The 143,812-nt window shown below is 44.1% G+C and overlaps 4 protein-coding genes across 7 annotated transcripts; all 4 read right to left on the bottom strand.

Moving 5' to 3' along the window:
• Positions 1–31,713: 31,713 nt before the first annotated feature.
• Positions 31,714–41,047, bottom strand: CCDC42 (coiled-coil domain containing 42). Its single transcript, XM_033139572.1, has 7 exons — positions 40,831–41,047; positions 38,143–38,248; positions 37,607–37,711; positions 36,244–36,441; positions 34,867–35,088; positions 33,404–33,562; positions 31,714–31,916 (listed from the first exon to the last, which is right to left on the bottom strand). Exons 1-7 carry the CDS (start codon positions 40,905–40,907, stop codon positions 31,824–31,826), a joined length of 960 nt encoding a protein of 319 aa, XP_032995463.1. The 5' UTR covers positions 40,908–41,047; the 3' UTR covers positions 31,714–31,823.
• Positions 41,048–59,058: 18,011 nt separating this feature from the next.
• Positions 59,059–79,561, bottom strand: LOC117041153 (bMERB domain-containing protein 1-like). Of its 2 annotated transcripts, none has more exons than XM_033139569.1 (6): positions 79,202–79,561; positions 74,631–74,751; positions 63,847–63,920; positions 61,524–61,638; positions 60,687–60,760; positions 59,059–59,510 (listed from the first exon to the last, which is right to left on the bottom strand). In XM_033139569.1, exons 1-6 carry the CDS (start codon positions 79,278–79,280, stop codon positions 59,392–59,394), a joined length of 582 nt encoding a protein of 193 aa, XP_032995460.1. In that variant the 5' UTR covers positions 79,281–79,561; the 3' UTR covers positions 59,059–59,391. The 2 variants fall into 2 exon arrangements, with proteins under 2 accessions (XP_032995460.1, XP_032995462.1); XM_033139571.1 differs by lacking the exon at positions 59,059–59,510 and adding an exon at positions 60,357–60,467 and having other exon boundaries at positions 79,202–79,560.
• Positions 79,562–86,880: 7,319 nt separating this feature from the next.
• Positions 86,881–92,736, bottom strand: MFSD6L (major facilitator superfamily domain containing 6 like). 3 transcript variants are annotated; one of them, XM_033139566.1, is made up of 2 exons: positions 92,607–92,736; positions 86,881–90,530 (listed from the first exon to the last, which is right to left on the bottom strand). In XM_033139566.1, exons 1-2 carry the CDS (start codon positions 92,723–92,725, stop codon positions 88,550–88,552), a joined length of 2,100 nt encoding a protein of 699 aa, XP_032995457.1. In that variant the 5' UTR covers positions 92,726–92,736; the 3' UTR covers positions 86,881–88,549. The 3 variants fall into 3 exon arrangements, with proteins under 3 accessions (XP_032995457.1, XP_032995458.1, XP_032995459.1); XM_033139567.1 differs by lacking the exon at positions 92,607–92,736 and adding an exon at positions 92,534–92,572; XM_033139568.1 differs by lacking the exon at positions 92,607–92,736 and adding an exon at positions 92,151–92,184.
• Positions 92,737–96,216: 3,480 nt separating this feature from the next.
• PIK3R6 (phosphoinositide-3-kinase regulatory subunit 6) lies at positions 96,217–139,284 on the bottom strand. Its single transcript, XM_033139565.1, has 22 exons — positions 139,211–139,284; positions 127,050–127,125; positions 126,117–126,292; positions 125,080–125,209; positions 124,168–124,251; positions 122,191–122,282; positions 121,084–121,152; positions 119,755–119,887; positions 118,739–118,808; positions 118,446–118,629; positions 109,810–109,957; positions 109,190–109,282; positions 107,944–108,403; positions 106,390–106,489; positions 106,153–106,275; positions 105,374–105,484; positions 105,148–105,238; positions 104,714–104,784; positions 104,119–104,209; positions 102,326–102,396; positions 99,942–100,054; positions 96,217–98,097 (listed from the first exon to the last, which is right to left on the bottom strand). Exons 4-22 carry the CDS (start codon positions 125,090–125,092, stop codon positions 97,941–97,943), a joined length of 2,274 nt encoding a protein of 757 aa, XP_032995456.1. The 5' UTR covers positions 125,093–125,209; positions 126,117–126,292; positions 127,050–127,125; positions 139,211–139,284; the 3' UTR covers positions 96,217–97,940.
• Between the last annotated feature and the right edge of the window lie 4,528 nt (positions 139,285–143,812).

The raw sequence follows: 143,812 nt of genomic DNA, 5'->3' as shown, positions 1-143,812 counted from the left end.
TTATTGGGATGGAAAGGCTGATCTGGAGCCAAAGGGTTTTTTTTTCCTTTCAATGTGTGAAACTCACTGAAGCATGTGATGTGCCAGGTGACAGTGGCAGTAAAATGGCCTCCTGGTAGCGCCTGCACTTCCTAAGCATCATGACTATCCTTGCGGTCTGTGAGCTGAAGACTGTGGCTATTGGTCCGCATTAGGAGAAATGAGTGGCATTTTTTAATATCCACATACATGTCAAGAATTTTGCTTCCCCGGATTTGTTATTTTTAATTTAAATTCTCTGTCAGGGTCCCAAGGAGGCTGCTTGCCATCCCTAGCTTGAACGTATATGGGATCTGCAATGAATTACGACTGAATCCCCGCCAGCCCCTTTCTGGTAACGTTTAAGACAACGCCTGGCCGGGGCCCAAACCTCGTCTGCGAGAAATGCACAGCTAAGCTCTGACAGGAGTTAAGATTCGGCAGGATGCATACGGGACTGAAACAAGTTCGGTGATATGGGGCAACAGGTTTGGGGATATGGGGCAGCAACTTCTGTGCTCAGTAGTCAGGTAATCCTGTAACAGGAGGGAGAGTTGTCATCAACACACCTTGCCAAATATATCACTTGAGGCAACTAGGAGGGAAGGTCTGCCTCGTTCCTTTCCAGTTGTCAAAGCCTGAAATGCATCAACTCTTACCCACCCCTCAAGGTCTTGTCAAGCTTTTCTCAAACAGACTTTTCTCTCAGAAGTTTTTGCTGAAAGCAGGGTGGGGAACCTTTTTGTTGTCAAGAGCCTCATTCCCTTGGAAGTAATGGGGGCGGGGCAGGGAGAGGGGGCGGGAGCCAGTGGCATGGCAACAGTGGGAAGGGCCAGAGCCAAAAGTGGGTTGGGATACCCTCTCTCTTCCCCACCCAAAGTAGAATTCTGGCTTGGGAAGAGACAGAATGTTCTTGTCAGAAGTCTGAACAAGTCACTTGCAGGGCTGGGTGTAATTTTAAAAGTTATCTGCATGTGGCCTTAGGGTCTCAAGTTGCCCACTCCTGTCTCAAAGTCTCCTCTCAGCAGCTGGATGAGCAGGGAGAGGGGTTTGTTTGTTTTTTTGGTGGGGATGGGGAGTCACATTTGGAAAAGTTGTTTTCTGTGAAAAGAGGCTACTAATGAAGGCTCTGAAGACCCACTGATCCTTGTTGAGGTTTATTATTATTTATTCAGTTTATATCCTGCCCTCCCCCCCCCCAAAGACCCCAGAGTAGCAAACGCAACTATAATAAAGCATTGCCTAAAAAAAAGTTGTAAAAACATTTATTTCAGAGTTGCCAGAAACGGTGTCTTTCAGACATCAAATGCCTGGTTAAAGAGGAATGTGTTTAAATTTCAAATGGACGTCAATAATGAGAGAGAGATGGGGAACATTCCACAAATGGGGAAGCGCTGCTGAAAAGCCCATGTCATAGCTCATCTCCAACCAGACAGTTTCTGGTGACAGCACTACCAGAAGGTTATGGAAGCAGAAGTTGAAAGCAAGTCAAGTGTACTGTGCTACTAGGTACTGCTTAAGTTAAAGGCCAAAAAGTCTCTTATTCCAGAAAAACACACTAATCTCCTAAAGGCCTGTTTGGAATCAGGCACTGGCAGTTTCGCAGAAGAGACCTGTCTTCACAGAATGGAAATTGCACAAGGACAGGTCTGCACACGAAGCAGAAGTAGTAGAGTTCTGAGTGGATAGAACAGGCTGCTGTACACCAGGCTGCAGTTTGTTCCAAACACCCTGGAAGATGAAAAGTAGCACAGCAGAGGGAAGGATAGGCTAGAACTGTTCTCCCTGGGGTGTCTGCTTTGTGCAAAGAGTGTGTGTGTGCGCGCGTGTGTGTGATATCCCCCTCTGCAGTCTGAAGTACAAGTCATTCTATGACCACATCCCTGCTATATGCCGCCTGAGGTGTGAAATCACGGGTGAAAAAGAGGAAAGGAGGTCTGAGCATATCTTTGTAGACTATAACACTCTGCCACCTTTGGGCTTTGGGCAAATCAGTAAGTTTCTTAGACATCCCATTACCTTCTCGAGCAATGGGAGCATTGCAAAGCCAACTGCATTGGAGTATTGATGTGATCAACCTGAATGCCCTGTTGAACCTACACAGTAGTATGGAGCTTTGAGAGTCATATATTCCCTGTAATTGCTTTTCAGCATGAAGCCACTTTAGTAAGGTCAGTCCAGAGGATGCTGTGCTTTTCAGTCCAATGGGTAGCCATGGTTAGCACTTATTCCAGGTACAACTGTATTTGCAAAGTGGCCCTCTGCAATCTGCTACGTGGAAAGGGTATCATTGCCCCTTGCACAAAGGCACTCCAGAGTACGTCTTCCCCACTGCCTGCTTGCTAACCTTCTCCTTTCAAGAGTCCTTGTTGCAGTTGCTTTGGCCTCTGTGCAGCCTGTACTTCCTTTCTCCACTGCCAGTCAGGACAGCGCTGAAGAACTAGTGGCCTCTGCCCCTGATTCTTTGGGGGCAAGGCTGGAGAGCACCAGATCTGCTGCCATGTGGATAAATATTTGCCGTTTCATACCTCTGTTGAAGGTCAGCTGCCATCAAGCACTCCTGTCAACGTGCAATTAAGCCAAATTCCACCCTGATTAACTGCTGTGCTCCTCTGTCTTGGAAAAAGCCAGCTGCTTAACCCTTCAGGTACCAGCTAAAATGCAAGCTGCCAATTTAAAGCAAGATCAGGGTACGTGTTGAGTGTTGAAAGAGTTAACAGACTGGGTGAGCACATGAAACCAACTTGTCACTGAGAATAAATTGCCAACTGCCCGCTCCTTACAGGGAATCATTGCAGAGCCAGGTACAGCACAGGCCCAGTGCAGAACAGGCGGCACTGTGTCTAGGAGAGAATCCTATCCCAACACCCTCCTGGCACACGGTGATGAGATTGCTTGGTTTGTGAGGGCTAAGAAAGGCCATTTCCTCCAATTATCCATGGTATGGGAGTTCGCTGGAAAATTAGAGGGAGAAGGCTTTAACTGCCCTACTTCATTCTGCTTGGTTAAACTAAGGCTTCAGGTTAGGCAGGTTTCCATTGTTAGTGGAGTAAAGTGTAGTTTATTTACATCTTCTGCATCAGGGAGGGACTGTTATTCCTGCTGCTGCTGCTGCTGCACCTCCACTGGAATCCACCAATGTGTTACACAAAGTTCACAAAGCAAGAGTACATGCTTTGGATCCCTCAATCGTGAGACATGGCTGATCTAGGTCATCCAGAGGTTTCACTGTTCAAGAATTTCCCTGTTGTTTCAGTCCAAACCCCACCTAGTCCAGCCCCCATTGCCATCAGTATGTGGTCCACTAGAGACTGATCAGTGGCATGGTTTTTCCTCTGCCAGCCCCTGTTGCACATGAAAGCCGCTTATTTGTAAAATACAGGGGGTTGGGCTTTATAGAGGAACTTCTGAGCCTTCGGGCCATGGCTTAGATACCACTTGAGTCCTGGCTCAGGCAACCCAAGCCACGAGCAGGAGAACCTTATCCAGCTTGTGTTAGTAGCCTTAAACTTGGCATTTCCTAGTTTCCAAGGGCTTGGCCAGCAAATATAGCTGCCAGTTTATACTGTAGTGTAAATGCTGTCTGAAGAAAGTAGGAAAAACCACTGGGCCAGTAAGATTCAATCTAAATCAAATTCCTTATGAATACACAGTTGAAGTGAAGAACAGGTTCAAGGATTTAGATTTGGTGGATAGAGTACCTGAAGAACTGTGGATGGAGGCTCGTAACATTATACAGGAGACAGCAACGAAAACCATCCCAATGAAAAAGAAATGCAAGAAAGCAAAGTGGCTGTCCAATGAGGCCTTACAAATAGCGGGGGAGAGAAGACAAGCAAAATGCGAAGGAGATCGTGAAAGGTACAGGAAATTGAATGCAGATTTCCAAAGAATAGCAAGGAGAGACAAGAGGGCCTTTCTAAACGAGCAATGCAAAGAAATAGAGGAAAATAACAGAATGGGAAAAACCAGAGATTTATTCAAGAAAATTGGAGATATGAAAGGAACATTTCGTACAAAGATTACCACAATTAAGGACAAAAGTGGAAAGGACCTAACAGAAGCAGAAGACATCAAGAAGAGGTGGCAAGAATACACAGAGGAATTATACCAGAAAGATATGGAGGTCTCATACACCCCAGGTAATGTGGTTGCTGACCTTGAGCCAGACATCCTGGAGAGTGAAGTCAAATGGGCCTTAGAAAGCCTGGCTAACAACAAGGCCAGTGGAAGTGATGATATTCCAGCTGAACTATTTAAAATTTTAAAAGAGGATGCTGTTAAGGTGCTGCACTCAATATGCCAGCAAGTTTGGAAAACTCAGCAGTGGCCAGAGGATTGGAGAAGATCAGTCTACATCCCAATCCCAAAGAAGGGCAGTGCCAAAGAATGCTCCAACTACCGCACAATTGCACTCATTTCACACGCTAGCAAGGTTATGCTTAAAATTCTACAAGGCAGGCTTAAGCAGTATGTGGACCGAGAACTCCCAGAAGTGCAAGCTGGATTTCGAAGGGGCAGAGGAACCAGAGACCAAATTGCAAACATGCGCTGGATTATGGAGAAAGCCAGAGAGTTCCAGAAAAACATCTACTTCTGCTTCATTGATTATGCAAAAGCATTTGACTGTGTCGACCACAGCAAACTATGGCAAGTTCTTAAAGAAATGGGAGTGCCGGATCACCTCATTTGTCTCCTGAGAAATCTCTATGTGGGACAAGAAGCTACAGTTAGAACTGGATATGGAACAACTGATTGGTTCAAAATTGGGCAAGGCGTACGACAAGGCTGTATATTGTCTCCCTGCTTATTTAACTTATATGCAGAATTCATCATGCGAAAGGCTGGACTGGATGAATCCCCAACCGGAATTAAGATTGCCGGAAAAAATATCAACAACCTCAGATATGCTGATGATACTACCTTGATGGCAGAAAGTGAGGAAGAATTAAAGAACCTTTTAATGAGGGTGAAAGAGGAGAGCGCAAAATATGGTCTGAAGCTCAACATCAAAAAAACTAAGATCATGGCCACTGGTCCCATCACCTCCTGGCAAATAGAAGGGGAAGAAATGGAGGCAGTGAGAGATTTCACTTTCTTGGGTTCCATGATCACTGCAGATGGTGACAGCAGTCACGAAATTAGAAGACAACTGCTTCTTGGGAGAAAAGCAATGACAAACCTAGACAGCATCTTAAAAAGCAAAGACATCACCTTGCCGACAAAGGTCCGTATAGTTAAAGCTATGGTTTTCCCAGTAGTAATGTACGGAAGTGAGAGCTGGACCATAAAGAAGGCTGATCGCCGTAGAATTGATGCTTTTGAATTATGGTGCTGGAGGAGACTCTTGAGAGTCCCGTGGACTGCAAGAAGATCAAACCTATCCATTCTCAAAGAAATCAGCCCTGAGTACTCACTAGAAGGACAGATCCTGAAGTTGAGGCTCCAGTACTTTGGCCACCTCATGAGAAGAGAAGACTCCCTAGAAAAGACCCTGATGTTGGGAAAGATGGAGGGCACAAGGAGAAGGGGACGACAGAGGATGAGATGGTTGGACAGTGTTCTTGAAGCTACTAACATGAGTTTGGCCAAACTGCGAGAGGCAGTGAAGGATAGGCGTGCCTGGCGTGCTCTGGTCCATGGGGTCACGAAGAGTCGGACACGACTGAACGACTGAACAACAACAACAAATGCTGTCTGCTGCCTAAGAGATCCTGACTTATCTAGTACAATTGTTGGGTGTCACATTGCCATGTCAGGCAGTGTGGGAAAATTATAGCTGAAGATAAATGAATTGTGTATGTATCCTGCCTTTAGCCTGTTTCACATCATGTATGCTCACAAGCAAACACACCGACAACCCCAGTGCATGGGCACCAGTTTTACCAGCACACAAAACATACTTAATGCATGGTCATAAAATGTTTGCATGCATTTTTACACACACACCCCAGAAATAATGGTTTTACAGTCACACACCACTCTAAATGCACAAGGACTATGAACAGCAGCCTAAGACCATATACTTTGTCCTTGCTCTGGTAGCTTGGAGATGTGTAGCATTCTGTGTCCCAAATTCATGGCTTTCCTGAAGGTTTGCTGTTAGTTAGTGTATATGGACTCATTTTGCCAGATACCTGATGTCTCATCCTAACACAGCTTTTAAAACAAAGCACCTCCCAAAGTTTTGAGTGTGGTGCTGGTCAAAGGGAAGGATCTCACCCCACAAACCACATACCTCACTGGAGGTGCTCTTTTGCCTTTTATATTGTTCCAGACTCCATTCTTTTTCCTGTCCCCCTGCTTCTTGTTTGGAATCTTTTATTTGGAAGGTAAATCGAGGCTCAAATATGGCTGCTTCAGGAATTCATGATTTGCAGATTCCACTATGAACTCATCAAATCCACACCTATTGGACTAATGAGCAGATTGGAATGCAGCTGTCCTTCAGATTTTAGAGCGCTCCAAATTATGCAATGCAGATTCCAGCTCAAAAGAGGAACTGAAATGCATATCTTAAGGGAAAAAATACATTTTGGAATTCATACTTTGAGATAAATTACACTTAGAAATGTGTGTTTTGTGTACAATATATGTGCACTCCAGATATCCCTGTCATGTCTCTGCCAACTGATGTCAACTACAAACCTTCACATCCACCTTCAAGTTAGACTGGCAATGAGAACTAGAATCTTAGAGAAGGGGAGATGAAGCATGTGGTTATCATCAACAACACAATAGCCCTGTGCAACAGGCGGGCATGAATGATCCTTAAATGTAGCCCAGCTTCATTTCCAAAGAGGTTTCATGAGTAATTAATGTCCCTCTTTAGAATAGAGTGGGATGGTAGAGTTAGGATGCGTGTGTTCACATTTCCATCTTAGACTGCCGTGATATTGTTTTGGTGCATTTCACAGCTCTTCACATCAACATGGCTTCAGCTGTTTTCAGTTGTGTACATGCAAGGAGGCCCAGCTTAAGGACACCAGTCAGTGTGAAGCTGGCTTGAGAAGCAAGTTATCAAACAGTAGTATCAAGTACTATACAGGATACATATGAATTCTGCATCGGGTGGTGTGAATATGGATTAAAAATCCAGCACAGAAAATGCACCGAGAGCACAGCAAACAGGAGTGTGAACACAACCTTAGTTACTTTGGGTAAGCATTACTCATTTCTCCTTGACAGTAGACTGGTGAAAGGTCTTGAACCTGCTGCTCATACTTGGTCAGTATTAAGCAGAAGCTTCTCCCCTGATTTTGGCTGGGATCTGCCCTACAACAGCTTTCAAAGCATTGGGTGATGGATGTATTCTGCACCTAGTCTTGTGAGGTTTATGTCACACCGGACCTTGTCTTGCCATGGCCTCACTTTTCAGCGCTTGGTAATGTCACATACAGAAGCAGCTTTTCCTTATCTCTGCCCTGACTAAAATAAACCAACCAGCATGAGGGAGGTGGGGGGGGGATTTCCAGTTTTCTCCGCATTTAGGCTCCTGCCTGCCCATCGATTGCGATTCATTTATGCCTTTGTGCTATGGCTGATCCCAGTCCTGCTCCTACTGCAGAGAACAGAGAGTGATAGAGAAATATTGTTCCCTTTGTTCTCGCCAGGTCAGCCAGATGCTTCGGCTTTGATTGTGTCCAGATGTGCATTCTTTTTCTCAGTTTGTTGTGGCAAGTCAAAATAGTGTTTCTTATGAGGCACCTATAATAGGCAGAATAATGCAGAAGTAGACAGGGTGTTTGTCAAGGGAGTTTCCTGTTATTCAGGATCGCTTACTACTAGCTCAGCCAGAGAAGTCAAGGATTAATGAAGGGACTCTGGTTCCTATGCCAGAGCTTCCCTGGGGCCTCGAAGACCCAAGCCCTCACCCTGTCCCCATCGAGCTGAAAAGGCTTGTGAAATGCTGAACCCCACCTCCCTTCCCTATAGCTGAGTACACAATGTACACAGCCTGCACATTCAGAAATAGAAATAATCTGTGAGTTTCCATTCTGCCTCAACTGACATTTACTCAATCACACAAAGAACTGACCTAGACAATTGGTTGACTAGAAGGGAGTCAGGTCTGCCCATGATAAAAAAATGCTATAGGAACCAAGAATAGTAGATTATGGTGTCAGGAAGCATGTTGACTATGTATTCATTGGCATTGTGAATTTTGGGGTGTGTGTGTGTGTGTGTGTTTAAATGGACCCAGAAGACTATGAGTGACATGGCTTTATAGACATGGCTTTATGTTCTCTCCTCAAGCCCAAGTATATACTCTGCATGCCTCAAGAGTCACTTTTCTACAACTTCTCTTGGGACCAGTGGAGGACCATTGTTGCCTTTCTGCTTGGAGCTATGTTACACTGCTAGATGATGTCTACCTCTCATGCATTTTGCCTGCTAATATTGTATTTGAGGCAGGAATACCAGACCTTCTGAAATGCAATGCTTGACTTCAAGGTGGACAAGTTCAGTCTTGTGGGAAACCCAGCGATTGAGCCTTAGGAGGCATATATGTGCACATGCCCATGAGCTTTGTGCTTGGATCGGGTTGTAATACGATTCTGATTGACTGCTGCCGAAGCCACTGGATTCCCAGATTTCTGGAGGAGCTGAGAACCAACGTGGTCTAATGTGACACAACTTGAAGCCTCATGGAAAGTTCTTGCTCTTCTTCTCAATCAGCATCCTCAGAGATCTCTTGTTAAGTCAGATTTGGAAAGGAGTTAGTCTCTTCAGTATTGGCATTATTACTAAACCCACATATACTTTAAATTGGAAACTGTCACCCACTACAGTATTACTTAGCAGAAGGGCTATCAGTCAAGATTATGTACCCTGGACCGCGTCTGTACCATGGGGACTGAGCCCTAAACCTCTTGGCTTCCCAGTCTCTGTCTGCATTGTTCATTCAAAGGCTGCAACACTTTTTTTAGTAGCTTGACTACAGCAATAGCATAACATGGTAAACTGAGCCTTGATTTAGAACCAGAGCAGATACCAGGAGCTTATATTCCTTGGAAATGTTTATTTAGAATAGAGATAGGAAACTTGTGGCACTCCAGATGTTGAGCTAAAAACCCCATCATTGGCTGTGTGTCTAGGACTGTTGTGAGTTGAAGTCCAGCTACATTTGGAGGACCACAGGTTCCCCATCCCTGGCGTTAGAATATGCAACCGAAAACAAACAATTGTATAATTAAAAATCACAGCAAAATACTTAGCCAGAGACAACTAAATAAGGCAGGCGTTTATTTTTATGTGATTCTCACGGATAATTTAAAGATGCATATTCTCATTGCAGACATGCAAAGCAGAAGCCCAGCTCTGCCTCCTGGCAAGCAGGCAATGTCAGACTGCCCAATCAGGAACACGTGAATACATATTTCCCAGCAATGATAGGCTGAACATGTCTGAAAACTGAACACACCCCAGGCAGGTTTCCGGACAGCTTCCATGGAAAACTTTATCAGGAAAGCCCCAGGGATCAGAGGGGTGCCAATAGATAAAGCAACAAATTTGCTTAAAGTTTGATCCTTGCAGAACAGCTTAATCCAAGATACAAGAAAGAAGGGGAACTGGAATATATATATATACAGTATTAACATGTGCTGTTCAGCAGGCTCAGTCCCAAGAAGTGGCTTCAAGCAAATCTTTTTATTCTAATTAACTCTGGTCTAGGGAGATGTTTACTCCCATGGAAGACACCATAAGACCAAAAATCGAGGTGTGTACAACATCTTGAGATTACGATTGTGAATCTGAAAATGAAATATGTACTTCTTTTAAGGCATTTAAAAAGAGGCCAGGAACATACCGGTTTTCCAATCCTGGCGCCCTCCAGATGATGTTAGACTACATTCCTGACCATTGGGCATGCTGGCTGAGACTGATGGGAGTTGTAGTCGAAAACACCAGGCACCAGGGTTGGGTACCACTGGTATAGATTGTGATGGTTCTCACTTTGCCCTATAGATTTGCTACAAGGACATAGTGCAGCGTTTGAATACATCATTATAAGCAGCAATTTCATAACATCTGGTGAGAACGGTTGACCTTGGATTTGAGGGCCCTGGAATCAAGCAAATGATGCACTGCGCAACCTCAGGCTCATACCTGTAGGGTGGGAATTACATGTGTGTGAGGGCAGACACAACAAAGGTTGCACTAGCCTCCCCATGGAATTTGGCATTACTGGGAACTCAAGGAGTTGCAATGTGGACCAGGAGGCTCAGATGCTTTGCCTCCAGTCATGCTTCAACACGCACATTGCAGCTAGATGGAATCTGGTTGAATCTGCACTGGTGGGATCTGGTTCACCCCAGACAGTGGTGGCACCATTGTTATTGGGCTCCTGTATGCAACATGAGTGTGCAGATGTCCCAAGCAACTATTAGACAGTGGTTCTAACCATACAATGACCAGCAAAACAAAACTCTGCTCACCATGTTTTGCCATTTAAAGTTCATTTTGTTTCTAATTAAAGGGGATGGAGAATTCTTGGCTCAACTATATGAAGTCTCCATGTCGCACTTTATAAAAGAAAAAAAAGGAAGTGGTGAGGAGGAACATGTCAGCATGGTGTAAGAAGAAAACATTGTCTCTCTCTGGACGCTGCCTTCCGCTGAGTCAGACCATCTACCTCTGTATGGTCTTCACTGACCGGCAGTGGCACTCCAGGATTTCAGGCGCAAATGCCTCTCAGTTTCAGTGCATTTTCTGTCCCCCCCCCCACCTCCCCCTCCACTGTATGGTTTGTTCCTTTGTTTCTTAAGGGCTAGGTGGGCTTCCTTGGCCTGTCAGTGTGGCAAACTCCACTGCGGCAAGGCTCCTCTCGCCCACCAGCAAAAGCCAGTGTTGTTGTGCTTTTGCTGCAGGACAGAGGGTGAGGCAATAGGAACACCACGCAGAGTTGGCTGCTGCTAAAGGCTGAACGTCTGTACAAGTACAATACATGTTGCTTTCATTCTGTGGAGACAGACAACCAAGTGCTCAAGGCCCAACTGTTCCAAGTACTGACAGGATCTCTCCACAGCCTAAGAAACATGATGTGCTGCAGCCAGCATCTCTGGGTGGGAAAGTGAAGTAGTAAACCCAGGAATGTGAGTAATTTCAGCCAGTGAGTGCTAGGAGCTGGGGGGGCGGGGAGGTGTGTGTGTGTGTGTGTGTGTGTGTGTGTGTGTGTGTGTGTGTGGTGCAGCCTCTGCTTCAGAGAGTTGTGGCTATAGGGACCAATGGCGCTACATAAGGCTTGTGTAAATATTGTGACTGGCTTCTCCTTGGAATCAGATAAAGGAAGATTTTTATCACGTATTACAGAGAGAGCAGCTTTCCTGGCCCCTGAGTAGCTCCTCACGGCAGATTCTTTTGAGTGATTTAATATAAGATGAAAGGGGCCAGATTGCAGCTCCAGACAAAGCGGAATGTAAATATGGGGCCAGCCCCCAAAGTCCCACTTTGAAAGTCCCTAGAGGGAAGCAAAGCATGCCCTCCCCTCCCCACCCCTCCCCACCCCACCATCTAAACACACAGTGCTTCCAAGCAAGTGTTAAGGGGCTTTCCCTTTTGGTAAGAAGCAGCTCCTGTTTTCAAAAGTGGGTGTAGACAACAGAGCTCTCTGAGCAGGTTCAAAGTGAATTTATTTTATTTAAAAGAAGGCCACAGCTTCTGGTTTAATATAAAGACAGACCTGAGTTGTCCCCAAGTACTGTTGTATAATAAAGGAGCTAGAAAACAATTTCAGTGTCCAGAAATGCTCAATACTCAGTCCAATTGCCACCTGGATATTTCCCACCCGACTTCTAAATTCACTGCTGAATCAGGGAATGTGGCAGCTGTGGCTTCTATCCATTTCTCCCAGGTCCTATTGACCACTATGCCACTCTGCTCTGCAGCATTAAGGAGAGAGAAGCAGATGAAAAGACTGTGGTTTGCCGAGGAGCCCTTCATGTGGCATTTTTCTCCATCGGCACGTCTTCACCTTTAAGAATCCTCAACTCTACACTCCTTTGCTTTGAGAGGGATGCTGAAGGACGGCCCAGCCAGAATAGTGGAAGAACTGGCAAGATAGTCCTACCAGAATTATCAGTCATTTTTACAAAAAGCTTACACCAAAAGTCTTGAGTTATTCCATTTTCATATAAATACTGATGTTTTGTGGGTTGTTTTTTTTAAAGTAGCAAATTTAAAGGAACAAATATCCTGGAATTTTCTTGGTGAGCTGCCTGCCTTAAGGTAGGCTTTGATTGCATCATAAGGTGGACAAAACATTGGGACGGGGTAGGAAAAGGTAGTACTGCTTCATCAACAGGAGAAGTTGTTGGCATGTTGTGACTGGGCACTCCTACTCAGGACACACAGAACCAGCACTACTTTTACACAAGGTGAGGCAGCAGCAGATTTTTGGGATACAATGAAAGAGCAGCTAACTCCATTATTTAATTGATCGTTGTATTTTGATCATGATATAGGAACACCTTTTCAGCCGCCGGCCTCAGGTTCCAGAGTGTCTTTAGCCCATCTCTGTCAGTCCTCTGTCGTTAAAGGAACAGGATGACCACCCCCACAAAAGTGGAAATAATGGGATGATGAAAACACTTAACACCCACCCACTTTTTCCCTGCTGGATTTACAGCCTTCTGTTGTGGCAAGAGGCTACATGGCTGGCCCGATACACTTTGTCTCCTGGTGTGAATCACAAAATGGCATCTCCCCCAGCCAGAGAAGAAAGGGTGAGTGAAGATCGACATCAGGAATAAGGGGGAAATCAAGGTCTACATTGGGACATAGCTGTCAAGTTTTGGATTTGAAAATAAGGGATCAGCAGCCTCACCTATCCCGGGGACAGTCACATGGCAGTGGTGGGCGGAGCCAGAAGCAAAAGTGGGCGGCACTGGTGTGAATGCGCGCAGTAGGCTTACTGTATTTTGGAAACGCTGCCCGTGGGCTATGACGCCTGTAAGCACGGGAAATGGCTCCCGCTTGCTTTGAGGCTGCAAGGAGGCAAGGTCTTCCCAGTCCCTGGCCAGCAGGGGGAGGGAGAGGAGCTGCTTCCTTTGAAAAAATGGGAAATTAAAGGGATATAAAAAATAAGGGATAGCAGCAGGAAACTGCTTGAAATAAGGGAGATTCCCGGGGAAAACGGGATACTTGACAGCACTGCATTGGGAACAAGGGAAAAAATACCTATACTGGCAACAAAGGCAGGAGGAGACCAGCAGCACCTCCCAATGTGCCAAGAGGCTGTTGCAGAGGTGGCATTCGGGGGGGGGGGCTGCCAAGGAGAAGGCAGGTCCCCCAAGGAGCTCACTACAGCTGCAAAGGCAGCAGCAGGCAATGCATTCCTTGGAGGCCACATCTGCTGCCCCTGTTGCTACTGCCACTTGAGGCAGTTGCCTCACCCTACCTCATGGGTGGACCAGTCCTGGGGGCCTAGAAGGATGGCTCTTTGGCTGGCCCTATAAAGTCCTGGCTGATTGGCCTGCCAAGATGCAAGGAACAGTCAGCCCAAGCCCCAGATGTTGGGAGCGTATTCTTTCAATGCTTTCTTCTTTCAGCTTCCAACAGAGCTAGTACGAAAACCACCAAAGTTCTTGCGGTTGCCAAGTTTTCAAGTGGCTCTGCACTCTTAATAGTAGCTTAATAGGCAGAAATTAGGCACCTGAAGTTCCTCCCCCCCCCACACTTTTATCTTAAATGTTCTCATCAGATTGCTTAAACGCAAAGAAGCAGAGCTGGTGAGAAAAAAAGTTCTCAGTCCCTACCTGTTTCTCAAGCCTGTGCTCAAATGATGCGCCTTCCCCTCATCCAACACAACATGTGGAGGTGGGGGGAGCTGTCCATCCACGATACAGGCCTCGCCTCAGCCATCCCTGCATGCATGCATGTGGACGGAGCATCCAGATGTTGCCTATGCACATACAATTCAGTGCATCGGTGGAACGTAGGTGGAAGCCACATTTGATTTTCAAAGCAGAACATCAGCCATGCAATTTTGACCTACACTGTGGGCAGCATTTGGACATTCCATCCCTGCTTTTACCTGTAGGGATGGCAGAGGTGAGAACGGCATGCCAGGTGGATGAGGAAGAGTTATGCAGACTCAATCCCATCTATGCACTGGGCTGGATTTGGGGGAGACTTGTGTGAGTGGGGGGGGGGAATCTTCATATTCCATTAAAAAACACAGCTAAATGATGCTACAGGGTTTCAGTGGAATGATGACACATTCAATTTGTTCATATCAATTAGTTGATCATACCCTGAAAAGCTAGAGCATCAAGTGGAAAGGAGAGCTTACATTCTAATGGGGCATTTGCAGGCCAGCCATTAAAACAAAGTATGTTCCTGGCCTTTGTGACATTCTTCATACCCCCGCATCCTTTCCCCCCCCCCCTCTCACAAATCAAGACTTATAACACAGCAAGGAAGCTGACGGAAATTGGCACAGTGTAGCATACTTCATGGGCACCAGAAGACACAGATGCAGTTGGTTCGGGCAGACAGGTTTATTTGGAAACAAATAAGGTTTACGCCAGCAACCAATACTTCATGGCTTCCAGGCCGAATCCAGCACTCTGCAGAGGGGGAGGAGGAGATGGTGCAACAATCCAAGCCGAGCTGGAACTGCTCCAGAGCCCAGTGCTTCAAGCTTATTGCAAAACAGGATTTTTAGAGCACATTTCTAGACGTTGCACCAAGGGTAACCAACGTACAGCCCTTTGGATGTAGCTGGACTACAACTCCCATAATCTCTGATCATTGGCCACACCGGCAGGGGTTGTGTCCAATAGCAAAAGGAGGGTGCCATGCTGACTGCTACCCCTGCATCACACAAAGGCCAGCCTGGACATTTTCGCCAAAGCTAAGAATAGCACCCACATTGTCTGCATCCAAGGCTAGCCGTCAGTAGCAATGACCCACCCGTCTCTGACGGTTGACTCTTGATAAGCCCACAGCCTGCCTGCCTGACCTTTCGACCTTTGCCTTCAGTGCAATATCCTTGGGATCCCTTGGCCTTAGCTGCTTATCATCAAACCGCCCTTCCTTTCTGCTCCTTTCTTGATGGTTATGGTGTTGTTGGGCGTCTGGAAATATTTCTGTTATATATTATTCTGCAAAACCCAACAGTAGGAACGGCTTGTGGCAGCAGCTTGTTAAGACAGGAGACTGCACAGCAGAAGGTCGACATTTTCTTTTATTTTGGCCAGAAATGCTGAAAGGAAAGAATAAGCAGAGGTGCTGATGGTTATGCAAGGGGAAGGGGGCAGCATGAGCTTTGAAGAGGATCTTTTCTCATTCCAGGACAATTCTGCAAAGAGTCTGCAACTAATCACAGCGTTTTGGAGGCTGTCAGTAGAAATTTTCTTTGCATGAAAGTTGAAGGGATTCCCCCCCCCCCTGCTTTAGGGACAGCAAGCTGCCTGCGCAGATGGTCAGCTTTAGATCTGTGCACCCCTTGGTCAAGGCAATGCTTGGGTGACCCTTGAGCAGCGGTCCTGTGCTCCAAGCTGCCACAGTAAGCGTCCATTCAGTTCTCCATTAGCTCCAACAAATTTCACAGGTAAAAATGGGGGTGCTCTCGTATGGCCTTCACCAACCTGGTGACTGCTAGATGCAGTTGCGCTACACCTCCCCTCAGTGTGCTGGCAGGGGCAAATGAAAACTGTAGTCCAACAACATGTGCTGGGCACCAGGTTGGCAAAGGCTGGACTTGTGCATTAGTGGGTGGGGCTACAGAAAGAGTCTGCTGGTGGAAGCCTAGAACAGCATGCAAAGTGAGTGGAGATTGTTCGATGTGGCAGGCAGAAAGGCTTGTGCTAAAGGAATGACTGTATCAGCCTGACGTTGAATTCCACTCGTTGCTTTGATATGCCATGCAACTTTCCATTCACACATCTTTCGGCAACTGAAGGCCAGACACTGGAGTAGTCCGGAGAGGCTTTGCCTGATCCCATTCGGGAATATATGCAGACTCACATTCTGGACCAACCAACATGCTAATGTAGCTAGAATCGCTCCGCTTTCCTGCTGCACAGCTCTCTTTTTACCCCCAAATAGCACGGAGCGATGCAGCCAACATCTGTCTTGTGGCTTCCCAATTCCTCTCCCTCTGAGCAAGGAATGCTGCTTTGCTGAAGAAAGGCAGGAGTTCAGAATGAAATCGCCCCTTTGTGATTGTGTTTTCTGCCCTGGCCATTTTGAATTAATTAAGGAATGTGATAGGGACTATAAATACCTCCTTCCTGTATGATTGATGGTCTATTTGTGCTGGATTGGAATGCGCCTAATCTCTAATTGGGAGCCCACCATCTGGTTCTATTGATTTGCTTGCCAGAAGTCCGATTGTTCTCCCTGCCCATATATGGGAAAATTAGATACGTGGAAGGCCAGCCAGACCTCTGCCTGCTGTGACATCACTGCTTGGGCCCAGCCAAGGGCTTGTCTGCAGCCTCATGGTGGAATTCTGTTTACTGACTGTGTGAAACTTTAACTTCTGCTTCCAGTGCAGCCCCTCCCTCCCCCTCATTTGCTGGAGCCTCTCTTATGTGTCAGTCACTCATAAACCCACACCAGGGAAGCAGTTCCAGCGCTTGTAAAGCAGAATATGCCTGGCCTTGCTGACTCTACTGCCATAAATCAATGGGCTACAGAGAGCTTTGAAGCAAGGAGAATCTTCTTGTATAACAGAGCATTCCCCGATCAGAGTCCATCACAGAAACAGCACTGGAGAATTCAAGACCAGAGACTCCATTGTATGTACACATCCAGATATTAACAGCAACATGCTTTAGAGGTTAACAAAACCTAGTGCTGGAGATGATCTAGGTAAACACTAAAAGCTAGGAGAATTCAAATTAAAAACAAGGAAAGTATGGTAATATTGAACCACGGTGCCCAAATATCCTTAACTCTGCCCCTCGGTTACATGTGTAATGTACATGCCCTCCAACTTTCCTCAGATGAAAATAGGGGCATTGCTCACTCCCCACCACAGCTGTTCCTCCTTGACTCCTCCTTTTTGGTCCCCCCCTCTCCACAGAGCATTTCCTATCAGAAGAAGGGCAAGGGCCACCACAACTTCATCAACGGGACACAGCAGATTATAGGAAGTTACCTTACAGTGCAGGAAGCTACCTCACACAGAGTCAGACCATTGCTCAGTAGGTCTATTGTTGACAGTACTGATTGAATAGCAACGGCTCTCCAGGGTTTCAGATGGGTTTCAGGTGGCTCTCATCCAGTCCACTGAGGCAAGACAATGATCCAGCATATCTTACTGCCATAGCTACAGATTTAAAGGAGAAGTAGAGCTGTGTGTCATTAGCATATTTGCTGACAATGTACTCCAAAACTCCAGATAACTCCATCCAGCAGTTTCATGTAGATGCTAAACAGCATGGGAAATAAAATAAAATTGAACCCTGAGGTTGAATGCTCCATGAAGCCAAAGAGCACTCCCCAAGCATCACCCTCTGGAAATGGCCATCCAAGTAGGACCAGAACCATTGCAAAATGGTACCACCCACCCCAACTTGGACAGCCACTCTAGAAGGATGCCATGGTCAATGGTACTGAAAGCCACTGAGAGGTCAAGGAGAATCAACGAACACATTTCTCCTGGTTCTATCCTGGCAGAAGTCATCATACAGGGCGACTAAAGCAATTTCTGTGCCAAAACGGGGCCTAAATTCTGAATGAAATGGATCTAGAAATCAGTTTCCTCCAAGAGCGCAAGGATCCGGTCCAAGACCACCCACTCAAGAACCTTGCCCAAGAAAGGGAAATTGGCAACTGGCTGGTAGTGCCTTGATTTTCCAAATCCAGGAAGGGTTTCTTGAGTAGTGGTTTTACCACTACCTCTTTCAAGCAAGCAGGGACCACCCCATCTCGCAAGGAGCCATTAATTACCTGTCCTCTCCCTGCTAGTTTTTATCAGCGGGGGAGTGGGGGAGTATGCAGAGTGCAAGTGGTTGCCCTGACTGATCCAAGCACCTTGTCCTCATCCTTTACTCCTCTGCATCTTTGAGCCTTACTAACTGAAACTCATCCAACACAACATGTACTAGAAGTTCATCTGTTAACAGCAGAGACAAGATCCCAGTGCATGTAAGCAATTTCATCCTCAAAATGTCTTGCAAACAAGTCTCAGCTGAGCTAGCTACTGTCAATTCTGCCACCTTCTTCGGGCCAGAGTGTAAGAGGCCCCCACACTACCCAGAAGAGCTCTACTGTACAGCACAATGAGGATGCAGTGGAAGCAGCAAAGTATTAAAACTATTCTAAAACCAAACGTTCCAATGCATGTACTTGGATGATGCATGAATTTGTCACATTCGTGTTTTACAAGTTTAGGTGTACACTTTATTCATTGGTTCATTCATTTTGGAGGTTTACACCTGGCCTTCAACACATTCCCAGATGTTATAAGTGTACACTTAAAGATGCAGTGTGTGGATGGGAGTGGCCCTCAGCTCCCACTGCTGGACCTCTTTTGGGTTTCATTTCTGAGTCTTCTCACCATTCTGCTTGCTTCCTGGCCCCTATTGCATTGACTCTTGCTTCTCTGAGGCAGGACAGAGACTGGCTCTGTGCAGCTCAGACGTTCTGCAATGATTGCAGCAGCCATCAAGCACCATCCAACATCTCACCAAGGTCACCCACTTGCCGTTCCCTCCACTTTGTTCTCAGATTGCCTGGCAAGCACAGATCAAATCTGACAGTGTCTTTGTCTTTTAGAAACCCACAGTCTTGCCAAGAGACTGGAAGTCCTCCTGAACTGCAGAGAGCAATCACAGATACAATGTGAACTCCAAAGCTTGCCTCCACCCTACCTCCGTTGTCTGAACTGGCAATGTTTGTGAGACTTCCTGGCTCCTCATAGCATGTTTTCAGCCCTACCATGAGACAGTGTGAGAGGACTGCCTCAGGTGGCAGATGCTAGGGAGCAGCAGTGGTAGTCCCCCTCCCTATCTAGCTCCTCCTCCTCTTGGCTCCCTTGACAGTACCCTCCTGTTGGAGGAGCTGGAGAGCTGTGTGTGCCACTTGATCTGCACCCCCATAACTATTATTATTATTATTATTATTATTATTATTATTATTATTATTATTATTATTATTAGAATTGATATACCACCTTATACCCATGGGTCTCAGGGTGGTTCACAGAATAAAATCAAGATATAAAACCACAAAATACATAATAAAAAACCAGCAACCCAATACCCCCCCCCAAAAGAGCCACATTTTAAAAGGGCATAGGATGTAAATCAGATCAACGAAAGGCCTGGTTAAAGAGGAACGTTTTTGCCTGGCGCCTAAAGGTGTATAATGAAGGGTGTATAATGAAGGTGCCAGGAGGTGAGCTTCCCTGGGGAGAGCATTCCACAGATGGAGAGCCACTGCAGAGGAGGTCCGTCCTCGTGTTCCCACCCTCCAGACCTCTCGAGGAGGAGGCACATGAAGGAGGGCCTCAGAAGATGATCTCAGGGTCCGGGTAGGTTCATATGGAAAGAGGCGGTTCTTGAGGTAACTAGCCTCAGGTGCAGTAAAGGACACTATCCTGTTGTCTGTACTGAAGTAATATTCAGCTGCCAGTCTAGTTGGCTTTTGAAATGGGTTTGTTGCACCATCTTGTCCTTCACCCAAGAGAGAAGAATGACCTGGGCTGGCTATGGAGTGTGCTCCACCTGTGTTGGAGTGAATTCCACTTACCTGCCATCATGCTAATAGAAAGTATCTCCAGTGTACAACAGAAATTGGAGCCCTGGGCAATAATAGGTAGACATAAGAGCTGTGGCTTAGTGGTAGAGCACATGTTTTCAGTGCAGAAGGTCCCAGATATAACCCTCAACTTCTCCAGCTACAGTTTGGAAAGGCTGGTGTCTGAAATCCCCAAGTGCTGCTGCCAGACAGTGTGTAGACAACGCTGAGCTAGAAGAACCCAAAATGTGACTTGGCTAACATAGCTTCCTATATTTCTAGATAATTCAGTGTCTTTATTGATTTATTTATTATTTCATATTGTTTTAAAGGCGGTGAACAAATTTAGTTATACAGTGGTACCTCAGTTTTCGAACGCCTCCGTGATTGAAAGTTTTGGAACTCAAACACCAAAAACCCAGAAGTAAATGCCTCGGCTCTCAAATGTGCCTTGGAGGTCAGACAGGAAATGCAGCTTCCATTTTGAGTTTTCCATATTATTGAGGTTTCCGCTTTCGGTTTTCAGTTTTCGAACGTTTCGGAGCTCGAACGGACTTCCAGAACAGATTACGTTCGAGAACCGAGGTACCACTGTACAGTATATTAATCACAACTAAAATATACAAAGAGATTAAAAACAAATAGGCCTTCCTCAAGACATCATTAAAAATAAAGATAAAATCAATAAAACATTTAAAACCAATTAACTAAACTGTTATGTCCTCAGCTCTGTGCACTTTGCCCCATGGCTTCTTTACTTCTTTATTATTTTAAAGTAATAATTTATTATTGAGTTTTATACCCCACTCTCTATTAGTTTTCAGGAAGGCTTACAGTGAAATGTTTAAAACACGTTAAAATAACCAAAGCATTAAAACCTTTGGTCTTCCAGATGTTGTTTGACCACAACTCCCATCATCCCTGGCCATTTTGCCAAGCTGGCTGGGGCTGAGTTGGAGTCCAGCTGTATTTGGAGGGCTGCAGTAATTTTACTATAATAGAATTAAAATTAAAAATAGAGATAGTAAAAACAGCATAGAACTAGTAGAAGCCCTTTCCTAAAAAACAGTCAGTTCCAACAAAAGCCTGCTGGCATAAGAACAACAAGGAGGGAGCTTTCGTGTGCCTGCACACTTCTTCAGATATCTTCAGATACCTACCTGTAACTGGAACAAGGAGGGAGTCAGTGTAACCTCTCTAGGGAAGGAGCTGCAAAGTTTGGGAGCAGACACTGTGTAGGCCCTCTTCCACATCCCCACCCAATGTGCCTAAGAGAGTGGCAGGATTTGGGGGTCATCCACACCTCTTGTTGCCCCACCATTTCCCCCTGAGAAAACTCACATTTTACTGCTGAATTGGACCAAACAGCAACTGTGCTCTCTGTGGATTGCCGTTTGTTCCGATTCAGCAGTAAAGAGCATGTTTTTCAGGGGGAAGCTGCAGGGCCAATGCAAAAACGCTCAGACACATGCCAAGAAAGCACAGGACAAGTGGAAAACTGCTCAGACCCATGCTTTCTAGACATAGGGCAAGTAGAAGTAGATGAGACATTTTCTTGCAATGGCAGATCTATCATATTCTGCACTGTCTTCCAGTTACCCATGAATGTGTTTATGCTGTTCTCTTTCATTAGCGTTCTGTTCTGACCTCTGGGACACTGGGCTTCCTTATCCCACTTCCACGGGAAGGCAGGAAGCCCACTGTTTGGGGGATTACATCCTGTGTCTGGAGAAGGCTTGCTAGCTTTGGATAACCCAGGTGTTTCCTGCCTTGCTTCATCTGAGCTATGCTGCTTGCTGGCTTTGGGGAGGGGGATAATTCCTTATACCAATCTTCTTGTTGGATGCATGTTAGCTGGGGTGTAGAAGCAGGAAGCAGACTGGAAGACCAGACATAAGTCTCCTTTTGGATCCACACTAGGAATAAGTGGAATCCAGGCTGAAAATGTGCAGCTGTTAGGGAGGTGGCAAGCTTATAGTCGAAGGTTAAAGCAGTGGTGAAATGGTGCTGTAGAAGATATGATATGATGGGAGAGACTTAGGATGAGTTCGCATTACCACCTTAGAGTGAAGTTTTTGTTATTAAAACAACTTGCAAAATTGGGGGAAAAGAGGCTAGATTAAGCAGTTAGCAACAAGCCATGCACCTTGCCTTTCTCAATGTGCCCTGAATTGTCAGGACAGATGACAATGAACCCCAATGATGGGAGTCAAATGTGCTTATTACAGCAGATATTGGATTGCTGTCTTGCCGCATTGTGGTACAAGCAGGAGTACAAGTAGAAGCTGGAAGGTAGACAGGGATCTACTGGTAGTTATATGGGTCATTTGTGGTAGATCTGCAAAAGTTCCTGATGGCTAGTTGTCTAACAATAGCAACAACCTCTCAATTAGATTGCTGAAGCAGAATGCTTGTGGGGAAAACCAGGCATGGATTATTGTGTGAAAGGACTTGAGAGCTTGGTTCTGGTTTTTAATCTCAAATTCATGGCCTAAGCATCTGTTCAGTGGGACCCCAGTCCTTAATTCTCAACATGCAGCCAGGCTGAGCTGCTGTTTTGCACCTGGCTCTAGTTGGTGGACCTCAGGATTCTAGTAAAAAAATAAAATGGATCCTGAAAGCCTGACGTCTGCCCACCCATGATGTATAGGGAACATCTGTTTCACCTTATAGATCCCTTGTGGGATGTTGGTATTGAAAGGAATCTGTCTTTTTTTTTTACTTTGACAATATCACTTTGTCAAGACTATAGGCTCTGAGCTGAATTTAAAGAAACTCACAAAAGATTTGTGACACCTTAAAGACTAACGGATTTATTATGTCATAAGCTTTTGTGGCCTAGAGTCCACTTTGTCAGATAGGCTTGAGTCCATGAAAGATTGTGCCGTAAAAAGTCTGTCGCTTCCGAGGACACTACACAGGAGTTTTGCCACAAGACACAAACAAAATCAGGGTAACCTTTGAGATGCATTGAGTTTGATACGCCTTGGGAAAGCTTCACAGCGCCATCTGCAGGATGTCCAAGAGGAAAAATAGCAGAAGGGTTTTCTTTCAATGTGCTTCAGGAATTACTTCAGGAACTTGTGGTAGCTCTGAGCAAAGGACTAAAAATCACAGAATCATATTTTAAAGATATATTTAAGATAATATTTTAGTTTCCTGTTAATTATGTTGCTTTGACTGTATACCTTATATTTGACTTTCTTCAGAAATGTTTGATTCTGGATTGTTTTATTGATATTTAATATGCTGTAAACCGCTTTGAGATTTTTCTTAAAAATATAAAGTGGTAGAGAAATGAAAATAATAAATAAATAAATTGTCTAGCCCAACCACCTGCAATGTAGGAATATGCAAAGGCATACAGTGTTCAAAACAGTATTATCAGTACCACACTCTAACCAACTGAGCTAACCAGCAAGGTACTAATGAACAGAGACAAAACCAGGCTACAGACATAGCTCGGGCTCAGCCCCAAAGCTGCCCCTATGGTTAGTGTATCCTCCTGCTTTAAAATGTTTGATTCACTCTTAGATTGGAATACTCACACAATCCCTGATCTGGAAATATAACTACACACAATGGGCACATATACATTTCCTCTTCCGTGCTTCCAAATTAACAGAAAGGCAAAACCTTGTGTGTCCTGCACACTCTTTTTCTCAAAAAAGTTGCTCTGCTCATTCAAAGCAGTGATTTGATACTGACCACATAGGTAACTTGCTGTACATACCCTTTATGCAGCAATTGCATTGCGATTCATCTGATTCACAAGTTCTTTCCCCGAACACCTATTAAGTGTTGTGTCCTTTGCAACCAGCCTGTTGCCCAGTGCATCACAACTGGGAAGAATGGCCTTTCAAGCCTTCAGTCAGCGCAGCGGAGTAGCGAGCCGCTTTGCCGCCTGGGGCGGCAAACATGAAGCCCCCCCCCCGGGGGTGGTGCACCGCTCCCTAGCGCGCATGCCCTGATGTCACGGCGCATGCGTCGTGATGTCACAACACGTGCACAGCCTCCTGGGCAGACTGCGCATGTGTGGACATGCGCATGTCCACCCAAGATGGCGGGCGCAATCGGCCAGCACCCCTTCCGACCGGCACCGCGCCGAGTTTTAAGGCTGCAGCGGGCGACAGCAGCACAGGCGCTGTGCTGCTGTTTGCGCGTTGCAGCCTTTAAAAAGTTGTCGTGCCGCCGGCATCGATCGTGGGGGTGGGGCCCGCCCCCAGAGTGTCATCCCCCAGGGCGGTACCCGGGGCAGACCGTGTCCCCCGCCCCTTGCTCCGCCCCTGAGTCAGCGTTATTGAGACACCCAAGACTTTGAGTTGGGTGGTTCATACCAAATTTGGTGATAACCCAGCCCTAAGTCCAGCCACAGATTTTGTCAGAAGGGTTACATTCATTTGCATGATTAATCTGAATTGGCTTCAGCGACAGAATATAAAATGTGTGCTGACTTTTCTAAACATGCCTCCTGCTTGGAATCACTCTCTGGGGTGCCACTCGTAGATGCTCATAAATAATTTCAGATCTGTCAAAACCTTCGCAATTTCGGTTGTTTCTAATGGATGAGCTGCTTTTAACTTGGAGCTATTAGGAGCCTCACATGTGCTGAAAATGTATTTATTATGTGTTTCCATTCCATTCCATTTCTTGCATGTCCTGTACTATACAACTCTTCTAAGTCATCAGCCCTGCAAAGTTGCCTTTAACAATTACTAAAACAAAAATAAAAATCCTGCATGGGAAATGAAGCCTGAAAGCTAACAATTTATTCAAAGCCACCCAGGAACTTCACATGGCTAAGTGAAATTTTTGGTTTTTTTTAGGACAGGCTGCAGGGGACAGAGCTGAAAAGGAATTGTATTATTAGGCTAGCCCAGGCATAGGCAAACTCGGCCCTCCATATGTTTTGGGACTACAACTCCCATCATCCCTAGCTAACAGGACCAGTGGTCACAGATGATGGGAATTGTAGTCTCAAAACATCTGGAGGGCTAGCCCTTTATAGGCTCTGACCCCCCACTTTTAAATGGGCCGTGAAGATTGCTCTATTCTGGGGGGCTCTTTTAAGTCAAAATCTTCAGTTGTATTTTTTTAGTGTGCTGCTGCTGATACAATTTTAGGGTGATTTTCACTGCTGTTTGTTTATTTCACTTTATTGTTAGGACTTATTTTAATTGTGTTGCATTTTGCCTTTTTATCTGTAAGCTGCCCAGAGTATTTCATCGCAGAAATGCAGGATATCAGTGTTCAAACAACAAACAACATTTTAGCTTGGATGCTGAAATGTATAGGACTCTCATTAGGAGAATGTCACACTGTTTGTGTAGGCTGTAGTTCTCACAATGATGTCAACCAGCAGAAACAGCTCCTGAAGCACAAGGTCGCTAGCATTTTAATGAGCCCCTGCCACTGTGCCTTTGTTGTTGTTTAGTCATTAAGTCGTGTCTGACTCTTCGTGACCCCATGGACCAGAGCACACCAGGCACTCCTGTCTTCCACTGCCTCCCACAGTTTGGTCAGGTTGGTAGCTTCGAGAACACTGTCCAACCATCTCATCCTCTCTCATCCCCTTCTCCTTGTGCCCTCCATCTTTCCCAACATCAGGGGCTTTTCCAGGGAGTCTTCTCTTCTCATGAGGTGGCCAAAGTACTGGAGCCTCAGCTTCAGGATCTGTCCTTCCAGTGAGCACTCAGGGCTGATTTCCTTCAGAATAGATAGGTTTGATCTTCTTGCAGTCCATGGGACTCTCAAGAGTCTCCTGCAGCACCATAATTCAAAAGCACCTATTCTCCGGTCATCAGACTTCTTTATGTGCCTTTAGCAGCAGCTTATTCAAACAGGGATTCCGCTGGGGGAAAGCTTCTCACATATCGCCTGCTAATTCCTCTGTTAAAGGTGCAGAAGCGGGTCGCGAAGCTGGCAATCCCACTGAATCAGAAAATAGGATATAACCAGGCCTGATAGGCAGGCAGACTGTCCTGCAATTGGTGAGATGAGATTCCATCCTTTACGTGACTGTGGGCTTCATGCAGCGGGTGGGTGGTGGGAACCCAGGTTTGTAATATATGAAATGTTTCCTACTGCTAAGCAACCAATAGAGGGCAGCACAGGCACTGCTCTCTAAGAAGCACAGCAGGTACTTTGGCTTACAAAGTGGCAGCGTAGGGAGATGAAACTCCAAAGCATATAGCAACTGAGTCTGGAAGCATTTGAACAATGTGGTGCTGAGTAAGATCGGCACAGTCCAAATCTCTTGCATTTGTTTCCTGCTACTTCTTAGCAGCTGCCCTTACGTTTCTGGGCTCTAGCCAGGAAAAGTGAACAGGGACGAAGCCACTGCAATGACTCTCTTCTTAGGAATTGTTGCCTATGCCTGCTAGGAGCTGATCTTTTGGTACTGGTGGCATTCTGCTACCCATTTAACATCGCAGATCATTTGCCACCCTTTGCCACCACTGCAGTTGAAGAGGGGCAGTGTTAGGGACCATGATAGATGGACATCAGCCTGGGAAAAGAAGTTCAATCTTGCTCATCCACACTCACACTTGTCCCGTGCCAAGAAAGCACAGGTACAAGTGGTTTTCTCCAGAAAAGCCCCCTCTTCAGCACAAAATCGGAGCAAATATCAATCCATGGGAAAAACCCAATGGATGTTTGCTCTGACTCAGTGGTAAAGATCGAGTTTTCCTGGAGGACAAGCGGCAGGCAGGACAAGTGTAAGTCTGGATGAGCCCTTTCATAGAAACAGAAAACATCTGGATGCTGAACATAAGCCTGGTTGTAGCCTTTTTTGTGCAGGGGGTTGTTTTGTTGTATTTGTAGACCCAGGCTCACACTGACTTCATGCTTGCCTCCTTGGTTCACCCCAATCTGCGAGAGGAATCCTGCTACAACACACCAACACCGTCATTTCTAACATAGCCAAACCCATGCAGAGTCATGCATACACCATGTCAGAACTTGCAACAGGGCATGCCCTTGTATTTGCAGTGTGGTTGCTAGCTCTAATGTGGCTGGGACCCATTTGGGGTGGTGGGATCCCATACTGACACCATGGGAATGGGACTCTGGTTGTGAGAACATGAGCCTTCAGTTGGTGCTTGGAAAAACCAAGTGAAATTGTGTGATCAGGCTCCAAGCTTTTTCCTTTTCTTTTTCTCTCAGTGAACTTCTCCCCATACGCCCAACGTTTGTGATATGCAGGAGTTCAAGTCCTTTCCCCCATGTTGGGGAGCCAATGGGGAGGAAACAACACAGCCTTCTGTATATTGTTGGAACCAGTCAAGGCTGTCATTCTGACTTAAAGGCATGCAGGAGAAATCCCTCTTGGAACTCATATTTTGACAGGTTATTTGCCAAGGGAGAGATAAGAAAGCAATACTTTTTCTCTTGGCATTCTGGGGGATGAGAGCATCAATGTTATTTTGCCTGCTGCGATGGAAACTCTACAAGTGGAATCTCTAGCACAGTTTCACAGTCCAAAAGGACCCAGGACCCAGCTAAAGACTGGCCAAACCAAATTAATAAATGGCTTATTCACTCATAAGGAGTCATCACAGAGCGACTTCTTTCTGCCTTACTTGTGCTAGCAGTGGTGCTGCCAGGGAAGGACTTTGGGGCAGTTGAGTGAGCAGGGAAGCCCCCCATGCTTATTACCATTTAAAGAGAGGGGAAGACTATTAAGTCTGAGATTACTTAACTGCACTGGTTATGGAGTCACCCTCTTGCACATAGAGCTACCATCTTTTGAATGTAGGACTGATGGGCTTTCAACAGAAAGATAATGAGTGTTGTTTAACATATTTGCCCTTTCTTATGAGGAATTAATGGCACAGCAGGGACTGCCATGTTTTCCTTTCTGCCATCAGGCCCAGGTTGGGGCTCAAATGGTTGGACCAATCCTCCTGTACATGTGAGAAGGTAGTACAGCAGCACTTGTAGAGCAGATGTGTAAAACTTTGGCCCTTCAGATGCTGCTGAGTTACAACTCCCATCAGCCCCAAGCAAGCATGGCCCAGGTTACCCACAAGGGAATACAGCTCTTTGGTTGGGAAAGTTGGGTACGGATGGGCAAATTTGTCTTTTTCTATTTCTTTCTGTTTCTCATTTTTCCAATTTTAAATCTGGTTCATTGCATTTCCTCATTGGTTTCTCTTTTAAGAAACCAATGAGGAAATTTGTCAGCATTTAAGCACATTTCTCTTAACAAGCACATTTACAGGTAAGTATGTAGTGTTGCCTAGTTTGCATATATGTTTCCCCTATATTGTGTGATACCTGCACTGACATATGCTTTTTATGCACACTCTTCTGGAATATACACATTGTAGTACACTTTCTTTGGTGGGACAACTGCACTGAAAAAATCAGACAAGTGTGAATTTTGAAGGACAGCTGCAGATCGGTTCACATACTGTTTCAGGAAGTGTGAATTAAGTAGATTTATATTAAAACGTGACTTGAACTGAAATCCTCCCCATCCTTAGTCTTCAGGTCCATCACCATCTGAAAGCACATTGCATGTAGTGGGCATTATGGCATTTCAATGTGGACCTTTGCTCTTCTGTACACTTTGATATTGCAATCTTTAAAACCCATTTTACTTACATCCATTTCATCCTTTGAAAGGCCCCCAGAGTGTCTTACATGGGGCTCCTAGCACTCTCCCATCCAGGCAGTGGGCAAGCCCTCACCCACTTAACTTCGGCTATCCTATAACCCTGATTGCTCCCTCTGCTCACTGGGTAATGCCCAGTGTTTTTTACTATATAATCCATCCTTATGGGATTCTATTTCTCATACACCAACCTGAGTGTACACTTTCTGGGAGGTACATATCCTATAAATATTCCTTGGCACATTTCATTTTAGCATAAATCGTTACCAGTTGTTGCTGGTGCTTAACGGATTTCAAGTCTCAGCATGACTTTCCATGAGCTTCATTAACCGAGCCCAAACCTTGCTCTCATGCTGTTAACTGAACAGTTTTAGTATCTCTAAAGAGAAAACCAACTATTCTCTATGTCCACCAGATCGAACAAATCCACCCCTTAAAGACACTTAAGTTGTTAGATTTTTGGCTCACAACTGGTTGTGATACTGACATTTAATTGTTTTGCAATGGCTTTCAAGTTCACTGTGTGATCCTGGTGTTAACATCTTTAGCTGGAAAAGACCACTTATTTCATTCAAGCTGATGATGCATGATACACTCTTTCTAAACCAATAGCTATGCCTTTCTCATGGGTTTCCAAAAGAGAGATTCTCATCTAGTGTGAACGAGCCTTTCTCTGTTTAAGATGAAGCCAATGATTTACAGCAGATTTGCCCTAGATTTACATGAAGGATACAGCCCTAATTCATGTCACGCTGTGTTGCCATCACCACTGCAGGACGTTAATCAATGACAACTAATTTCCTCATTTTCTTAACAGTTCACGTTGCACCACAATTAAATGAAAACTCATAACTTGTCCTATTTTCAGCCTTTATACAGTTAATTGTATTGGCTGTTGCAATGAAATCTTGTTTGCTCCAGTTTAGAAGCATGCTTAAGCTGTGTACAAGTGTGCTGTAGCAGGTCTCACACTCTGCCAGGCTGCCTTTGAGAGAGGGGCAATGTTGTCCATCCTTTTTAGTTCAAACTGTCTTGACAAAGCCTTTCATTTGGAAACTGAATGGAAGCCATATCAAGTCAGATCTCCTTTAGATCTCAGATTTGTAAGGGCAAAAGCAGTGGTTTTAGGAAGTAAAGCTGTCCAACTTCCAACATGCAAACGTGGAGCCGCATTTTTGCTGTTCTTTTGACTTCCGTTATCCCTGCTGAGCCAACTAACACAAAAGTGATACACTCCACACTTCAGCTTTTTTCAACAGCCATTCCCCGGGAAAGGGCAGGTCTGTGAAGAGTCTGTGTGCATGCGTGCTGTCAGAGGGAAACCTCGGCACCTCCGACAAACTACAGTTCCCACGATTCCTTTGAGGAAGCTGCGACAGCGCAACCAGTATGAGATAGAGGGTCAGTTTATAATGTGGGCATGCCCAAAGGAATTGTCATCCAGAGGGGTTCAATATTAGCTAGATGCTGAGAAACAAAATGCCTGGGGTGGTGATGTTATAATGTTGATAATATAGGATATTAAGAAAATAGGAAGCTGCTTCATTTAGTGCAGTACTTTCTGCACTGACTGTCCGTGACTATCCAGGGTTTCAGGCAGAGGACACTCGTATCTGGAGATGTCAGAGAATGAACCTGAGACTTCCTGCATGAAAAGCAGGTGATCAGTGGCACTGACTTGTCCCTGTGCCCCTACTGATGCTCAGACCTAATGTCTGTTGAGAAGCCCAAATCCTCTCTGGTAAGTGAACATGCCACTCTGCACTTTTAGAACTCTGTAGGAGTGGGAGGTATTAATCCATTTTTCTCTGAGATCCCCCTTCTTCTATCATTTCCTTTGGGTTTCAGGGTTAGAACCCACTGGGTCCCCCCCCCCGACTCCCTGAACATGCTGCAAAGTGTGTGGAGGCACCTCAGCGGCACCCTGGCATGAGTCACCGTGGCCTCCCAAGACGAGACATTTCCCCCGCTCCCAACTCATCCCCGTTGCATTTGCGTCATCAGCTCCACCTGACTGCACTGCAGAGCCAAGCGATGACGCCAGCACCGGGGCACTCTCGGCAATGGCTGCTGTCTGAGGCTCAGCTCCTTTGCTGCTGCCTGCTGAATGGATGGGATGAGCTTCCGGGATCTGCGCTGCTCTCGCTCTAATCACCGTAGTGCCCTTTGCTGAATGGAAGACTCCCGAGTGCGGGATGCTAATTGTCATTCTAGCGACAGGGAGCAGAGCGTGTCAGCTCTGCACTTGGCTGTCTATTCCTGTGCAACAATCAGCTGCCTATTGCAGCACAGATAGCTGTACTCAGGGCGCTCTTCAGCAAGCTTCAGTAGCTCTGCTTCCCAGGGAGGATCGACTGACAGCCACCCCAGCGCTATAAAGAGCTCCTGGCTCCAGTGATCATTTTCTTTTCCATTGCTGCTGGCCAAGGAGTTAATTCATGGAGTTCATATCTAGATGTAATAAAAGCACCTTACTTAAGCAACTGCTTGGCATTCCTTCTGCCTCCAGAAGAGACAGAGATCCTTCAGGCCTTGGAACATCTGGGTGAACTTACCTAGCCCTGTGCCCTTAAATTCTGATATCTTAACTTTGGAATGTAGCCCCCTCCTCTCAAGACAAACATACCAGGGCAAGCATCAGTCTTCATGACTTAGGCCTATCATGTTTAGGAGGTTGGGCTTTGTTGGTTAGTGTCCAGAGGAGTGGCTGGGGGCGGGGGGCAGGGCACACTGGGTACCACACCGCACTTACCGTGGGGCCTGCAGCGTGCCAGAGTCACGTTTCTCTCCTGGGAGTGATGCCTGCCTAGTTCATCTCCTTTCCATGGTGCATTCATGATGACGATTTGTGCATATGGTAGTATCAGGGTGGGGCAGTTTTGCACGATCCCACCTTCAACACTGTGCCTGAAAAGGTTTCGGGGTGGGCATCCTGGTTTGTTTCCAATCAGTGCATGTCCTGTGACTTCCTGCTGAAACCCTGTACAAATACCCAATATTTGGAGGGCAGGGGCTGGTCTTGCTCTCCTTGTGCTATTGTGCAACTGTAAGGCAGTAAGGCAATAGCTTTGGCAAAAATCAACTAATCAAGAGGAGTGGTGTGTGGGCAGGTATAAATCCACCACAAATGCATTGGGATTGTAGAATACTTCGTGCAAAGAGCACACGTTTGGCGGGCCACCCAGTTCCAAACAACTCATTGACAGGCTGCCAAAGGTGGGTCCGTGGCACAGGACATATTTTACCCATGTGGAAACAAAGGCAGATGAGAAGCCAAGGCTCCACTAATGAAAATATTCTCTTTATATACCATGGCATAGAGACTATGTTTTGTTTCCAGTGATGGGAATGTAAAGGGTGGGAAGGTTATGGATTAAAATGCCATCTTGGGGCATCAACCGTTCCAAAGGACAAGCAAAGCACAGCTGAGGGGGTTCTCTGAGAGAAGAGAAGCGGGGAACATTATACTCTTTTCCTGACGCCTCTTGGGTCACTCCTTGTTCATTCCTGTTAGTGATCTGTTTTGCTCTTTCTTCTTCACCTCTGACCAGATGTCAGACAGGTCCTGGATAAACTGCTGGATCTGAGAACAAAGAGGATGAACATCAGATTAATACAAGCAGCAGGGCAGCCATCACAGCAGCATAGGCTGGAACTGGGGGGGGGGGTACTTTGGGATTTTTATTATTTTTATTATTTCAATCTGCATTAGTTTATAAATGACACACACACACACACAAAACCCACAAAACATAACTCACAAATAAAAAGAAAAAAGAACAATACAACACGGAAACACAAAAATATTTCAGCCACCAACTTTCGCCCTCCTTAGTGTGGGTTCTTTGTTTCCTTATTACTTGCCTCTATTTTTCAATAAACTCAACCTGTATTAAATCTTACATTATTTGTGTTCTTTTTACCTTATGTTATTCCCACGGTTATTCAAAGCATTTTAAAGTTTTAATGTGGAGACAATGTTCTTTTAAATATTGTCTATAAATCTCCCATTCCTTTTTAAACTTTTGGGTCGATTGATACCTGATCTTCTCCGTCATATTTGCTTATTCCATATATTCAAACAGTTTAACCTGCCACTCTTCTTTTGTTGGAATTTTATCTCCTTTCCATCCCTTGGCTATCAGCATTCTCACTGCAGTTGTTGTGTACATAAAAACCTTTTCTCTCTCGGAATGTCTAATGCTATAATGCCTAAGAGGAAGGCTTCAGGTTTTTTGATAAACGTTATTTTGAACAATTTTTTTAGTTCATTGTATTTAAATTCCCCAAAGCTCTTTATATATTTTTTATAGCTCCACCACATATGGTACATTGTTCCCTCTAGTTCTCTACACCTGCAGCATAAATTTGAGATGGTTTTGTACATTTTTGCCAATTTGCTGGGTGTGATGTACCATCTGTATAGCATCTTCATAAAGTTTTCCTTTATAGTAAAGCAAGCCATAAATTTCAGTTAATTTCTCCATAAATTTTCCCATTCTGTCCTTAATGTCCTTCGCCCACTGAACCATAACCGATTTTACTTCTTTTTCTTTTAAAAGAAAAGAAAGCTACTTTGGGATTTAACTGGGGCTGCTGGCCTGGAGGATAGAACTCTCGGTAGAGCTATGGACTTTGGGGCTGCTGGGGGGGGGGGGGAAGCAATGGCCAAGCTACACTGGAGAGAGAACATGCTGTAGCACAAGAGCCATCAATTCACCACAGGTCCCTGCTCACTGTGTTTCATTTCCAGATACATTCTGGACGAACCAGATATAAGCCCTCCCAATTGTATCTCCTTGTCACAACATGGCTTGATGGGCCTCAAACAATGAAGGACTGAAGACTTTATGCTCAATTTGCAAACAGAGCTGGCCCACTTATGAGGCGGGATGAAGCAACCATCTCAGGTGGCAGAAACGCAAGAGACGGCGCCCCCTCAGGGCACTCAATCCCACGTGTATTTTGGTTTTGTATTGTTCTGTGAACCACCCTGAGACCTTTGGGTATAGACTAAAAGCACTGCCAGACCCTGGAGAGGATAGGTGGAGAACTTGGGGGCACGTGTACCATATCCAGCTGCTTGTGTGTGTCCTCCACGGGCACCATTAAAGCCTCCTTCATCTGCTTGGCTACACTCTGGAAGAGATTCAAAGTGGCCATCTTGATGGTACCCAGCATCAATGTTTTCTTCGCGGCCGTATTCTGGATATGCGCCCAACGTGACTCCTGTGGAGAAGGCAGAGGCATAGAAAATGAGGTTTCGTTGGACGTGACTAGTATGCTACTACTTTCCATGTTAAAAGTGCCCTGAACTTCATTTGGGGGAGATGGGGGGGGGGATGAACAGGACTCAACACAACTTGCATAGCAACCAGCCTAAGATGCATTTCCATTGTGCAATCTGATCTGCCACACATAGTGGTGGGCAAAGCCTTTCCAGCAAAATGTTCTGTGTTATTGTCTGCCTGTCTGCCTCCCCCCCCCCCGCCATGGAATGTTGGTTCAAATGGTAAGAAGTTTGTTACTAGACAGAAATGGGCAGCCCCAACTAGGGTTCATGGGATGATCCTGCCTTGTCCTGCTGTAGTTAGTCGTTCAAACACAAGGCCAGCACCTTGCTTTTCCCTCCCTAAAATGTTAGATAGTCACCATTGCCAAAGATGGTGGTAGATGTTCTCTGGCTACCACTAATGAGGTTTAAAAATGAAGTAGCTCCCTCCTTCTGTCATTTCTTCCTGATAAAGAACACATATGGTGGTCTGGAATGGCTCCTGAGACTCCCTAATAGCTCAGCTGGTTAGAATGTGGTGTTGATGATGCTAGGTTTGCAGGTTCGATCCTGGTAAGGGACTGCTGCATATTCCTGCGTTGGGGGGGAGGTTGGACTAGATGATCCTCAGGGTCCCTTCCAACGCTACGATTCTCTGAATACTTCAGCCCCATTTGCACTATGTTTTGAAAGCAGTATCACGCCGCTTTAAACAATCATGGCTTCCCAAAAGAATCATGGGAACTGTAGTTTGTTATAGTTGCTGAGAGTTGTTAGGAGACCCCTATTCCACTCACAGTCCCCAAAGTTCCCCAGGACAAGAGATTGACTATTAAACCACTTAGAGAACTGTAGCTCTGTGAGCAGATTTTGGCTCCAGGCCTCAGATTCCCAATCCCTGATTTTGAGTGATACTAACAGTGCCGCGTGCTATCCAAAATGCCCTGCCCACTGCCAAACAGGTAACTGGCTCCCAGTGATGCCCGGTGGATTGCTGACCATTCTTGCCATCCTCTCTGGCTTAAGTGTTCACTGAGCCAGGGTTTGTCTGCAGCTAGTCAAGGGTATGGGTTAATGGCAGCGGATTTTAAGTTATGATTACAGAGAGGTCTGGGGTGAGGGTAAGCCTGTTAGGAAATGCAGATAGAAGAGACTAGCAAGAACCCCCAAAGATTCTGATCCATCCAGACTGGTTTCAGGCTTGCCATCATATTACTGGGTCAAATGCAAAGGAAGACATTTCCCTACCCCTGCTCCTTACCCAGACGATGACATCGCTGCGGGCGTGGTCGAAACGCAGCTGTAGGCGGGCTAGTTCATTGTTGTGCTGCAGCATCTCATCATCTTTTTCCTCCTTGTATCGCGCCAGGCGGACTTTAGCTTGCTCAATCATCTCCATCCCCTCCTGTGCCGACTGCACAAGGTCCCGGTGCATCCCTACGAGGGTCTTGTAGCGGCCAATGACCTCCCGGATCTCCTCAAACTACAGGGAATGCCTTGCATCACTGTCCTGAACCCTGAGATACCAATCTTCCCTTAGCCAATAGTCAGTTCCAAATAGTAGACCCTCAAGGATCACATCGTCTCCTCCCCATGACAGATCCTTGGACAGGAACAGATGGCTACAGACAACATAGCGCAGCCAGCCAATATACTGGCTTAGGAAGCCAGCTGTTATTATACAATGGGTATTTGACTAAGGCTGTACTGCACTGTCCAGAACTACAGCTTAAAGGCAGCAAATAGGGGGACAAATGCTGAAGATACAAAGTCACCACCATTGTTCATGAAACTGTGTAGATGCTTGAATAGCAGTTGCACCAATGACCCAGTTGTTCTAAACTTCAGATTCTAGAACTTAGTTTAGCATCAACTGTAGAAACTTCAGATTCTAGAACTCGGTTTAGCATCAACTGTATAGCTAGTGCTGAACCCAGTGCTTTTTTCTGGGGGGGGGGTGCAGGGGTACGCATACCCCTAAACAATTTGTGAATCTAAGTTTGGCCTCATTGAGGGGTAGTATTTCAATATGAGTAGGAAAATGAGAATAACCACAAACTTTTTATTTTTATTTTTAGAAAAAAGCACTGGCTAAACCACAGAGCCTAGGGCTTGCTGGTCAGAAAGGTCGGCGGTTCGAATCCCCGCGATGGGGTGAGCTCCTGTTGCTCAATCCCTGTTCCTGCCAACTTAGCAGTGCAAAAGCAAGTCATAGTGCAACTACATAAATAGGTACCACTCCGGCAGGAAGGTAAATGGCGTTTCCGTGCACTGCTCTGGTTCACCAGAAGTGGCTTAGTCATGCTGGCCACATGACCTGGAAGTTGTCTACGGACAAACGCTGGCTCCTTGGCCTATAGAGCGAGATGAGCACTGCAACCCCAGAGTCATCCACTACTGGACCTAACAGTCAGGGGTAACTTTACCTTTACCTAAATCTGATCTGCAGATTTCTGGTGGCACAGACAGAACCACAATATGGTACTGAGGTCTCTCCCACTCCCCACCTCAAGTGTTGGTCCTTTGTCCCCCTACCTGCTTCTGTGGTTCTGCACACAGGCTATAGACCAAAGAACTGGACATCTGCTCTTGAGCTCCACCCTCAGACATTGCCTCCCTTCTTAGCAGCCATACGTACCTCGGAGACCTCAACCACTTTCTCCAGGTACTTGTTGAAGATGGAGTATTGCTGTAGCTTGTTGTAGAGCTTCTGGTGCTGCTGCTTCAGAGCTGCCATCTCTATCTTGGCCTTGACCAGCTCTTTCACTCGCTGCTTCTTCAGTTCCCGCTCCTTGTTGGCTTTCTTCAGGGCTCTGATCCGTTTCTGGTCGTTCTCCTAATGGCCCCATGGTGGACCCCACCCCACCCCACATACCATTGAAAAGGAATCAAGACAAGATGCAAAAAGATTTCATGGCCTCCCTCCCATTTGTTGTTTAGTTGTTCAGTCGTGTCCGACTCTTCGTGACCCCATGGACCAGAGCATGCCAGGCACTCCTGTCTTCCACTGCCTCCTGTAGTTTGGTCAAACTCATGTTGGTAGCTTCGAGAACACTGTCTAACCACCTCGTCCTCTGTCATCCCCTCCCTTTAGCAGAGTCTATAAGGCTGTCAGAAGTGCATAGGAAGTTGCCCTGTACACTGTCAGGATATTTGCCCATCTAGCCCAGTAATGCCTGCTACTACTGTTCTGGAGGCAGAGGAAGTGCTATAACTAACTAGCCATTGTTTTGCCCAAGGCTGGGATTGAACTTGAGACCTCCTGCACACAAACTGAGCTATGATATCTCCTGACACCATGTCTCCATCTGAACCAGCACTGAGTTGAGCTAGGAAATGGAGGTACCACTACTGAAATTCTTGGCATTCAGACTGAGTCTACTCAGCATCTGGTGTGCAAAAATGCAGCTGGCTGATGGAGCCAATGTGGCTTGATCTTCTCCACAGCTAGCCGTACGGTTTGCTTGGGTTAGCCTGCAGAAGCCTCAGCTGTGGCACTTTGCATAGCCTGCTGCATTTATTGAGTCTCTGGTAATCTTCCCCCAAGCTGATATCTAGACTGTCCTCTACATCTGGAAGACAACTCACTAATTTGATGTTGAAAATAAAACACAATGTGGTTTAAATACCTGGTCATTGTATTAAATGAATCTTGCATATTTTGTGTCCTTGCTCAGGTTATGCCCTCTATCACTCCACCTAAGTTAAACTGGAATAGTTTCAGCTAGGATAGCTCAATTGGTAGGGCATGAGACTCTTAATCTCGAGGTCATGGGTTTGAGTCCTACGTTAGGCAAAAGATTCTTGCATTGCAGGAAGTTGGACCAGATGACTCTCGTGGCCCCTTCAAGCTCTACAATTCTATGATTCTACTACTGGGTGGAGAGCAACTAGCCTGTGTACATATGTGTAGCTTCAGGCATATCACAATCAGGCCTGTGCTGTGCTTAAATAGGGTGGTCTTATAATGTAAGAGCCGGAGAATTGCAAGAAGCAAATACCTGTATGAACTGCTCGAATTTCCGAATATATGCTTTCAACTGAATCTCCTTAGAACCAAGTTCCTCCCAACGATTGTTCAGGGCTTCCATCCTTGTCTTGAATGCCTGAAAGGTTCACAGAGGGAAGAGACCAGTAGGACATCTGATTCCAGTAGATCAGACTGGTGCCTTTGAGATATTTTAGACTACAGCTCACACTGTCCCTATTAACCATTCTGATGCTGATGGAAACTTAAATCCAAAATATTTGGAGGACATCTGGTCAGGGAAGGCTGCAGTAGACTTCTTGTTCTGTTAGGTGTTGGAAGACCATGTTGCCTCCTGCTTTTCTCTCAAGTTACAGAGAGCCCAAAACTTCAAAGAAATTAGCATCCTGACCAGGTGGACCAGAAAGTGTTTTGATAGCAAATAGACAAAACATGTGCAATTTACTGCCAATAAGCCATGTAGTTCTGTGGTTTGAAGTGGCTGGTGACAAAGGAAGGTAGAGCTGGTCATCAGGGATACAGAGGTGGTAAAGCAGGGCATCTCCTCACCTCCTTTTGTGCCTCCATGGCCTGGTGCACCAATTTGGCTTCTTTTTTCTTCTCCAGGAGCCGAATAGAGGGAGATGGGGACTCCTCCTCGGATACTGGGAATTTCCTAATAAAAGAGAAAAAGAATTTTCCCATGAAGAGTGCAGAGATATCTCTAAGTCATAGGACCTGTGAGCTAGGTAGGCTTTGTGCAGCTCACACACCTTAGGATGAAGGGGCAGAATGATAGAATATCCTGTTTGTCCAAAGGTGCCTGGATCAAGCCCAGAGATGAGTTTCAGTCAGAAAACAGACAAGGCATCCAGTCTACAAGGTCTACAAGGAGCAACAAGAAAATGGGGCTTGGATTCAATTTAGATACCCAGCAAGTGAAAGGGGTTTGGAGGAAGGAAATGAAACTTTAGTGGCAATAGTGAAAGACAGGGAAATGAAAGCAGTGAAAGGAACATGAGACAGACGAAGAAGGATGTTGGAAAGGAAAAGTGAACAGCTAATCATGGAGCCAAGAAGAGAGGAAGCTGTGCTTGTTTTAGTAATGGGTGGTCTGGTTAGTTGCCAAACCACTTGGGAACAGGGGTACAGCACCATCCAGTTCAACATATATGAGAGAAACATTGCCTAGAAAGACTAAGGCAGTTACATTTCATTTCAGAAGAGCTAATATTAAAATAATAATAATCAGGGGATTAATTAAAAATTAAAGCTTTCTTCAGGAATCTTGGATATTATTTAAAATCCACTATGACAGATGCTCTACAAATATGTATGTAAGATATTTGAAAGGGTACAAATAAGTTCATGAAGATATAGGCATGGTTAAACAGCAGTGCCAAGGAAACCATTAAAGGGAAAAAGGGCTTCCTTCAAAAAGTAGAAGTGTTGCTCATATATATATATATATATATATATATATATATATATATATATATGCATATCTGACAGCATAACTTCTGTGCCTGTAAATTGTGGACTCATTGATGAAGGATCAGCATGGCTTCTGCAAAGGGGAGTATCCTGCAACAATTAGAATTAGGATTATTTGAGAAGGTTAACAAGTGTATAAATAGTGATAATCCAGTAGATGCTATATATTTGAAAATACAAAAAGTGCTTTACAAAGTCCCTCGGATCCAAAGGATCAAACTACATGTGACATAGAGATTTATGTTCAGGATCTCCTACAATTTTTTTTTTTTTAAAGTTAATAGCAGCAGATGGATGTTACAATCAGGACCACAGCACTGGAGGTGAAGTTAAAATCCTCCTCGTTCAATTTTCTAGTATGGGCAGCTGTTACCTTCATGTCTAGTTTGGGTAGGCTTCAGGGAATCTGATCCCTCCCCCGGTGGCAGCCAGAAAGCAGATAAACAAGAAGAGTTCTTACCATGTAATTTATTTAGTATTTACAGAGAGTGACAAATGAATGAAGTCTTTATTAAATAATGGCGTTGCTCTGAGTAAATTCCAACCCCCTCTGTCACTCCTATTCTATGTCATCCCTGTGCCAGCTGATCTGAGCTTTCTGTTCTACTGTTGCATTGGGTAAATGCCCTTCTTCTGAGCTAAGCCAATAAAACTCAGAGACTAGAGGAGCTTGGAGTCCATTTTGTTTTCTTTATTGCAAAGCAATAAAGGTTACAGTGGAATCGTTTTGCAAATCTTTAACCCCGCCCAAAGGTCTGTGCAGGGATATTTATAACATTTCAGACAAAGGATTTCAATTTAACCAATCATATTTCATTACCTCATTTTAGTTTAGTACGCATGTACATTACCTAATCTAATACGCATGCGCAATAAGCATTGCTAACTAAACCTTGATTCTCAGAGATTGTTACATTCTGTTAGTGTGCAGTGCATGGGAACCTATGTTACGTGTAGCCATTTTCATGTATCAGCTTATGTTCTAGCTTATGAATGCGTTTTTATGATTGAATATTTGCTTGTTCTTCTATCTCGGTGTGAGATGGCATCTTGCCAAAATAATCGGTTCCTTTAAAGCAGCAGGTTACCATAATTCTCTATTAGAAGCATATTCAAAGATTTATAGGGGTTCGCGTTATCACATTTTATGGCCCTCTGGGCCACTGCCACACTACTACTCGCAATGCTCGCCTAGTGCTGGGAGAGGGTGGCTCAGGAATATAGCTGTCAACTTTTCTTTCGGGGAATCCTATTCGGAATAAGGGAATTTCCCTTTAAAAAAGGGAAAAGTTGACAGCTATGCTCAAGAATACTTTCCGAAGACACTGAGACTGTCAGCTGTCTCTCCCCCAGTGCTTCTTCTTTCTGCTGTTCTTCTTTGAATATTTCCCAGCTTTCCCCCTCTGCAGCCTCTGAACTATGGCCTTCGGCAAACCACTGTTCTAAATCTATACTGTCCTCCTGTTCTTGGGAAGGTTCAAGAGGAGGGGAGGCAGCCCCCACCATTCCTCCTCAGTCCAGTCCCTGACGTAGACTTTCCAGGTGCACCTGGCCAGCTGTTGCTGGAACCAGGATGCTGGTAAGACCCTGGACCCTTCTATAAAAAGTGGGGGGGGGTGAAGCAGGAGAACCTAGAAGGGAAATGAAAGAAGAAGATACCAAAAACATGGGATAGCAGAGAAGAAGACCATGGAGAGTAAAAGGTAGAACAGAGAGGAGCCCAGAGGAAGGTTCTTGCTGGAAGAGATGTGGCATTTAACTCACATCAAAAGTTTCAGCAACTTCTGTCCATACTGTATGCGGAAATACTCGCTCAGGTCCTCTTCACCCATGGTGGTCATGATGCCTGCTCACTGGCTAGGCAATGCACCCCTAGCCCTTTTAAACCCAACACTCTAAGCAGAGCTAGAGACACCCCTTTCCACCTCTCCTAATGCCTTGGAAGGAATCAGGCAAAGAGAGTCTGTTACAGTTGGAGCCACAGAACCTTCCAGAAGATGCAGAAGGGTTGCTTAGCAACTACAGGGCTGTTCTGCACTGGGAATGATGTAGGGTCCTGTGTGAAGCTATCGTTCTCTTCTCGCGTGAAGGATACCAGTAAATGCCACCATCCATCATTCCTCCTTGGAGAAGGACTGAACTGGCCAGGGAGATTGTGTGAAGTAGCAAACATATACTTTTAGCGGCCAGTGGTTTCAGAGTGGTCAGGATAACAGGAAGGAGCTGTCATTTAGAAAGATGGTCGAATTAACCTTTTCTACTACCATAGATGGAGGAGAGCATTAAGGAATCAAAACACACATAATGCTCTTTGAAACAACATTGTGGCACAGCATGAGTTCTGATTAGAGCTGAAAAGAAATTAGATTCACTTTATCCTATCCTCACTTCCTGAAACAATATGTGAACCGAAACACAATCAGCCTTTAAAATTCACACATCTCCACATTTTGTAATCCAGCTGAGCGATGGGGCAGGGTGTGTGTGCAAACATTGGTATAAAGTGTGTACAGGAATGCATATATTAGTGAAAACACCATGCAAATTAATTATACGAGGCAAAATATATTCTCAAAGTTCAATATGTGCCAACTGGCCCAAGGAGGTTGGTTACCCCTTTTCAAGGTTGTTGTGTTCAGTTCCATCCACCCTATTGTCTCACAGTTGCTATGGCAAAAATGAAAACTTTGATGGTGACAACCAGATTGATAGGTTGATACTACATACAAGTCTGGGCTTTTGTGCAGATAAGCAAGAGTGATTGCCATGGTGGCAACTTTGAAGTAGTGAAACTTTAACTGGTCTCTTCAGGTGCAAAAATATTTGAGTCTGGGACTCGCAAGATCCGTAAAGCTCTGAAGCTCCGAAAGGTTTCCTGGAGAGTGGAATGCATCTGAGAGGCTCCTACGCCGACTTCCTTGAGGTGTGTGGCTGATCATGCTGCAGAAATGCCAGCTAACCATCAACATTGTGTGGGTGCTTTTCAACAAATCCTGGGATCTTGTCACCACAGAAATGTGCCCCTCCCTCTCTGGAAGCATGAACAGCAAGAGAGTGCCCAAGATTTGGCTGAGCAAATGTTATTGCGCCAGCCCAGTGTAGTATTTGCATCCTTCACCACAACCCATTGTGGATTGGGCACTGTCTGTGGTGGAAGTCTTGATCATTCCATCAGCTCTGCTGCCTGTGGCAGGCCAGCTCCACCAGGCCTCCTCTCTCCTCAGCTGTCATGTGGGGTCAGCCATTCCATCAGGCTACCATTGCATGGGTGGTGCTGTGGTCTAAACCACTGAGCCTAGGGCTTGCTGATCAGAAGGTCGGCGGTTCGAATCCCCGCTATGGGGTGAGCTTCCGTTGTTTGGTCCCAGCTCCTGCCTACCTAGCAGTTAGAAAGCACATCAAAGTGCAAGTAGATAAATAGGTACTGCTCCGACGGGAAGGTAAATGGCGTTTCTGTGCGCTGCTCTGGTTCGCCAGAAGCGGCTTAGTCATGCTGGCCACATGACCCAGAAGCTGTCTGCAGACAAACGCCGGCTCCCTCGGCCTATAGAGCGAGATGAGCACCGCAACCCCAGAGTCATCCACGACTGGACCTAATGGTCAGGGGTACCTTTACCTTTACATTTTACCATAGCAAGAGATTAGAAGCAGGGCTCATTCCATCAGCTTTATTGAAAACCCAATTCCATCAGGCACCTCCTAACCCTAAACTGCGCCAGCTGTTTGATTTTTATTTTCCTCTTCCCTCCCCCTTGTGTGTCATTTTTTTTCTTAACTATTGTAAGCCTGTAGGCAGTGACCTGTTTCAATTAACTGTGTATAAGCCACTCTGGGAGCCTTTTAGGCCAAAGGGTGAGCTCCAAATGATCCAAATAAAATAAATAATCATAATAAGTATTCCCCAGGACTGATCCAGTCAGGCTGTCCTTGTGTTTTCATGTGGGCTGCAGCAAATGCCTTTACACTGGGGCTGAGCCTGAATTCTTCTGAAGTCAGTGATGGAAAGGTTCTGGAGCATTACCTCACGATGGAGTGGGAGCCATAGCGGGTTAGCTTTAATTGTCTTGTGCTTCACCCTTCTCTCCCAGTGTCTTTACATCTTCTCCCTGACTGAGTGCTCGGCTCTTGGATACAGTGTGTGCTTTAAAAGCTCAGCTTCTTTTTCTTAGGTTCTCCATGGCAACTGCATCAGCACCCCATGAATAAATTACCTCTCTGACACAACATCGCTTATTAGAATAGAGAAAATGCCATTTCTGAGTCATGTCTTTCTGATGGGGCCTTTTGTCTCTTCCTTCATTTTTCTGTCTGCCCAGTTCTCTGTGTGAAGAGAAAGTCAGCCAGACAGTTTGCCTTGGGGTGAGCAGAATGTCCCTCTCCAGGCCATGGGTGACTTCAAAGGGCAGTGAGAGTTTCCTGTCCTGGCCATAGTGTGGAGGCTGCCATAGTAGGGAACAGACACTGTGGGTTGGCTTGCTTGCCTTTTCTTAACCCTAGTCCCCTACAGCTCTTGAATTAACCTCCCCTCCATTACCCACATATGTATTCTGCAGTTCTCAGTTAGTCTCGTCTTTATTCCTCCTAAGTGTTGTCCTGCCACAACATTGCAGAGGAGAGATTGTTTTGTCAGGCAAGTAGAAATGTCTGTGCTGATGGAACAATCGTAATAGCAGGCCCTCCAAGTGTCCCTATTTTCCAGCAACACTCCTGAATTTACAGAAGCAGTCCCAGTTTCTCATTTGACCCTGGAATGTCCCACTTTTCCTTAGGACGTTCCTATTTTCTTCAGAGAAATGTTGGAGGGCATGGAGTTATGTGACCCCTGAGCCAAGGAGATAAGTAACTGTACAAACTTTAGAAGACATCTGAAGGCAGCCCTGTATAATGAAGTTTTTTCATGGTTCATGTTTTATTATGTTTTTATATATGTTAGAAGCTGCCCAGAGTGGTTCGGGCAACCTAGTCATATGGGTGGGATATAACAACAACAACAACAACAACAACAACAACAACAACAACAACAACAATAATGGAATAAAGGGAAAGGGGGAAAGGGACCCCTGACCATTAGGTCCATTCGTGGACAACTCTGGGGTTGCGGCACTCATCTCACTTTATTGCCGAGGGAGCCGGCGTACAGCTTCCGGGTCATGTGGCCAGCATGACTAACCCTCTTCTGGTGAACCAGAGTGGCACACGGAAATGCCGTTTACCTTCCCGCCAGAGCAGTACCTATTTATCTACTTGCACTTTGACGTACTTTCGATCTGCTAGGTTGGCAGGAGCAGGGACTGAGCAACGGGAGCTCACCCCGTCGTGGGGATTCAAACCTCCGACCTTCTGATCAACAAGCCCTAGGCTCTGTGGTTTAACTCACAGTGCCACCCACGCTGGAATGCAATAGGATGTCCCTATTTCCATTGGAGAAATGTGGAGGGTATGTAACAGTGCTACATTTTTTAATTCTGCTCAGTAACTCTATCCCCTGGTTCCCCTTCCCTCTTTGTTGGCCAGGAAAAAGCTAGAGGCCAGGTTCCTTCTCTGTATGCAAATTGAGAGTGTTCTCTGATTCAACTCTCATTTGACCAAAACAGTGCAAGAAATGAGAAGGAAGACCTCCTGAAAGACTATCAGCTCTCCTGAAGGACCATTTCTATCAGGCTCCTCCTACACATGAACTGTTTCCAATTCAGGGTGTCAGCTAGCAGAACTTTATAAACCGATGCATGAATCTACTTCTTCCCTCTTCCCTTCCCATCCCTTTTTTCTTTAGTGTCATATCTTTTAGATTTCAAGCCTGTGGGCAGGAACTGCCTTATTTTTAATTGATTGCACGTGAATCAATTGAGATACCTGTGTGTTAGTAGGTGTGCTTTCTCTAGTCTCAGGATTCCAGGTTAATGCTCCAAATGAAAGATTGGAACTGCACAGAGAACTGTCCCATTTGACAGCTGTCAGCCTGTTGTGAGCTAAAAGTTCAGAATGCCAGGAGGAGAAAATTGGGGGAAGAATGCTGCAGTTAAATGTTGCAATAGAACCACTTCAGCAACTCAGCGGAATTGTTGGTTTGGGAGGTATTGTGTTCCATATTGTGGATTCTGGGTTGTTGCAATCGTCACAGTGGCAGACCAATTTGTTTTAACTGTCTGTCCCTGTTGCTACTAAGTGAGAGCAAGGGCCTAATTTTAAGGCCAAAGGGTTGCAATGGGTAAGGAGAGTTGAATCTCCCTGCAGCATAACTCACAACAATTCATTGCCAGCTCCCACCCCAAAACTGGCCTCTGATGCCAGAAGCCAGCTCACATACCTGGGAGAGGGCTGCCAGGAGGTGAGTCTGGGGGTGGCTCATCTCCAACCTGTGCACACATTTTGGACTTAAAACCAATGCTCCCATTATGTAGGGAACAAAATGCATAAGCCTCACCAGCTGAGTCCCGACCCCAGGTTTAGCTAATCACACCTTCCAATACTCTACAAGACAGTAACTAAGAGGGCCATTTGAAACCAGAAGAGGGTAGCCTCTGAATTTGAGCACAGCTCTGAATTTGAGCGCTGCTTAAAATCCGAAACAGTCTCCCATTTTCATGTGCAGCTTTTGCTTCAAATTTCTCCATCTGTGATTAATTACTGAACCTTAATGGCTTTTCACATCTATGATCAAACAAACTGGTGAGAGGCAAAAAGCTGGATTCTGTGACCTTTGCTAGAGATTAAAATTCAATAAAATTAAATTAGTGATGAGAATACCAAGGCATTTGACTCCTATCTCCTTCAACTTACCAAGTGTGCAGTCCTACCAAAACATTCTCCTGGGTTTCAGCCAAAATGTTTCACCCCTGCAGGTTTATATTTTTTCCCTTTGCTCCACGTTATATTCAATACTATTTTGTACAGTGATAAATGATGCCTTTGAAATACCCTGTAACCTAGGTGGGGCTTACTATTTTTATTAATAATTTGTACATCGGATTCTTTTATACTCCATCATTTGGCACAAAGGTGTGGTTTTTATTTAGAATAATAAAATGAAAAACTCGAGAGAGAAAAATAATTCTGAATTTTATATTAACTCAAACAGATAAAGCAGGGAACTGAAGTACATGTAAAAAAAAAATACAAACAATAGCCCCCCCCCCCTTGTTCCTACCATAATTATCAGGGAACACACAAAAGTAGGAAAGAAAAAGGCTGTGGATAGCAATAGCCCAGTTGAACTAAGTTTATTATTGACATCACCACCATACTACCGCCCAGTTTAGAAGAGCATTTCCATTCAATCAGTCCAGGAAAAGGATATATATATATATATATATATATATATATATATATATATATATATATATTGCACATTGCATCCAATCTGTACATCATGGGTAGCCAACATGGCAACTTAATAATAATAATAATAATAATAATAATAATAATAATAATAATAATAATTTATTTATTTATTTATTTGTACCCCGCCCATCTGCCTGGGTTTCCCCAGCCACTCTGGGTGGCTTCCAACAGAACATTAAAATGCAATACGGTGGTACCTCTGGTTACGTACTTAATTCGTTCCGGAGTTCCGTTCTTAACCTGAAACTGTTCTTGACCTGAAGCACCACTTTAGCTAATGGGACCTCCCACTGCCGCTGCACCGCCAGAGCACGATTTCTGTTCTTAACCTGAAGCAAAGTTCTTAACCTGAAGCGTTATTTCTGGGTTAGAGGAGTATGTAACCTGAAGTGTATGTAACCTGAAGCGTAGGTAATCCAAGCTACCACTGTAATCTATTAAACATTAAAAGCTTCCCTAAACAGGGCTGCCTTCAGATGTCTTCTAAAAGTCTGGTAGTTGTTTTTCTCTTTGATATCTGGTGGGAGGGCATTCCACTGGGCGTGTGCCACTATCGAGAAGGCCCTCTGCCTGGTTCCCTGTAACTAGGCTTTTCGTAGTGAGGGAACCGCCAGAAGGACCTTGGCACTGGACCTCAGTGTCTGGGCAGAACGATGGGGGGTGGAGACGCTCCTTCAGGTATACTGGACCGAGGCCATTTAGGGCTTTAAAGGTCAACACCAACACTTTGAATTGTGCTTGGAAACATACTGGGAGCCAATGTAGGTATTTCAAGACGGGTGTTATGTGGTCTCGGCGCCCGCTCCTAGTCACCAGTCTAGCTGCTGCATTCTGGATTAGTTGTAGTTTCTGACCACCTTCAAAGGTAGCCCCACATAGAGCGCATTGCAGTAATCTAAGCAAGAGATAACTAGAGCATGCACCACTCTGGCGAGACAGTGTGCGGGCAGGTAGGGTCTCAGCCTGCATACCAGATGGAGCTGGTAGACATGACTCCCAGACTGCGCACCTGGTCCTTCAGGGGCACAGTTACCCCATTCAGGAGCAGGGAGTCCTCCACACCTGTCCACCTCCTGTCCCCCCAAAACAGTACTTCTGTCTTGTCAGGATTCAATCTCAATCTGTTAGCCGCCATCCATCCTCCAACCACCTCCAGACACTCACACAGGACCTTCACTGCCTTCCCTGGTTCTGATTTGAAAGAGAGGTAGAGCTGGGTATCATCCACATACTGATGAACACTCAGCCCAAACCCCCTGATGATCTCTCCCAGCAGCTGCATGTAGATGTTGAAAAGCACGGGGGAGAAGACAGAACCCTGAAGTACCCCACAAGTGAGATCCCAGGGGTCTGAACGCTCATCCCCCCCCCACTTTCTGAACACAGCCCAGGAGGAAGGAGCAGAACCACTGTATAACTGTGCCCCCAGCTCCCAACTTCTCTAGACGGTCCAGAAGGATGTTATGGTCAATGGTGTCAAAATCCACTGAGAGATCCAGCAGAACTAGGAAACAGCTCTCACCTTTGTCCCTAGCCTGCCAGAGATCATCGACCAGCGCGACCAAGGCAGTTTCAGTCCCATCATTCCTTGGCTATTGGTGATGCTGGATGAGGCTGATGGGATTTGGGACCCAGCCACATCTGGGAGGCCACAGGTTCCCCACCCCTGACATTACACCTTCCTTTCCATTTGGGGCATTATCTGGCGGTTCATTCAAAGTAGGGGAAACAAACAAATTAAACTCGAAAGGCTGAATTTTCACAGGTAGATAATTAGGTCTTATATCATTATTGTGCAAGAAGGCTCAGGCTGGAGACCACCCAGTTCATCCCTAGCATGGTTCTATCTGCACTAGAGATTAAAAACACCCCAAGGTAAAGACGATTTTCCCCTCAGTTGTGTTCCATCTGCAAAATGCCACATGGTGGGGCTGTTGCAAGGCATCCTTTCCTTGGCTGGAATATATTTGTAAGATTTATTTATTTTTTGCTCAATAAATACTGAGCAGGGTTGTTGTTGTGGGTTTGTTGTTGGCAAGAGGCTGCTTCAAGGTCTTACTCTTGAAATTTGCTATTTTTGAGCTCTGTATAAGCCTAACTCGGCTATTGTGGGAGCAGCAGCCAGGAGAAGGTGTGTATGAAGGAATAGAGAACGATCCTCTTCTGTACTAGAATGTTGAGAAGGAAGGAGAAAGGGCTTTTCTTTGGAATGGATGCCAAACAGAATAGAACTGGGAGTGAGAGAAAGGTGGAGTGAGTTGCTAAGATGTTCCAACATTTGTCATTTCAGAAACAAACACCAGAATTTCTCTCTCTCTCCAACAGTTCCTAGATTACATGTCATGTTGAAGGTGGGTTTCTTCTATCTTGGAGGTTGGACCCACAGTATCAAGGCCCTGACCATCCATACACATCAAGCCTGGAATTATTCTCCAACTCAAGATTCCTGAAGTCAAGGACAGGGGCAGAAAATGCTGTTTCTTGTGTTTTTGCTAGGAAGGACAAGCCCAAGGATGAGGAACCTGTTGGTGGACTTCATCTTCCACCATTCTTGCCCATTGGCTATGCTGACTGGGACGGATGGGATTTAGAGTCCAAGAACATCTGAAGGGTACCATGTTGGCTAACTCTGCTGTATACTATATTCTTAATTAACTGGTGACCGTGGAGTTCCAGCTAGGTAAATGCAGGAAAGATAGCTACTCCTGTTTTTAATCAGCGCAGGTTTTATAGAGAAACCTCACTGAGTCTTTGGGGAGACTGGACTGGAACTTGCCACAGCAGCGGCCTGCATGTCTTTGATTTCCCAAGTCTTTTTAAACAGCGGCTCTCCCTGGCACTCCCCCCCCCCATCCTTACAGCAATTGTCAGTCTGAAAACTATGAATGATTGCCAGCTGCTATTTGGAATCTTCAGAAATGTGCCAATTCATCCTTCCTCTCCTCTCTTTGTTAAATCCTATCCCTCACCTCCCCGCCTCCAATCTTTAAGGCATGGAACACAAAAAGCTGCCTTCTACCAAGTCAGACCATTGGTCCATCTAGTTTAGTATTGCATACACTGACTGGCAGCAGCCCTCCAAGATTTCAAAACAGGGGACATTCCCGGCCCTAGCTGGAGATGCTGGGAGGGTTGAACCTGGGACCTTTTTAAGCTTGTTGTGTACACACAGTGTAGAATTTGCACTGGATTTAGATTCTGAAATAGCCTATAGCCCTTCCTCCAGAGAGTTAGGAATATGCAAGACACAGCTGTAGAGGAGGAAACTGCTGCCAAGAATAAAATTTCTGGTAAACATTCCTGTATTGCTTTAATTAAAGCACAACTCAGCTCACAACATCAGAAGAACAGAGCAATGAAAGGGGAGCACCCACTGATGCCTGTTAGGCTGCTACAGTATGGTGGGGGGACCTGAATATTCAGGAGGTTGCATTTGTGATTTGCTTTCTTCTGATAAAGCACTTAAGCTTTTTGCACAACATTGCAAGACTTGTGGCCTTTAGGAGCACAATTACCCCTGCGTCGTTCTCATTCAGACTCCTTCCACTGGCAGATAGCAGAGTTGCCAGCAGCACTATATTCTTGCTGCTGAACAGCCTTTGTAACGACACTGACATTAACAGCAGCACTCACCCCTTTGTATCCCTTCTGATGGTGCCACTTATCAACTGGACTTAAAAGAGCCTGGGACAAGCCACTGCGCCAGCTAATGGAAAGCCACTTTTCTGAAGAATTGCTTCGGAGCAGATGCAGGGGGCTAGGGTCTTGCTGGTGTAAATCAGCTTATCTCTGTTATAGTCAATGGGTTTCGCTCAGGTATAGGTACAGATTGGGTTGTCAGTGGCTCATGGAAGGTGCATTCAAAGAAGAAGAGGGAAGGTAATAGTTCATCTTTGTTTGGAAAACAGATTCAGCAGCAGGGGTCTAAAGACTGCTACCACTGTTACTCCGGCTCATTGTGGAATTGATCGCCTAAGCCTCTGCATCTGGCCTGGCTGCACATCACTGGAAGCATTTGGAAGGGCCTTAGCTCAGGGAAGGGCCATTGTGCAATGGCAGAAGCTCTCAGTGTCTGTCCCTGGTATCTCTAGGTAGGGCTGGGAAAGATTTCTGCCTGTCAACATAAACCAGGGCATCTTCAAACATGCAGCTAGACACGTTTTGTGCAGTGTCTTTGTTATTTTTTCTTCCTTCTTGTCTCTTTCTCTCTTAATTCTTATTTTCTCTTCCCTCCTTCATGTTCTTTCTTTTGGTTAAGAAACGGTTTGGGTGCAGGCAGTGTGCTGGCTGCTTGTGCAGTGTGTGTGTGGAGAAGCTCAGAATAAAACCGGTGTAAACCAGCCTTCTCCCAGACCTTCATCAGCCCCAGTCTTGGAAGGCAGGAGTTGTAGACCAGAACATCTGGAGGACACCTTTAATGGCCTTGATCTACTTAGGCAAAGTGAGCAGAGACCACATTGGCTCCTCAAATCTGATGGCAGAAGATGGACTTCCATTTTCTGGAGGAGGCCACTGAATAGGAGCAATGCAGAAGCAGTCTCAAAACCATGAAAAACTCCTCATCAGGAGCCTGCGGTAGAGTTAAACAAACTGATTACCTTAGGCCCGGCTGCAGAGTCATTGTTGGGCAACATCTCCTCAGAGTAGCTCCTATCACCAGCAGTATGATTTAGCTTTGATTCCTGCATTGGAGAGGATTGGATGAGATGACCCTTGAGGTCCAACCAACCCTAAAGTTCTATGATTCTCTGGTGCAGGGTCTGGATTGACTCACAGAATTCCTCAAGTAAGCCGGCATTATTTGTCTGCTGGGAAATGTATGCCACTACTCCTGCAACCTTGGCACTTGGAGACATCTTGGTGGAAGCCTTCAAGGAAGGCTGATGTAGACCATACTAAGGTAGATAAACCAGTGGGCTGATTTGGGGTAAATCAGCTTCCTGCGTTCCTTCTTCTGCCCTTCCAAAATGAGATATATTTTCTCATGAGATATATTTCATACCGATGATCCTTGGGGTGACGGCAGGAGACCAGAACTGGCTGAAGTCCTGGGAATATGTGGACTGTCAGGACAGTGCACACACCTGATCTATGAAGCAGCAGTCATTGTTTTGTACCAGGTAGTGCTTTGCTACAGTAGTGTAGTTCAGAGCATTGAACACCCACCCACACCAAATCTCAGTTCAGCCTTAAACAAACAAGTTGGTTTAATAAAGCGTATCAGCTTACCTGGGCCGCATTAATAGCCACAGCAGTGATAGTGATGCTGTCTGCCCACTGACAATGACAGGCACCCAGTGACTTGTGGTGACTCATCTGCGAGGCTGCTTTAGACAAGAGGGTTTGCAACTTTGAGCTTATGGAGGGTGATAGCTGCAGTGTCATCATTGCTTATGAGGCTGCACATTCTCACACAGATTCACAGGTCTCTTGATCGATTAAGCTGATCCTTCCTGCCATCACTTCCCTCAACAGGCTTTGGCACCAGCTGCCTTTGGCACCAACAGCCCCAAAATCCCATTTCCTTGCAGGACTGAGTTCACAAAGAAGCATTTCATGTGGATGGTGTAGTAATTTATTTGTTATGAGAATTTCGATGAACTGAGAAGGGAATATTTGACTATTGAATCTGATCCAGCTCACTGATCTTATGACCAACCTATTCCTTCATGCAACATGCAACCTGACTGTGTGCATCTTTACTTCAGAGTAAGTCCCACTGTGTTTAATTGGGTTTTCTCCAAAGTACATGTGCACAGGGTTGCAGTCTAAGGCTGTTTACACATGAATGGCTTAAAATGCTGTGAAGTCAATTCCCCTCTTGTGTTTCAGGTTGCATTTTATGTTGCAGTCTACATACGCCAGAATCTAGGCCCTGCAGAAAACCTTACATCTCTAACTATGGGAGATTTATTGTTCTGCATTCTAAGGATTATTACGTAAACTGCAGTGGTGTGGTTTTTTTTTAATAGAGAAAGCAGGATATACATTTTCCATATACATAAACAAAATTTTCTTATTAGGTCGGTAATTCTAATTCTTCACACATGTCCAAAATCGTATTGCGATGAGAATTCTAAAATAATAAGATGCTGGATGGAGCTTAGAAGTTCAGCCTTACTCAATGCAATGTGAAGCATTTTCCTGCATTCACTCTCCATCTCTGTGTGTCATTTAAACGTAAGCATATGTGGGAAGATCATTTTGACATTTCACTTTTTGTCTGAAAATGTCAAAGGTCGGCAATGCAGTTGTCCAGCTTTTCATCCTCCTAAAAGGGGTGGCGGCAATGGATCCCTTGTGAAATCACATCCTTTCTATAATGATAAAGGAATCTTGGATGCACTATCATGGGTAAGCAAAATAATATCTTAGTCCTGACACCATGGTGACAATAGCCTGGGAGTAACTTTGGTTGGGCACCCTTCAAAATCTGCAGTTTGAATAGATTGCTAAAAAAAAAAAAGTCACAGAAAGACGTAGTGTGGGTGGAAGCTAAAATACACCCACAGTTTGCCTCACACTTACAGAAGGCCTCACAAATCGCAATATTTTGAAATGTGATTTATTGGTTACATCAGGAACATGTTGACACTAATTCCAAAGTCTTTTGTTGTTATATTAGCTTGTGGAGTGATGGAGTGGAAATTAATATATATTTTCTGGCAGCTCTGGAGATACACGTGGCAGATTGCTGAAGGCTGTTGTGTTGTGGTTTGATAACGAATCCCCATAGAGAAAGCAGCAAGGCAGGCCAGAAGTTTCAGGACCACGGATAGCTCCAAGTGAGCAACTTGCTTCACCTAAACCTAGAGCACACAGAGGCCTTTAAAACCAGACTACCTTTTCTAGGCTCTACCACATAAATTAGGAACATTGACTTTCCAGGTGTTGCTGAACTACAACTACTGTTAGCATGTTCAATGAACAAGGGTGATGGGAGATGTCAAACAACAACACATTGAACGCCACAGCTTCCCCATTACAGTGGTACCTTGCGTTAAGAACTTAATTCGTTCTGGAGGTTCGTTCTTAACCTGAAACTTAACCTGAGGTACCACTTTAGCTAATGAGGCCTCCTGTTGCCGCCGCGCTGCCACTGCGCAATTTCTGTTCTCACCCTGAAGCAAAGTTCTTAATCCGAGGTACTATTTCTGGGTTAGCGGAGTCTGTAACCTAAAGCGTCTGTAACCTGAAGCACCTGTAACCCGAGGTACCACTGTACTGCTCTATTCCAGGTTCTTAAAGGGTCAACTCTCTGGCCTGAAGATGGGTAGTCCCCTCTGTTCAATAGCCTCTCACCTGGTGTGCACCCTGTCCTGCTGGAGTGGTGAGGTTCTGGGGTACCTCACACTCACGTTAGGGTCCTAGCTCTGGCCCTGATTTTTCTGGCAGTTTTTTCTGGGAACTCCTGTCTGACAGTCTCAGGCATGGTGGTCTCCTGCTCTTCAGCAGCACACTCAGAGTCTTGAACTTTTTAACTGGTGCCTCTGTAGCCTCTGAGTTGTATCCATCGAAGTTCCTTCTCCTCCATGGCTGCAACTACTTTCAATCACTTTGAACCACTCAGAGAAATCCATCTCATTTTCAAACTGATGGTGTGGAAGAGGTGAACTGATACTGCTAATAATTTGATTTAAAAATGAACAAATGCTTCTGTGGGGTGGGTGGGATGAATGACTCAGTCATTTAAAGGAACTGAGCTATGAGCCTGTGGCAAGAGAAAGTGACATAGATGAACTGATATTGTTGCAGATGAAATCATTTCTGTCTATACCGAGATAGGAGGAGGAAAGGGAAGAAATGATTGTGTCTGCTATTAACTGATAGAGCAATTTATACACAATAATAGAACAAATTAACTGGAAGGTATCTGAAAGTAATATTTTCTAACCTCTTGTCTTTTAAGGGGTATGCAGGTATATCTGGGGGTGTGTGGGAGGTATTATTGTTTTGCAGATTATTTTATTTTAGGTGTCTAGCGAGTGGCGATGGGAATGGGGAGCAGGGATGGGGATCGTGATGATGTTTCACACACATCCACTGAACAAAAGTGGTTTCCCCCACATATCAAACTTGACTTACCCTCATCTGTGAAAGGTTGTTTTCTGCTGCTCCAGAGAAGCGGACAGGGGGCAATGGATTCAAACTACAAGAAAGAAGATTCCACCTAAACATTAGGAAGAACTTGCTGACAGTGAGAGCTGTTCGGCAGTGGAATTTGCTACCAAGGAGTGTGGTGGAGTCTCCTTCTTTGGAGGTCTTTAAGCAGAGGCTTGACAGCCATCTGTCAGAAATGCTTTTATGGTGTTTCCTGCTTGGCAGGGGGTTGGACTGGATGGCCCTTGTGGTCTCTTCCAACTCTATGATTCTATCTGATTGAAAGAACCACACTTGCCCATTAGGTTCATGGAGAGGATAGGCTCAAAGGTGTTTTCAGTGATTTCCCATCAAGCAGCTCTTTGATGCCTGCCATCTTGACAGCCTGTGGGTGGCTTGCTTCGGCACTCCTTACATACACTCAAGCCTGTAGCAGTTCTTGTAGAGACAAGGGTAAGGGTAGAGTCAAGTCTCTTAACCTCTCCCTGCTAAGCCATCAGAACAGCTCTGTGCTTAGGATGGGCCCCCCCACACACACACACCTGCACATTTCACAGTTCTTCTCTTGTCTGTGTTCACAACAACCACTATGTTTGCAGAGTGTCCTGGCTGCACACAGAAACAAAGCATGTTGTGGGGCTTTCTGCATGTTGTAGCAGCAGGAGGGGAACTGCTTCCCTGTGGCATCATTCATGGCCTGGCTGCCACACTCAGAAGCTGATCACCATGTGGCTTTTTCCCTCTCTGCCCTCAGTTTTAATTATTGCACTGGAAGACCATACATATATACATATACATATACATATACATATACATATACATATACATATACATACACACAGTGGTACCTCAGGTTACATACGCTTCAGGTTACATACTCTGCTGACCCAGAAATAACGCTTCAGGTTAAGAACTTTGCTTCAGGATAAGAACAAAAATTGTGCTCTGGCGGTGCAGCGGCAGCGGGAGGCCCCATTAGCTAAAATGGTGCTTCAGGTTAAGAACAGTTGCAGGTTAAGAACGGACCTCCAGAATGAATTAAGTTCTTAACCCAAGGTACCATTGTATCTCCATCAGAGGAATGGGAAAGATACCCAGGGTTGGGGGCAAAAGAACCAGGTTTTGATCCCTGTGGCCCATCCGCTAGCTAGTGAAACCCTTGGATGTAGCCATGGAAAAGCCATTATAGCATCTGCTATAATAAAAAAGGACCCATGCACAAGAAGCTTATTTCACCATTAGCAAATGGGTTTCACAAAGAAGTAAGGAGAAGTTAATGATTCCAGACACCTCCATGCAGACAAGCAAGTGCAACTCATAGCTTTTAATGAGGTTCTTAAATTGGGCCTCTGTGAAAGGGAGCTGACAGCAGTGAAACTTGATACAAACAGGTCCCAGAAGCCGGTACAGCATCTCATTATGAACCTAGATGTGAGCCTAGATGTGTGTGAAAGTGGGCTGCAGTGTACAATTCCACTAGGAAATACATTTTTATGAAGGGCTTTGCTAGTGTAGAACTACTGCACTGCTCTTTGTGCTTCCTGTCACAGCAAATTCTGTTTTGTAAGGCTTCCCCTCTTTCTTTAAAGTAGGTGTGTGGCCATCTTTCAAAATTAACTGTTACTACGAACGAGCATACCTCAGAAATTCCTATTCTCACAATCGGGGAGCCTTACTTTTCCCACTCATACATAGCCGTTAGAAGAGCAACCAAATATGATGCCTTTAAGCTAGGTGAGTTCAGGGATCAAATCCGCACCTTCCGTTTCCCCATTCCTACCCCCAGTCCTCAGTAAATTCAAAGCTGCATGTCACTGCACAAAAGATAAAGCAGTACAAGGTGTGCATTTGAAAAGATGCCAATCCAAAAAACTGCAACTCTGCTCTGTGGATGAATTCACATTTATGGGGTCAGAGAAACGCAAGGAATTTGTGTCTTTTCCTTTGTGAGATGGGGAAAGGGGTGCTTTCTGTTTATTCTGGAGGATTCACTAAATAGGTTCCTGCATTGCAGGGGGTTGGACTAGATGACCCTTGGGTCCCTTCCAACTCTACAGTTCTATGATTCTATGGTTTCTGGCAAAGTCACAGCCAAATCAAGGTTCTGGACAAGCCTTCTCTGAAAGAGATCTGCCAGGACTTACAGTAATTGTATATATAAGACAGGCAGGCACATATAACTGATATATGCACATGTGTGGCCATCCCTTATGAAGCTAGCATCCTGTGTGCCTTAGCCATTCAGAACAGTAGCCTTTCTTCTTCTCCACTCATCTCATCCTAATCACTTCCAATTCATCTTGTTTGGACACTATGCTATTCACTTCTTGCTGCGGCGATTTTCATTTTCCTTCCTAGCTGGAGCACAAAGCCATTAGCACAGGTTTCTGATCTGAGTCTTTGATCCACATTAGCTCTCTGAGCTTGAATCCATTTTGTGAAGAAGGCAGTGTTTACAAAAGGATGCGTACTACACCCAGGTCAATGCCCATTAGCCATTGCTTGCCAAGCTCATGTGACACCCACTTCCCTCCCAGCCTTGACCTCTGACCTTTGGGGTTTGATCTCTTAAGCATTGCCAGATAGGGTGGCCATTTAAGCGTCACAAAATGCATCATCAAAAAGGAGAAAAGTGAACACAGATTTGCATAAAATGTGCATATGATCATTTATATGTATAGATGAAAGCTTAGAAATAATTACTGTAATTTAAATAGAAATACAATACCATAGCAGGGAAGACTGTGACCAAATGACCTGTGCCCATTTTGCTGCCCAGGCATTCCTTGTTCTTGGAGCTCTTTATCTTTAAAGCTGACTTGGACCAGACAGCTTTCTAGATGTTGCTGAACTGCAGCTCTCATCATCCCTAGTCATTGGTCATGCTGGTTAGGGCTGATGGGAGTTGTAGGTCAGCAGATTCTGGAGAGGTGAAAGTTCCCCCACACCTGATATAGAGGATGCTTTCAAATAGAGGGCTGTCCTCTGATAGGCCTTCAAAAAGTAGGACCACCCTATCCCCAAGCATGGCCACCCTAACTCCAAGCGTGTGAGAAACAATCCTGGATATCCCCCAGAAGCTATTCTGCCAAGCTGGGAAATAGGAAATCAAAGGAGGACATAATGATAAGGCAGAGGTCCCTGTGATTCTCTGTCTAGCTGCAGCACTTCAAACATAGACATGATTCTGCAGCTTCACTTCAATTTGACAGCCAAACAGACCTCCTCAATTCCAATTTGTGGCCCGGTCCCTCTAACACAAGTGGCATTCGGTGTCATAAAGATGACAGCTTGGAAGACCAAGCTTTTGGCTTTTTCTGCCCCCGACAGAAGTGCTCAACACTTGCCTTGGTGCCAGAAGCATGAACAGTAGAGAGGAAGGCTGAAACTCTCAGGGATGCCTCAGCAATTTTCTGGAGACCTGCGGGAAAGTGATCTGGAGAAGATAATGCTCTGGGCAGCCTGTTTGGGTACATAGGATGTTGCTTTATAGCAAGTCAGACTCTTGGTCCACTTAGCTTATTAGTATCTACATTGACCGGCAGTGGCTCTCTAGGAGTCTCTCCTAGCCCTCCCTGGAGGGATTGAAGCTGGGACCTTCTGCATGGAAAGCAGATATTCTACCAGTGAGCTACATCCCATCCCCTAGATTTGAAGTGTGAAAGTGCTCCAGTCTGACCAATTGGCGGTAGAATGAGGCATCTCAAGAGGAAGGGCTGCAGAGTTCAAGGCAGGAAGCAGAGGGCACAAGTGCTGCTGTAGAAACCTCCCCTAGAAATTTAAAAGAGGACACTGGATGTCCTGCTAGGGAGGGTTCAGGAATCTATTGTTTCTGGGACTCTCTGGGCTGCTTAATATGTGTCTTTTCCCTTATAGGGATGGGGGAATTATGCATGTCTATATCTGTGCACAACATCCTATGTGAAGACCATGCAAGCGCCTATTTTCCCAGAAGGTGTAGCTGACGGCAAAACAGACATGTGTGCATTCACACATGGTAGTGTCTCCTCTGCATATACTCCTTACACCCATTTTCACACACCGTTTGAAGCAGCATTTAATTAGCCACCCCTCTTTGCGCTGAACAGAATGAAGAATGAAGAGCTGATGATCGCTGTGAATGAGATTGCTGCTGGGCGGTAATTTAAGAACAAACTTAAACAGACTGCTGTCGTTCTGCACATGGAAGCGGCCGCAGAGATGATACGGTGAAAGGCTCAGTGCCCCACAGTTGCTAGGTAACTTCATGGCGGTTTCGATGTAACCTGCTAATCAGAGAAGGAATGAAGAGGAGCAACATTCACATTACTGAGAGGCCAGGGTTGTGTGTGAGAGAGACGGTGGGGGTGGGGGTGTTGTATTAGTCCTGCTGATTCTTCTTGCTTTTAAACTATCAGAAGGGCTCAGTCTTTCCATATTGTTTGCATCTGCATGTGTGTGCTTGTGTGCATTTGTTTGTGCACGCTTGGCAACAATATTTTGCTGCCAGAAACCTTCTTTGGTTCACCACCCTGTAGCCAGCCTGCAAACAGTATCCTCACTGGGGGCAGCAGGCTGAAATCTTTGTCTGTGGTTTGGCCCTCCCATTTGGCAGCGCACATGCTGGCTCTCTGCTTGTGATGCCCACCCTGATTGTGTGGGTTGGTTTTGGTCAGCAGGTGGGTGGATGCCGGCCCTGCCTTTGGGCCCCCAGCAGTTTCCACATGTGCTTTCAACGTCCATGTCATCTGCAAAAGAATCCCTTGTCCCTGCTCCTCAAGCTTGTGACTCTGCTATGAGTTGAATGGATCCAGTTGAGCGGGGTGTGGGCAGGCAGCGTTTGCCCATGAATGTATTTTGCGTTTCGGGGTGGGTGGGGTGGGCTATATGGACAATAGCCCCAGCCTACATGACCGAGCAGGTGAAGCCACAGCATTCCTTCAGGAGGGTGAGGCCTGTCTTTGTTACATATGGTGTAGAGGTTTGCTGTCCTCTTGAGGTCACCTTCTTTCCTTTTACTGGAGCTGTGAAGGAGCAAACAGTTACTGCTATGGGAACAGTGGCTCATGCTCAGGCCCTATGATAGCCACCAATCTGCCTGAGGTAAGCAGGTGTCTGCATCTGGGATCCACACAACTCATATGGAAGGTCTGAGCTTTAAAGCTGGCCCATAACCATCCAGTGGAGGATTGTTCATATGGGCAATTGGGGCACTGCCCCACCAACCTCTGTCTGCCCTCAATCAGACCCCCCACCTGTCTGCTTCCTTACAGCCAGTCCAGGGCGTGACACTGGCTATAAACTTCACCTCCCTTATTCTCAGTGTTGCCCTTCTAGAACTCAGCAGGGAGGAGAGTGGAGACAAAACTAGAATTTGTTGACTCTAGTTGCCATTGGTTCTGGCTCCACCTACTGTTGACCTTCCTGCCGTCTGCCTTGCTAATTCCAATGAGTGCCAGCCACCATTGTAACCAAGTAATGTGTATATTTGTATATTGGGTGGCAGCACATATATACAGTGTGGACTGACCCTCCACTCCAAACTACACTCAGTGGGAACAGCTGTCAGCGCTGATAAGTATCTTTGTGTGCATATTTGCATTTGCAAACATAAACTTGTCACATTTACACTGGACTTTAATAAGATATACTAGTAAAAATATTGGGCCACTCATTTTTTAAAAAAGTAGATAATTCAGGATCTTTTTGATTAAGAAGCAAGAAATAATAATAATATACACAAATCATATAAGCAGCTGTTTCCTACATAGGCTAGCTATTTTCCAGATGCAAACAACTTCTCCTCCTCCTTTTGGGCAGGGTGTGTGTGTGTGTGTGTGTGTGTGTGTGTGTGTGTGTGTGTGTCCTGGCTGATGGACATTATCCAGACTGCACGGGAACCTCTTCACAAAAATGGCTTCCCTTCTGGAGCAGCATCTATGCACAATGGATTCAGCCATGCAAGATAGCAAAACCCAGATCTATGAATGCAAAACAGCAAACAGTGCAGAATCTTAACACCTAATCTAAATTATGCAAATTTGCATCATTTACACAAGTTACAGACTTCAACTTTTCTTGGTGCAATAGAGATAGAGATAAAGATGGTAGAGATCAAAATATAGCATGGAGGAAGCACAACCCTGTTGCTACATACACACAGCAGTGGAAAGGGAGGCTGCTCACTCCCAAGTACCTACTTGTTTTCGGAAGGCAGGTTTTGGAAATCCTGGTCTTCAAAAACTCTGCCATTTCTTTGTCTTCTTCTCGTTCTCTGTGGAAGGAGGAAATTGGTTACTACTCTGTGAATGAGATTTGCATCCCAGCAATAAGCAACCATTGCTTGTTGTGTGTGAAGGTATGGCTATAATCCAGATAGGTTAGAGTCAAGGTATCCTGAATTATTGTTTTTCAGATCTCTGTGAAGGAAGAGGCTTTCTTGGCTCCAGGGAATATTTGCTTTCGGAAAGAGTGGTGCTTCACTGACAGCACAGCTCCTTTTCCCTGCTTGTATCAGTACCCCAAGCCTTTGTTTCTTGCCCTTTATTAAAAAACATTTTAAAATCTGCCTAGACTGTCCAGAAGCAATGGTATAAATCTACAGATCAAAAAGGTTGTTCATCCCTGGAGACAATGATTTGAGTTTTTGCTGAGTGATGTAGAGTAAGCCCTGCCTCCATCTCCTCACCTTACCTTTGGAAAAGTACCTTAAAAAACAACAACAATATGTGACAATAAATTTAACAGCACACACATTTACAATTGCCCTGAGTGGAACTGAGGAAGCAACAGAAGCAAAGTCTGCCTGTGTGCCCCAAAACTGGCTTCAAATACTCGAGGTGACTCCAGGACAGCTACCTTCACTCAGTCTCACTTACTTCACAGTGTTGTTGTGGGGATAAAATGGGATAACCCCTGGGTATATTGACATGGGCTCCTTGGAGGAAAGGTGGAAAACATATATGAACAGCACTGGGTGCATGCCAACACTGAGCTGGAGCCAGGAAACTGGCACACCTGTTGGTATCCATGTGTACCTGAGCCTTTCAAACTCCACATCATCCACCAGGAAATCTCGAGTCTCCACAAGTTTGTGAATCTGCTGCACTAGCTCCTCCTCCTGCTGCTTGTCTTCTTTAGATTTTTTATTTTCTGCAAAATAGGGGGAAACCCACAAAGCAATAGGTTAATGGCAGAGGAATAACAACAAATGGATTGCACGAGAGATATGTGGGTGTCCCCTGCCTGACACTGGGCCCTCTCAGTAGTGGCATCCTAGTGATAGAACACTTTCCCCAGAAAGGTTTGCCTGGCACTTACCTTACTATCCTTTCAATGCCAGGCAAATGCATTTTTGATTTTGTTTTCCTGAGCTTCTTATACCGTTATGTATGGGAACCAGTAGGAGCTGTTCAACCACCTTACAGGGTCCGCCTCCTTGTGCGACCTAGCCAATTACAGAAGAGCTAGGAGGGTGAACACTCCTATCAGAAACAAGCTAACTAAGCACTCTTCTCTCTGAACACAGTTTTAGGCGGGAGCGAGTCAGTCTGGCTCGGGCAGGCTCACACGCAGCATGGGTTGTTCTTGAGTTCTAGTTCCGTTGTTAATAATAAAGGACATTTGGAACCAACGCTGACTCTGCCTCTTATCCTAGCTGAGTACTTAACATATACCCAATGTTAATGTGTTTCTCGTGTTGCTGAATCAAAAGCTCGGTGGAGCTACATCAACCTGTAGTTGACCTAGCAAAAAGGAAACAAATTCTGAAGCTTGTAGAGGTCGAAATATGACAGTGGATCGGCCTCTCCACTCTTCCTTGACTTTAGACTGCTCTGTAATTAAATGATTCATAGAATAGTAGAGTTGGAGCTCGTTTCTCCCTATCTTCCTGAGTCCATGTTTCTTCAAAGTCCATGATGCCTTTGTTAGAGGGTATTCTCCAATTGGAGCGCTCGCAGGTCAGATCTCACTCGCAGGATCATCACCTTGTCGTGGTGAATGGGCTTGCACTTTCCTATGTTCCTTGTGAGCGAAGCCGCCAGGAGTCTCATACTCCCAGTAGGGTCACCCAAGGCGATAAGGTCAAAGGGGAGAAGCTAGACAAAGAATGATCCAAGGAGTCCTCAAGGGCAGAAGAGGTAGAAGACAACAATGTTATGTTACAATGGCTGTGAAGGAGGACGAGGGTTATGGCAGATAAGAAACTACTGATCGTCATGATACTTATGACCTCGGAACAGAGCCTGACTGTGAAGACTGTGCATTGATCAGCATGCACTGATCTCCACACATAGAACAAATTCATGCGCAGGCATCTTTCAAAAACCACCCACACACTTTTAAATACATAGATAATAGATACATATAAAGTATGCAACTGTTCTCCAGCAATGGATAAGCAGCATTTGAGTAGCCCCTCCATAAGGACAACTTTGCTTGCTGGTGGAGGTGGAAGTGGTTGAGGGGCAGGAGAAGCAGAGTGGCAGGGCTGAAAGTCTCAGTGCCGTGCAGTGGACAAGACCTGGAGGATGCAGACCCATGTTGTAGGGCACTGTTGTACAAACAGAGAGTGAGTTGGTACTGATCAAGCTGCACCATGAAGAAAAAGAGGATGCACCTTGGACTTGAGAAACTTTATTTAAACATTTGGGCTGTGGTTCAGGATAAAAGGATTCCAGACAATGACTTTCAGGACCTCTGTCTATACATCTCCAACCAAACATAGTGGTGGTTTCCAGTATGACCTCCTATGGGTGGTTGTAAATCTTTGTTCCTCCCCACAGGCTCTTTCATCCTCCCAACCTTTTCATGAAGGTTCTTCTCGATTTTTTCTAACCTTTATTCCCTTCTTAACGATGGCGCCCCATGATAGTTGTGGCAGAATGGGTTTTATACAGCTTTGGTAAATTGCACCTGTTCTGAGATGCCTGGGTTCTCCTCCTGCCTTGCTTAACATTTAAAAATTCAGATTCCAAAGCTAGCCAAGCATCTCTGAGACAAGAAAAGTCTTGGGATAACTTTGCATTGGCCTGTTTAATTCACATTCCTTTGCAACATCCTCTCCTAGCTTAGTGGCATTGGAGGCCATGTGATCCTGTAAATGGCAAACCCCACTGGTGAATAGGGTAGGGGTGGGGAATCTTCAACCCTCCAGATGTTATTGAACTCTAACTCCCATCAGCCCCATACAACATGGCAAGTGGACAAGGGTGATGGGAGCTGTATTCGAGCAATAGCTGGAGGTCACAAGCTCCTCATACCCCAATACATGGGGATGGCACCAACAGAGCTTTATGGAAAAACAAGGTGCTAAGAAAACTCACTCCCTGGGAGAGTTGCCATGGGTTTCGGCCTTACCTGGCACTGCAATCAGCTTCTGCAACTCCTTTTTCAATCTGGTGATTTCCTTACAAAGCTGGATGTCATCCATCCTGAAAATACAAGGGAGGGGGCCTCAATCCCTTGTCCACAAGAGACCACAGAGACAAGTCACTTGAGCATCCCTTGCTGCAAATCCTAATCATTTACCTTTCAACATGCTGCTGGGAAGAACTCCAAGCAGGGTTGGACACATCTGGCTGAAACCAGTCGCTTGGGGCCTTTGAATACCACCTTGCAACAGATTATATGTGGAATATTTCTTGTTTATCGTTTTCCACTTTCTAATCCATCACCTGCATTTTACACTTTAAAACTCTCTAGCTGCTCCACAACCTTTCTTCCAAATTAGTAAATTGCTACATGAGACAGGTAAGTGAAGCTGCATGTGTCTCTACGTAGAATGCAACAAGGGATCATTTAAGGAGCTGTAGAAGACAATCCATCTCGGAAGGAGGGTTTACACTAGGGGCGTGCACATTTGCTTCAGACAAATCTCGAATCCCGAGCCAAATCAGGAAGATTTGAAGAGAACTGGGGCTCTACTAAGGTGGGTGTCCAGTGCAATGTCACAGACTGAATCAGGCTGCTTCCAAAGCCTCTGGGATGGCCTTGGATATTTGGACATCCCAGGATACCTTTGGACACCGACAGACTTGTCAGTATTATTACATCACATGTGTTCACACATTTAAAGTGGATTAAAGCACTTCTTCACCCTTGTGACAATGAAACATGACCAGAAAATTGCACTAGAATGTGTGGAATAATGACCAAATATTGTGCAAATGAACAGCTTGTATGGGTTTGCCCTTTCTTCTGGATAGGAATTTGCAGTGGTTGGGTTTATAGTAGACTACAGTAACAAGGGAGATCCACATCCAACATTGTAGCAAGGTATCATGAACCAATGGCAGAGACCAAGTGGTGGCACTAGAGGGAGAGATATTCCCAGGAACACAACCTATTGCAAAAAATCAAGGGAAAGCCTGCTATGAGAGCTTTGAACAAAGGTGATCCAGTCTACAATCTTCTCTCAGCCATGAAACTGACTTAGATGCCCTTCAGGCAAGTCACTGCCTTTCAGCCTAATCTATCTTCGTGAATAAGAGGAGAAGTCTGTACACTGAGGAGTGCAACAGAAATAATAAAGTATAGATCTGCATCCCAGCAAATGGATTTGAATCAATGTTGCTCCTCTAATGACTCAGTCACAAGCTGAATAATTCCAGAAGTTACTGTTCTCTAAATAGGCAACCTAATAATTTATCTTGGTCACTGGATAAACCCTATGAGAATACAGCCAAATGTGTTGATACCCATTCAAAGCCAAAAAATAATTTTATACAAAAGACATTATTCAGGTTTCCTCCTCACATGCCAGCTGTTTCTTCTCTCCATTCTCCTTCAGTTTAGACTGCATTTTGGTTTTATAATGTGATGCTTTTAGGATTACAAGAAGCATCTTTGGGTGGAGGGCTTCTTCTAAAATAATCTGATAACCTGGAATGCTCTTTTTCAGGAAACACACACATACAGGAATCATAACTTGGACAGGACTGAGACAGAGGAGGGAAAACAGAGTTCAAGAATTAGATGGCAATGAGATACTAATTCATCTTTCTGAGGACAACTTAGTGATAGTCAGAAGAAACTGCACCTGTGGTTTGCAAATTATCTGTAGCCTTGGGTGCCAAATGACTCTTAGAATCATTAAGGGTTAGAAATCAAATTCCTAGTTAGATTTAACTTGGGGTTGCTGGGAGCAAAAGTTATCTATATTGATCCATGCTCACTAGCTTGCAGTGATGCTTGATACTATCTATGGCTAGCAAGCCATGGAAAATGGAGAAGATTTAATGGTTGTGGTTTCACCTCAGATCGTATAAATCTTTCGCCTTTTAATGGTTGTGTACTTGGAGCATATGGTGCTGACCTTTAAAGCCCTAAATAGTCTCAGCCCTGAAGGAGCGTCTCCACCTCCATCGCTCAGCTCGGACACTGAGGTCCTCCTCCAAGGGCCTTCTGGTGGTTTCCTCACTGTGAGAAGTGAAGTTACAGGGAACCAGGCAGAAGGCCTTCTAGGTAGTGGCACCCGGCCTGTGGTACACCCTCCTGTCAGATGTTAAAGAAATAAACAATGATCTGACTTTTAGAAGACATCTGAAGGCAGCCCTGTATAGGGAAGTTTTTAATGTTTAGTGTTTTAGTATGCTTTTATATTTGTTGAAAGCCACCCAGAGTGGCTGGGGCAACTCAGTCAGATGGGCGGAATACAACAACAACAACAACAACAACAACAACAACAACAACAACAACAACAGGAAAAGTCCCAGAAACAGTATAGCAGCAACTCCTATAGGCAGTCCTAGTATTGCATGTCAGCTATGTCTCATTGATCTAGTTCCCTTTACTCCAGGGCATGGTCTGGGGGCACATGATGCAGTCACCATGCTGCTGCTAAGCAGGTCTGGGTCTGGTCATTTTCTGGATGGGAGATCTTCTGGGGACCACTTTGAGTGTGTCATCTTGAGATGCTTGAAAGAGGAAAGGTGGGATATGATTGTACTGAAATAAACAATGTATAATAAACTTTGCTGTGCAGTATGTCGTATTGTGGCTGCTCCAATATGAGGAGATAGAATTATATTATGTCTGCAGTGACTCAAAGAGCCATGCACAGTAAAGCAGAAATTAGGAGCTATTCAACTGCATTGCAAGCAGATAGATACAATTTAAGAAATGGGATTCATATACACACACACATACACACCCCATTGGTATTTTACGTAACGGTAAAAGGACCCCTGACCATTAGGTCCAGTCATGTCCGACTCTGGGGTTGTGGCACTCATCTTGCGTTACTGGCCGAGGGAGCCGGCGTACAGCTTCCAGGTCATGTGGCCAGCATGACAAAGCCGCTTCTGGCGAACCACAGCAGCACACAGAAATTTACTCATGAGTATTTTACTCATGTCTTATTTTTAAATTGAATGTGAATTATTAAGTAATTCTGTAATGATTTATTGAGACCCCTTGGCTTAAACAAATATATTTTATCTGACAACAAAGGAAAGCTGGCTAAAATTTATGAAATTTTATTATCTAATTGTCTTTACAGTGCCACAATAGAGATTGTTATATTATCCATCAGCGAATTTGGATTGGCTACCTTTTGCGTATGTCTGTGTAATTTTACTTCCTATACTCTGCTATAGCACATCTCTGCAGCAAAAGAATTATGTGCATAATATACATGGGTTACATTCATCAGAACAGTGCAACTAATTGCATTACATTATGTAACCATCCTGGCAATTTCTCTTTTTTCTTGAGTTTTCCATTTTTCACAGAGGTCTTTTGATGTGCTAATTAATCCACACAGCCTTGCTCAGCCTCTCTTTAATAAGTGAAAAGAAAAATGGTCCTAAATGATGAGTGAAGGCCCCAACTAGGTACCATTTAATTCTTAAACCCTTTATAGCAGCTACAGTCGTTATAATAGTTCCCCCTTCCCTGCAGAAACGAGGGCTAGAGGGATACTTCTGTATAGCAGGAAATCTCCAGGAGCACCAGATTCTGCATTATGAACCATATTCCATTAAGGATGGCAGAATGCAGGTATGGCCAACAGACAACCTGTGGTCTAGGTCCAACCTCCAATACAATTTCCCCTAACCCCGGAAGCACCAACCAATTTGTATTGTAGTAAATTGGTAACCTACAATTTCACATGTAAAGAAATCGGGAGTGAGGGGGTGGGATTAGGGAGAGTGGGTAAAATCACAATTCTATGCATGCTTTCTTGGAAGTAAGCCCCACTGAATGTAGTGGGACTTGCCTCTGAGTAAACATGCATCAGAATGCACAGTAGGTTTTAAGCAACAGACATTTCCACATTTTGTTATATCTCTCTTTTTGCTCTTGAGACCTGAGAATGCAGGATAGCCCTTTTTGGCTTAATGTGTCCATCTAGAGCACGGATAGGCAAACTAAGGCCCAGGGGCCAGATCCAGCCCAATTGCCTTCTAAATCCAGCCTGCGGACGTTCTGGGAATCAGTGTGTTTTTACATGTGTAGAATGTGTACTTTTATTCAAAATGCATCTCTGGGTTATTTGTGGGGCATAGGAATTCGTTCATTCCACCCCCCCCCCCCCGAAAAAATATAGTCTGGCCCCCCACAAAGTCTGAAGGACAGTGGACCAGTCCCCTGCTGAAAAAGTTTGCTGAACCCGATCTAGAGTTCCTGCTCCCTTGCAGCTGACATCATCACTGTCATGGATGTATTGTTGGCTCAGAGTTCAACTAAAAGGCTGGCTATTCTGAAAGTACTGAGAAGTCAGTGCAAAGTGACTACAACCTGCTGTATGGATTTCTGGGAATACACTTGCAAAGCAAACTGTTATGTCAAGCTAACAAATGTCTATCGTCTTATATCGTGGATCTTTCCCTGCTGCAAATTCCATGGTGATTGCATTCAGGTTTTAATATCTGCTCCGGGAAACCAATTCCACAGTTGTTATTTCCTAAAAGTTGAGCTTTTATTGTAGACTAGAAGGCCCTTGGAGTCCCTTCTAACTCTACAATTCTAAGACTCTAATGAGTGAGAAAAGGAAAAGTTAAAAAAATAATAATGAAAGGCCAGAAATGGACAGGCCATTCCTCCACCTTTTACTTAAAGAGCCCCACTAAAGCAGGCCAGTGGCCCATCTAGTCCAGCATCCTGTTCTCACAGTGGCCAACCAGATCCCTATGAGAGGCCTGCAAGCAGGATCTTGGCACAACAGCACTCTTCCCCTCCTGTAGTTTCCAGCACCTGGTATTCAGAAGTATACTACCTCTGCCTGTGGAGGCAGAGCACAGCCACTGTGGCTAGAGCCAGAGACAGCCTTATCCTCAGTGAATTTGGTGGATCATCTCTTAACACTGTCCCAGAGTTGGTAGTCATCCCTAAACCTCGTGGGAGTGAATTTCATAGTTTAATAATACACTGTGAGAAGAAGCACTGTCTTTTGTCTATTATGACTCTTCCAATGTTTAGCTTTATCAGATGCACCTGTGTTCTAGTATCATGAAAGAGGGAGAAGAGCGTTTCCACTTTCTTCATGCCAAGCTGCCTGCAGAACTCAGCAGGGCATTGGATAAGGCAGCTAAACCACCTACACAAACCCAAAGAATTGCTCTTTCAAAGCACAGCAACTGCTACTCCTCTTCTACAGCATGAGGAAACTATATTTTGCTGCTGATGTCAGAACTCTTATTTTTGCATATGTAATGAACTAATAGAGGCATATGGTTTATTATTTTATGGTGGACCCTGGGAGGGGGGCACACTAAGCAGACAGAGGGAGCTATCCATGGTTCTGTCTCCTGACAACCCTTAGAACAGGCATATTCAAAGTCCGTGTTGGGGACCTACTCCAGCCTCTGTGGCAGTTTATTTATTGGGGTCAAATCCTAAAAAAAGCTCAACAACTCTGGGGTAAAATGGTAAAAAAAACATCGACAACTTCAATCCTAAAAAAAATCCCTACAATTTTGGTTGGCCCCCACGCATGTTCACTTCATCAAATCTGGCCCTCTCTGAATTTTTTTTGGGGGGGCACCCCTGCCTTAGAAGAACTGGGCATGGAATCTGATTGTAGCTCTTTCAGGCACTGCAACTCACCATTGAAAAACTATAAGGCCCTGTTCACACTTAAATTAGGTTCTGTACTGTCTACCATCTGTAGTTTGAAAGTAAAACCTAAATTGGCAAGATTGGACATCATTTACAAATACACTCTGCTACATAAACTGCTCTCACAAGCGATGCTTTCTGGGGGGAAAGGCCTTTTTAGCATCGCTTGAAGAAATATTCTTAACTTAAACCAATTTCCTTGCTAAGTAAAAGACTATTTCACATATTGCCTAATCAGTCAGCTAGCTACCTCTTAAGCTGATGTAATGGAAACAGCAAGTCTAATTAGCTTCTGTACCCCCACTCAGCAATCTGGCAGCTGCATTTTGGGTTAGTTGTAGTTTCCAAGTCACCTTCACAGGCTTATGGTGTCTTTTTGCTGTTCACATGTTTCTGCCTTTTGCCAGTCATATCAAAATAAAGTGTCAGAAACATTTGTGCTTCTGTTTCACAGAAAACAGATCTGCATAGCTGTCAACCTTTCCCTTTTTTGCGGGAAATTCCCTTATTATAGCAGTGGGGAACAGCAGGGAGGGTTGACAGCTATGCAGATCTAGCAGGGTGAGAAGGCACCATAGCTCAGCGGTAGAACATCTGCTTTGGTTGCAGAAGGTTTGCAGGTGTAGCCACTGGAATTTCCAGGCAAGGTTGGGAATATCCCCTATCTAAAACTCATGAGAGCCACTGTTAGTCAGTGCAGACAATATGGGTGTCACTCAGTATAGGGCAGCTTCCTGTGTTTCTGGATAAAAATTGTGAAAGAAACACATAGCAGAGAATCCACTATCTTAGGAGCCTCAGTGTTGCAACAGCTCCACTATAAAATACGAGTTCTCCAAAATATAATGCAGGCGTTGGCTTCTCAAATCTAACTCACAGTCTTGGATATGGCAACCCATGAAGCATATCCAGGCTCCAAATTAGACCCCACTTCAATACTCTATTCTTATTTACCTATGCTTATTCCACAGCTCCTTGAAGCAAAGGAACACACACACATTCTAGCAGCCTCATGGCTGTTACCTCCTCTGCAAGATATGCTACCATTTGAGCAACTAGCCATGGAACATAGCCACCTGAGAAAGGAGAGTTTAGTCCCACAGCACTGCCACTCAGTTGTACTGTTCCAAGAGTCCTGCTTCTTGCATACGAATATGAATATAAAGAGCTTTTGGCCTTGGGCAAAGCTCACACTGAAGGAGACAAGGATCTATTGATGTATGTCCCCCTCCTTAAGTAGGAGGACAAGGCTAGACCACTTTGAAGGGGATGCCTGGGCTAGAAGAGAGAATTGCATAGAGGTCATATCAAGAGTCACCAGTGCAGGTGGCTGCGTGGGATAATTCATTAGATAATCAGCGGTACTTGGGAGAAAAAGGCAATTAACAGCTAGCAAGTCTGCATCACAGCAGCAGTAGCAGCAACATTTGGTGAAGACTTTGGGCTAAGTCTACAACAACTCTGAAGTGGGCAGGGAGCAGCCCTTATATTCGTTTGGAAGGGAGTACCAAAACTGTTATTGATGGGGTTTCTACCACCTACTCTGTTCAGGTTAAGCCTTTCCCAACCCTAATGCCTTCCAGATGTCTTGGACTGCAACTCTCATCATCCCATGCTGCTGCAGCTGATGGGAGTTGTTGTCCACCTGGAGGGCACCGGTTGGGGATGGCTGCCCTAGGTATACTCATTGACCTGGCACTGGTTTTCAAAAGGTAGGTTGCCATGAGCACCTTTCCCCCCACTTTCAGCTAATGGGAAGAACTTTCCCTTTTCCACGTTGATTCACAGTTCCGTAACTTCCATGCTTGATTATGGCAATGCACACTAAATAGAGCTGCCCTTGAAGATGCTGCAGAAGTTTCAGCCTAAGTGCAGTCCTTCTGACAGGTGTTGGAAGGCGCAATCATTTCCAACCCACTCTGTGTCAGGCCAGCTGCAAGGATTGTCAAATCACTTCTGGGTCCTGTTCAGGCTACACTTTAAAGGTTAAAGCCACTGACTTGGTAGGAACATCATGCTCCAAAGACCATCTCTGGAGCCCACTTGCCTGCTGTGGTTCTGCCAGAAAGCTCTACTGTGTGCTGTTTTTACAGTAAGCTAGTACAGTAAGCTGCCTGTTTGCTCTCTTTTCATAGTGACTGCAAGACCAGTTTCTTTTGGTTCACTTCTGGTTGATGTTCTTCTATGTCTGGCTAGCTTAGATAGTTGGATTTTGTTGTTGTTGTTGTTATTGCTGCTGTTTTCATCTATATAATTTTCAACTCTATAAAAGACTGGTATATATATAAATAGGACTTCTAGGGCAACCTGGTGCCCTGCAGATGATTCTGGACTACAACATCACCATCCCTGACCATTGGCCATGCCGGCTGGGGCTGATGGAAGCTGTACTCCAACAATGTATAGAAGGTCACAGGTCCCTATCTCTGGTTTAGGGGTGGACAGCTGAAAATAAATCTGGATCTAGGAAAAGGGTTTTGTCTGCCCTTGCAAATTCCTGTCCCTGTTGATATCTTTCAGGGGCAAAAATTAGCCCTGCTCAGTGGAACCCACAGTCTATGCAGAGCATGTCCTTGGCAAACCTGCCTCTTGTGCTGTAGGGTGGATATTGACACCTGCAGCTTGGCTGCTTCTTCCACGGAGTGATTCAGAGATTGGAGAAAACAAACAAAGGCTGCTCTAGCATGGAAATCAGAGCTATAGAAATTTCTCCCTCCTTCCGCTGCCTTGAAAAAGTCAGCTTGCACTGCTGACTCAAGAAGGAAAAGGCCATGCTGTAACACAGCAAATGGGAGGGCTTTCCACCCCTAGGAGAGAGGCACAGTGTTGACATCGCAGTCAGGTTTAGGCTAAGGCTGATGAATGATGACTCACCTCTGACTTCAGTTTTAGATCTCTCTCTATGTGTACAGTACATAGGCCGCAGAAGCCAGCAGTGCTATTCCTTGAAAGCCCAGGGCTGCCAAACCTGCAATGCAGACATATTTGGGGGTTGCTTCTTCTCTAACAGCCCCTGTTTGGGGTTCATTGCTGCACCAAGAATATGTTTTCTGTTGGACAGGAACCAGAAGAGGTGGTAGAGCATCTGCTTTGCATACAGGAGGTCCTCGGTTCAATCCCCAGCATCTCCAGGTCAAACCAGAAAATACCTTTGCCTGAAACTCTGGACAGCCAGTCACTGAGCAAAAGGGAACAATGATCTGACTCAGGCAGTTTCCTGTGATCCAGAATAATGCTGCATAAAGGACAATGGATGCATCCCTGGGGTCCTTATGGGACTTCCCTTTGGCCGAGTCTGAAATATATGCCAAGATGCATCACGTAAAAATGTGATGCATTTGTCAAGGGGGTTTCTTGGGAGGATGCACAGTTCCGTTAAAGCAGCCATGTCCTCCAGGCATTGCCAGACCACACCTCCCACCCTTTCCTGACAATTGAGTATGCTGGGTGGGGCTGATGGGAACTGGAGTCCCACAACATCTGGAGGGCCACAAGTTAGCCAACCCTGCATTCAAGGTACATCCAAAGATTCATGGATGCCCCGAGGGATACATAGGTTCCTAACAGCAGCCCAGCCTTTGACGAGAACCAATCCCTATGGCATTCGGATGAGTACAGCTGGATTGCAGAAGCTTTGCTAAGCTGAGTCATTCTTAGCTGCAGAGGGCTGGCACAGATTAGGCAACTACAGTCAGTCTCTGCAGTACCAGATGCTGGAAGTCATCAAAGGGAAAATGAGTTTCTTTTCGCATTTTCTAAATAGTGCGATGCTACATCTCATTCTCATTGACATGGCAGGGGCAGGGGCTGTGGTAGGCTCAGGACTGAGAAGAAAAACTGTACCATAAGATGTGTCACCAGTTGCTAGCTTGGGTGGCCTTTCAAAGGATTAGGCACTTATTATTTTCCTTACAACAGCATCCTGCCTTTCTTCCATAATGGAACCCAAGGTAGCATACATGATGTTCCCAGGCTGCCTCCTGTCCAGGCACTGATCAGACCTTCAAGGTGGTGGCCCCTTGAGCCTTTGGATCATATACAGTGTCAATGACTATTGGCTGTGACAGTAAAACCAAACTTCTATGTTCAGGAACAGTGTGCTAGACCCTTTACCTCCCAACCCAATTCAGCTAGGACATAGGGAGGGAGGGAGGGAGGGAGGGAGGGAGGGAGGGAGGGAGGGAGGGAGATGACTATACTGTGCTGGCTGGGATTGATGGGAGTTGCAGTCCAACAATGTCTGAATAAACACAAGTTCCCCACTCTTGATGCATCTATGAATGGTCAGGAGGAGCTCCTGAATTTTTAATCCATAGCTCTCTCCCGACCTAGTTTATCCTCAGCAAGATAACAGTGTCCTAGTGCAGGAAATGTTTTCATGGTCATGCAGTAGTCCCTTTCCATTGATTCAAACGTGGAGAAATTGGGAAGCGGTTGCTGTACAGATTCTGTGTACAGCATGTACATGTGTACAACTTCTGCACATGTAGGCTTGGTGAAGAGGTTTATGTGAAGAGGCTGGAGGCAGCCCACCTCATATTTTCACTATCCACAGAACTTAGTCAGCAGCATTGGGCTAATAACACATCCTATACAGCAGTTCTTTTCAAAACACCCACGCTCCCAATCAGCTGTCTGCTGAGAAACCCTTGCACGCTTCAGGGAGGGGGGTGATGTTCCATGATGCAGAGGGCCAGCCTGGCTATTTGACCTTTCCTGAAGTGGGCATATGCAGCCCAAGAAAACATGGGATCCCGCCCACCCAGGCAGGCTGAAAGAGAGGCTTGATACTCTTGTGGACTCTTCTCACTAAGTTAAGTCTACATCTTTTCATAGAGAGCATCATCAGACTCCAGGGCCATTAGAAAACGAGAGAGACTGAATTGTGAGCTCAAAGCAGGGAGAGGGAAACTGAGCAGACCTAGACAGAGAGAGGGAGAGATGAAGAGGAGCACCCAGGACCAGCTGCCCCTTGCCTCCTTATAGGTGGTGGAAAGAGAAAGGATCCTGCAACACGTAGACTTTGCACCTTGCTGAGCGCCCTCCCACGGGCATCCTGCTCTCTTAGTTTCCTAACTCACATGTATCTGAGTTCCGACTCCCTCCGCACCAGAACTTCCCGGATCCTCTCAATTTTGAAGAGCTCCCCTTCGATGTCATCAATGGTCGTTGTGGAGTCAGCCATGGACACTATCTCATCCTCTGAGGGCAAAAGGGAAAAGGAACTCAGTTAGTAGATGGGATGGGGGTGGACAGGAAAGCAAGCAATTTATGGCCACATGGCTGAGAAGTTCTGATTTCTGTCAGGCTGCCTTATATGGCCTATGTGGGACCTGTGCCCCTCCCCAACACTGTTGGACTCCGACTCCCATCAGCCTCAGCCAGCACAGCCTAGGATGAAGCATGATGGGAGTTGTGGTCCAACAACCTCTGGAGAGCCACAGTTCAGTCTCATATCATTGCCTTCAATAGCATCTAAGAGCAGCTGATAAAATGGCATGAAAATATCACTGAGGAAATGGAGGGGGGGACTGCAGAGAATTAGTTCCATAGATGGCAGCTGCTCCTCAGCTCCTCCTTCCAAACTCCCCTGAGGCAGACATATTCCTTTCACAGCAGTGCCTGGAGGGCTCATTTCTCTCTTTACATCTCTAGAGAAGCACATTTCCCCTCCTATCTTCTTGACATAGTTGTCAAGAGTCTGGCAGAAATTTCAGAGCCTGCACTCTTATATTAAGATTACAGGGAATGTGCTCATCTTAGCTTTTTTTATTATAATCCCTTGTGGAATCTCTGAAACGAAACCAGCATTGCTGGAGACTGAAATATCTGTGCATGCCTTTTCCTTTCAGCGTAGGGGGAATGGCACTGTGCTATTATTATTGTGTCAAAGGTCCAAAGAACAAAAGCTTCTGCTCTAGAGAAGACCCACCAGGGAGGAGGCAGTTAGGACTGGCCTGCCATTTTGACTATGGAAGGAGAGAGGTTCTCTTGGTGGGAAAGTTGCTCTCTCACCTACATCAAGCAAAGAACTCAAGCAAAGACTTGGGGAGGGGACGACTGGGACCCCACAGGTCCTTCAATAGGCACAAGTTGGCAGGGTGAGCAGTTAAGTGGCTCCTGTTATCCTGCACGTCACAGGCACTGTCCAGTAGGTGCTCACAACATTCAAAAAACTGCTCCCCAAATAAGAACTGACTCAGCAGTTGTGATACTTGGAACGAGGGATGAAAAATAGTTATGCACCACTGTAACAAAATATTACTGTGTACAGTTTTGGCTAAAATGATACATTGCTGCAGCAAACATGCAACCCCTGTGTACATTTCTTGCAGACACAGAAATGGTCTGCAAAAGTCCTAGGAACCTTCATTGTTTCAAAGTTGTGAGTTTTTTTTCTGGGTTTTCTTGTTTTACCTTCTTGTAAACTGCTTTGAGGTTGTTGTTTTTTTTACAACCAACCATAAGAGGAGCTGTTAACCACCATAAAGCCTGCTTCTTTGCATAATGCCAGGCTCAGAATTCATCCTGATTGGATTAGGGCACTTCCTGCATTTGAAGTGCATTTGATCTCAAGTACATAATGAATCTTTACCACCCCTACTGAGCAAAGGGCAGCCTTGAAGCACATTCTCTTCCCACCCTCACAGATGTTAGGAAGTAGCCTCATTTCAAAGTTGAATAGTTGTTCTTGCTGTTGTTAAATTTCTTTACCATCCTTCACCCGAGGATCACAGGGCAGTTTACAATATGAAAAAAGTTTCCATTGCTGAGTCTTGTACCCTCTGCTTTCTGGGGAAGGACTGTGGACCTGATTTGCATGTGGAAGGTCCAGGTACCATCTTGATCATCTCCAAGCAGATCTGGGAAAGGCCCCTGTCAGAGAACCTGGAAAACCACTGACAGTCAGTGTTGGCAATACTGAGCTAAAGATGGACCAATGGTCTGATGTGGTTTAAGGCAGCTTCCTGCACTTCTGTTCTTTCCCCCCGCCATGTGCCAGTACTGCTATGGATATTCTTACAAACCACCCTAGAATGGGTTTGGATGAAGGGAGATAAACATTTAAAATAAAATGGGGGAAAAACACACATCTACTGTACCTGAATGAATGGAGCATCTACCTGCAGCAAAAGTCTCCTGCAAAATTGCTCCTCCCTCTCACACACAAATAAATAGGCAGAATTAGTTGGCGTGTGATCAAGTCTGAATCCCAACATCATCTCTCATACTCTGTATTTTGCACTAACTGCACCAGTCAGTCCTGCAGAATATGATTCCTTTGGGTGGAGGGACAGACATGCAGCTGCATTATCTTTATACAAAGTGTATAAAGGCCATCGGTGCATCTCACCCCATCTCCAGCTTCCTTGGCACGCACTAGCAGAGCCAAGTGATGAGATCAATACTTCATTATTGGAGCCAAATGACCTCCCAACACTGGCCTGTGCCAGTGAGTCAAGTGAGAGGAAAGAGCCAGCCTCTGGCCCCTGCCCCTCTTTCCTTCCCTCCCTCCTCTGATGCCCTCTTGCGTCTCTGCCTCCCAAAGGCTTGCACAGCTGTTTGTTGCAGCAGCCCTGGCTACAAGCTCACCAGGCAAATGGTGTCTCTGGGGCTGGCCAGGGGGTGCTTCCGAGGTCCCTGTGAGGCAGTGGGAGGAGGCACTTCTCTTCGGGGTGGGGGGCAACTCAGAGACTGGGGTGGCAGAGCATTCCCAAGGAGAGGAGAGAGGAGAGGAGGCTGAGGAAACACTCCACACAGGAGTGTGTTCAAAAAAGGATATGGGGCTGCCAGCTCTGCAGGCAAGGGGTGACATAACTGAGCTTCTGAGCCCCACAGGGGTGCCGCAGAAAGAACGTAGTTGGGTCAAGGCAGCAGTGGAATCAAAAAGTTTGAAAACCTATGAGCTAAACGATGCTGTGATCATTACCTGGGAAGAGAGAATGAATGTAGAAGATGGAAGTTTAAAACATCTGCCTCCCGTGACTTTGGAGGAAGCAGATGCTGGCTAGGAGCCTAGCACCACAGCCATCTCCAGCAAATCTGTTGATGGTGGCCCCTAACCCAAATGACCAATTACAGTCCAAGCATTTTAGGCTGAGTCGTATAAGATGCCAAGAACTGTATCAGGTCCTACGGAAACTTAACACAGATGAAAGACCCTTCACTTCAAGACAGATGAGACACACATATACACACAAAATTGCACTACTAGTCCATCCTAAAAGCTATAGCAGAAAATCCCAATGTTTATGCTAAGAGAACTCACAAACAAAATGCTATATTCTTGTCCAGAACTGAGCTATTAACTTCACCTGCTGTGTTGGGAGTGATTAAACCACTGGCTGCCAACCCCATGCTGTCTCTAGCCTCCAGGGGGAGTAGCTCTTGGTTGAAGCCAGCTGAAGGCTTTGGGGATTGAGAGAAGGCACACCCATCCACATGATATACTCTCAGCTTGTGTGGAAAGTACCATAGGAGCCCAAGCTGGCATGCTGCTTCCAGAGCTGGGGGCACAACATAAGCCGAGCCACCTTGCATAATTTGCCTCATCTGCCTGGGGAATTGAATTGGTTTTGCACTTGGTGACCCACCTAACTCAGCCAAGTGCCCTGACCCACTGTTTCAAGCAACAGGGTCTTCTTTGCCATGCAACCCAGCTGAAACAGACAGACTTGGTTTGGGCAGCAGGTCAAAGGTGCTATTCTCCTGATGCCAACATGCTTCTGTGTATCATACTGTATACACATAATAAACACCCACCCACCAACAGCGGATGAAGGGGAAGGAACTGCAACATCCTTGTCCTGAATGCTGCTTTAGCCACTAGTCTACACTGTAGCCTACCGAGGATCTGATAAAGGCATTTGTACTTGTAAGGTGCGGCTGCTCCTCTAAGCAACAGAAGGAGATAGCTGAATTCTTGAATGGGAAGTTTTGGCATTAACTCCTTCCTGCCTGTGGCTTGCCCGGTTATGCCCATTCACAAAAATAGGGAGCTGACACAGATAGTATATAGCTGAGTAGAGGAGGAGTAAATCCTTACCTGGTGCCTTCACGGGGTATTGCTAAAAGCCGTCAATTAACCTCAATGCCCCTCAGCCTCACCCATGGGGAAGTGGCCTTTCCTGGAAACCCCAAATCATGTGCATTTCTCGTTTTGGCCAGTTCTGTAATGCCCACACTTGCACTGAGGCATTCCCCAAGCTACTAGAGTGCGCCCAGCAGTCAAACTCCATCCACGCCAGAGGCTCTTTTTGTGAATGAACAGAGACTAGAGTGTCTGGTCCTCGGCCAGGTTTCCCTACTCATGTTTTTCCCGCTGCCTGCCACTACTCAATGCAAATTTGCTCTGTTTCCACTACCAGTGAGGCAGACAGGTGGGGTCTCATATAATAAATAACAATGATAACATCACCAGGAGTGGGGGTTTTTTTGGGGGGGGGGATTTGAAGGAGACATCCATCTCCATCTCCATTGCTGCGAAACTTTCAAGAAAGACAGAAAATAGCAGGCACCCAGCAGGCAAATGTTATTCTCGCACATGCACACACACATCATGCAGATCTGCAAGGATTTAAGACCCGAAGTGAGTAACAGGGAGGGAGCTGGTACTTCGCTGCTGTGTTCCAGATGTGCAAACTAATCTCACCTTTGCCTGCATCTGCTGCTCTCCACTTGGTTGACTCCAGGGATCCGTACTGGGTGGATGCCTTGGTTTCTTTCTCCATCCTTGCCTCTCGCTTGTGGGATGTTTCCCCCCTCTAATCTTTTTTTTTCTTTGTTTGTTTAAATGAGCATAATTCCTTAGGCAGAAGGACTTCTAAAGAGCACAGGTTGCAGGGAAGTCAGAGCCCATCCTCTGGAAAAGGAATGATCAAATAGAGAGAGAAACAAAATCAAAGGAGCACAGAATACAGCCAAGCCTGGTACCTGCCCAGCAGCTGCCGCCGGCTAGTTCCACACCGAGATGCTTTAGCACAGCTTCCGAAAGATGAAATAGAATCAGAGGCTGCAGGAGACTAGATGTGGCTCTGTTATGACACCAAGTGCCGCCCTCTGGTGGAAATAAGTGCAAACTACTCGTTTTTTTAAAATCCTTTCAAGACTTTTAATTTATCTTATCTTTCTGGATCCCACTGGCATCCTCGGCCACTGGTTAGTCTTGCCATTCATTTGGAATTTCCCCCTCTCTTTCTCTGTGCAAAATTGTACTGGATATCCTGAAACTAAATTAAGCAGTTACAGGTAGGTAGCCGTGTTGGTCTGCCATAGTCAAAACAAAACAAAAAACAAAAAACAAAATCCTTCTAGTAGCACCTTAGAGACCAACTAAGTTTGTTCTTGGTATGAGCTTTCGTGTGCATGCACACTTCTTCAGAAGCAGTTCTTTCTTGTGTACAGTTCTGGTCACTGCATTATTTTTTTTAATGGGACTTGTAGAACTGGAAAAATATTCAGAAAAGAGCAGCCAATATAATCAAGGGGATGAAGCGACTCTCCATTGTGGAAAAGTTGCACCATTCCTAGCTTTTTAGTTTAGAGTTGGGGAAGGAAGCACGGTTAGGGTGGGGTAGATACCTGATAGAGGATGCGTATGTATAAGATAAGATGACAGTGTGGGGGATGTGGATTGGGAGATGTTTTCCTCCCTCTCTTGTAAGGCTAGAATTCAGGGCCACCCAATGGAGCTGAATGTTAGAAGACTTAGGATGGACAAAAGGAAGTGTTACTTCACATACAGCAAAATACAAGATGCTGTGATAGGCACCAGCCTAGATGGCTTTAAAAGGGATGAGATGAATGTTGTGTCAGTGGGGAAGCGTATGTTGGGCAGCACTGAGGACTTTTTTTCAGAGGAGGAGGGAAGGGTACTACTTTTTAAAGCAAATGAATGAAATTAAGCCCACTGTTATGAGGACATTAATAAGCAAACCATTCAACAGGCACTTTGAGTACAGGGCTTTAGAAGTGGTTCCTTAAAATCAAGGCAGCTAAGACACAAATGTTTTATTTAGCTATGGAGCTTCTAAACTGACCTTCTGGTAAATAGATTCCAGAGTAGTTTGCAAACACTAAAAAATCAACCAGTAAAATGCAATTAAAATTATAAATCCTACACCAACATTTCTAAAAACCCTCACAAATGAAGCAATAAAACAACCCAAATTTGTGGAGGAAAAGGATATATATGCCCATGGCTGGGAATCTTGAGAGTGAGAGTGACATTGCCTCTTGTGGGTTTCTCATCTGGCCAGTGTGAGAATAAGATACTGGACTAGTCAGGTTCTTTGGTCTGATCCTGCAGGTGTCTTCTTATGCTTCTGAGTAAACTCAGCTGATTGGCACTTCTCAAATGGACTCCTGATCTAAGTTGCAATTTGGCTGTGTTCGAAACCTTCCCCTAGATACCATGGAGCAAAGTATCAGATAAGTTACAGACTCATTTGTGTTTTTTATACCCTCTATTCATCTCTTCCGCATCTCACCAAGGAAGAAGGTGGCAAGAATTCTCTCATCCTCTGACAACACTTCTATAAGCTCAGTCTCCAAAATGAATGCACCTTTGCCTTTGGGTTGCTTTCTTCAGGCCAGGTTCCTCTTGCTGCTTTATTAGCTGCATAATAAGTAGGAATTCAACAGGTGAGGCTTTTGTCATCACCACACCTGGCCTCCTACCCCAAACCATCAGCCTTCTTTTGTCTGTTGCCCTACTTCCAGCTACCACAGCAACTGGCTTAAATCTCTCTTCCCTTTGGCTTTCTTCTAAGGCGACATTGGTGGAAACAACGAATACCGGTAGTCAAGATTTCATCTTCCTCTTTTATTTGTACAGTACTTCCTTTGATTGCGACTTGTAATGACTCACCTGCCATAAAATATGCAAGTGAAGAGCTATTTACATGGATTGAGAGCTATTACGGATTTCTGCTTTTCACCAAAGCCCCACAAGTTTCTTTATTTAATGCCTCAAAAGTATTTAGTCATTAGAATGTAAGAGCCTCACTAAATCAGATCAAATATCTAGTTTGTCCAGCTTCTTGCATCCCACAATGGCACAACAGAAGCCTCCGGGAAGCCCAGCATTTCTACTACCTGAAATGTCTTGGTTACTCAGTCATGTGGCTTTCTGAAGTTGCTTTGCAGACAGATTGGAGTAGGAGAGTGGGTGTCCATTGTCTTTCTTGTTGATAGTAAGCTGTCTGGACTACATGTTCCAGCCTGCTGCCTACCTAGACTTGAACATACAGCATCCTGAATTAAAGATACAGCATAGTATGTCAACTATTAGCATACACACTGTGCTTTCTTTCTTGTTAGGTAAAGGTAAAGGGACCCCTGACCATCAGGTCCAGTCGTGTCCGACTCTGGGGTTGCGTGCTCGTCTCGCTCTATAGGCTGAGGGAGCTGGCGTTTGTCCTCAGACAGCTTCTGGGTCATGTGGCCAGCATGACTAAGTCGCTTCTGGCGAACCAGAGCAGCGCACAGAAACGCCGTTTACCTTCCCGTCGGAGCGGTACCTATTTATCTACTTGCACTTTGATGTGCTTTTGAACTGCTAGGTGGGCAGGAGCTGGGACCGAACAATGGGAGCTCACCCCGTCGCGGGGATTTGAACCACCAACCTTCTAGGCTATGTGGTTTAGACCACAGCACCACCCACGTCCCTTCCTTCTTGTTACAACCACTCTTTCACGGGGCCTTGAGAGCTTGTTTGAATGTGTATGTGTATGTGTTCACTTTGACACTGGGCTGCCTTAAGCAGTGCTTGTTGAAATTCCACCTTCTTGGGTGCACCCTTCCACCAGTTCCACATGAGGTTCTGCCAGATAACTGCTGCACAAAGTCTTGACTTCCATGTGGCTGGGGAAACCCAGACAGATGGATGGGGTATAAATAATAATAAATGATGATGATGATGATGTGGTTCAAGCATATGGATATAGGTGTAGACATTTTCAACCTCAAAATGCTTGTCCCAAATCAAAGGCCCCTGAGTAGAGTTAGAAGTCATGGGATAAGAAGGCTCAGAGATTACTGAGACAAGCTTTTGAGTGACTCTCAGAGCTAACTAAGAGCAGAGTTCAAATGCAGCACAGCAACTTTAAATCTTTCCAGAGGGCTTGGTGCCATTCTGGTGACAAAGCACACCAATGCACATTAACATAGGCCCCTCAAGTAAACAGAAATGCTGACATGCATTTGGATTCCTACGCAAAAGGTGGTGTAGGCCAGGATAGCCCTGGATGCTCTAGTTGCAGAGAGGCAGCAAATTGTAAAGAGGCATTAAATCAGTCTGTTTCTAACTAAATGTCAAAACAATATCCTCCCTATAAATCCAGCTATTTAGTTGTAAAAACCAAACACAGCTGACCATATTAGGGAGAAATGCCACTTTCTGGCCTATGGGTAGTGGATTTTAAAATATTTGACTCTGTGTTTTCATTGAACATCTTTCTCCCGAGCATAGTGTCCTCATTTTTTGGTGCGAATGCAGACTGTCAAATAGTAGGAAGATGTGCCAAACCTCCATAGAGAAACATATTGGCTGTTCCCTGTTAAAGCAGAAACACCGGCAAGCTTATTATTGCATCTTAATTACATACACAAAAGGTAGGAGGCTCAGCCAATGAAAATGACTCATCTCATTAAATGAAGCATCACATAGCGCTCTCAATGTGTGTCATCTCAGATTTGTTTGGACTGCTCTACTTTGCATGGAAAGAACACGGAGCAACGTTTAAATTAAGAAGATATTTGAAGGCTAAAGAGGCAGTCCCCTTTCCTGGAATGAATATAAGCAAGAGCAAAAACGAAGGTATGTATAGCAACTTTTAGAGATTTATTCCAGGCAATTTACAAGCATGGGAATTTAAACTCCTAATATTTGTGAGAGCTAGGCCTGAGTTTATGAAGCAATCAGAGTCTGTAGATCACCTTGCCTTAATGAGTATGCTGTCAGTATCAAACAAAAGGTGCTGGGCAGAACTGGTAGAAGCAAATAAAAAAGTTCATTTCACAAGTATGCAGTTCTCCTATGCACCTGACATCATATTTCTCATACCAACCAGGTAAATATTTGCTTTTGACTTCCGTATCAATCAATATTTATTCATATCTCATATTAGCAGCAAAAATATATCAATGCCTTCAGTTTATCAGGAAACATATAAGGAACCCCAACAATGTATAAAAGAAAGTCAAATTGCTAATAGTTGCATTATCAAGTAGTAATATTTCCTCATGAATAGCCGAGACAAAATTCAATTCCAGTGGTTCTCATCACAACAGGCACTTTATATACTGGGAAAATGAAGAGCTATATTATAATATAGTAGCAAAATAAATGAAGTTACTTGAATAGAAGATCAACACATGTTCCATCAAAGAGATTCAGTTTTTGAATTGCCTCATAATGTATTGATTGGGGGAGGGGAGATGAAGAAATTACACAGCTGCTTTTAGCTATCTGACAGAAAAGGGCAAAATAAGACCAATTTGCTAAAAGCAGAGCTAAGTAAATGCTACTTATAAAACACGAATTTTCATGCCTTGAACATATGAGATCTCAAATTTGACTCTAAGTTCCTCACTGAATGTCTTTTGTGAGAATGTTTGCCGATTATGCTGAATCTTTTGAAGAATCTGCAATGAGTTGTACATAACACACAGAAATCGAAAATTTCTCTCAGCCTACACTCCTGTCAATGCATTTCTCTTTGGAGACATGGCACTGAGGCAATCTGTGAGACTCTATGCAAGTGACAGAAAATTTGAATTCCTGCAAGAAATCACATCCAGTGGAAATAATTGCAAGTCTTCTAAACAACACATTCAGACTTATCAAGTTACAACCACCACCTAGTGCTTGGAAAAAAAGGTTTCTGGAGAAGGCAAACACTGAGAGGTGTTACAGAAGGCAATTTCTATGGTTACAAAGATAAAAAAGCATGTCTTGGTAGAAGGTGATGCAATCAGCACACCATATTATATGTTATTTGACCTGAACTCTAAGAACATTCAACAGAGGTTGCAATTTTGCAATTTGAAATGAAAACCAAACACACACAGCTTACCGGTAGTTTCCAGATACCAGGCAGTTGGAAGAGATGGCAATTAAAAATGTTTCTTTACTTGCAAACCTAACTGAAATAATTATGGGATACCGAGATAAAAACAAAACTGAACTAGACTCCTGTGATCAATGCACAAGAGCAGCATAAATTCACAAGATCAGGTTGCACATTGATACTATAACATATTAGAAGATGGAAGAAAAAAATGGGTGGGTTTACAGTAAAGACAGCCTTAACCTTTTACATAGGAAGGCATTGCTTTGAAAGCATCTTTGCTGCCCTGAAAACATATCCTGGAACAAGCTCTAGAAGAGATGGTTCTACATATTTCCAAGGCATTGAAAAAAAAGCCAGAGACTTATGGTTTGACTGCTGATTGGTTAATACCTGTGCTATCATCAAGAAGATGGAATAGTAAAGCACCCCACAGCATGTTAAACTTTATGGCTGGGTTAGGTCAAAATGTTTGTTGCTCTTATCATGTGGTAAAATTCTTTCCTTCAAAGCTAGTGGCAAAATCCAGCCAAACTTTAGCTTTTTACGTCATGCTGGCTTCACAGAAGAGTTAAACATGTGCTGTGTAGTGCAATTCTTCTATCTATGCAGGTGTGCTCAAGACGTCCCACTGAGTTCGGTGAGGCTTACTTGCAGGAAAATGTGCATATGATTACATCATTATCTTTAAAAAGTAATTCAATAGGTCTTAAAATGCTCAGTTGCAACTGGATCATTCTCTAGGATTTTTGTTACTTAAGCGCATTAATGCACTGAGATGCTTAAAAGTTAGTCTTTAATGCTACTCATTACTAAAGCTATGTAATTAATATTAATACTGCCAGTCATCACTTGCTAACGTAACACTGACATCTAAAAATGCATTTTAAAATGATTTCTACAGCTGCATATAACAATTCAGGATTGAACTCATGCACATTAAAGAACACTGTGTGCAGATGTCATATTTCCATAAAATATCTTCACACACAGCTTATGTGGGGAAACTGACAAATATAATCAGTGGGAAGGAAAGCAAACAACATGATTGAAAAATTGTGTCAGTCCGTCCTTTACTGGAATAACAAAGTATGAGATCAAATCAATCAAAGCTTTTTATTTGGGGAAATACAGAAAACATGGGTTTTTATAATATAAGAAGACCCAGTGAGATTTGCATTTATAGGATCTCTTTGTAATCCTTTTGTAGCTGCAGTATTAATATAACAATATTTTCTTATGGAATATATTTATGAAAATTTGAATAATTACAGTATTTTATGAGAACATTTATTTGACACTTTTATGAAAAAACATTCAGCTCATTAGATATAGGTATGGTTATTTTTGCTTATCTTATTCATTAATTTGTACAATATATATACATAAATATCCTCATATATATTAAGCCCCCTCCCAAAGTAATGCCAAATGTCATCATATACTTACAACCAAGCTACTGGGTTCTATTTTTTTGTCAACCCGAGAAAGAGAACCTGGGCTAGAGTTATGCCAATGAAGGATGGGTCTATGGACAGAGACAGATTTCGTTTTCAATGGCTTCCACTGAGTTCTATGGACAAAGCAAACCAGCAGCATTCTGGGACACAGCTGAGAATGGCAAAACTTTTCCCAAACAGAGAGCAATCAGGGCTTCCACCTCAAACCATGTCCTTGTTTGCACTGGCTTGTGATTATGGCACTAGGACAAATCATTTCACCAAGCAATTTTACCAGAAGACTATGGGTCACAAAAACAGATTTGCTCCAGAGTCAGCTGTTACATAAGCAATCTAGAATGAATAACAAATCTTCTTACTGATGAATGGTAAAACTTGCTTCTCAAAGCACCATATTTTTGTAATACTGTTCTGCCTATCAACCTCTGCTGAAGTGAAAACTTGCTAGGGAAAATTACTACTACATCAAATACTTATTAAATAAAGTTTTATGTAAGGACAGTTTATATTGTTTATTCTTGATACAAGTTGGTATTTACTTACACCACACACTTTTCCATACCCATAACTACCAATATGTAAACATAGGGTGTGGTAAATACTATTTTCTTAGCCAAAGGGCAACAACATTCAGAGCAACATGCCTAGCATTCATGCAAAACACATGAAAAGCAACTTGATAAATTCAGACAATTTAGACAGGACATGGGAGTTTCATGACTTGAACTCCCAACATCTTTTTTTCTTTTCAAAAAGCAGCTGGGCCAAGGGACACCCTTTGCTCATGTGGTGATCCACCAGTTTAATGTTCCTGCTTCATGAAGTTGCTATTAGCTGTGGAAGGGGAACATTTGGGCATAAACCTTTGTCTGTAGATTGCCCTCTCCATGGCTATTACCACCTATAGAAAGATGATTTGGATCAAGGCTGTGGCATGGGGACAAGCTACTGCAGAACAGTAAAACATCCTATTAAAGCTTCCTCCCATCAAAGACAACTTGTTAGTAGCAGCACAGTTTGCACTGGAGAAATGAGAGCAAATTTTCTAATAGCTTGAAATGTGTGACAATTTAAAGTAAAAGGTGGATTTCTCTGTAGTGTGCATTTGAAAGGCCACCTTCCAACTTCCCATGATGCTTCTAACACCCTTCTGAATCATGATTCCCCTATGAAATAAAGATACAGCTCTTCTCAAACACACACGTATAAAGCTTAAAGTGTATATTCTCTCAGGCAAACGTGGGATTTGTAGCCCTCTGCATTGGTTAACTTGTTCCCTTGCCTGAGTAAACTGAATCAGTCAAACTAGATTATGGCAGAGGGCTGGATTCAACTAAACTGTTGTGCTAGAAAGAGCCAACGCAATGAGTCCTGCTAGCACAATGGGGATTTCCCTCCCTCTGTTCCTGCCCATCATTGGCTCTGGGGTGGACTTAGGAGAGGGATGACTGTTCCATCTGGCAAGCAGAAATGCTTATGCTGATGGAACAATTATAATAGCTTGACAATGAATTCCTCTCACAGTGTTTAAGCAAAGCCCTATGAGTACTAAAAAATGATTTTTAATATCCATCACCTAAGGGGGCAAAGCCTTACATCCTAGAAACTTTGCTTCCTCATCCATTGGGTCTAATGATAGGGGGCCAGGAGTTAACTTGTACAACTCAGTATTTCCACATATGCTATTAATGCAGGATAGAAAGTAGATGAGAGATTTGTGAACTGCATGTGCAATCTAACCAATGTAGATTTTATATTCACATTACAGATGTGAGATGTTTAAAAAGAAATGTTTTTACTGTATGGAAGTTCCCAGTCAGGAGATAAGAGATATTCTGAAAGAATATTTTCTTTCAGAATAATACTGACCAAAGGAAGCTGCATACTTTGCCAGCAATAAAATCTACATAGCTACTAGACAATTTTATTCCAGAATCAAGGCCCACTTATTTAAAGTGCTAGTTTCCAAAAAGATGTTGGATCCATAAAAATAAAGAATCAGCATATTTGTTTCTACAGCAGTTTGTGCCCAATTGAGGACAAAATTGAAAGAAGAGACAGCATGTTATCTACTAGGAATTAACTAGTAGTGAAAAAAGATTAAATTGCTATGAATTACAATCTCCTATATGGACAGCTGGGTCTCTAAAGATAACCAATTTTTGTCACTATTGAAGCTGAAAAACTATTAATTTCAGCAGAAACTAGTCAAAGTCCCATTTCTTTGGATCATGAAAACTTAAATCTTAGAAAAGCAAATAAAATGCTACAAGTTTTTGCAATAAATTAATCTTAGGAAAATAAAATCTTTATAAAATCTTTATAATTGCTTTCTTATAAATATGTACATCATAAAATCCCACTGCTAGTAGAACGGCTCCTTACAGATTCCATGTGCATTTCTAATAGCATCACCCTATTCCTCCGAAGTCTGTTCTTTGCCCGACAGACCGATGAAATACAAGACTTTTACCAATTCCTAGAGAAGTTCTCGTCTTTCATAGCTTTCACCAGCCAGTCCCTTTCCTTATCATCATCATCAGAGTCACTCATATCACTAGAATCTGCAGCTAGGAGTCGGGAGTAATTAATTCTTTTTTGACGTGGCAACTTGGATTGGACAATCAAAAACAAGAATAACCAGAGTATTAAAGTAATGGAACATGCCCGATAGAGCACTGCTAGGCCAAAACTGTTCACAACAAACCCTCCTGCAAAACTTCCCAGACTGGCTCCACAGCCACATGAGAGGCCCTGTAGGACAAGGTGGAGAGACCTCTCTGTGCCAGGAGTGGCAATGTCATCTGCCAGCATGTTCACAGCCCACCACAAGGCACCGTTGCTGAAGGCACAGAAGATCTGGATTGGCAGCACAGACCAGGTGTTCCATAGGAAGGAATAGTAGAGCAGCTGTGCTGCAAGGCAGCTTAAACTCAAGGCAACTGTGCCACCAGCTGAGAGAGCCCTTAGTAACTTGCTTTTGAAGATGTAGAGCAGGATTTCGGCAATCAGTCCAATGGCCACTGAGAGACCCATGTATAATTCACTGCTGCCTTGGTCTTGCATTTGCCAGAAAAGAAAATTCTGCACAGTTGACCCAATGGCACCCGTGAGGAAGACGGTTACTGCAGACAGGATGGTTCTGCCATCGCTCCCAATCAGGTTTAAAGCTTTGACTGTTTTGTTTACATGTTCACTTTTTTTGGACACATGAATGGGAAAGAAGACACTGACAGCCAACGTTAAAGTTAGCAACATGGCATAGCCATAAAAATGCACTGCAAAACGTGGGATATTCGTGCTCAAGAAGCAACTCAGCTGATCCACAAATACTGCTACACCACAGACACCCATAGATGCTCCTAAGTAACTCCAAATCCAAAGATTTCCATATTTGTCTGCTGCATCAACGAAATCAAGGTACTCATAGAGGCTGTCCTCAACCATCCATCCAAGAGGTGCAGCCAGGAGCTCCCAAAGAACAACAGCACCTAGCACCATAAGAAAGGCCTGGTGCTCACTGTCCAAGAAGTCAGTGCCTTGTAGTAACCAAGAGCTCATATCCTGTGCTCTTTCCCAGCGACCTGACAAGTTTTTGAATATATATTGTGTCTTTTTAAGAGGTACAGGAGCTGTGTAAAATGAGAAGTTAGCATTTCTTTCTGAAGAGTCGTTTTCCGCAAATTTTTCTTCAATATTCATATCAGCAGGTGGGCTACTAGTTGCCTTCACAGGCCTGTTTACAGTCAGTGTCTCCAACGGTTGTTCTCCTGGGGAAACTTCTTTCCCAGAAGTACCAGATATCACACCATACGGAACATCAGTGAATTGCTGGGAACTTGTATCACCAACGTTGACACCACTATTGATCACAGAAGGGATATTAACAGTGGAATAAATTTTGAATTCTGCATTTGTTACTATTGGCTTTCCAGTAGTAATCAAGTCCTTTGAGATTATTCCAAATGATTCAGTAGATAGTGTTTTGTCATCAGAGGCAGGGTTAACATTCATTGTACTCGGACTGTTCACATTTACATCAGACACCTGGTTTGCTGCCAGTAATTTATGTGAATGCTGGCTCACATTACAATACCTATAGACAATGTCCTTACTCGGTGGTGGGACAAGAGTAAGAAGCAAGCTTGCTCCAACTGAGCACAGTAGCGATCCGCTGATGAGAACTCTTCTCTTATTGTGAGTTTTTGCTAAATAGGAGCACAGTGGAGCCCAAAGAGAAGTGACTAAGTGCTTTAATCCTATTATAATCCCTACTAATGGTGCAGTCAGTCCAAGCTGCCGAAAGTACAAAGTTAAAAATGGAATTGCACAGGCATTTCCTGCACCATAAAGAAAATGGAAGAGGCTAGCAAGAGTTACTGCTTTGTTCACATCCCACTGGTTGTTTGTATTCATGGCTTCAGGTGCAGGCTTGGCTCCCAATTTTGTCCTGCAAATTAATAAAAGAAAAAGAAAGACTTGTGAGTATCGAATAACAAATCAGAAATGCCAACAAGGAACATTTTCACTTATTGTCAGCCACTCTGAAGTTTTGTTGTCAGCATGAGAACATTGTAAGAAAATGAAAACAAAAAGTTCTTTTTCTAGCACTGCAAAAAGTTGTATTGGTAATCAAATAAGAAGTGCAGTTACACATTTTCAAACAAACCCCACAACAATAGCTACTGTGCTTGGTTTCAGCCATAGAAACATTCCATATCAGATGCAGCTTTTAGGAGTTCATGAAAAAAGCAAAATCAATCTGACTTGTACAAATCCTTCTTTACTTGCCAGAACAGATATTAGATTGCAATCTTATGCATGTTTACTATGTTTACCCATTTAACTTAGTGGGATTCATTTCTGAGGAAAGTTTTTTTCTTCTTATTTTTGAATCATTTCTTACACTGATATTCCACTTTTCTTCTATCATGGCACCCAAGGCATGTGGTTCCCAGGCAACAAGCTATACAGGCACTGGCCAGACCAAGACCTGCTTAGCTCCAGCAAACTGGTAGCCTCATGTGTATTCAGATCAAACCTTGGGATTTTTATGTGTGTGCCATTAGAGCCTTTACAAATTACTATGAAAAGCATTTTTTAAAGCTCTACCCTCATACTCAGCCCTATCCAGTGCCAGTTGCATGAAACCCCTTTCCTACATAATGAAAGGACTTTTAAAAGGTTTTTGTAATTTATTAACTTTTTTTTTAATCCAATGGAATTTAAACAACTCACATGCAAAATTCACAAAAGGTCTAGCAAGCCTACTATAAAGCAGATTTTAAATCAAACATAATGGAGAGAGAGTGATGTCTTCGGTACTATGACTTGTGCAACAACCTTCCTGTTCTATCCCATAAAAAAGAACATGCAAATAAGGGATGAATCATACTTTTTCTAGAGACAAAATATTGCAGGTTGAGTGCTGGGAAAATGCTGTATCATCACAATAGCTGTGTTTCCTTAAATAAAGTTCAACAAGTGAGAAAATGTGTGCATTTACTTTGCATTATGAAATAAAATGACCAGAAAGACTCTTATAAGAGTTCTCAAAGTATACAGGTATAGCAGGGCATTGCTGAAGCTCATCTTCATAAAATCACTGATGGTCTACTACAGTGAATTTTGTGAGGATTCACAGGTTCACTGGGCAGGGAACGGCACCAAGTTATTATAGTTAGCAAAAGGAACTGACTGAATGCCAAACACATAAAATAGGTCTCTATGTAAGGGTGTGTGTGGTGTAGTATTTCAAAGAACAGGAAACATTTACTTTGGGTTGCTACCAGATTGCTACCAGTCTCTGTGTTATTTCAGAAGGAGTCCAGGTGGGGTGGCAACGTTTTCACTTCATACTTCAGGTCTATGGGAAAATGTCTAAGACCAGCAGCACTACCGTGCACCCGAGCAGAATGAAATCCAGGATTTTTAACTAGCCTTTAAAGAGAAACGTGAAGGTGTTTCATAGAAGCACGATTCACTGTGTGTCATTTTACTTGGCATGACCGCTCTGCGAACTGAAGCGGCTGTGTAAAATAAACAGGCAAAAACATGCTCTGCTGCTGACCATTAGTTTTCTGCAACCTGTTGTTGTTACTCGACTGTCTATTAAAAGCGATGGAAGTGGTACATGTTTGCCCACAAAGGCATGGCTGCCTGCCATCAAGGCCCTAGATCCCTCCCTCGCTTTTCCACACCGAGAACGTCGGAACAGTTCCTGAGGTGGCGGCCCTCCATCCCCTCACCTGCCACCCACAAGGGCGACTACTTAAAAACAAGCCCTGTGGGTAACGCTCCTCTTGGCCCCCCGTGGCCACTCATTCTCCCCACCCCTGGTTCAGTGGGGCGCAAGCTGCCCCGTGCCAACACTGGCCGACACCCCGCCCACTCCTCCCCATAGCAAGTGGGGCCTGGGGAACTTCCCGCGCCTTCCACCCCTGTCCCCAGCACCTCGCGCGGGTTGCCATGGCAACCGCCGCCAGCGCCCGCCCCTCTTACAATGCGCGTGCGGAGCCTCCCATACCTGAGAGGAGGGCGCGGGGGGCGCGGGGGCGGGGGAAGGCGAGACGCCGCTTCTTCCGTTGTTCCACGAGGACAGCGGCCTCGGCCTGCTGTCAGCGGGAAAGAACTCTCGCGGCGCATGCGCCACAGCGCACCTGTCCTCCGCGAGAGAGAGCGCGAGCGAGCTGCTCAAGCCCCGCCCCTTTCTTCACCTGCTGGCCTTGGCCCTTCCCGGCTTCGCTCGCTCTCTCGCTGCTCTCGATCTCCTCCTCCTCGAGGGCGAAAGTGGGCTCGGCGGGGGCGTCTCAGGGGGCGGGGCAAGCGGTTGCTAGGACACGACGGGTGGCCTTGGAGATGATGATGATGAGGGTGAATTCTTATCCTGTGCGGTTCGCACATTGACATTTCCAAGCTGTCGTGGCGTTGTGGTGCAGCAGGTCCATCATATGTCTGCTTAGAAGTGAGCCCCATTCACTTCAGTGGGACTTACTCCCAAGTAATTGGATATATAATAGGACTTCACCTTTGGAGCCCTCCCTCTGGGCGCCTTCTCTCCCACTCCACGGTTTCTACGTCTAGCCATACCTGTTAGAATAGGTTTTTCTTCTCAAGTTTTGTCCCTTATTCCAATATTCTGTTTCGTGTTATTTATATACACCCCACCCCACCCTTCAGCACACCATGTTCCCCGAGGAGCTAAAATTAAAAAGCCAAAAAAAACAACAACCCCACACTAGAGTCAATCAAATAATTAACCCAATTAAAATGAACAGTACATAAAAGGACGGAGGCAGAGAAAATAACAGTGGGAAAGGTCACAGGGGCTTTTAAACATTGAGAAAAATAAAAGGTCTTCTTGCAGAAAATAGTCTCTTCATCCTCTTTCAAAAGATGGGGACACCCAAATGTAGGATCTGCATCACTGGAACCCATGTTCCTATGGGCCAGAGAACTGTGGGTGAAACAGCACTGCTGGGTGCAAAAAGAAGCTGTGTTTAATCCGGATTGTTTTCCTTCTCTTCAGCTCAGCATGAATTCTAGGGACTTACTGTAAGTCTTTTTGTGGTTTTGCTTCTTGCTTCATTGAGATAACTGCAGCAAATGTTGGTGCTTGGGACAAATCTTTTAAAAGCCAGATTTAGGATCAGCTACCAAGGGAACATAGGTCTTTCTAGCAAAATGGTTCTTGTAATCCCAGGATAAAAGTTCCTAGAGCCCAAATAAATTGGGGATTTATCCACAAACTAAACACAAGTAGCATTTGTTTTTAGTACCTGTTACTACAACTGGCCAAAAAATAAAAAATTAAAATCCTATAAATACCGTTTGGCTGTATTACTTACATTGCATAATAAGATGACTCTTCTTAGCTTTGCCAAAGAAATCTATGCCATCTCCTTTGCAATGGAAGACTTTTCCAGGAAAGATCCATGCTGGATCCCCAAGTGGAGGTCCATTGACACTGATACTTAATACCATGTTATTTGCTGTCATTATGCTGATGAAAACCACCAAGACAGCTGAATTGTCTCTCAAATATGAGACATTTAAAATGTATTTTCAGAGTCTCTGGTTCTGCTGTCTACAAGTTGGCTGTAATGAGAGGTATTCTTTTTCAGAGACAAATTAATTAATTATTGGTAAAGAATTGTACAGGTGGTTTGTCTTTAACTAGGTTTTATTTAGTTTCCAGTTCAATCTACTTGGTATTTAAGTAGTCCTTGGTGAAACACATGAAAGTAAAGTGATACACAAATGGACTTCTCTGGAATAGTAGGTAAAAGTAAAGGAATAGTATAAAGTTTCAATGTACCTGTTGTTGTTCAGTCGTTCAGTCATGTCCGGCTCTTCGTGACCCCATGGACCAGAGCACTCCAAGCACGCCTATCCTCCACTGCCTCTCGCAGTTTGGCCAAACTGTACCTAGCTTATTTTAATATCTCACCTATGTGGAATTACGCTACAGTCACAAGCATATTTACTTGGAGGCAATAACTCCATTAAAACTAATGCTGACTTTTTAATAACCATTGTTAGGACTGGGGTATAAAGCTACAAGGAATACAATTGGATAATCTTAAAAGATAAACCTTCTATTCAATTTTGATGCTCTTTGACTAAATATATATTTGCCCTGCTTCAGCAGCGTGGCATCAGATACTCACAGATGTATTTCAGATTTAATTGATGTGGGAGCTGAAAGCAGTTCAGATCCAACCAGGCACTGAACTATTTAGCTCTTCAGGTATTACTGTTTGCAAAGCCATATTGTGGCGGCCTACCAATAGGAAAGCAGAACACTGTATCAGGATTACAAGACACTTTGGGTTGAGCATAAAACATCATTGAAAGATAGAAAGAAACCACCCAACCCCTTTGTACCTTTGCAGTGTTGCTATGACTGAATGCTTAAAAGCTTTCAATTGAAATCATTCTTCTGTACTCTGGAAGCAATCGTATATAATGTCCCACTTGGGTTGGGTTGGGGTGGTGTTGTTGTTGATGTTTGAAATATCATCTCCAGAACCACAACATCCCTGTCCAACTTTCTACTGGAAACAATGGGTTTTCCTAGCATTAGATGATTTATTGGAACTGAAGCTGCAATACCTGTTAAAACTGTGCAGTTATAAACACACACATATCCACTGTGTTGCACTTACAATACAGAGGTGCATATTGTACAGCTTATCACACAAATGAAGTGCCACTGTAGAATACAGCATCTGTGGGGACTTTTGGGCCTCCAGATGTTGTTGGACTAAAACTCCCATCATCCCTGGCCACTGACCAAAGGTTCTCCATGCCATACAGTCTTGCAATGGAATCAAAATGTGCAATTGAACAGGGGACACAAAAATCATGTTGATATAACTAACCTCCACAGGATATCTTACCTCTGCTGCCAACTGAATACATGACATCAAACATCCTTGGAAGTTATTTAATGAAATTAAAGGATTCCACTTTTGAATATACAACACGTATTACATCTGTACAAATAATTTATAATTAATTTACATAATATACATCCTTAGTTAATACAGATACCTCCATTACAAAATTCAAAGCAATCCATCATATAACCTTCTGGTTTGTAAACATGTAGCCACAGCACCATACTTAAGAGAACCAATTAAAAAAATGCTTAAGACTGCAAACATTCTGAAAACCTTTCTTGCTTTTTTAAAGTCACTGTCCTTAACAACTCACGGGAGTATCATTGCTACATGTGGTTCCATCAGCTGCTATTTGATCTACATTTTTTATTATTTTTCCCTCTAGGAAATTTATCCTTCTTTCCACATTCTAGCACATGTCTACTCTTAGTGCCTTCTCCCCTTGCAATAAAGCTTACGGCATTGTTTATCAATTACTTTAAAAGTCTTAAATTCAGACATGAAGCAACGGAAGTAGAAACACACTGTTGTTTGGGCTGAGAATCAGGGGCGTTGCTAGAGGTGAACTCACAGAGCATAGACCCCAAATCTTGTCCTATGTGCTCTGAATGGAGTAATGAATTCAAGCAAAATTACACTGTGTGTGTGTGTTTGTGATCTGGCTACCTGGGTAGGTTATTAATTTGGGGAAACTGAATATGACTCTGTCCAGAGATGATATTTTGGGGGGGAGGGGGGTTGGTGCTGGATTACCCTCTAAGCAAACGAAGCATGTACTTAGGGCATCATCAAAGCAGGGGCACTTCTTTACACTACACTACAAATCCCTCCATTTTCCTGTTCTTTTTATTACTTATCCCCACCTACACCAGGGGGCGTCCTAATAATGTAAATCAGAACAATGCAAAGCTCCTGTCTTGTGCTGCACATGACATGCTTTGTGTCATCTCAGAAAATAAAATTTTATTTTACCGTTTAGCTTTTATTTTGAATAGAGGTTTAGGGCCTCTTAATCTCGCCCAGGGCATGGGAGTAATGAATGAGGGTAAGTGAAGGGGATTTGACGTGATTTCTACAAGATGTGTTGCGAGATTAATTGGGGGGTAAATGAATGGAAGAGGAGCTAATCTGGGGTGGGGTGCAAATTAACTGAAGAATTTATCTGCATGATTTGGAAGGAAAATGAATTGACTTGCCTTTTGTGATATTTATATCATAAATCTGTGCTTATATATATAAATCAGCTGTGCAAATTTGTTTCCATGGACCTCTGCCCCACACTTTTAAAGAACCTAGCAACACCCCTGCTGAAAAGTCCAAATGCCTTGCTGTGTAAGATCTAGAAGAGCATGATGTAAAAGAATAGACTGTAGCAGCAAGCCAAGTTTCATGACACCTTGGAGTATACAGCAAGTTTATCAGTTTGTGTCCCTTCCTTTTGCATGCTTTAACATCTGGTTTTTAGGTCTCCATTTTCATTTTACTATTTATATTGTATTTAGTTGCAATTTTATTGTGAACTGGGGAGGGACCAAATGACCAAAAAAATAAATATTTTAATTAATAAATAAATAAAAATACTGAAGGCAGGAAGTAGCATTGACCTGACTCTGCCACAGCAAGGCCTACTAACATTCTTGCGCACCTGTACAGCAGCACCACAAAGTCCTTCCTCCATGCCACCAGTGTTGGAGGTTGATTACCCATGCTTCACTTTATGGCTAAAGCACTGTGCAAGATAACAGGTGCCCAGTTCTCACGAGAAAACGCTTGACCTCTGTCTGCATAACATTTTGCCCTGGCTATGGTACATATTTTGTGCTATTCCACACAGTCACCAACACATATGTGCCTGTTCAAATGTCTCTAAAGCCACTAGTATTTCCACACACACCCCAATTTCTTTGATAGGTAACATGTACACCCTTTATCCCAAGATTCTGCTAACAACAGCAATGAAAATTGCATACTGTTTCATTAAATCCAATTCAAAACAGTTGTTTACCTGTCTGTGGTATTTCTACACAGAATAACCATATCTATACCACATTCCAGCAACACCTGACTAAACAGAGCTGTGATCACAACTAGGGTTCAAAGGAAAGTATATTTAGCATTAATTACCACCATTTCATTTGTTGTGTGCTGGTGAAACAAAACTATTCTCTCCTTGCCCAATGGAAGATGAATATAAGGAAAGCACGGCACTGAAACTCTCATTCTCTGTTTTGTTTTGTGCATGCCCCCTGCCAGAGTTTTATCTGCTACTAAGGACACACAGCTTCTCTGTATTGGGCTGGGATTTCATCTCCTGCTGCAGACCTGAGCTGTTGTTCTGGTGATGATCCCTTGCTTTTTCCTTTCTTCTGCGGACTGCTTCACCGTGGGAACACAATCACTAGATATTCCCTATTCAGACGCAGTAAAAGAGGAAATAGCTGTGGCTATCAGCTTTTTCACTGAACAATGCCTGCAAAAGTGTTGATGGGTAGCAATAAAGATTTAGGTAAGTATTTGGCCAGTCCCACATCTTCCTCTTCCTCAAAACTAGACCGTCTGGTTCTTGTCTTCTGTAAGCAGTAGCTGGGTTCTAGGCATGGGAAAACTTCAATACTGCAAGAAAACAAAAGACGTTGTTCCATTAGCTAAATACACAAGCTATTGGTCAGAATCTGATCTGGTGTTCACCCAATTCTGATACAAAGTTCTTTTATCTGGAAAACCCTGTTTGTGGGTGTATGAACCTCAGGCAAGGTGGTGTGTATAATTTGCAAACTCTTTGCATATATTTTGAGCGCACACCAATAATTGACATTATCAGTTGACAATCACTGAGGCTGATTAGTCTGAGAAGAGTAACATGGGTGGTATGCAGCTAACACATCCCATCAGTGTAATGATTTCTGCTTGCACAACTGAACTCCCACCTTCCTGCACACACCCTAAATCTATTCTAGGAGTGCCCCCAACCTGCAGGGGCACACACAGGAGATGGTGGGGGGGGGTCATTCAATTGCACGTGTAAATCCTTGCTCTAATGGAATATGTTAGTTGAATATCACTCAGTACCTTTAAGGTGGCTAAAAATGCTATACAGGTAATAGCTTTGTATGGCAAATTTAGGATGTGACAAGGAGCGTGGTGTATGTTAAAATGAGAACTCTTCAGTGCTGAATCCTGCAGTCCAGATAGAAAAGGGTTAGGGAACCTTTGCCCCATGAGGCCATTTTCTCCAAATCTCACTCACTTGTTAGACAGCTGACATCACTAGGTGATGTAAGCTGATGAGTGAGTGGTGAGGTTCTATCCTGCTGACTGCCGCTTCACCAGTTCTTTCCCTGCACTCATCAGCTGGTGAGTGGGAAGTTCAATCCTGCTGGGTGCTACTTTCCCTCTAGAGAACATGCTGAGGAAGGAGACCACCACCCTCCAGACAACTTTGACAGTGAGCAAGACTATCACCATGCCCATCTATCAGGCACCTAATGTCATCATGGCATCAGACCATCAGCGGGTGGCTGGCCCCATTCACCTGTCAAAGTTGATGCATGGGGTACAGGGAAATAAACCTCTGGTCCTCAGGCCCAAAAGTTTCCCCACTACTGAGATAAAATATCTGTCCAATACATCTAAATTTTACAGTGATGTAAGCACAAAAACCAACAGAGTTTTAAAATACTGTAAAGGACTAAAGCCTTGATTTGTCACCCAGTAGGTTACATCTGGACCATCAAGAAGGACCATCAAGAAGAGCTGGACCATCAAGAAGGCTGATCGCCGAAGAATTGATGCTTTTGAATTATGGTGCTGGAGGAGACTCTTGAGAGTCCCATGGACTGCAAGAAGATCAAACCTATCCATTCTCAAGGAAATCGGCCCTGAGTGCTCACTAGAAGGACAGATCCTGAAGTTGAGGCTCCAGTACTTTGGCCACCTCATGAGAAGAGAAGACTCCCTGGAAAAGACCCTGATGTTGGGAAAGATGGAGGGCACAAGGAGAAGGGGACGACAGAGGATGAGATGGTTGGACAGTGTTCTCGAAGCTACTAACATGAGTTTGGCCAAACTGCGGGAGGCAGTGAAGGATAGGCGTGCCTGGCGTACTCTGGTCCATGGGGTCACGAAGAGTCGGACACGACTGAACGACTGAACAACAACAACAAAGGTTACATCTAGCCACCATGTGTTAGTAACAAGATACATGTGGCCCTCAGAGTGATTTAAGTTGCATATCCCAATGTCAGACCATGACAAATAAAGCAGCATAAAACTGCTGAAATCTGAAAGACCAAAGTCCTCCACTGCTTCTGATCCATTTCAGTTTCCCTGGAGGCAATTCTTGGGTTGACAGCATTTATTAGTAGCACCCACACCATGCACAAGAACTGACTTTGAGGAATGGGGAAGGGACACCTGGGTGAAAAGTTAACAATATACAGCTTATTGGAGAGCCCTACCTGGTCACATTCTTGTAGAGCCTCCTGGAGTCCTTGTCTAGGCACACAGTGAAGGTCCTTTGATCTGTGCTTCTGATTTTGATGTTGCGTGTTCGAATAGTGTTTGTCACTAACTGGAACAAAAATGCAACAAAATGCTCTGCTTAGCGCTGGTGTGTGTGTGTGTGTGTGTGTGTGTGTGTGCTTTTCTTAGTCAAGGCCGAATGCAAACAAGTGATGTAATACATTGGAGTTACTGGATTAGCAAGTTTTTTGTTTTCCGTGGCATGAATCTCAAGTTTCTACCTTAGCAACAGAAAACAAAAACCGGCAATAGAATTGTGCAAAGGGTGGGTACGCACAGAACAAATCCTGCTCTAGAAAGCTGTCTCTCAGGGCACATCCAGACATGATTCAGAAGATCTGTGAATAGGATATCCTGCCTTTAATAGCAATGTCAGCCTCAAGGGGAACAGACTGGACAGGGGCCGTGGCACTAGGGAAGGATGGGTTAACCCTTATCCCTGTGCTCTTTTCCACCACTCTCTCAAAGCTCCTATTTGCTACTTGGTGGAAAACACATGCAGTTGTATCCAATGATGTCATCCCATTAGCACAAGGAACCTCTGGCTGCACAGTGTGTCTTACTTTCACTTTTCTCTTCTGGAGATCACTGCACAAAACCCAGATCTGTTCTGGAGGTTACCCCAACATTCCAGAGCAGATTTTTGGGCAGGGTCCAAAAATTTATTGTACAAGTCCTTGCACAACAGGACAACTTTGTTAGATACAACCCACAAGTCTTCTGAAGTCCACAGGTTGCATTACTGATATCGGTCCTTCTACATGTTTAGCAAAGCATTTTTAAAAATGCATTAATTACCACTTTCAAAAATGCAATGCCATTTATTTTCCATATCAGCTTCCACAAAGCAATTCACTACATAAACTCTGTACTGTGACAGATTATTTTGGTAAAATCTGTTTATAATCATGACTGTCGGGCATTTTACTGTTGCTCTTAGGTTCACCAATGAAAAAGATAATTGTGTATTGCCAATAAACATTTAGAAACCTGCAAGGTGAGTGGTTACAAGATAGTGGCTAAGTTCTGACATTGACAAGGGTGGAAACTTAAATATTCACTGCTGGTGTAATCAGCCTATTTGATAAATTATGCAATGGAGAAATCATTGATAATTCATTTCTCACTTCAGATACTGATACTAATTGCAATGGAAATGCTGTTCCAACTGTGCATATGAGTTTGTTTTATTCAAAAATCTTCAGCTCGGTAGGAATTATTGATGGCGAAATTGGGGGGGGGGGGGAATCTGAAGCGAAAAGCAAGTGTATGCGATGTATAAGCCTGAAATGGAACCCCCTTTTCCTTTCACAGGTGCAGGAGAATACTTCTTCCAGCATAAAATTTATCTTTGAGGAATAAATGTAATTTAGAATGTAACATTTTGGATTATAAACCTAGTGACTTATATATCCTTCTGGAAAGGAAATGGATATTTCTTTGTCATTTCAATTTTAGCCATGTGAAATTTTAAATAGCTACATATTGGAAGAACAGTGCCATTGAAACAGTGATTTTTAGCAGCTAATGACTAATGATGAAAAGAGGAAGAAAATATCTGTGCAATAGCATCACACCAAGGCTGACTATGCAATTGAAATTATGAAATGCTTGTCGAGCTGTTTCTCCTGTGGCAAAGCCACTTTGCATTGCACATATCCTGTGATCTGAGATGTAGGTCAGCATCATGCAGTCAATTTACTAAGGGGCTCATCAAAGAAGCTTAACAGTTTCCATTCCAAATGCACACATACCCTTGCAAACCTGGTTGCTTTCTAACCCAAAGCATTCATGTAACATTCTTTTCTGGGAAAGCAGGGTTTGCATTCCTCAATGGGAAAGGTTCAATAACTTAAGTAAACAGTTTGAAGCGATCCTGATTCAAGTATCAGAGCGGCTTCAGCGCCTGACATAGAACTTTCTATGTGTGAAAGTTTCCTTTCCCAAAAAACATACACACGGTCTTTTTTGTTGGAATTTGAGATTTTAGCAAGATGTAGTTAATAAAGAAGTCCATGGAGACTCAGCAGACATGCTCAACAGAAGAATGAGGAAAGGAGGTTGTAATTTTTATGTTCAGCTATGATGATTATTCACTAATGGGTCCAGGGTTGCTGATTTTTGCTTCAGAAAAAAATTGGAGCAAACTTAACTTATACTCCAGGTGGATTCATAAAGTTCCATTGAGGGTAACATTTTTTTTTATGATTCTCTCCTACTTTCTTTTGTAGAATAGGTGGGAAAATCCTACATTTCCCCCCTGTAGATACTAAGAAGCACCACTAGGTTCCTAATTCTGAAGAATCAGAGTGTCACTTACAGAATATGATCGTCCTGAGAGGTTGGATATTTTTACGACCTCAGTAGTATTCACATTCAAGCACACCAGATCTGCAGAGTACAATGAAGAAAGTTGGATGAATCAGTCATGACTGACTTTCCCCCCTTCTTTTTGCCTCGACTGAAGCATTTGCATGATCTCCTGCCACATTTAGCACTGGCCCAAATTTCCTCCATGACTAACATCGTTCTATGCAGCAATAAAAGAGAGCTCTAGAACACAGTCAGAACACTGTTTCTCCTACCGTGTTTCTCCTAAAATAAGACACCGTCTTATATTTTTTTTTGCTCAACAAAACACAGTGTGGCTTATTTTCAGGGGATGTCTTATTTTAACCGTGTCGCATCGGTACGCTGCATAGCCACCCCTTACCAGGCTGTTTTAATGGGAGGTACCACATCACTATGGCTTATTTTTGGGGTATGGCTTATTTTTGGGGAACGGCTTATATTTCGCAAATGCATAGAAATCCTGCTATGGCTTATTTTATGGCTATGTCTTATTTTAGGAGAAACAGGGTACCCTGAGAAACAGCATGGAGAAGTTCACTCAGACTTTATAGCTCCTCCTCGTCTTCCCTTCCAAGGACCTTTTAAGGTATACTGGGGGCTGTGGGAGCAGGGGGTGGGGGGGGGCTACACAATGAACACACAGCTACACTGAACATACTCTGTTGTTGTGGAAGATCTAAGTGTTCCTTAAAGAAGGACTTTGAAGGATATATTGAAGGGATCCAAACATTTCCCCAAGGTTCAAAATTGCTGGGGGAAATGTGTGTATTTGTTTCCCAGCTTAGCTCCTCCATTGCTGCATGGAAGGTGGTTGTATGAGTTTCATTGGCACCCATTGGGTGGTGCATGTAACATCACAGATGACAACCAACACAAGTCCCACCATTCATTTTATCATTTCTTTTTAAAAACCGTAATTTAGCAGCTGATTGCTCCCTCACAGGAACAGGTTGTCTACAAAACAGGCATGCATAAAAGCAGGTGCCACACCATTTTGAAAACCTCACTAATCGTTTGTCCTACATAACATTTTGAGGACTGAGCCTGGGGTGGTGGTGGGGGGGGAAGTTTCATCAATTTGAAGCAGAAGGAGTTGTGCAGAGCACTAACTGATAGGGTATCTGCGACATATCTTAGGCACTCATTTCACAGAACATTTTTTAGCATAAGAAAACAACTGTTGGGTTCTTGGGGGGGGAACAGGCACCATGTGATTACTTAAATGTATCTCTCCCAAACCAATTTGCTGGCATTCTGTGGGTCCTGTTTGTTTCTCTTATTTGATTACTAGCAACCTCATACCTAGCATTGCTAAGGAATTCTAAGAAACCAAAATATCAGTAGAGTTTTGAACGTTTCAGTCCACTATCTTGGTGCAAAATGGTATCCAACTGTATCAAAACACAGACAAAAACCTGCTGATTGATCTCAGGATCCATCATGCAAAATATCGTAAGAAGAGTCCAAATGCATAGTGAACAAACAGCTTTCTAAAATATACATTAGATTAACTCTGAGCTGTCCCTCTCTTCAGAAATGAAGTGGACATCTTAACCTCTCCCCGTTTTTTTGTGACAGCAGCAAGTTGGCAAAAAGAATGTATACCTACCATGAAGCAAGTTGACTGCTCCTTCACTTTGAAACAAGAGTGCATGTCATCTGCAGAACTCCAGCTCTCACCCAGGAATCCAGCTAGGAATCCAGAAAAGTGGAAGCCCAGAAAACCAGTGTGTGCTGTCCCCACCTGTACAATGCCTTTACCTTCAGTCTCATTTGAGGGAATGGCTTTAATAACCAGGCCTGTGGATCGCAATGAAAGTGTCTCCTCCTTCTCACGGTTACTCAGCAAAACCTAGACAGAAATCACCATTGTTTCCCAGTGGGGAAAAAATGCATTAATCCTTATCGGAAACAATGGGTTATTATTTCAACCATACAGTATAACCATTGCTGTTTCTATATTTTGCAACAGTGCTCTCTCTCTCTCTCTCTCTCTCTCTCTCTCTCTCTGTTTACTGTAGACCATTGTTTTGTGCCTTTCATGTGTCAGGCAATCAGCACAGAGAACAGTGGGGAAACTAATCAGCCAACTCCCCCCATCCATCCAGCAACTAAGAAGCCTATCATTCTGTGTATGCATGAAATATGCAGGAAGAAAAACCAGGGCAGGTTAATTGTCTCTCTAGAAGTCTAGCCATATTTTCTGGACCATCAGTGAAAACAAATTACAGGTTCTGCCAGCATTCATAGCCTCAGTTATAATTAATGTGGGTGAAATATTTTGCCTAGCATGCCATGATGATTGCCAGGACTCTGTACCTGTCCCTTCTTGCCCACTATTTATAAATGTTCTCACCTTCTTATACATGAGTGTAAGATCTGCACCAGGAACTTCTACTGCTGGCTTCTTTTTCGTTGGTAGATTGTCTGCAAAAGAAACAGCCACAGATTTCAATTAGCTGGGATACTGACACAGCTATCTTCCAATTTAAGTTTACAGGGGGAGGGGAGAGGATGGATATTGGGGCATACTTTCCCTTATAAGGTCCTATAAGTACAGCTGGAGTGGGAATAGTATGTGAATAAAAGTGACTGGAAAAATAAGAGCCAATGAGTTCTGCAACTCATGGCATCACAGAAGAACACACAACTTGCTGTTTTTCCCCAATGACCAGTTACCCTTCTGCCTCCTTTCTTGAGACACAGCCTGGCTGAAGACCAGCTGGAGAGATCGGAGAGCTCTGAAAGGAGCTCTGCAATATCTAGGGAGCCCTGAAATAAGATACAGACCTCTGGAAGGGTTGAATTCTTCAAGGATTAGACTCAGTTCAATCAAGAAAATGTCCTCAACAGGCTCCAAATCTGTATTACTGAAGAGAAGCTGAAAAGCAGAAAGAGGCTTTCAAAGCATGGTTCCTTCCAAGTGGGTGAACTGTTACAAGTGTCATGAATATAATTTTTGTGCAGTCTAGTGGTAAACTTCACAATGCTCAAAGAACAGGAAGAGGGCACTGACCTTCACTGCATACACCTGGAAGAAGACTGGCTGCAAGCCCAGACGCACATAGTATGCAATCACGTCAAGGATGAACAGCTCAGAGACTGTAGATTTGCTTGGAGAAGAGGGCTGTGTGGGATCAAAGACGATTGCATCAGTCCAAACCAACTGCCAAGTTACCTGCTATTTCTATTAGCTTCCTGGTAATTCCTGATATTTCACCTGCTTGGTGAATTGGGCAGCCAAGGGATGATACACATAGCTCACGTTGTATCTACAACACTAGAGCCAATAAAGTGAAATACTAAAAAAATAAAATTGGCCATTCTATTCTACCTCTATTATGAGTTGGAGAGGAAGAACTAGCCTTTCACCGGCAAGCATGCTAATGGATATAAGTCTAGATCAGGGGTTGCCCACATGGTGTTCTCCAACTGTTGTTGGACTATAATGCATAAAATTCCTGATGATTCACCATGCTGGCTGAAGCTGATGGGAGCCTCAGGGTTACCCTTGGTCCAGGTATACGTAAGATCTGGAAGTACATGGCCCTTGCTTCTGACTGAGCACCAGCCTCAGTGACAATTCCTTCTGCCATCTGAAGAACATCCCAAAATTCCCATTGCTGTTTCTAAGGCAGAGGTGGGGAACCTGTGGGCCTGCAAATGTTGTTGGAATACAACTCCCACAGTCCCTGACCATTTGCTCCTGCTGGCTGGGGCTGATGGGAGTTGGAGTCCTTGGGTTCCTATCCCTGTTCTAAGGAATACAAGCAGAAGGAAGGGCTCCTCTCCTACCATGGTGGCCAGCTTCGGAATCATGTGACAGAGGGTGTTAATGTTGCTCTCGTACCATGGATCAGCTCTTCCAAGGTAAGCAGCCAACTCACAAGGCTCTGTCTGGTCAGGCAGAGCACCTTCCTGGAAGAGAAGAAGTAGAGTACGCTCACCAGCACAAAGAGCATAGGACTGTGGTAGGAAGAGGACGACCACAATCTAGCTCTGCCATCCTCTGCATGGCCCTGAGCTGCTCACCTCGGTGGGGGAAGATGTGGGATGTTCCTCCACAACAGGCACATAGTAAAATTGCACTTTTAGCCTTGGTGTAAGAAAGACACGTCTGCTCTCCCGCTTCCTGGAAATGAGGAAGGGAAAATTGTTCTTAGGTCATCCCAGTATCTCATCTCTTCTGGTGGAGAGGATACAGGTGGACCACAAAGAATGGTATGTAGGAGGAGGAATCCATGCCATTCTCTAGCCAGGAAGAATATGGTTGCCACTATTTCCCATGGAACTCCTTGGTATGTTACCCCCCTTCCCCTTCTGTCCCTAGCCTAGCATAAAACTTCCCATTAAGTCATGCTGAGCACCCTAAAGAGACCTGCCTGTGCCCTTGCCATTTTCATACTAACACCTTGTTCTAATCATGACCATGCTTTCACATCAGCAGTGCCTCGAACAGAATGGTCCAACACATGGCCCCAGGGCATAATGTGGCCCTCAATACCTTTCTGGAAGCCCTTGGCAATATTTGACACCCCCCAGGCCAAGCCCTTGTGCCACCCTTCCTCCAGCCTCCTCCCCAAAGCCTAGTTAGTGCTTGGGAAGGAGGTGGGAGCACTCTAGGACCCTGCCAGAGCCTCACGCCTCCTTCCCAAAGCCTAGTGCCTCACTTTGGGAAGGCAGTGTAAGGGCTGGGGGGGCAGCATCAAATTTTGGACTTGCTTCCTCCACACACACACACACACACACAAAACAAGGCAGTGTCAGACCCTCCAAGTGTCCCTATTTTCCAGGGACAGTCCCGGTTTTACAGAAGCTGCCCTGGTTTCTGGTTTGACCATTAGGTCCAGTCACGGACGACTCTGGGGTTGTGGTGCTCATCTCACTTTACTGGCCAAGGAAGGCGGTGTACAACTTCTGGATCATGTGGCCAGCGAACCAGAGCAGCGCACGGAAACACCGTTTACCTTCCCGCTGGAGCAGTACCTATTTATCTACTTGCACTTTATGCTTTTGAACTGCTAGGTTGGCAACAGGAGCTTACCCTGTCACGGGGATTCGAACCGCTGACCTTCTGATCGGCAAGCCCTAGGCTCTGTGGTTTAATCCACAGTGCCACCTGCATCCCTAGTGTTTCCTTAGGATGTCCCTATTTTCATTGGAAAATTATTGGAGGGTATGGATTTATCTGACCCCTGAGCCATCTGAAGGCAGCCCTGTATAGGGAAGTGTTCTTAATATTTAATGTTTTGTTATGTTTATATATATATATATTGGAAGCTGCCCAGAGTTGCTGGGGAAACCCAGTCAGATGGGTGAGGTATAAATTATTATTATGGAATAGGATGTCCCTATTTTCATGGGAGAAATGTTGGAGGGTACGGGCAGTGTGTGGCCCACGGGTTCCATGTTGAAGTATTCTTGCAGCCCACTTGGTATGAGAAGTTGGACCTACCTGGCCTAGAAGCAGATACTGCAACTCCACCACACAGAAACAGGAACTCTGTTCCAAACATAGCAAAACTCCCCCCCCCCGTCACTGCCAATGAAAGGCCTCTTCTCAAAATCATCATGACAGTAATTTACCTCAGGGAGTAATAGGCCTGGGCCAGGCGCCCCAGAATTCTGTCATCACCCAGTACCAAGACACGAGCTGTGTGCAGCCGTTTCAGCTGAGCCACCGGTTCCATGACGCTACCCCCAGATTTTCGATGCAGCTTCCCAGTAGGCTTTGCTCCTTGCCCATTAGAGCCGCTCTGCAGGAAAGCGAGGCTGTCCAGAGGAGACCCCTTCTTCTTCATGCAACCTTTCCTCTGGAGCCGGGAGTGCTCAGCCTCAACAGTGCAAGAAGACTGATTTTCATCGCCCAGACTGAGCAGGTCTCGCTCAATCCCGCTGTCATTGGAGAGCACAGAGAAACGTGTCTGCTCACAGCAGTCAAAGTCTGGCCCCATATCCTGAAACTCAAAGATATCCAGTTCTGGACTCAGGGAATCCTGTTCACAGGATTGACTTGGCGAACGGAGGAATAGCACCAACTCCTTCCCTAAAAAGAAGAGATGGTTTGTGAAACACCTAGAAGGCCATCATAATTCTTGAATCTTCACATGACACAGTGTGGCAATGTCCCAACACTACAAAAATAAAGTTTCTTGCCCACATTCATAGACCAGACTACTTCAGTCTATGTGCACATACACAATATGTTTTAATATAATGTAGGTTGCCTCCATGGGGTCACGAAGAGTTGGACACGACTGAACGACAACAAGGCTGCCTCCTGACACTAAAACACTACCTTATTGGTTCCCATCCTTTCCCCTGAGATGGTTAGAGCCAATCAAAATGTTCAGGAGAAAAAACATGTTACCTCCCTCCTGGGATTCTACAACTTCAGAATACAGTTGAGTAGAACCCCCATGCTGAAAGATAAGAGCTCTTATATATATCTTATCTTTCTTTATCTTAAATAAAGTAGGCATGGCAAGGATAAGCACGATCAGTACACTTTTTAAGAGGCATGCTTAAACTGGTCAATTTTATTTTGAAAGAAAGGGGGGGGGGAATCAGGGTCTCATACAGGTTTTCTTCTGAGAAACAGCCCATCCTCACTACCATTTGCCCCCCCCCAAAAGAACTGTCTGCAGTAAACTGCACCTCAAAGGATAAATGGCAGCCAAAAGGAAACCAAAAGGGGCCAAAGACACATTGCTTGCAGTGACCACAGGGACACTGCATTCTGGAATGACCCCGCCCTGCTTGCCCTCTCGCAGAGTGAGAAAGGATAACAACAGCTGCTACCAAGTGAGATACAGGCCATGAGAACACTCACAAAGCTGGTCTTCATCTCTCCACAAGTGGAAGCTGATGTTAGGGTTGGGTAAAGGGATGCCTGAACCTTTTTCTACTGCTGTCTTCTCCACATCTGTAAGACACAGAGAACTTGGTATGTGTAAACAAACAAACAAACAAATAATTGTGTCAGAAGCTTATGATATCCCTCTTCATTGTTTTGGGGTGACCAGTAATATCACTTCTTACTATTGAGCTGACCCCCAAATTATACTTGGAACTTTTGCCCATTTAGCCTTCTTGTCTCTGACCAGTACAGGGTCACACTTACTGAACAGACACACAAATTTCCTTCTCCTCAGAAATCACATTGAAGTTGGTCTTTTTCAGTACCGAGGACTGCAAGCAAATATCTATACAAGGGGGTGATCCTGAACAAAGCACAGAGCTATAAGACACAATCCCCTTTGGGTGCATAAATCAGTTTCCATCCTTTCAGTACCCATATCAATGATTTTGCCTATCACACTGTTGTGGGTGCTGTGAGAAGCTAAGCCCACAAGAGCAACCACAGTAAGGCTCAGGGCTCAGTCCCAGATGAAGCGCAGGGACTGGGGTCCTTTTTTTTTTTACATCCCAGCCCTGTAGGGCCACACTTACCTTTCTCTGAAGTGCTCAGCAATGTGCTGTAGATTTTCCCCAATTCTTCAACATACTGACTGTATTCTGCACTCATATCTCTTCCTGCATGTTCAATGGCTGCCATCACTTGCTGAAAATAGCGCTCAGTCACATCTAAGGGCTTTGCCTATCACAGGGGGAAGGAGTAATGAATCGTCACTGGAATCAGTGCTCCCCCCAAGAGGCACTCAAGGGTACGCAGTACCAGCACCTCTTTTTGTTGTTGTTAAAAAGTGGGGCACTTGCTGTAACAACCTCATGGTGAGTACTGGCACCTATTTTTTTTTTTTTTTTTGGTTTTATTGTATTATTTTTTTGTAATTCACCTGGGAATTTCCAAATGACAGGCAATATACAAATAGGTAAATAAAATATATATTTTTTTAATAATAAATTTTTATTATTTTCCAAAAAAAACAAAAAAATAACAAATTACAACAAATAATCATATCTAATAAACAATGCAATACTATAGCTCCGCCGAGCTCTGACTCCCCTCCTCCACGTCAACAGGTTTTCTAGTCCAGTTTTGTCGCGCAGTTCATATTACAACCTTATTAGTCTTTGTCAAAGGTTTATTCCAGTCCTACAAGTGTTTTTAAACTTCCTCTGTTCAATCTTAGATACTCCACAAATTTACTCCAGTCTCTTTGAAACCTCGAGTCATCCTGGTTTCTGACCCTGCCGGTCAGTTTTGCCAATTCAGCATATTCCACCATCTTCGCCTGCCACTCATCAATTGTAGGCAACTCCTGTAATTTCCACTTTTGGGCTAATAGTATTCTTGCAGCAGTTGTCGCATACATGAACAATCTTTTGTCCTTCTTAGCTATTTCATCTCCCATCAATCCCAACAGAAAGGCTTCAGGTTTTTTTGGGAAAGTATATTTAAACATCTTCTTAAGCTCATTATAGACTGCTTCCCAAAAACCTTTGACCTTATTGCAAGTCCACCACATGTGATAAAAACTACCTTCTTCTTGTCTACACTTCCAACATAACTTATCATGCATTCTATACATTTTTGACAATTTTACTGGAGTCAAATACCATCTATACATCATCTTATAAACATTCTCTTTCAATGTTTCACATGCAGTGAATTTCAAAGTCTCATTCCATAGTTTAGTCCATGCATCATAATCTATATTGTGCCCAAAGTCCATTGCCCATTTTATCATCACCTCTTTCGTCAACTCATCTTTAGTATACCATTCCAACAACAAATCATACATTTTTGTTAAAAATTTACCTCTACCTTCTAATAGCTCAGTCTGAAATCTAGATTTTTTATCTTCAAAACCAATCTTTCTGTCTTCTAAGAGCAAATTATGCACTTGGTGATATTGAATCCATCCTGTAAAAAGATCTTCCATCTGGTGGTATGGTTTTAACTTCCAACCTTTTTCTGTTCTCATAAGCAAGTCCTCATATGTGGACCTTTTACCTTCCATGTTAACTTTTTTTAAGGTAAGAACCTCAATCGGTGAGATCCACCATGGGGTCTTGCTCTCTAAAAGTCTCTTATTCCTTTCCCATACTTCGAAGATGGCCCTCCTTATCACATGATTTAAAAAACCTCTATGAGCCTTTATCTTATCATACCAAAGATAGGAGTGCCATCCGAATCTATTATCATATCCTTCTAGATCTAACAGATCAGTATTTTGCAATGTTATCCATTCTTTTAGCCAACACAAACAGGAAGCTTCATAATACAACTTCAAGTCTGGTAGGGCGAAACCGCCCCTTTCCTTTTTGTCAATCAATAACTTCAATTTAATCCTTGGTTTCTGTCCCTGCCAGATGAATCTACTCAATGTTTTTTGCCATTCTTTAAACTGTCCTGTTCCCTTAATTATTGGTATTGTCTGAAATAGGAATAACATCCTCGGTAAAACATTCATCTTAATTGCTGCTATTCTTCCACTAAGGGAAAGCTTGAGTCTAGTCCATACTTCCAAATCTTTCTTAATCTCCTTCCAAACAGGTTGATAATTATCTTCAAAAAGATTGATATTTTTTGGAGTTAACCATATTCCCAGATACTTTATTTTCTTTGATACTGCTATACCCGTTTTTTGTTCTATCTCTGAAATTCGCTCTTTTTCCATATTCTTTACCATCATCTTTGTCTTGGTTTTATTCAGTTTAAATCCTGCTAATTGTCCAAAATTCTCCATCTCCTCTAATACTTTCGGGACGCTGTTCTGGGGTTCTTCTAACGTTACTACCAAATCGTCTGCAAAGGCCTTTAATTTAAATTCTTTTGCACCAACTTTAATTCCTTTTATTTCCGGACTTTCTCTCAATTTCTTCGTTAAAACCTCTAGGACCGTTATGAACAGTAGCGGTGATAGCGGGCAGCCTTGTCTAGTGCCTTTTGTTATTTCAAAACTTTCTGTTATTTCATTGTTCACTATTAATTTTGCTTTCTGATCCGAGTATATCGCATCAATTCCTTTCAGGAAAGATCCCTCTATTCCCATTCCTTCCAAACTCTTTTTCATAAAATGCCAAGAAATATTATCAAAAGCTTTTTCCGCATCCACAAACATTAATACAGCCGTTTTTTCATTCCTGGTTTCCAGATACTCTATCACATCAACAATATGTCTTACATTATCTTTTAACTGTCTACCAGGAAGAAATCCGGCTTGATCCTTATGTATTATTTCATTCAATATTCTCTTCAATCTTGTTGCTAAAATATCTGCAAAAAGCTTATAGTCATTATTCAATAAAGAAATTGGTCGATAATTCTTGACGTTTAAGCGATCTGTATCTTGTTTGTGAATTAAAGTTATATAGGCTTCTTTCCACGTGCTTGGGATCTTGCCTCCTTCTAAAATATTATCCATTACTTCTTTCAAAACTGGAATCAGCTGTTCGCTGAGTATTTTGTAATATTTTGCCGAAAGTCCATCCGGTCCTGGAGATTTCCCCAATTTCATTCTTTTTATTGCTTCTTGTATTTCCAACGCCGTAATTTGAGTATTCAGGATATCGGATTTCTCTTTTGATATTTTCTCCAATTTATGTTCTTCCAAATACTTTTCTATTTTTTTCTTATTCTCCTTCTCCTGCTGGTACAACTCTTTATAGTATCTTTGGAAAGCTCTCTTTATTTCTTTTGGATCCTCTATTACACCGTCTCCAATTTCTAATTTGTTAATTATATTTTGATTTTGTCTCTTTCTCAATTGCCAAGCTAGTAGCTTTCCTGTCTTGTTAGCTGATTCAAAACTCTTTTGTCTCATCTGTTTAATTTTCCATTCAATCTCTTGATTCACCAGCGTGGAGAACTGAGTTTGCAATATTTTTATATTCTGTTTCAATTGGATATCCATTGGTTTCAATATCAATTTCTTTTCACATATCATCAGTTGAGTTAAAATTTCTTCTTTCTTTTTTTCCTTGTTTTTCCTTTGATGACTATTCTTTTGTATCAAGAATCCTCGCATTACAGCTTTGCTTGCATCCCAAACCACATCCAGTCCGGTTCCCTTCTGTAAATTCAAATTAAAATACTCTGTTATTTCTTCTTTAGCTTTGGTTATCACTTCTGGATCATCAAATAGACTATCATTCATTCTCCATCTTGTGGGGGTTTTCTCTTTGTTCTTTAAATCCAAATCAATCGAATTGTGATCCGACAGCGTTCTCGGTGTTATTTCACATCTAGACACCCTCCCTATTAATTCCTTTGTAATCCATATGTGATCAATTCTTCCAAAACTCTGATTCGGCTCTGAGTAAAAAGTAAAGTCTTTTGTAGTAGGGTGTTTCAACCTCCAAATATCCACCAATCCTAAGTTTTCCGTCATATCAAAAAATGATTTTGGTAATTTACCTTCTCTTGCCGTCTTTCTTGTAAAAGATTTATCAAGTTCCGGCATCACTACACCGTTAAAGTCCCCCATCACTATCAATTTCTGATCCATAAATTCCATCAATTTATCTTCCAAATTCTTAAAAAATTCTGCTTTATTTTCATTTGGTGCATAAATTCCGATTACCAGCAGCTTCTCGCCTTGCAGCGTGATTTGTACTATCAAAATTCTGCCTTCCTCATCTTTCGAGATCAGTTTTGGTTCAAATTTTTCCTTTATATATAGTGCAACTCCTCTCTTTTTCGAAGAATCCGAGGAAACAAATTCTCTTCCCAGTTTTTTATTAATTAACACATGTCTATGTTTTTTTGCAATATGAGTCTCTTGAAGACAAATTATGTCCAATTTTTTCCTATACAACACGTGTCCTATCCTGTTCCTCTTGTTTTTATCGTTAAGACCATTTACATTCCACGAAGTAATTTTCAAAGCCATGTTTTCCTTTTCTCTTGTTTTTAAACCTTTTAGGGTTTATTATCCTTATTATCAATATCTTCCTCTTCTTCTTCTTCTTCATCTTCCCCCTCCAATTCTTCTCCTTCTTCTTCTTCTTCTTCTTCTTGTCCTCCGTGTGCTCCTAACTTCTCCAAATTCTCTTCCTCCTCTTTCTTCTTGTCCTTTTTCTTCTTATCCTGTTCCCTCTTGCCCTCGTCCGGTGCTGGTCCTGGTGCTCCTATCTTCCCTAAATCATCTTCATATCTTCTTGTAAATTTCTTCACCTCCAGTGCGTCTGTCAGTTTAAATCTTTTATCTTTGTAGTAGAAGGAGATCCCCTCCGGATATTCCCATCTATGTTGAATCCCTTTTTTCCTAAGCGATGCCACCAATGGTTTGTACGGGTCTCTCTTTCGCAGGAATCTTGTCGGGATCTCCTTAAACACGATGATTTGCTTCCCATCGATTACCAACTTCTTTGTATAGCTCAATCTTAAAATAGCATTCCTCATATCCATTGAATTAAACATGACCAGACAATCACCTGGAAATTTCTTTGCCTTTGCTTTTACCGATCTTACTTTAATTCTGAAAGCATTAGTGATTGAATAGGCCACTTCCTCTTCCTTCAAATCCATCCACTTAGCCAATTCTTCAATTATTTTCTTCCTTATATCCTCATTTGCCTCTTCCTTCAATCCTCTGAATTTTAAATTCATCTGTTTCTGTCTCATCTCCGTTAGGGCCAAATTATCCCACATCTCTTCCTGTGCTTTATTTATTTGTGTCATCTCCTCTTTCACTTGTTCTGTTTCTTTTTTCGTCGCTCTCACCTCTTTTTGTGTCCTCTTCAATGCTTCTTCCATTGTTTTGGATTTTACTGACAACTCTTGAATTTCTGTTTTTAATTCTCCAACGGCTCCCTCTATTTTTTTATCCAGTGTTTCTTGTACATCTTCTAATTTTTTCTCCATTCGCTGTTCATTTTGCCTAAATTCTTCCTTTATTTTTTGCCACAATACTTCTAAATCCTTTACTTCATCTTGTTTAGAAGGCCTTCTTTCTAACGGAGTCGCTGGGACTTTTTTTGATTCTCTTCCTGTCATTTTTCCAAAAAATTTAATACCTGTAATTACAGAGATTCACCACTAGGGGGAGCGCCTGTTATTTGTTACTTTGGCCACTGGAGGGAGCTTCTATTTACTTTAAGTCTTAACCAGTCTGCAATACCACCAGTTGCCACTAGATGTCCTCTATAACAGTGTTTTTCAACCACTGTTCCGTGGCACACTAGTGTGCCGCGAGATGTTGCCTGGTGTGCCGTGGGAAAAATTGAAAAATTCAAGAGAATTACTTTATATATAGTCAATATAGGCACAGAGTTAATTTTTTTAACATTTTCTAATGGTGGTGTGCCTCGTGATTTTTTTCATGAAACAAGTGTGCCTTTGCCCAAAAAAGGTTGAAAAACACTGCTCTATAACTCTAATCACTCTCCAAAAGCACAGGATAAAATGTTGCTATTGTTTTTCCCACACACAGGCAAGGCAAGAGAAAAACAGGAAGAGAATGTATCACAGGGAACTATCACAAAGAAACATTGTCTCTTGCACACGGAGTTACAAAAGTTACCAAAAGTCAAAAGTTGCACCACACACAAAGCAAAAAGTTCAGTTTCAGTATTAAAACTAAATTATATTCCCACCCCGATGGGTTTTGTAATCCTCGCCCCCCGACTGGAGGCAGCGAATTAAAATCAATAATCCCGCCCCGATGGGCTTTGTAATCCACCCCCCCGATTGAGGGATCGTTATGTCTCTCTATCACTACCAATAATCCGCCCCGATGGGCTTTATAATCCACCCCCCGACTGGGGAAAGCGATCTCCCTTCCCCCCCGATTGGGGGATCTTTTCGCCACCGATCTCTGTCTGATGGAATAGCGCGCCTTCAGTGAACCCCCCCCTCAGTCGTCCCTTTAAAGCAACACTCGAAACCAAGCCTCCAAACCAGGACGGAGTTTAACTAGTCTTTCCGTGCCCACTGGATGGGTTTTACCCCCTCCACAGCACTATTGTCTCTGGCTATTGTCCGGTATGGTTTTAAGTTCTGGGCTGAGGTGCAGACGTATTTCACCCCCCAACCTCTCGGTAGGGACTTCACCAGGGGTTTCCCGAGGTCTCTCCACTACTATTAAGTTCAATGTAATTCCAATTCAAAGTCTAAATGCCTTTCCCTTAATGGTAAAGGTCTTTACTTAGTACTCACTCAGTAGGTTTTTAATACGAAGATCACTCCTGCGACTTTCTGTTCTGCGCCATTTTCCTCCCCGCTGTCGGGCGGACTCCCTTGTTGCGCCCTTCAGCTATCCGAATTCTTTCCAACGTCCGAATTAAATCAATTTACAGGGATCCTTTCCCCTCTTTAAAAGCAGAATCCGATTGTAATTTTAAAGGAAATCCGACGCTTTCATCAGAAGCCAGAGGCTGCGCAGAGTCGGGATAGCGGTGTCTCCCCTTGCGCCAGCAGCTCGATCCCGTCTTGCGGATTTACTGCAAAATCCGCCGATCGGGAGAGCACGCTTGCAGCGCTGCTGGGTGCCACAGCCCACAAGGTACCCCCTCGTGGGTTTAGGGGTCGCAGAGCCTTTGCGAAACCCCTTAAAACTCCCGACTTTGCTCGGAATTCCCCGGAGGGCTATTCCGCGCTTCTTTCCGATGGCCGCGCCGAACCGGAAGTCCCTAGTACTGGCACCTATTTTTTGAGGGGGGGGGGAGCCGTGGCAGGAGTGAAGTTCATAGACTGCAAACACCTATTCAAGCTTTCTTCCTTTATAGCAAATTATGCTACGCATGTATGGTACTCACAATACTCAGCTTTCCCTAACTCAAAAACAATTTTGTCATTGACATGTATGAACACATGGGGAAATGGGTAGACTTGCAGCACCTGACAACATAGCTAGCAGGCTTCTTAAAAGTATTCTTAAAACTTTGTTTGCTTCTAATATTTCTTATTAAAACTTGGCCTTTTAAGACTTTGGGAGTAATTTCCTTCCTTCTGTTTCCTAAGCTTCCCTTCTCCTCCATCTGTACTCTGACAAATCTTTTAAAATGCCAACAGACAATTCAATTTGGGATAAGTGCTTTATTTCTGGCTCAAGGAAGGCAATAAGCGCCAAAGGCAAGAGAACTGACTTTCATAGAACAATCCCTCTATGTGTCTACTTAGACATAGGTCCCAATGAGTTCAATGGGGCTTTCTCCAATGTAAATGGATGGACTGCAGCCTCTAAGTGCTTTTTCATTGGCACAAAGTCCCAGTCAAGGAGCAAAAGATAGTCAAACAGCTTCAAATAAATGTTGGAGAGGATGTCAAGGAGCTGGTACATCTGCCTGCATGTGGTGGTCATATCCTCTAGTGGAGGAAAATTTGGGAAAATATCTTAAACAAAATCAATAATATAACTAAAACAAATACCCTTAAGTCTCCAAGTACTTGAAATACTGTTTTCCAAAGGACTGATAAGGAAATGTTTTTACATTCCTCAGCAGCAGCAAGAGCAATAATTACAATCAGTGAAAATGTTTGGCGTATTTGTCAAGTTTGGTGTATTTGTCAAGGCTAGGGTTCAAATTCAGAGGCTTTTGGAACACTTACTAATGGACAAAGTCACCAAGAACATGGCAGTTGCTAGAGGGGATGCAGAGCCTGAAGCATTCATTAAAAACTTGCAACATTCTATACAATTTGGAACCTATTTTTTAGATATGTTTCCATGAGTTCAATTGGCCATACTCCCAGGTAACTTTAGAAATTCTAGAGATGGCTGTCTTGGTGGTGGTGGTGGAACTAATCAGGTCTGTGGCTCAGCATTAACAAAGTCTCTGTCTGGGCATATAACTTTGCAAGAAGACTAACAAAACCCCAAGAATCAGCCACTTACCATAAGATTCATTTGCTTTCTTTCCATCAGTTAATGTAACCTTTTACACAGTGGGGGAAAGGTGATCAATTTGGTTTTTTTGTCTGTATATGCCAGAGTGTACTGGATGGAGTGGTGTTCTTAAGCCCACAAGTTGTTTTGTTCAGATCTCTTATCTTCTACAGTTTTCATCTGAAGCAACACTGAGTAGCTTTTGCTCACACATCCACCCCCCAGTATTAGAATCATAGTCTATGGAGTAACTGTATAATGGCAGCCCTCCAGCTGGGAGGCAAGTGACTGGGAATGTCTGGTATTTCTGCTTATGGAATTTCATTTATTTCAATGAAATCTTTACAGTACCTGAAGAATGCTGTGCACGTTCTTAACGTGACCGTGTTCCTTCAGCACTGTTTGGAAGGCACGTTCTATCACACAGAGCATGCAGGACTTCATACACTGGGACATCTGAGAAGCCTTGATTTCATCAATGAGTGCCCGGCATACAGCTTCAGACAGCAAGTCTGGATCTACAAACATGAAAACCCTGGGGAATGAAGAGTTAACATATATAGACACAGCCACACGTTAGTGCAGATTCCCCCCCCCCCCGATAAATATGTCACTTTAAGACAGGTAAGAGGCCCTATACTTACTTTTCCTGATAGGGGAATGAGTCGTTCTTGAGACTTTGCTCTGCAGAAACCATTCTTTGGTATAATGCTCCTAATGAATAAAATAAGCATCTAAATAGCAGTCAAAGTTCAAAGATCGATGGTTTGGTTCTGGTATAACTAACCACACCATTGATAATGCTGTCGTAACATTGGTTTAAAATGGAATCAAGTCCAAAAGTGAGACTACAAACTGCATGAATATGGGGGGGGGGAGGAGAAATCTTCAAGGAAGTCCCAACAGAAAGGTGGAAAGGCAAATGCTTCTTTTTCCTCTGACTGCAGTTTCCAGAGTTTTTACATGCAATGAATAGATCACTTGCAATAGTCCACATATAATATAATTTCCGACATGGAAGTGTTACAAAAGTACGGTAACTGGAAATTTGGAACATTTGAAGTGGCTTTTTGCTATATGCTCTTGGCTACGAGAAAGCTTTGGAGCATTCTACTTCATGAAGCTTATTTGGTGCAATAACTTGAGAAAGTCAAGTAAATCAAATACATGAGATGCTACGTCTCATAACTTGATCTTGGTACCTGATAAGCGAACTGTAGCCATCTATTATTGAACAATTAAAGTTGTTCATTAATAAGTTTATTGCAGAATCTGAACGTAAGCCTTTGGACAAAGAACCATGCAAGGGCATTTTTACACATCCTTCAAGAAATGTGTGTTAAAAGAAATGCAGGTTGCCTTTCAGAAAGAACAGCTGTTTTGGTAGCACACTAACAGGGGGATCTAAGCAACGTTTCCGGCCCAGTGTTGGCTTATCAGCATCAAGGAAAGTGTGAACCATGATAAGAGCATCCCACTTTGATTGGTTTCCTGCTGAAATGAACCAGCAGCAGGTCCCAACTGACAGACAGATGAACACATCCTGCCACCCCAATTATGGGTGCTTTTCTTCTGCTTGACCAATTCCACCCCCCCAATAGTCCTGAGGTCCAAGAAACAAACCAAAAGAAAGCAAAAAAGAGTGTGGAATATTGCACACCTGGTATTGTCCGTTCCAGTTTTAGCTGTCGAGCATAATCCAGGCCAATGGTGCAGTACGGTTTGGGCAGAGTGAGCAACTTCTTGCAGAAATCGTACACTCTCTCATACAAATCATCAGGGATGCAAGGTGCCTGGAGCAAGCAACGGGAGAACAAACATTGGGGTAGAAATTATTTAAATATGAGAATTACCCTGTAGAATTGGCTGACAATCACCAGCCCCATTCTACCCTGGTATCAGTGGAGTAATTCCCCTTGGAATCAGGCCTATTCGCATCTGCTGTTTGGTGGAATCTGGACTGAGCACTCCAACTATACTGAGAAGACGGTTCATCAAGATCCATATGTTTCCTTTTGCAGAGTAGCTGTACAAGGATAAATGCTTCTGTTACTTTATTTGCTTTATTTGGTGACCTCAGGGAATATTGAATGATTACAAGGAGGTGGCGGGAGAAAGCAGTGTCTAAGATAATCATATGCTTCCCTGTTGTTTTCCTCTCCAGGGTGTGAAAATGCAGCTATCTTGAGACGCCCACAGCTACTAAACATTTCTTCAAATAAAAATGTCTTTCACTGTCGCTCCCTACTTATTACAGACCTCAGACTTCCATTTTCAATAAAACTGTTTTCTTCTCCAGAATTTTCGCTAAGCTGCACTTTATGCTGGTATTTCACCATCTTTCCACAGGGAGCAAATGTAATTCTCCCAAGGTGTCTGCAAGCAAGGACAGCACCACTGCTAATGTATGTGCTTCGCAAGAGATTAATACATGAATTATGCATCTTTTATGCATGCAGACAGCATATGGTAAAGTTGGAGAACCTCTGGTTATAAACAGACCATTAATCATCTGCATTCCACCACAAAGATGTTGTTGAGTCACGTTTTCCCCCCTCTCACCATTGATTTTAATGAGTCAATTCTTTTTAAACTATGAATGGAGCAGCACAGGGAAACGTGGCCATCCATAAATGCATTTCACACTGCTGTCTGACAATATCCAGTGCTTACCCATTTCTGTAGAGGAGAGGTGCTAGGGCTCAAATCTAACGAGAAGTCAGACCATTTTAGCTTAAACACTCTGCTCCTAAGCCCCAGAAGTATCAAAGTGGCTGTGTCTTCCCAGCAGGGAGGGAAATCCACGCTGCACATGCTTAGGGGCACCCTCTCTTGCACATTTCACACATTTCTAGAATTCGAAATAGAATCTCGAGTGGTATCCATGGAAACCTAAGAGCTGTTGGCCATAGTGCAAGCTGACACCTCACATCAACCCCCAGCATGGAATTCCTGCTCTATCACAGCCGCATGATTTTATAGTTCTCACCTTTATCAATGTGTACATCAGCGTGTGAAGCAAAGGGATAATGTACTGCCGATAGTTGCATCTTTCTGCCTAGAGAAAGCAAACGGTAACGCTGAAGATTTTCCAACAATCTGAGACTGATTTTGGATCCTCTGCTGTCACAAAACCACATGAGGGAGGAGGGCTGGCAGCTAGAACAACAGAGCACTTGATAGCAGAGACAACTCTAGGTGGAACATTGCCATGGTACCAGCTAGACCTCAGCTGGACTGTGTGTTCAGTGAAAGACTCACCCTTGACATGCTCGGGAGAGATTTGAGGGGGCCTCAATAAGAGGAGAGCGGGGAATGAAAGCTCTATGAATATAAAGCCTAGGAGGAAAGCTTGAAGCAGCTCTGACATCTTTGGTCATGTGCATTTTGCAGGTTTTTGGAACACTACAAAATCCTGCAACATCTGCTTAGGGGGGGAAATAGTGGAATGAGCATAAACATCATGGACCTCCCAATGCTCTGTAAGTATACTATCTCCAGCCAACCTAAAGATCAGATTTTCTGCAGGAAGAATGACCTATGGTGAGAGCATAAGAAGGACCAGGAGTGGCAGGAAGGTGCAGGATTAACAGTAAGGAACACCGGGGCAGCTGGTTCCCTACAAACACTACAGAGGTTGTGAGTGATGTCAGAGGCAAGCTGCATGGTATATATACATATTAAGCAGAATGCAACTCAGCCTCAAACTGCATTAGAGTTTTGATCCTATATATTGGAGAACTAGCAACACAGTGGAGTATTCAGTGCTGGACAGATCTGGCAAGCAGCTCTGGTCTTGGTTCCCACTCCTTGAGAAGATGATGAGTGGCATAGAATCAGGACAAGACATAGGAGAGGAGGAAACTGTTTTGTTCCAGGCTCTGGCTACCCTGAATTTATGACTGAGCCAATGAGCCTTGATAGAGCATCTAATGATTGGAAGTGTCTGAAACCCTTCAATTTGAAGAGCAGTATATTAATTTAATCACATTTCCCCCCACAGCAATAAACCATAGATTCATATTCACGAGAAAGGCTACATGTGGACTGTGAAGACAACTCCCAGCCCTTTGTTTCCTTCTGTGGACATTCTTACCCTTTCCAGTTCTTTCACCAGAATTTTGATCAAGAGGGCTCCATTGCTGGGATTCCTGTCAATCTTCTTGTGCAAAGTCCATCTCAGCATCCCTGGAAGAAGGTGGGAAGAGAACCAAAGCTAAAACAGCTGTCAATGTTTCACTGGGTCAGGAATCAGCAAGAGACGTGAGCAGAATATTGCAAAGAAGGAAAGTGAGTAGCACTTATGGAAGAAGAGCAGCGGACAGGACTGAACCATAAACAAAAGCAGCTCTTCCCTCAAGGTTTCCGCATATTATTTTATTTAATTATTTATTTATTAGGTCATTCATTCAATTTATTTCTTACTTGCCCTAAGGTCCCAGGGCAGGTTACAGCAGTTTAAAAATATATTAAAATCAATTTAAAGCAAATTACAGTCACAATAACAGGGTGAGTCTCTATCTGTGTATCATCATCATTATCATCATCATCATACCCTGCCCATTTGACTGGGTTGCCCCAGCCATTCTGGACAGCTTCCACAAGATATAAGAACTATCCCTGTGCAAAATCATTCAATGTGATCAAGCACAATTATCAGGGCAAGTGTACATTTTGCTACTTGAGACAAATGACAAGATGCTCCCCTGCTCATTCCATGTACAGAAGCCAACTAGACTGGCAGATGAATCTTCCTTCAGCACTGACAGAGGGTTAGTGTCCTTCCCAAGCACTTTAGTTTAGAGCCCCAACAAGGCTGTGTGGCATACACATCTGCTCAGGAGCTACAGCCAATGGCTGTCACTGCTGCCCGTCACCACCTGCCACTTGAGATGGTCACTTCACTGCACCTAATGTTAGGGACTGCCCTTTACAATCAACCAAGTTAGCTTCTATGTATAATATTGGTGTGGTGTGTTTTTTTCAAGCCTTCTCTACTGATGCACACTATTTCCACCTTATTTCTCCGAGATGTCTCAAAGAAGCAGCGATAAACCATGGTTAGAGAATCTAAAGGAAAACACTGGTGTTGCCTACATTTAACTGCAACTCTTCAAGCTAACCAAGACAGCATTTCTAACACCACTGGCAGGCCATGGCAAAGAGATGATCCAATTGTAACTGATGTCATTGTAATACAGAGAGAAAACAGCAAAGATGAGATGGTCAATGACTGACAGGTAACAGCCCCTCCAAATGTCCCTATTTTCCAGGGATGTCCCTGATTTAGAGTAGATGTCCCAGTTTCTTATTTGATTCTAGAATGTCCCACTTTTCCTTAGGATGTCCCTATTTTCACGGGAGAAATATTGGGAGGGTATGGAGTTATCCAACCCCCGAGCCATCGGAAGGCAATCCTGAATAGGGAAGGCTTTTTTAAAAAAAAAGTTTAATGTTTTATTGTGTTTTTCTATATGTTGGAAGCTGCCCAGAGTGGCTGTGGCAACCCAGTAAGATGTGTGAGGTATAAATCGTAAAATTATCATTGCAGAATGGGATGTCCCTATTTTCATTTGAGAAATGTTGCAGGGTATGAGATAACTGTGACTCAATGATTCCATCTGATAGCTGGACCACAATAAAGGCAGCCAGAACATTTATCTTTCTAGTCCAGTTGGCAGCTCTCTTCTCTCTCGGGCAAAGATCTTTCCATTGTTTGGCTGCCTGAGTTCTTTTAGTGGAGACACTACTAATTCAATACGGTGCCTTTGTACTTGGAAAACATATTCTTTATCACCAAGCTATGGCTCCTTCTCTCTACAATTGTTGCCAGTAAGGAAGAGTTTTACTGGTGACATTATTTTGACTGGGTACCCACACCTAGTCATATGCATCCATATGGGTAGGTATCTCAACAAGACCAGAAAACCCAGGAAATGCCAACACAGCTTTCCAAACATAAAAAAATCATTTTCTTTTGCTCTTGCTAGCCGTGGAAGAGGCATTCTCAGACACACTGCAAAACTCTTCAATGCTCAGTGATGAGCTGGGCACATGGGTCACTGGCTCTTACCTCTCTCGCTCTGGAAGGCTGGGTGGTGGCCATCAAGTTCACGAAGGAGGGCATGCACACTTCGGAGGAAGTCAGACTCAACCTCTTGACAAAGGAGAGAAACAGGGTGTGAGGAACAAGATAACTCAGCGTCTTCTTGTTATTTGTACTTAACAAACCAAATCCTACCAACGAAAGGGTAATGCTAGTGGTTTGCCATCAACTCCGCAAGCTCCTTTTTGAGCAAATACATGATAAAGTAGCACAGGAATAATGGCCGGCTGATAATGGATGAGCTTTTCATGGATCGAAAGGTGCATGCACCCCTGCCTCCTTGTATACAACCAGTTATCACTGTTGTTATAACAGCTTTGATGTTAACTCTCCCAAACAAGAGAGTGTAGATAGGCATTGCCTTTGGTTATTACCAGCGAAAAACTTGCTTCCATAATACATAATTCCCATCCGTTACCTCTCAGTAAATGCTCAGACAACTGATGAAAGGGGGGGGATGTAACTGTTGTTATACTCCTACTGAAGGTGGGATCCTGGCAATGGTAGGGTAGCACAAGCTAATCAGGTCTATGTCTGCCTGTTGGAATAATAAATATTACAGCTTGCCTTGCCCATGAACTGCTGAAGTTTCCACTAGGTCTAACATGAAGAGCTTCTATCTGATGAAATGGGCTTATGCTACAATAAATCTGTTCAACTTGAAGCGATCAAGAGCCTGTTTTGTGTGTTTGCTGCATCAGACTAACACAGCTGCCCCTCTGAATTTTATTTATCTCTTTCTCTCAACTGTGCAGTGGGGGAACTGGAGACACTCCACTCTTCTCACCTGAACACCTCATGCTCAGAGAGCAAGCAGAAACCAGTATGAGATGCTTCTGTGAAGATGAGACTAATGATCATAACAATAACAACAATAACCTGGGTTATCCATGGTTGGGCGGAAGTTGCAGCAGGTGGTCGTGAGGTTATCTTTTCCAGCACTTCTGGTAGAACTGGGTGGCCAGAGGGTCCAGTTTCACTGAGCATGACCTAGTATCATCTAGCACTTCTGCAAAAAAAACAACAACACCAAGATGGAGGTTGAGTGTGCTTGAAATCCCTGTTTAATACCAGGGACCTGACACTGAAATGATAAGTAGCCATGTTAGTTTGTTGCGGCAAAAAACAAAAAAAGAGACTTGCTATTGTATCCACTTTTGTAGATTACGGCCCACTTATTTCACACTAAGCTTATTTTGCCCTAAAATTTGTTTGTGTAAGGTGCACAAGGCTCCATGAAAACAGAGGGGAGGTGACAGTGTGGTTTTCACACTGTAGTTCCAACATTCAGTGTGCACCTCTTGTTCAAGAAGCAACAAGCTACATTATAGCATGCCCCACTGGATGGGGTTTCTCAGGAAAAGGGATCTAGATGAACATGAGTGTTATAATTCACAAGGCATAGAGTATGGGTGGGGAAGCTGTGGCCCCCCAGATTTTTTGTTTGACTACAACTCCCATAAGCCCTGACCATTATCCATCCTAGCTGGGGCTGATGGGAGTTGTAGTCACAACATCTGGACATGTCACAGGTAGATAGATAGATAGATAGATAGATAGATAGATAGATAGATAGATAGATAGATATTATTACGGCCATTGGCCCATCGCGCATGTCACAGGTTCCCCAGTACTGGCATAGAACTTGAAGAACTTTGAAATTGCTGTCATAAATTACTGGTATTGTGCACGCTGGATGAAGGGTGTGTGTGGTTGTTAAGGAAGTTGGCCAGACTCTTTCCAGAAGGAGATATATCCTCAGTTCAACATATTTGTAACATTTATATCTCATCTTCACGCCCCCAAGGCCACATAGGAAATCAATTTCTAGATGATTAGCATCAGGAAACATGCCCAGGACAAGGGCTTGGTCAGAATGTCAATGACTCTGCTAGAAATAAAGAAGGTCCACTTACCCAGAATACTACAACATCCTTGGCATCAGGCAGCGACAAGACAGCAATCTCTACAACCACACCTAGGCTCTCCTGCTGGGATGCTATCGGATTTCTTTGGAAGCTGCCAATCTCTGTCATGTGGGAACACGCCCAAGACAAACTTGCTTTACCTGCCTCACCAGTACCACCAATAGCTGCAAATATTTGAGAGAGAAAGAAAATCAGAAAAAGGAATGTGTGGACTCCTCTTTGTCCACAGTTCCCCATCGCCATGACCACGTTTGTTTCACTTGTTGCAGATAAAGAGCCAGGGAAACAAGGACAGTTCTGTTAGTATTACGCAATTGCCTGATAACATTCTCTCTTCAAAGTGATTTCCTAACACATTCTTCAGCAGCAGCCACAGGCATCCTGCTCAGGTGGGTTCACCTGCCTTCCATTTCCTCTGTGTTCCAGCTCCCCCCTGTATGTTCTGCCGAGATTCTTGGTGATATCTCAGGACCACTGGCCCATGCTGTTAGTGCAAAGCAGAGATAGTAAAATTGCCTTTATTGCTTGGTCATTGCACAGCTCTATATTGGGGTGGCAGACAGTTGACTGGGGGTCTGGGTCATTTGCAGTAGATTGGCAAAGATTTCTGACTCCGAATAGTTAACAATGGCAGCAGCAAAAAGGGGTGCCTTCTTTCCCCTCTTAAATTAAGACTGTCTGAAATTATGAAAGGTTGAGTAAACCAGGAGTGCCCCCCCCCCTGGAAAGGAAATGTGAGCTCCTGGAACTAGCTAACTAACTAGAATGTGCTCAGAGGCACCCTGCTTTTTGAAATTCTAATTTTTTTGTCCTTTGCTCCTGGCTCAAGTTAGTACATTGTGGGATTCTAGTAAAAAACACACAACAGACTAGCTCCAACAAGCCTGAAGTTTGTTTATCCCTGCAGTAAATGATGCTCACCTTCTCTGAGCACATGGGCTAGGCTGCACTGCAGGGATTCCAGCAGTCGTGCTCCAGGACTCACATCAAAGGGAACCTGAGGAGCAAAACCAGAGACACGACATTAGTTTCTTCTTCTCAGTAGCAGAACCAGAAGTGTAATCTGTGCAGCTTTTGAAATGTGAGTAGAGTCACACCAGTAGTTGTTATGCTAGCCCCTGCCCCGTCTTGCATCCAAGTACACATAGGAATGACTCACTTCAGGAACAGGCATAGGAGTAACAACTTCTACAGCATGGGGATAGTCAGTGTGATGCTCTCCAGATGATGATAGACAACAGCCCACATCCATCATCCCTGACTATTGGCCACTCTGTCTAGAGCTGATGGCAAATGGAGTCTTCAACAACATCTGGAGGTCTCACCACTTTGGCTACTCTTGTTCTAGAGGGGTCGCTCATGTTAATTTGTTGCAGCAACAACAACAGAGTATATCTGGTCACCTTAAAGACTAACAGATTTATTGTGACATATGATGACATTAGATGGATCTTCATCAGATGGATGAAGACATAGATAGGCTGTTGGGGTAACACGCCACCAAAAAGCTGTCCACCAGGAGATAAAGCTGCATCACAAACTCACTCACAAACCCAAACTTTTCTTATCCAGATTTAGAAAAACAGCTCTTTGAAGTCCTTCACCGGATAATGAAACCCTTAAACCTCACCTGCAATTATACAAGCAACTGCAAGTTGGTGTTAAATTGGAATTTCTGAACCAATAGAAAATAGTATTCTTTTGGAATTATATCAGACAGACCAAGGATCCATCAAGCCCGGTACAGTCAATACTGACTGGAAGTGGCCGTCCAGGGTTTCAGACAAGGGATTGAACCTGGGACTTTTTCCATGTTAATCATTTCATGTCCCACTAAGCCACAGCCTGCCCACCCCCATTTTCCATTCAATTATCCAATTCTGTTCAAGAATTCAGTTCATTAAAATTATTACTGGACTACTTGTGCATAATACTGAATAGGTTTGAAAAATAAAACCTGTTTGCAGAATTGGCTGGTCACTTTTGACCATTGATGCATGTCCAAAGCAGCTTTCCCCTATTTGTACAGACAACACTTACTAGCCTGAAGCTTTCTCTCCCATCAGAGATGGTCAGCATCAGTCATTACTGTAGAGTGACAAGTCATTCATAGAAGCAGCCCCAAGGGGCCTTTGCCACTTTGCCATTTCCGCCGTTCTATTTTTAAGACCCCGCTCAGGCAGAAGTGATTACAGACAGCCTAGCTTCCTCTTCACACCTTTCCTACAGTGAGGCTGAGCTTACAAAGAACCCCAACCCACAAGGCTCTCGTGCTGTTCAGCTCTGTCACAACAAAGAGTCACGCTAACCTGCCTCAGATTTTCATATTCTCCATCAGGCCTGAATAGTGCTGTCAAAGAGCAAGCAGCAAAGCAGCGAGGAGAGCATTTCCCAGCATTCACTGGGAACTATATGTGTTGTGAGGGAAGCCATATTGGACCCTATTCTTAGCTAAGCCATTCAGTTCATAGAAAATACTACATTTTGGTTTGGGTTTTTTTTTTGTGTGTGTGTATACACACACACACACACACACACACTTCTGACAATGAAGGATGTTATAGAAGTCCCTGTGGGCCTCTAGATGTTGGACTGCAACACCCAGCTTCCCCAACCATTTGGTTGGCTAGAGCTGATGTGAACAGCAGTCCAACAATAATCAGGTTCTTCATCCCCAGTGCCAGATTTAGACACAAGTTAAGTAAATTACAGTTTAGGGCCTCAGATCTTGTGGGGGGCCCCTCTAAATTCAAACTCACACCAATTTAAAGTTTTACATAACTGATCAAAAATAAATGAAATGGGATGTAGACTCTAAAGCAGATTTTATCATTCCAGTATGACAAAAAGTACTTAACGGCCACAAAATTATTTGTTGCCCTTTGTTTATAAATCTGTGCAGCATGAACTACAATATAGTTTTTATATATGCTAAGTAAGAAATCACAATATTTTAATGTAAAAGTATTTCATATACAAATTGTCTAATTGCAAGATATATGTTTCTATTAGATTGTCAGTTGTATGCCTGCCTACGTACAGGAATATATGCAAATATAAAAGCTTATTATTTATGTTTTCATTGTTCTTTCGCTTAGAATAATACACATTTTGGGGTAATGCTGTGGGGTTTCTTAAACTCCACTTTGCTTATGGCCTCAGTATGTCTTAATCCAGCCCTGCCCATTACACCACTTACTACAATTGACCTGCCTTTTTGACCTGTGATGCACCACTATCAGAGAAAGAAGAAAAGGGCTCAACCCATTCTTTTCAGGAGGCACAGAGAAGTCATTTTACTGGCATGAACACATCAACATAGCACACAACTAGCTGACAATTTCAGCCACAATTAGTTCTTGCACAATTCTTTTAAAGAAAGAACAGCCCACTGAAAAGCAGACATTTCTACTTGCCATGGTCTGCACCTGAACGTTGCCACCTGAAGAGTTCAAAGATAAGGAACACATTGTGAGACTGTAGGAAAGTGATCCATTGTGTGGGTCAGAACAGAACTTCATTGGAATATACTGTCTTTGTAACATGAAACTGAAGTTGCTTTTTGCAGTTAAGGTGCATCTCACAAACAAGCAAGCCTCATAAGTAAGGGACCATTGCTTGAAGTAAGGATCGGGTGACAAGCCTATCTGCTACAGTACACATTCATTACAAAACAAAGGGGTGGAAAATGTAGAGCTTCGCTACGGTTACACAAACTCCTAAGGCATATTTATTCCTAATAATAATAAAAAAATAAAGAACTTCAACAAAACAAAAATAGGATGTGTGCTCATGGAAGCATAAGGCAACAGGAACTGATTCCTAGCTCTTTCCCTAAAGCTCAGCATATTTCACAGAAACAGATTATGGGAGGGCGAAAAGAAACGAGAGGTACCTAAGTTCAAACTGTCTTCCAAACATTCCGAGAAAAAGAAACTTGGTCCTGTAAAGTTTGTCATTTAAAAATGAATAAGGAGGGATTGGGAAATTGTGTTTCAATTTGGAATGAGGGGAGACAGCTCTAGGGGCCTGTAGTTCCATAATCAACGTGATAAGCAAACTTAACAATTCCCTATTTGCTTCTACCTATGACCATACTAATAGCTGATTGGCTCTAATAAGGAATATCATTTAGACGGATACATCTACGCATCTGTGCATGCACTCACACAGGGAGGAATCCAATGTAATGCTAAACTGAACTCCCTTAGCAGCGTACTGTACTAGCTACACAAGTGGAATGGCTTGCGCAAGAGAAGGTGCAGGAATCCAGCCTGGTTCTCATGGCTGGTTGCTCAACAGATCGCTGTAGCCCTGATACTTTCTGTTGTACAACCAGCTTCTGCTAGCACAAAGTTTACTCTGGATTTCATGCTTGTACCTTGAGCAGCAACCCTCATAATAAAGCCCACTGCCATTCCAAATGACAGAAAGTTACTGTTGTATCTTTGTACTGAGATACCTTTGTCCCTGCTAAAATTGTCTGAAGGCTTTGCTGTCTTGCTATGCTAATCAACTGATTTCCTTAAAAGACCATAAAGATGCTATTGTCGAAAGGCTGCATCCTGCTACATCGCTAACAGGTTTTACTGTCGATGAACTGGATTGGGGCTGATTGTAGAAATGCATTGAGGTGGCTATGGGGGCTGGCCAGCGACTGATATGAATGTCAGGAACATCGGCGCGCACGCAAAAGACATTTCCAACCCAAAGGTGCTTACAACCCCTCAACTCCCCACACCACCATTTTGATGCTGCTTAGCACACGTTGTTTGAATAGGCTTCACAACAATCCTGTGAGGAAGGCCGGAATTACAACTTCAGAATAAACCCAGGCAAATACATGTCCTTCCAAGTGCATTATGATATAGAGGCATGAAGACAGCTTAGGAAACTCTGCGACAGTTGCCCCCAAATAAAGTGATAATTGTTTTGACAGATAATTGTCGGAGCTTAGCCTTTGTCAGCTAACCTGTCATGTCATATATCCCACTGTGGAAGAGGATGTAGCCTCTATCATCCATGAAACCAAGACAGGCTGGCCACAGAATGGGTTGCTATGACTATATTACCAGCACTATACAGTGGTACCTCTGGTTACGTACTTAATTCATTCCGGAGGTCCGTTCTTAACCTGAAACTGTTCTTAACCTGAAGCACCACTTTAGCTAATGGGACCTCCCGCTGCCGCTGTGCCGCCAGAGCACGATTTCTGTTCTTATCCTGAAGCAAAGTTCTTAACCTGAAGCGTTATTTCTGGGTTAGCGGAGTCTGTAACCTAAAGCGTATGTAACCTGAAGCGTAGGTAACCTGAGGTACCATTGTATAGGCCTTCACTATGCAGCCAGGAACTTTTAGCAACCTTTGCTGTACTGATGTATACTAGCAAATTTTCCTTTGCCCTGAGCAAGCGGCTCAAGATTTGTTCCAATATTCAGTGCAGAAATGTGTGTTTTCAGTTACATTGTGTATGTTAACATAATGTGCATAGGAAAGATGAGGTTCTAGGAAAGTGCAAATGTGTGGCTTCAGTTATGTTATCCTGCCTCCAGAAACAGATGTAGAAAATATATGGGAGGGGGGGCATTCTCATGTTTCTTATATCCACTCATTATTATTGCATTTTGCACATATTAAAGATGAGTAGGTGTGGCATTGCACTCCATGGTGAAGCATTTTTATCTATGCCTTGCTTGACCAGAATAGCACAAAATTCTGGAGGTTCAAACTAATTCTTAAAGATTGACTGAGAGAGAGAAATGAAAGTAGGCATCCCTTTAGCAGGGGTCAGCAAACTTTTTCAGCAGGGGGCCAGTCCACTGTCCCTCAGACCTTGTGTGGGGCCAGACTATATTTTGAAAAGGGGGGGGGGAAATGAATGAATTCCTATGCCCCACAAATAACCCAGAGATGCATTTTAAATAAAGGGACACATTCTACTCATGTAAAGACACACTGATTTCCAGACCGTCCATGGGCCGGATTTAGAAGGTGATTGGGCTGGATCCAGACACCAGGCCTTAGTTTGCCTACCCATGCTTTACTGGGTGGCAGTGGGATTCCTATTCTCATTCTGAAGGTGACCCCTTGGAGAGCTACTGATATGTCCAATAGGCAACTATGCAACCTGCCTCACAGGCTTGTTGTACGAACTATTTGGATAAGGTATTCTAAGTAGTACCAAAACGGTGACAGTACAGTCTTGGGCGTGGGTGGGACTCCCTATGTGCATCTGCAACACCTGCTGGGGTTCCTGACATTCAATGCAAAGCGTCGCTGAGTCTCTCCCAGCCATTTCATTGTATTCACAAACTCAGCTCGTGGGCATGGCAGGTAGCAAAACCTGCAGGCTATTTTGAAAGCTCCAAGCAGTCTCCCAGCATTTCGATTGTCATTTGGGAATTCAGTTGATGCAGCAGGCAGCAGAACCTGTAGGCAATTCCTCAGGAATATAGCGATCTTCTCAAGGCACCCCCTCCCTGTCGTTCGGAATGGCAAGTCTCTTGAAAAAGCTTTATTCTGAGGCCTGCGGTGAGTGTTTATGTACTGAGTTGAATAGGATCCAAACTGCAGCAGTCTGATTGGTCCTAGAACAATAGGATTGAGATTGCAGCAGTCTGACTGGTCCCAGAACAATAGGATTGAGATTGCAGCAGTCTGATTGGTCCCAGAACAATAGGATTGAGATTGCAGCAGTCTGATTGGTCTGCAGGAGCCACCCAATCCAGCTCCAGGTGGAAGTGAATCCGCACTCTGATTGGCATACAGGAGTATCCCGGAATTAGCCAATCACGTGGGGCCCATTGTGTAAATAATGTATATAAAGCAAATGTTTTGGGGGAACTACATTCCTCACTACTATGAGCTGAATAAAGAGCATGAAAATCACACTGGACTCCGAGTATCTTTCAGTGAGGGTGCCAGATCCCAGCTCATTTCTAACGCATTTCAATGGCCATTTGTAAAACCTAGCTGATTTTTATGTGGGTGAATCAACAGGTACAGTTTTGCAATTTACACCAGTGCATTTCAATTGCTCCTCACAAGTGCAATATTCTTCTGTTTGGCCACTTCAGGACACTCTCTGTAGACTGCCTAAAGACCAATAGGAACCATCCAAACTACCCTTCTTTTAATACATTCTAATTGCCACCCTAACATTTCACGTATTTCTATGGCAATACATTCAGGTGGCTCTGCTCAACAGTTATGCAAGTCATCACTGTCCATAGAGCTCTTTGGTGCATTTGGAATTCATGAAAAGTGAATTTCGAGTTCATATTTGTTACCACTTACTGTGATGGTTAGAGGGTTTTTTTTTTTAAAAAAAAAATCGATAGTTGAATGGCTATATTGCCAAACCAGAATGCACTTCAGTGGCAGGGATGATGTTAAGGGGCTGAGCCTCGTTCAGCATGGCCCGTGGTCAGGGATGATGGAAAGTGTGCTCCTGCTGCAACATCTGGAGAGCCACAGGTTTCCCATCTCTGAACTAAGGAGGGGGAATCGGCTCTTTTCTCACCATCTCAGAACAGCTCTACTCATTACAGTTGCTGAAAGAAACATACGGTAAGCACTGAGTTTCCGGCAGCACTCTTGCAGTGTGTGAACATCATAAGCCATGGTAATATTCAAAAAATATTCAAAAAGAGTTCACACACTCTTGCAGTGTGTGAACATCATAAGCCATGACAAATGGTAATATTCAAAAAAATCAGCCGGGGTGGCGGGGGGACAGGACACTTCAGACTCTCAGGACAGTCTGTAAGTGGCTGTACTTGAACAAAGGAAATTTAAAGAAAGACCTCAACGTGAAATCATCCAGAGGGTCAGTGCTATCAGTTGTGGATTGAATTGGATTTTTATTATACTACATATGTTAATTGGCTTACCAAAGGCCTAGTGCCTGCGTTATCAACATGTGTTTGGGAATTACCACTGTTATTTATGTAATTATCGCTGTCTCTGTAATTTCTGCAGTTCATTTCTCTCTGACCTCGCTGTTTACAACCCCAAATGTGTAACACACGCACATAGCAGTAACCTAGGACATTTCACCCGATTAGATGGATCGCACTATGTGAATGCTCGTGTCATAATGAATTTGTTAATGTGCCACAAGTGTTACTGTGGTTTTTTGTATCTTTAGACATTAATATGTCTGGGAACACGTGTCTGGGAAACCTAACTTACCCAGTGCGCATACACTAGATCTGCGCATATTTATGTGCACAGGAGATGTTTAATGTCAGAAATAGTGCTCCCCACATCCATTGTAATGTATTGAGTTGCTTTTATTTCATTTTTGAAGACTGCATTTCTAAAAAGAAATTTGGGTTAAACTTAACTGATTTTACAACGCTCAGCTAAGGGCAATTGGACGAACTCTTCCAGGTGGTCTGTGCTAAATGCATCAGGAGACAAGCGTCGCCAGTCCCTGCTTCACTGTTGCTCATACATATTTTATAATATCAAAGTATATCCAACGCAGCAACTGTTACAAACAAGAGGCAAAAGGAGAGTTGTTGTTCTTTAACCAACCTTTTAAAAAGGTACACTCTGGCTGTACAAGATCAAAAGTTCCAAAGTACATCTGTAACTGGATACAAAAAAATACTTTTATCTAAAAGCTCACTCTAATCACGATGAAAGACGCCCAACTAGCAACATTAAAACCCTCCAGGCTGTAAGGGAGTTTGTTTCTCAGGTAATTTCCCCTTGTTCCTGGGACCCAGTTCCCTGCAGCAATAGTACATGTAACAGTAATCTAAAATACCAGAGCAGGTGAATCTTAAATGGTTCAAAATCCAGTGGCAGAACAGGTTATAACGGCTGACATAAGATTTATTAGGAAACCAGAACAAAGCATAACTCCTGGCTGTAGGGAAAGAAGCAAAATCAGTACACTACTAATTCTGCCTTGTTCTTTCTCTTTCCTGTGATGACATTAATAAGGACAAGGCAGAAATACATGCTTATGCTATCTGTTTCTTGTAGCCCAGAGCCAATTTCCATGCCAGGAGCCAGCGAAAGGAGACTAGACTACTTTGCTAGCATTATTGTTAAAGACTATTCAAGTCACGTACATGAAGCACTTGAAAGGTTCCAAAGGCACCATTTAAACGCTTCATATCCTTTTTAAGTACTGAAAAATAAGTCAGGAACTATTTAGGAACAAAGAAATCTACCCCATATCAAATCAGACCATTGCTCCATCTAGTGTCATATTGCCTGGCTAAATCTCCCTCTAGTGTGCCAAACAAGAGCCTTTTCCCTGAGAGCTGCCCAGAACTGAACCTGGAACATATGTTCTCCACCTAAGCTAGGGCCCTTCCCCATGGCAGGGTTTCCCAAACTTGGGTCTCCAGCTGTTGTTGGACTACAACTCCCATCATCCCTAGCTAGCATAACCCATGGCCAGGGATGATGGGACTTGTAGTCCAAAACAGCTGGCGAGTAGAGACCCAAGCAGGGCCGTCTTTACCTGGGGGTGCAAGGGGTGCGGGGCACCTGGGCGCGGAACTCTGGGGGGCACTAGGCGCCCACCACTGAAGCCACCTAAGCGCTTAACTATCTACCTGTTATGAAATAATAAATAATTTTGATCAAGCTAGAAAAACAAAATACATACAGTGGTGCCTCACTAGACGAAAACAATTCGTTCTGCGAGTATTTTCGTCTAGCGATTTTTTCGTCTAGCGAAGCACCAATGCAAACCGCGGTTTTTGCTAGACGAAAAGAAAAAAAAAATCCGTCTTGCAAGGCAGCCCCATTGACAAATTCGTCTTGCGGGGCAGCCTTCCGCTAGACGAATGCCTTCGTCTAGCGAGGCATTCGTCTAGCGGGGCACCACTGTATATACCTAGGTATTACTGAAATGTATACCTACTGTTTCACTAAAGGACTTTTGACTTTGTGAGCTCATTTACCAAAGATGTGCCGCACCAGCGGTGGCACTTGTCATTCACAACAGCGCCGTGCACTCAAAATGAACTCTTACATCAAAATATTATGTTACATGTGGTGGTGTTGTATACTTAAGTATATTGTAAATAAACGATCAAATAAAAGTTTGTTTCTTTTTCCTCCCTTCTTTCGTAAACAAGAGATAAGGCGTAAGCGTGGTGGCCGACATAAGCATAATAAAAGTTAATTTGGGGGAGGGGGCTAAACTAAATTTGGGGGCGCTGGGCGGATCTTTGCAACCCTGTGGCACATATGCTAAAGACAGCACTGGACCCATGTGCGGGAAACCCTGCCCTAGATCTCCTCCTCCAAGGGTTGTGTGGACTACAACTCCCATCAGCCATTTTTGTCAATGATGGCAAGAGAGCTGCAGTCCAAGGACACCATAATAGATAACAGAATCATATAGTTGGAAGGGACCACGAGGGTAATTTAGTCCAACACCCTGCAACGCAGGAATCTTTCCCCCAATGCAGGGCCCTGCCTTAGGAACCTGTGTCCTTCCCCACATGCTACATTTGAAGCACAATGGTTCATTGTAAGGACTGCCAAAAGCTAGTGTCAGTCTGCTGCCAGTTCCTCCCTCGCTCTCTCGAGCTGAGCAGGCAAACTAGAGTGCATAAGACATGCTGTGAAGCTGGGGTGGGGTGCGGGGGTGGTGGGGTGGCAGGGAGTGAGGCAGTATTGTGAACAGAACCAGTAAACAGCCTATTGGCCCTGAAGCTGCCCAATCTGCAGCTGACTGACAGCCAGAACCTATGAACCTTTAAATAAGAGATGAAAGAGGTCCCACTGGGAGCTGGCAGGAAGCACCAGATCCATTGGCAGGTGGGTGAGGCGGCATCAAGGGAGCAGCGAGTTCTAATACTAGGAGCACTGGCGTTTTAAGAAATTTCCTTCTTCGTGGAAACTTTCAAAGAGATGTAAGACCAGCTGTCTGCGAACAGTCTTTTCAAGGACTCTTTCTTATAGCCGAAGGAGGATGTCCAGACCAGTTCCTGGATGTTAATGATTCTTTGGAGAGTTCCTCCAGCACGTCATATTTAATTACTTTTTGGAAAAAAGAAAATGGCCCTCAGGAAGCAACAGCCTGTTAAACTTTTAGCATCTCCCCTCCCCATTTCCACCCGGTGGTTCAGAAAAACAACCTGGGGGTGAGGTGGGGGTGGGGGCGGGAAATTCCTGCACTTGTTGCCAAGTTTGTTTCATCGAAAAAGCAGGCCCTAAGTGAGACAGCACATGAAAAAACTATGGTAAAGCAGCCAAACCACGCACTCCAGCTCTCACCGCATGCTATAGACAGCTCTCGTTCAGTACCGTTGTCCTGTGTAAAGAACCTGCAGTTACTAGATATCATGTGTTGATCTCCCAGAGCCCTTTCTGCACTGAAATTATCCATGTGGGAAAGCATGCCTTGTACATCAGTACATCTTGGAGGACTGGCTGCTCTCATTGCGCTGAATCGGATCCTAACAGAAAGGGCTTTAGGATACTCCCATTTATCTTGCACTCCTGCCCTTCCTCTAGATCAGGCATGTCCAAAGTCCATTTGGGGGGGGGGGAAGCTAATCCGGCCCGCCAGTCGATTTAATCTGGCCCCTGTGGCAGTATATGTCCTGGGGTAAAAATTCTTTTAAAAAGCTCAATCCTAAAAAGCTCAACAAGTTTGGGCTAAGATTGTAAAAAAAAGCTCAGCAACTTTAGCCGGCCCACATGCATGTTCACTTCTTCAAATCTGGCCCTCTTGAAAAAGTTTGGGGACCCCCTGCTCTAGATCACGTGAAAGGCTGTGGAGCCAACCATAATCACAACCACACCAAACACATAAAGCACATTTAATGCACATGGTTTCCCAGCACAAAATCCTGGGAACTGTAGTTTACCCCCTCACAGAGCTACAATTGCTAGCACCCTTAACAAACTACAGTTCCCAGGATTGTGTGGGTGTGCTCTTAAATATGCACATGTGAATCAGCCATCGCAGATCAAGTACCAGAGACAGATTTTTTTAAATATACTGCTTCCAACACCAGGCTGTGGAAGGACTCTGTTCACACATCACCTGCACAGAATCAAGGGCTGCCCAATCAAGTGATGGATGTGCATTTGCAAACAGGCTCATAATATATTATAAATAGCACTGAGCCAGGAGGACAAGCAGCTGCCAATTGGGCATGCCTGCAAGAGGGCAACATTCCAACAAAATTTGCTTGGGGGGGGGGAACTCCCTGTAACACAAGACAGGGTTGCGCAAGTATTTGAGGAGTGTTGTTCCCAAAAGGCATCTGCGAGCTTCCCACGCCTCTCTTCCAGATTGTGCCTCTCCCACAAGGAAGCCTGTAAAGTCTTTACCAGCAATATAAGAGGGCAGATCAAGAGAATAACCAGCTCTCCCTTGCCCTCGGGAGCCAGAAGGGGGGCAGACTACTCTTTCCATTGACACACTGAAACTTTTTTGAGAACACCTGTTGAATAGCATCTGGGCATAAACGCTTCCTCTGCAGTTGTTTTGATGGTATCCATTCTGCACGGATGCACTTCTCCGGCCCACCCTTCTCCCAGAATAACCACCATCTCCCTTGCACATGAAATTGACTTAGGAAAAGGAAGCATCGATATCCTGTTGGGATAGCTTCCTTCCTAAGTTGTTTCTTGGCAGAAATAGAACTACTCTCTCTCTCTCTCCTCTCTCTCTCTCTCACACACACACACACACACACACACACACACACACACACCTCCTTACAGTATGTACAGCACTAATTTGTCCCTTGCTAGCCCCATATACCACTAGGGTCTTTTCCTGCAATTTTACAAGGGTTGCCCAGATCCCTTCAAAGTCCTCCGAGTCCCGGACTCTACAGCAGGGCTTCTTGGAGGGCGAGTGAGTTTGAAAGCCACATTTCCTAAAACGTTCCGCCAACATCTCCTCGCAAACCTCCAAGAACGCTGTTTAACTCCCGGGACCTCTTTCCTTTTTCGGCTCGTATTGCTCAAAGATCTCCTTAAGGCACATGAAAAGAAAACAAACCCGAAAAGAGGACAGGGATCGAAAGCCGAAGCGCAGCTGTGCCGGTGGTGGTGGCAACCGCCGTCTCAAGACAAGCTTAGCTTACCTCCGGGAGCTCGTGCGCGCCTTTCCGGGGGTCTAGCGCCGTCTGGTTCCTCGCCGCTCGCTGCCTTGGCTCGGGCTGCTCAGGAAGTCTCCAGGCGCTCGCCTCGCTCGCTCAGCAGAGCGCGCAGCAAAACTCGACGGCGCGTCCTACTATAGGACGAAACAGAAGCTTCCTTTTCTCGCCCAACCGCAAAGCGACCGCGCCGATCGCCTCCGCGGCGTCTGCTGCTTGGTTTTTTCTCGGCGCCGAGGAATCGCAGAGCTGCAACCTTTCGCTGGCCGTCGCCGCCACCTCTCCAGCTCCAGAAGTCAAGTGGGGACGGCGGCGGCGGATGCAGCCGCTGCCAACAGCTACACTAAGGAGCGCCTGACTCACTCGCCCGGCGCGCTGCGCCCTGCCCAGTCCGGGAGATGTGCGCGTGGGTGCCTCTGTCCGAGGAGAGAGGGTGGCTGCGCTGGGCACCTCTGCCCTGGCACCTACAACAGGAAGAGGCCTCGGCTAAATAAAGAGACGGATACAAACAAGGTTGCTATGAGGGAAGCGGGCAGGTGCTGCCCCGCTCCGAGGGCTTCCTGGCAGCGGGAGCAGCTGAGCCGGCCTCCCAAGATCTCTTGGCAGCAGAAAAAGATCTCGATCTCGTGGGCACAGCGCATGGTGGCCCCACTCAATCACTCATTCCCAGGCCCCCTTTCAGCATTTCTGCGTGTTTCCTGTTCATCAGTTTCCTCCTTCTGAAATGGTAAACTTTTTAAAAACAAGAAGAAGTTGTATTGTGGAACTAACCAACAACCACAGACGCACATCCTTGTTTTGTGGGGAGCACAACTGAACCCCAAAGTTCTGTTTTGACACCACTTCCGAGCAACTCCTCATGCTAGAAACCAAAGATGGGCAGTGTGCTAACAAATCTTCATTCCAAATGCCCATCACTCAATGGACACTTCATACAATAATAAACTTCGGCAGGCGAGTTGCAGTGTTCTTTCAGCTAAGGTTTCCAGAGCATAGGAGCCAACTCCTAGGGACCTAGGTCCCTTTGGTCCCCAATAAAATATTTGAGGGGGCTGACCCCCAAGTTAATCAGCCTTGTCATTCAAATGGTGTGTGTGTGTGATGTCTTACTTGCCCCCCCCCCAATATTTTATTCAAGTTGGCAATCTACCAGATAGTGTCGGAATACAATTCCATTGGCTAAGCTGGCTGGACATGATAGGAGTTGTAGTCCAACAACACTTGGCAACTCAAGCTTGAAGAACGCAAGTGTAGTAGGTGTCAGGTGTAGTAGGGACACATCCTGGGGAGATCTGGTTTCAAATTTCCACTCAGCCATGAAGTTGGGGGACCCTGTGCCAGTGGGCACCTCTCAGCCTCACCTACCTCCAAGTTCGTGTTATCTAAAAGGGGAACAGAGCACTCTGTTCTGAAGAGGGGCATCTGAGCTGTTTTGAAGAGGAGTGGGATTTTTAAAAATGTAATAACATTCAATAAAGAAGACTGGTCATGATCATGGAGTAGATAATGATTCTCCAACCTCTGAAGCTGCTCCAGTTTCCAAAGTCCACCATCTTTGAGGCTGCGAACACACAATACCTTTAAAGCACATTAGAAAACGCACCCCTCTTCCCAATAATTGGTGTGTTAGGGGTTCCTGGGAATTGAGGGGTAATGACAGTGCCCACAATTCTTTGAGAAAGAATGTCCTTCTAATAGGCTTTGCAAGTATAGTGTGTGTATATGAAGCCTGGGTTTAGTGATCCAATCTCCCTCTCAAGGACCTTTGTGCACAGCTGCTACTGAGCTCCTCAGAGGCTCAGTTCACTCCAGGCTCAGGTCCAAGTGAGGCTTCAGGGTCATCTCTTCTTAGATGTGCAGCCTTATTCCAGATCATATGCTCAGGGGTCTGTCACAGAACCATCCTGATTTAACAGAATATGTTGCAACCAGATAGCAAAAGTGCAGGGACGACAGGATCCTTATATGGGAAGATCTGAACCCCCATGGGTTTAAATGTTACCAGAGGCACTTTCCTGCAGATGCAAAGCAGGAAGCCTTTCAAGAGAGTACTTGCAGTATCTGATTTCTAAAAGTTAAACTCTGTAACTAAGAACTCAGGCCTGGAGCTTGCTTTATTCCCCGCTCCTCCTTCCCAATCCCTTTTCCTTTTTTTGCTGTGCCTTTTGCGCTGTATACCTCAGGGCATATCACCTGACATTTATAAACTGCTCTGGGAAAGGGCTTTCTGTTTCTGCTTTGGCTGAAGGGTATGGTAAAAAATGCTTTAAATAAAGAAATATCCAGCAGATCATTGAAGACTGGTTTAAAAGGCAATAAATAATTCATACAGCTGAGGACAATGAATGGGTGGGCACATGGGTGGGCACACCACTACACAACCTCACTCCCATTTCTGCAGGAAATTATCATCCAGTGGTGGCTGATGTCCATGGAGCTGGTGGGGCAGAAGGCAGGGAGACCAACTGCTTGCTGGCTGTCTCCCACCTGTTGCCTCCACACTGCACCCAACCCACCCTTAAGCAGGAAACTAGATGAAATGTTGAGTATATTCATTGATTAGATTTTGGGGAGCAGGGTGAGGAGAGAATTTGATTAGGTTAATAATAGTGGGGAAACAGTGTCTTAACCACTCCCTTGCCATTTTGCTGATCATTGCCTTCATTTCTCTTAAAGTAGATCTCATGAGAAACTTTATTTTTAAACTCATGTGAGTTTTAAAAGGCAGCAGGGGCAGCAAATATATACTGTATGCTCCTGAGAAGTATAGCCTTTTACTTTGACCACCACCCTAAGGTTTAACAGTGATTAAAAGGCTGAAACACTTAAGTGATACAGTTAAAAGAGTACAATAAGGTACCCAGTGATGCAAATCATAAAACCAAGTACAAAAATCAGCACAATCTGTAAAGCATACCAGTGGTCAGATGAGGGTACAATCAGATCAAAACAAGCTAATTTTACTCATCAGCTGGATAGGGATGTGATAAATGTGACAAACGCAATGACATTATCGCATCCCTTAATGTAAGAAAGTAAAAATCCTGAATTGTCAACAACCATTTCAGAAGTTTCTCATCTGAATTCCTGTTGACAGCCAACAGTTCACAACTGAAACTTTTGACCCCCCCCCCCCAAATATAAGGCCGAAGCTTCCCCCAAAGACCAAATAATACTTGGAACATTTCTTCTCAATAGCTGCAAGCTTCCTCTCGAGGCAACAGCTTCAAACTTAAATAGTCAGTAGGATGTAGCTCGCTGACCCCTCTCCTGCAGTAATACCACTCCCAGCCCCCCTTTTGAGGCTTCCATCTACAGATTAGGGTTTTCTGGGTGAAAGGTGTAGTCTTTCAAAAGGAATTCGCTATGTGCCCAGCAGGAGATAGTTTGGACGATTTTTGAATGCCCACAAACACACAAAAAGACTTTGGGTTTTGATTTTCACTCTTCATTTGAGAATGCTAAGAGCAGGTGGCACTGTGGTGTAAACCACTGAGCCTTGGGCTTGCTAATCGGAAGGTTGGTGGTTTGAATCCCTGCAACAGGGTGAGCACCCGTTGTTCGGTCCCAGCTCCTGCCAACCTAGCAATTTGAAAGCACATCAAAGTGCAAGTAGATAAATAGGTACCGCTCCGGTGGGAAGGTAAAGAAGCCTATATATTAGAATGAAGCAAATGATAAAACATTGAAAACAACCCAGCTGTTTTTAAAACACATAGAGTCTTGATTTATGAAAATGTGGCTTTATTTCAATAAATTTACCATTTACAATAAAATATCTCTTGACAATATTTTATAAAATTAGGTCACAATATAAAATGTACACAGCGGATTTATGTACAAAAGGACTCTTGCATCTATTATGGAAATGCTCTAACAGACAAAAGGTACTCAATTTCAGTAGAAAAGTTTGCATTTATAATGCACACACTTCCTTCCTTCCTTCCTTCCTTCCTTCCAAAAGCTTCTTACAAACAGCTACTGAAAACCACAGTGCACCACCCTGCCTTTATTGCCACAAATTGCTTTTACAGGCAGGTATGTGGCAGTTGTCTTGAGAGGGTAAGGTGTAAGATTGCAACTTGAAACCAAGGGCAAACAGTTCATTTTAAGGAACAAAATCAGTGCTTTTTTAAAACAAAAAACAGGACATACAAAAGCTCTTAAAAGCACCACTTTGTGGCATCCCAGGCTTCTGTGTGTACACCCTTCCTGGAAGCTTTCTAGGGAAGAATTTGAGACTTGACATCCTTGTCCTCAATTCTTCACCCAGCAATTTCTTGATAATTGAACTACTAGCTGTTACTTTTGAGAAATCTGCATTGCACCTAACCCCAGGTTTTCCTTCTCCCTGAGAAAAAAATAGGCAACTATTACCCAGGCAAAATGTGTGTGTCTGTGTGTTCCAATAAGAATAAAAAGTGGAATGAGAAGGTAGGAGGACCCTGTTCACCTGGATTTTTCCTTCCACATTCTGCTGACGCTAACACACACAGAGACACTCCTTGCAACTGGGAATTCAAAACGACCCTTTAGTCACCAACTCCCACTATCAACAATTAGTTTCACCCATTTGCATTCTCCTCTCAA

This window comes from Lacerta agilis, chromosome 2 (assembly GCF_009819535.1).
Source record: "Lacerta agilis isolate rLacAgi1 chromosome 2, rLacAgi1.pri, whole genome shotgun sequence".
NCBI lineage: Eukaryota > Metazoa > Chordata > Lepidosauria > Squamata > Lacertidae > Lacerta > Lacerta agilis.
The sequence above is the reverse complement of the archived record's forward strand: the minus strand, read 5'-3'. Positions and strand labels throughout refer to the sequence as shown.

What these genes read in the sequence shown, in the direction of transcription:
- CCDC42 (XM_033139572.1), bottom strand. Translation starts at nt 40,907, where the DNA reads ATGACCACCATGGGTGAAGAGGACCTGAGCGAGTATTTCCGCATACAG. An exon ending in CCATGGAGGCACAAAAGGAG is followed by an intron (nt 37,712 to 38,142) that starts GTGAGGAGATGC and finishes TGAACCTTTCAG; the next exon opens with GCATTCAAGACAAGGATGGA. An exon ending in CACACAAGCAGCTGGATATG is followed by an intron (nt 31,917 to 33,403) that starts GTACACGTGCCC and finishes CTTTGTTCTCAG; the next exon opens with ATCCAGCAGTTTATCCAGGA.
- LOC117041153 (XM_033139569.1), bottom strand. Translation starts at nt 79,280, where the DNA reads ATGGAGAAAGAAACCAAGGCATCCACCCAGTACGGATCCCTGGAGTCA. An exon ending in GAGTCGGAACTCAGATACAT is followed by an intron (nt 63,921 to 74,630) that starts GTGAGTTAGGAA and finishes TTGTATTTTCAG; the next exon opens with GATGGATGACATCCAGCTTT. An exon ending in GAAGCTGATTGCAGTGCCAG is followed by an intron (nt 61,639 to 63,846) that starts GTAAGGCCGAAA and finishes CCTATTTTGCAG; the next exon opens with AAAATAAAAAATCTAAAGAA.
- MFSD6L (XM_033139566.1), bottom strand. Translation starts at nt 92,725, where the DNA reads ATGCGCCGCGAGAGTTCTTTCCCGCTGACAGCAGGCCGAGGCCGCTGT. An exon ending in CCCCCGCGCCCTCCTCTCAG is followed by an intron (nt 90,531 to 92,606) that starts GTATGGGAGGCT and finishes ATTAATTTGCAG; the next exon opens with GACAAAATTGGGAGCCAAGC.
- PIK3R6 (XM_033139565.1), bottom strand. An exon ending in AGCCTTCCAGAGCGAGAGAG is followed by an intron (nt 122,283 to 124,167) that starts GTAAGAGCCAGT and finishes ACCTTCTTCCAG; the next exon opens with GGATGCTGAGATGGACTTTG. An exon ending in ACGTGCACAGCATTCTTCAG is followed by an intron (nt 109,958 to 118,445) that starts GTACTGTAAAGA and finishes CCCCTGTGATAG; the next exon opens with GCAAAGCCCTTAGATGTGAC.